A 135,795-nucleotide genomic window follows, 5' to 3' on the forward strand; every position below is an offset into this window, starting at 1 on the left:
CTCAGCCCCTTACCCGGCTGGATTTGGGGTCTCCCAGAGTCAAGCCGATCAGGCTTCAAATGCTGAGTCTTGGCTCTATGGCTCATTTTCTCCATTCAAAAAGCTATTAATAGATCATTACTCTTAAAACTGTTAATAAAATATTTAAAGTTGAATCTATTAATGTTTCAAACCATTAAACTGTTGAAACTCTTGATAAAACATTAGTGTCAGTGTAGCCTCTGGGACTTCAGAGGGGATGCAGTCAGTTAAGCATTAAGTGGGAGAGGGCACAGGCTAGGAAGCCCTCCAGCCTAGGCTTGAATGACCCTGGCCATGCCACTCAGGGCTGTGTGACCTTGAGCAAGCGAACACCACCTCCCTGTGCCTCAATTTCCCCCTCCACGAAGTAAGCGTGATAGTCCCCACTTCGTAGTGTTGCTCTGAAAATCGAATGACTTTTGCATGTGCCGCCCTTGGCTCAGCTCCAGGCGAGTAGGAAGCGGTTTTTATTGATGCATTTTGTCTTCACTTTCCATTTCATGTCTGTGACATCTGGGGAGGGACTGAATCGTGCCTCAGTTTCTCCTTGGGGACATGGGACCCTTACAAGTCCCTCCCATGGGGCTGAGGTGGTATCTTGGCTCCTCTGACCCTGTCCCCAGTGCCTTCACCAGGCTGACCCTGGCAGCCTCTATCCCCTGGGGACTGGCTATAATTAGGTCCAGCCACAGCAACTACAGATGGTATTTTTGACTTTGGGACAGCGAGTCTGGTTCCCACCAGGTGTCCGGTTGCAGTGCCATGGGGGCAGGAGGGGGTTCCCAGCCAGGTCCTTGAGACTCTCTGCACTCCTGGGCCCCAGCCTGCCCCTTCTCTGAGCCTCTGTTTTCTCACCTGTACAATGGGGATGATGGGATGGTTAGGAGTCAGGAGAGAGTCAGAGTCTCCTCCCTGGGGTACCTCAGGTACCCCCACTGAAGCTCGAATCATCCCATTGTGTATCACATTCCCCTCGGAGTGTCAGAAATGTGGTTGCCATTTGCCTAGGGACCCCAAAATGTGTGAAGTCCCCTGGGACAAAGCCCAGGCAGAGGAAGGTGTCATCCCACAGCAGGGATGCAGTTGGATTTAGAGCTTCTGTGTAGCCTCAGCTGAGAGGCCCAGCCTCCCTGGGCCTCAGCTGCCTCCACCTAAGACATCGGCATTCAAGGTCCTACCTCCAAGTGTGACACCTTGAGACTTGGTTCCCTTTTCTGAGGAATGGGGCAGGCTACCCCAACGCCAGCATTCAGAGGATAGAGCACCTGGTATAGACCCCTGAAAACCCCCCAGAATCTCCCTTTCCAGGCCCTCTGGGGTCCTTCCTGGGGTAGGGGAGAGGCAGCTGATGCTTCCCAGACGGAAGACCTGGCGGGAGCGGAGGGCGGATGTTTGTCCGGTAGAGACAGCAAGAGAGGGGAAAGGATCCAGAGAGAGGGCCTGGGGAATGTCAGAGCGGGTGGGGGTCATGTGGGGACTTGTGGAGGGGGACTGGGAGAGGGGGAGCTGGGTTCGAACCCTGCTGTCCTGCAGCAAAGCCACGTGCCTGTTACTACCTCTCTCCAAGCCTCAGTTTCCCCACCTGGTAAAGGGTTAAGAGTTTGTAATTTGGGGGCAGCCCCTGGTGGCTTCAAGCCTCATTTTCTCCATATGGAAAATGGGCAGAGGGGTAGTGGAAACACTGTGTGGGATCTGGGCAGCCCCTTGGCAAACTCCGTGCCTCGGTGACCCTCTCACAATGGAGGACACTTCCCTTTCTGACTTCCGCATTTCACTCTTCAGCCAAGTTGTGAACCCAACAAACTGCCCTAATTGGGGTCATGTTGACAGAGGGAAGTGGCTAAGATCCGGGTTCTGGGACCCACGGGGCCACCCCCAAAGGGAAGGAGCAGAGAGTCGCGTCCAGCTCAGTGCCTCAGTTTCCCCATTTGTCCCGGTAGGGGCATCATGGAGAGGTCCAGTGGCGAGGCGGAGCCCGGTGCGCCCTCTGCCCCCTCCCCGCTGGGCCCCGCCCCCGCGGCTGTCCAGAAAAGGTCCCGCGCAGCCCGCGCTGGGTTCAGCCTCCACGCGGTCTTGGCGATGCAGGGACCCCCCGCGCCCGCCCCGGTCCCCGGGCCCAGCTCCCCTCGGGGCTCCCCGCGCGGCTCCCCCGGGCTCTTCAGGAAACTCCTGGTGAACCAGAGCATCCGTCTGCAGCGGCGCTTCACTGTGGCCCATCCGCTGTGGTGAGGCGAGACGGAGGGCCAGGCGGGGGTCACCAGAACAGCTAGGCTGGAGGTGGGAAGGGCAAAGTCAGGGACAGCTGGAGCCGGGTCGGGAATCAGGGTAGGGACGCTCTGCCCCTCCCTCTCTTTCTCCGTATCTCTTTCCCCCTGCCCTCTCTCTCTGTCTCTCGGACTTGGAGACTCTGTCTTTCTCTATCTCTGTCTCCCTCCACCCGCTGCCTGTACAAACGCCCAGGGGACCAGCTTCTGTCCCTTTCCAGCTGTGTGGCCCAGAGCAGGACGGGCTGAGGCTCACGTCTCCTCCTGACCCTCGCCTGCCCGGGGCAGGCGGGCTGAACGCCCTGGGAGTGAGGGGAGGAGGAAGTGACTCCTCCCCTTGTCCTCGCTCCCCAATCAGTCCCGAAGCCAGCAACGAGATGGCCCGGGGGCCAAACACTAAGCCTCCGCGGCGTCCACAGGGGAAGACTGATTTGACTGGGGGCCTTCGAAGCAGGGTGTTCGCGGTGTAAGAGGGCGAGATGCGTGCCCCCCGCAGAAAGCCGACCCGCGCTGACTGAGCGCCGGCTCCTCGCAGCCCCCCTCGGTTGCGTCCTAGAAAGACTGTATCCGTCCATCGTTCTGGGTTCTAATCCCGACCCCTTCAGGAAGCTGTGACCTCGTGGGGCGCGGGGGCGAGGCTGGGGTCGGAAGTGGGGCTTGTGGGCGCCGACTGTGTCTGGCACCTTGCTCTGGATTCGTGCCACATTAGCATTCACTTGATAATTTGGCACCTGCCGGCTCAGGGACTGAAGGTCCCTTCACCAAGGTCACACGGCCAGTGACAGCTGGCAGGGTGGAGGCAGTCGTGATCGTGGTCCTTGATGGCGCCCTTTCGGTCCGGGAGGGGCAGGGTGTCCCAGGTCCCGGAGAGCGCCGCTAGGGCACCAGACGCCTGCGAAGAGGGGTCCCTGCGGAGGGTTCCGGAGGGAGCTCAGGGCCGCCGAGGGAGAGCCCTCGCTGCCAGAGGGTGAGGCTGGAGGAGGATGGGTCCCTCCGACGCCCCCTTGCCTCAGTTCATCTATCTAACCGATGGACAGACGCACTGTTCCCACAGTCCAGGCGACCTCGCCCCGAGCCGCCCGCGTCATGGAACCACGGTCTGACCCCACCGCTCCCGGCTAAGTTTAGAGCAGAAAGAAAAACAGCTTTTCTCGCGGCGCGAAAATCCCCGCCCAGCTCTTAACCCTCCGCACCCATTACTTGGATTCTAATCCAGCACCCTGTTGCCTCTCCTCGCCTCAGTTTCCCTATTGATCCACAGGTTTGCTCTTCCAGAAATTTTGGGGGAGAAGCAAGGGAGGGGTAGGGGGTCGCCCCCCCCCCCCCAGGGCTCCCCCTCCGAGGGCAGGTTTGGGTATCTGCTGCCGCTAGCCCTCCTGAGTGTGTCTTTGCTAGCCTCCGAGGCCTGGCCTGGGCAGGGTAGGGTTAAGAGGCACTCGCTCTTCAGGGTGACGTCGCGAAGCGGGAGCTCGGAAGCCCCAGCTGTCTGGGGATTCTCTGGGAAGCGCCGAATTCGAAAAGGCCGAGAGTGGCCGAACATAGCCGACTATGTCCGGACATACCCGAGTGAGGCCGAACTAAGCCGAATATGCCCGACTCGGGCCGCCACCCGGGCTTGCTCGGAAACCTAGCGCCGCCGGATTTAGGCGAACAGGCCCCTATGCATCCGGACCTGCCTGAGCGCGGTCGGACGTAGCCGAATCTTACTGAATTCACGCGACCGAACCTATCTGGACCAGGCCCAACCATGTGTAATCAGACCCAACTCAGGTCAAACGTGGCTGTACGTGACTGAGCCGGACCGAACCCGGTCGAATCCTCCACCCCCACTGCAGCCTTAGCCGAATCCCCTTCCCTAGCAGGTGCTGATCCCGGCCTGCAGACTGGGAAGTGGTCACTCGGCAGGGGACCAGGTGGACACTGGCCCTTGGCCAGGAGCCCTGTGTCTTGGGCGGTCCCCGGTGTCTTCCTGGCTTCGCTCCTGCCTATTCCCTTCTCCTTTCTCGAAAGCCCACGTCCCCCACATAGGCAGCCCCCCCTCCTCCGGTGCTAATTCCTCTCTCTCCTGCTAAGCCCTCTCCTGAACTTGCATTGCCCTCCGCGCCTCCCACTTTTTCTCTCTGATCTGTAATCCCAAGAGATAGAGGTGTAGTCCCTCTTACCCAGTCCAGGTGTGATCTGAGAGAGACACAGGGCTGCCAGCTGGGAGGGGGTGTTGGGGATTTCAGCAACAAGGGGCACTGGGGGGAGGATGGTGCTGCGGGCAGAAGGCACAGCCTGTGCAAAGGCCCGGAGGTGAAAGGTAACAGGCAGAGCGTTTGGGCCTAAAATGAAGCAGAGGAGTGGGGAAACTGAGGACAAGGCCAAGTGAGCTGGGGGTGTGGTTGACAAGATTGGGGCAGGGCCATATAGAATGAGTGTGGGGACTGGGAGCTGCGGGAGAGGACAGGTGATCCGGAAGGTGGCCAAAGCTGGCTAGGGGAGCCTTGGAGCATGTCAGATCCAAGCTGGACCCAGGCCCCCTCCAGAAAGGAAAGCCCAGGAAGTTGCTTCCAGTCCTGGTGAATTTATCGTGCGACCGAGGTCTTAAAACTAAGGGGTACAGGCATACAACGGCAGTCCACACGTATTCTGTTGTAACTCCCTAAAAACTCCGCAGGGGAAGGAGTATACCAAACCCGTATTAGAGACCAGGTGGTTGATGTCCAGAGAAAGGCTGAAACCTACCCATGGTCACACAGCCACTTGGGGACAGATCTGAAACTCATGTCCTGGGGTCCAGATTGGTCCCAGTGGGAAGGGCTCTGGGGTGCAGATGTGGAGACAGAGGAATGAGGGGCACAGGGTCCTTGGGTAGGGGTGCGACTGTGGGGCAGGTGGACAAACTGGAGGCTACTTCTGCCCAACCCACCGAGGCCCCGGGGAGGATGTGACACAATGGGTGTGGGCCACAGCCAGGCATCGGCATGCCAGGACCCTCGGCTCTGACCAAGCCCAATCTGCCTTCAGCTTTGACCTGGAAAATGGATTCTCATGCGGGAGAAGCACCCTGGACCCTCAGGCTGGGCCTGGCCTTGGCCGGGTCATCCAGGCCCCTGCTCAGCACAGCCAGAGGCGAGAGTCCTTCCTGTACCGCTCCGACAGCGACTACGAACTCTCGCCCAAGGCCATGTCCCGGAACTCCTCTGTGGCTAGCGATCTGTGAGTCCAAGGCCGGTGGAATGACACCTCCCCGTTCTTCCCTCCTTCCTTAATTCCTCCATTCAGCACCCCTCCTTCAAGTGGTCCTTTGAGCTGGGCTTTGAGGTTTAAGTAGGTGTTTTCCAGACAGCTCACTTACGCAGTTGAGCATGAGGAGAATGATACCTGGTAATTCTCTGTGCTTGACTTTAGGCTGGGATTGGGTGGCAATCCAGAGACATTAAGTCCAATTAGCAGCAACCTAACACACACCTCGATTTGAGATTCCTGGTAGCCATATGAAAAGAGAAATACAAGAATTTCCCTCCTGCCTCTATTAAGACCTCTGCCGCCCGTGGTTCCCTGTTTGTGAGATGGGGATTGGTCAGAGGAGCTGCTTTCAGAGAAGAGTCAGGTGAGGGGAGCTCAGGGACCAAAAGGACACCCAAAAGAGGAGTCATGAGGGGAGGACTCGCTCAGCTGAGGGCACAGTATGGGTAAAAGCTGGAAGATGGGAACCAGCGTGAGGGCTTTTCCTGGCCACCCTTCCTGATGTCCCGCCTCCCCGCAGACACGGAGAAGACATGATTGTGACGCCCTTTGCGCAGGTGGGTGCCTACCGTTTGCCCCTCCTCCCGTGAGCCAAGCAGGCAGAGCCGACCCCTGCTTTCCAACACTGATCACGCCCCTTCTGACAGGTCCTAGCCAGCCTGAGGACAGTTCGTAGCAACGTTGCAGCCCTTGCCCACCTGCAAGGCCGCGGGGCAGCCAAGTACGCAGGGGGCGGGGCGGGAGCGGGGCCTAGCGGAGAGAGGTGGGGCCGACAAGCGCAGACACGGGGCGGGGCCCGCGGAGAGACGGGCGGGGCTGGCGGAGGGGTCGGGACCAGGCCTAGAGGGGGCGGGGCCTGAAAACAAGGTGGGCCAGGCTGAGGCCGGCCGGACCCGAAAAGAATGGGGCCAGCAACCCTCGGGGGAAAGGGTGGGGTGTGCTGGGTGGGGGCGGGGCCTGGGAGACTTGGGGGCGGGGCTGTGAGTGACGGAGGCTATCCCTACCGCAGGCAGGCATCCGTCGAGAACCCCCTAATTGGCACTCAGCCCCCTCCACTTACAGGTAATGTGCCTGCTCCTACTCCCTCCTCCCACTGCAGGACAGCTGTGACCTTCCTCTCCATGGTGACCCACTCCACCCATGAGTCCTTAGGCTTTGCTAATTGTAATCCCCAAAACACCCTTGGGGATGGAGTCTTCCACGCCCATATTACAGATGGGGAGGCCGAGGCCCAGGGAGGGCAGAGACCTACCTACTCATGGTCCCACACCTGCTTGGGGACAGATCTGTCACTCAGACCTGGAGTCCTTACGGCCTTATTGGGAAGGGCTCCAAGGTCCAGATGCAGAGATAGAGGCGTGAGGGGCTCAGGGTCCCCCAGGGGGGTTGAGGCAGCCCCTGACCAGCTTGGCCCCCAGAGGACACTGGGCAGAAGTTGGCTTTGGAGACACTGGACGAGCTGGACTGGTGTCTGGATCAGCTGGAGACACTGCAGACACGGCACTCAGTGGGGGAAATGGCCTCCAACAAGGTGAGGAGGACCAGATAGCCGAGATCATTTGCCTCTGCCCGCAGTGCCCCCATCATCACTGCCCTCACCTTCTCCTGCAGTTCAAGCGGATGCTGAACCGGGAGTTAACTCACCTGTCCGAAACCAGCCGCTCTGGGAACCAGGTGTCCGAGTACATCTCCCAAACCTTCCTGGGTGAGCTGTGTGGGTCACTGCTTGGGCAACATCACAGAGACAGGAAGAAGGAAGAAAAAGAAAGACTTGTATTACAGACCTCAGTCTGGGGAAGACAGAGCCAGACACGGATACCTCCAACCCCAGGGGTCAGAGATGGACCACAGGGAAGAGCAGAGGGAACTTTCAGGAGGAGGAGGACATTAAAGGGTTTTGAAGCATGTGTAGAAGTTTTCCAAGGGGGACATGGAGTAAACATGGAGACAGCTAGGTCTCCAGCTTGGGAGATGGAAAAGGCATGTGGCTGTTTGGGGACAAATACTGAACCCCAGGTACCCAAGGGCAGTGTCAAACAGAAGGGGTCACTGAGATCAGCCATGAACAGAAGAGAAGGGTAGGTACAGGCCAGGTAGGGACTTTACTCCAAGCTTACTTTGATCCAGGTAAAAAGGAAATGGGTTGATCCTGAGGCTTGGTGAGGTCCAGGACCTGGCTAGGCAGGAAGACTCCAGCAGGTCTGAATCAGTTTCCCTGAGCCCCACCTTGCTCCGTCTACAGACCAGCAGACTGAGATGGAGTTGCCCAGGGTGACCCCCATGGAGGCTCCAAGGCCCATGTCCCAGATCAGCAGCCTGCGTGGGCTCCCCCACAGTGCCAGCCTCTCTGCAGCCACCGTCCCACGCTTTGGGGTCCAGACTGACCAGGAGGGGCAGCTGGCCAAGGTGGGTCCCCAACTGGAATCCTGAGACTTGAGTTTGAGTCGTGGCTCTGCTTGGATGCCCTATCTTGGGCCTCAGTTTGTCTGCTTGTATACTGTGCAGGTGGGGCTCAGTGTAGGACCTGGAGCCCGCTGGGGGCGGTGTCAAAGGTCCAGGGTCTGAGGAAGGTGAGCTGGAGTTAAGCTCCAGTTCTGCACATTCTAGGAACTGGAAGACACCAACAAGTGGGGACTCGATGTGTTCAAGGTGGCAGAGCTAAGTGGGAACCGGCCCCTCACAACCATCCTATTCAGCATCTTTCAGGTACCTACCTGCCCGCGGCTCCCAGGGCAGCTGGAGTTTCTTTCCTTCGCACCTTCCTGCCCCAAGACCTCCGGGGACACTCATTTTCAAATCTCCCTGATACCCCAAATGGCATAATTTGAGCTGCATATTGAAGGATGGATAAGAGTTCCCTGGGTTGAAAAATTCATTGTCAACAAGCCTCAGCCCTGAGCCCGGCCTTGAAGAGACCCCGTCTTGGAGGGAACAGCTGGACAGGGGTACCCCCAGCCCTGTGAGATCAGGGATAGACCAGAGGGGAAGGACAGGGACCAAGGGAGTTCAGAGGGAGAGAAGGGAGGATATCCTGGAAGAGGGGGCATTTGAGGGATGGATTGGAGTCCCGAAGGAGAGAAGGCATAGTGTGTGCTGCTGCCCAGAGGCCAAGGCCTTGACTGGAGGCCTGTGATGGACCAGGAACGGGACCTGCTCAAGACATTTCAGATCCCAGCGGACACACTGGTTACCTACCTTCTGACGCTGGAGAGTCACTACCATGCCGATGTGGCCTACCACAACAGCCTACACGCCGCCGATGTGGCCCAGTCCACGCATGTGCTGCTCGCCACACCTGCCCTCGAGGTACGGCCCTAAGGCTGGAGGCAGCCAGGGTGGGTGCAGGGGGCAGAGAGCCCACCCCTTACCTCTCACGCCTCGCACCTGCTCAGGCCGTTTTCACAGACCTGGAAATCCTGGCTGCCATCTTTGCCAGCGCCATCCATGATGTGGACCATCCTGGGGTCTCCAACCAGTTTCTCATTAACACCAGTGAGTCGGGGGCGGGGCCCTGCCTCCCACCTGTCAGTCTTGTGCACTCGGGCCCCCCCATTCCTGCTCTGAGCCTAGTTTCCCTGTCTGTGAAAGGGCTAAGACCATCCCTCCCTTAGGTGCTCAGAGCAGTTCCAGGTACACAGTAGGTGCTCGGTAAATGAGAAGATAACAAACGTGGCAGAACTGACCTGGGACCACAAAGATTATATTTTTTTTAATTTTTAAAAAAATTTTTTAAAGATTTTATTTATTTATTTGACAGAGATAGAGACAGCCAGCGAGAGAGGGAACACAGGCAGGGGGAGTGGGAGAGGAAGAAGCAGGCTCATAGCGGAGGAGCCTGACGTGGGGCTCGATCCCAGAACGCCAGGATCACGCCCTGAGTCGAAGGCAGATGCTTAACGACTGCACCACCCAGGCGCCCCCACAAAGATTTTAAAGCTCAGGGTCTTCTGAGGTTTCTGAAGAACTCAGCCAACTAATTATTGGGTGCCTCTTGTATGCATCCTTGGAGAGCTGGGGACAAGAGTGGAGCTTTCTTACTCGATCCCAGAGCCTAATAAGATGCCAGCTCAGTTGTTCAATCAACCAGCACTCAGTACGCACTGTCTCCTGCCATGCCAAGGCCTCGGGAGGCGTCCCCCAGTCTCGAGGAGGCGGAGCCGAACACAGAGGCCCCCAGGGGCAGGGCTAAGGGGAAAGACAGAATTCTAGGAGGCTTCCTGGAGTAGAAGGCATTAGAGGCGGGGCCTCCACAGATGAGTAGGAGTTCGCCGAGGGCTTGCGAAACCTGCCTGTGGGTGGAGCGGGCCGGTGGACGGGTCTTGAGGCTCTGTGCCGCCCCTGCAGACTCAGAGCTGGCGCTCATGTACAACGATGCCTCCGTGCTGGAGAACCACCACCTGGCCGTGGGCTTCAAGCTGCTGCAGGCGGAGAACTGTGACATCTTCCAGAACCTCAGCGCCAAGCAGCGGCTGAGTCTACGCAGGATGGTCATTGACATGGTGAGGCCACAGCTGGGAGTGGGACGGGGTGATCTTGGCCCGGCTGCGGGTTCAGCTGGACCTGGCCACGTCTCCACTCCGAACCTGAGCTTTCTCCTCTGTAAAACGGGGGTAACGACCATCCCAGCCCTGGGCGGGGCTCACCAGACCCTGGGTCGGGCGAATTAGGTCCTGGCTGCACTTCACACACTGAGTTTCTGGGGTTTCGGGTACAGTTTTTTCTGAAACATAAGTCTGCTCATTTGGTATTTTTCAGATCGGAAGACAACAGTAAGTTTTGGGGTCTTGTGCCTCAATTCATGAATTTTATTATTATTATTATTATTATTATTATTATTATTATTATTATTACTTAAGCAGGCTCCATGCCCAGCGTGGGGCTTGAACTCATGACCCTGAGATCAAGAGTCACATGCCCTACCAACTGAGCCAGCCAGGTGCCCCTCATTCATTAATTTAACAAGCATTTATTGGACACCTATTGTGTGCTTGCCCTGTACCAATGACCAGTAGAGTTCTGGCCTTTAAGAGACTCATGGTCTGTGAGGGAGATGGGCCCATGGGAGACCTGGAGACGGAGCTGGCGGTGGGGGTAGTCAGAGCTGGGGAGGGCTTCCCCAGGAGGGAACACTGAGTCAGTGGGGCCTGCAGGGTGTGGAGGGCCATGAGGTGGGGGCGGGGGGGGTTGTTCCCAGAAGAGGGAACAGAATGTGGTGGTAGCTCAGAGGAAACCAAGGCTCTGAGTGAAGAGGAATTAGAAGTTTGATGAGGTGGAGCTGGGGCCTTGGGCAATAGGTAACCCCAGTGGGCACATCATTGAGGCGGATGGGAGGTTTGGGGAGAATTTTTGAGATTTTTATCTGATTCTCAGCAAAGCCCATGGGCTGCATGTGGGTCACTCCTGGGCTGGCTCTGCATGAGTCCAGTTAAGTTGATTTTTTTTTTTAATTGACTTGTAAACAGCTGTGCTCAGAGCTGAACTTCTTTCCAAATGGCTAAAAACAGCCCTTTTGGCCACATGGTGGCCACAGGGCAGTGGTTGGGGAGCACCAAGACGGGTCCTTCCTGGCTTTAGATCCCCCTGCAGGATAAATCCCCCACTCCTCCCTGAGACCCACTGCACTCCTCACCCGCCATTGCTACTGCACTCACTCGCTCCAGCTGCAACTGCCTCCTCTATATTCCTCAGCGCATCCAGCCCCAGGGCCTTTGCACAGGCTGTACCCTCTGCTGGGTCTCACCACTGCCGTCACACACAGCTCACCTCAGTCCTCCATTTAATCTCCCTTCCCCTTGCCCTGTCCCATACGTGGGCTGCTCCCCGTGAACCCAACAACCTTGGAGAAGGGACCATTGACTCAGTTCCTCTTGTGAACTGGGTTTGCGGTGAATCTTGTTATGTTCCCCCATTTCACAGATAAGGAAACTGAGGCTCAAGGGGCTAAGGGTCAGAGTGGGTGTGGTGTCTGGAAGGTGGGTAGTGAGGGGTGGAGCAGGCACAGTCCTCATACTTGTCATCCTCCCTTGTCTGCCCCCCAGGTCCTGGCCACAGACATGTCCAAACACATGAACCTCCTGGCCGACCTCAAGACCATGGTGGAGACAAAGAAGGTGACAAGCCTTGGAGTCCTGCTGTTGGACAACTACTCTGACCGCATCCAGGTATGCGGCCGAGTGGGCCCTGGGGTCCCCGGGGTCCACAACTCTCATTTCGCTTTATTTGTGAAGCTCCGACTGTGTACCAAACTTGAAGAAACGGAGGCACCTAGAGTCCCACACCTGTGCCTCAGCCATTCTTTCCCCAGCCTCAGTTTCCCCACCTGTAAGATGGGTGTGTTCAGGGTACCAGCCTCGGAGGGGGGGGGGTGGCGGCTATCAGGCCTGAGGGTGGCCTGGCCAGAGCCCTCCTGAACTTTGGGCTCCCCAGGTCTTGCAGAACCTGGTGCACTGTGCGGACCTCAGCAACCCCACCAAGCCCCTGGAACTGTACCGCCGGTGGACAGACCGCATCATGGCCGAGTTCTTCCAGCAGGGCGACCGGGAGCGTGAATCAGGCCTGGAGATCAGCCCCATGTGCGATAAGCACACCGCCTCGGTAGAGAAGTCTCAGGTCTGAGGGCCCCTGGGCTGAGCCACTGGCAGACACGGGGGATAGGGGAGGGAACCGGCGGGTGAGCCGACCCCAGGAGTCCTGGCTTGACCACAGCTGGCCAGGCGGAAGGGGCGTGGCCTCAGGGTGAGGTCTGCACTGGGCTGGGTGGAGTCAGGCCTGGTACACATTCTCGGCTGCGGGGAGAGGGATCTGCCCCCGTGGAATTTGGAAATGTCTGTTTTAGGTGATGTGGGGGACCCTGGAGGGGCTCCCAGTCTGGGGAGCATATCCATCCAGCCCTGAGGGGTCAGGGCTGGGATAGGAAGAAAGCTTTAGTGGTTGGGGGAGTATAGAAGGGGCCGGGGAGGTTCCTTAGAGGAGGGGTTGTTTGAAGAGGGTTTTGAAGGATGAGTAGGAGTTGGGAAATGACATTCCAGACAGAGGGAACCAGCTGGGCAAGGCCTGGAGGCTGGACTAGGTCTAGATCCCATGGTGACTCACACCGCACAGCAACCCCCCCCCACCCCCCGTATCAACCCACAGGTGGGTTTCATTGACTACATCGCACACCCCCTGTGGGAGACGTGGGCTGATCTGGTGCACCCAGACGCACAGGACCTGCTGGACACGCTGGAAGACAACCGGGAGTGGTACCAGAGCAAGATTCCCCGCAGCCCTGTGGGTCCCACCAGCCCTGAGCCCAGCAGTCCTGACAGATTCCACTTTGAGCTGACCCTGGAGGAGGCCGAAGAAGAGGAAGAGGAGGACGGAGCTTTGGACACGGAAGTCTCGGAGTCACCTGACACTGAGCCTCTGGCCCCTGAAGCCAGCTCAGACCCTGGGGCCCTACTCCTGGACAACCAGAGGACTGGGGACAAGCCCTGCATGGACCATGAGGCCAATGTGGTGGCTGAGCCATTTGGCACCTAATGGCTCCTGGTGGGTGGGTGGGCCTCCCACAAAGAGGTCCCAGTGGCTCTTGCCTTGCCTCCCCCCCCCCCCCCACCGAGAGCAACAACCAGGCTTTTAGTTATAGGCAGACCTTGGGGTCAAATTGGTGGCACTTGGCTGGGGTCCAGCCTGACCCTGGGCTTTGCCGAGAGAGCTCTCTGAGGGGCTGGGCTGGGAGCAGCCTCTTCCAGTGCCCTTGGGATCTCCCTGCTGGGCTTCCACCCCCCCCAGTGTGGAAAGAGGGTGTCTGCCAGGCCCCTTGTCCACCTTCTCCAGTGGTCATTCTGGAGGCACATCCATCACTTTTCACTCTTGAGCGCGTATTTATTGGGCACTACTGTGTGCCGGGCTTGTGCCTGCTGTGTTTTCCTAGGGTAGCCCCACACAAGGAGGTGCCGAGTCAGCCCCCAGGAGACCCACCCCGCTCAGGCGCCTCCCCTTCGTCTGCCAGGCAGCTCATGCAAGAGAATGGGGACTTGAATGGGAGACTTTTCAGCACCTACGCTTTGTCCAGACCCAAATCTGTCTCAGGAGCTCTGGTCGGCAGCAGTAAGGGGCAGGAAAGACGGCTCTGTGTCTGGAAACTTCTCTGAAGACTGACTTGGCTTGTGGCTGCCTGTGGACCGGTTCCTGCTTTAAGTCTCTGTAGTTTCTGTCTTGGGGTGTCTGGGTTCTATTCTCCTCAGCCCCAGGACCCTCTGCTGCCCCCTCCTTTCTCCCTCTTATAGAACAGCAACAAAACACAGCCTTCTCCCCCTCCCCCCACGGCAGGTCTCTGTTTCTCAGGCTGCCCCTAGACTCCTGATAAGGGGAAGGAGGCCTCTGAGGCTTTCTTCCGAGTCATAGCCCCTTCTGGGCCTCAGTTTCTCCTCTATGGCCTGATCGTAGTCCTTGGGTAAATTGTGGTTGGAAGGTGGTCTGTGACCTTTCCGAAATATCTGAGAAATATAGGGGCATTGAACGTGTCTCTGGGGTTAAAGAAACCCTATTACCCAAAATTAATACCATGCCCACCTCAGGGATGGGGAAACTGAGTTGCGAATAGGTCCTGTTGCCTGCTCTAGACGATGCAGCTGGGAGCAGGACGTTAGCCAGCAGCGCCCCCTGGCGGAGGGAGGCACGCGGGGAACCTCGGGATTCTTGTCTTAAGGGCTGTCTCAGGCTCCTGGCCTGGTCAAGCTGGCGCCGAAGGGGCCTGCCTCACCGGCAGCAAAAGAAGCGTCTCTGCTTAAGTATCACGTTCTATTCCCGTTTCCAGAAGCCTCAGTATCTCCCCCATCCGCCCCTCCTCCCGTGCCTGAAGAATTACAACATGACACAAGTCATCAAGCAGCCCCTGGCTTCAACAGCTGGCTTCATTCCTGAATAATTCCATTGATAATTCCATTCCACTGATACTTTATCATTACCACAAGTAATGATCAAATTCCAGAGAAGAATTGAAATTCATCTGTGTCACGAACGAAGTGCATTTCCTTCCAGACTTTCAAAAGGCAGAGATCTAGGGCTGCCTGGGTGGCTCAGCCGGTTAAGTGTGGGACTCTTGCTTTTGGTTCAGGTCATGATCTCAGGGTCCTAGGATCGAGCCCCTTGTCAGGCTCACAGTCAGTATGAAGTCGGCTTGACATTCTCTCTCTCCCTCTGCCTTTGCCCTGCCTCCCCGCGCTCTCTCTCTCTCTCTCAAAATAAATAATAAAAGCTTAAAAAAATAAAGGCAGAGATTTAGGGGATTTTTATTTATAATTTTTTCTCCCTCCCCCTTTAGTTACAAGTAATATGTGTTTACTATAGAGAATTTGGAAATAATGCAAACAGATACAAAAGATAATACAATTCTGCTATAACCTCCCTGAAGATAATCTGCCTTCAGCATTTCACCTTATTTCCCTCTGTTTTTTCTCCACTGGCTTATAAGAACATGTGTGCCCCTTCAATCTGGGCCACAGGCATCTCTCCGTGTCCCTCTCATTGACTGCACTCCACCCATGCCGGTTTTCCGTACCCCAAGCTGTGGCCCCACCTCAGGACCTTTGCACATACTGTGCCCACCACCTGGGTTGCTCCTCTTCCACCCTCATTCCTCACCCGTTGGGTCTCAGCTCAGCATCTCCTCCCCTGCAAAGTCCTCCCCGACCCTCCCCCCACCCCAGGCTGGCACTGGTGGAAGTTCTCGGAGATTCTTTGATTCACGTCCACCACCCTCTCCACTCCCTGACCCCCATGGGTCTGGGCCAGGTCCACCACACCATCCTCGGTATCCCCTAGAGATGGATATTGACAACTTCAAGTCTCTTAACCCCTCTGAGCTTTTATTGTTTCATGGGTAAAATGGGCTCTTTGTGAGGATCACATAATTGCAACAGGTCACATTTGAGAAGAGCGTGTCCTGAGTCAGACACTGAGCTGCCTTGCTGTTCCCCCTTTCTGGGGCATTCTTGCCCCACCTCTCCCTCTGGCTAGCTCCTTCTCCTTCAGGTTTCTGCTCAATGTCACTTCTCCAGGAAGGTCTGCCCTAACCCCCCTGGCCAAAGTCACCCTCTCCAATCATTCATTCATACATGTCACACCATTACAGGGCCTTACTGTGTCCACATGTGTAGGTGCTGGGGACACCAATCCCTGTCTCTCAGAGCTTTCAGATGGCTAATGGATGAATAAGTCAAATAATTATTTCTTTTTCTTTCTTTCTTTCTTTTTAAGTAGGCTTCACATCCAACATGGAGCCCAATGCGAGGCTTGAACTCATGCCCCTGAGATCAAGACCTGAGCTGAGATCTAGTGGGACACTTAACTGATTGAGCCACCCAGGCGCCCCTCAAATAATTATTTCTGATAGGGGATGTGTCAGGAAGGAGAAATATGGTGATGTGATAGGGAGGTGACATGAAATTGGAACCTCTGAAAGGAGGTGGGTGTCCATCAGAGATCTGAACGGGATGAGAGAGCCAGGTTTAGAAGGAGGTTGGGGAACAGTGCTCCAGGCAGAGGGAACAGCAGGTGCAAAGGCCCTGAGGCAGGACTGCACCTGGAACCAAAAGGAGCATCTAACTGGAGGAGAAAGATGAGATGGGGAGGTAGCTGGTGGGAGGTGGGTGGCTAGGGGGCCTGGGCTGTGAGGCGGAGTCTGGACTTTACTCTGAGTGGGGTGGGACTTGGAAGGGTTTAAGACCTTTCTCTCACCATCTCTGGTGTCATGTCCCCCCCCTCCCCCACGCAGCAGTTTCCCATTCAACCGTTCCTAATTCTGGAGTGGATTCTTAACAATAAAGGCCTTGCATGATTTTTACTTTAAACTACAAATCCTTCTGTGCAGCAGCTGATGAGCATTGGGGGGGGGGTGGCAACACAGGTATTTCTGAGCGCCACCCACGTACAAAGCCCAAAGCACGCGTTTGGAAGGTGAAGAAGCTGAGCACATCTTACCTTACACATCCTCACCTCCACCGGGGTGCGGCCGGTTCCTGAGCCAGCCACGTTTGGGGCACCACCGACTGCCCGTCTCCTTGTAGGGAGTGATTGGGGGTGAATTTATTGGTATTTATTTGTTATATTTTTCTCAATTTTCCAATTCTCCGCAGTAGGTTCGTAATACTTTTATAGTCCCGAGGGGAGGAGAGGGACAAAAATGTTACCCTTAATAAAAATAGATTTCCCAAACGCTTGCGGAAAGCGAGGGACGTCCCGCACTTCCGGGGGGGGGGGCGCGGGCTGGAGGCGCTACGTTATTCTGGTCTCTAGGCGCCTCCGCAGCTGGCGAGCTTTTTATAAACAGGACGAACACTCCCCCTCCCCGCCCCGCGCCTGGAGAGGAAGCAAGGAGAGCAGGATTCTCTGGGGGCCACGGTCCTCCTGCCGGGTCTGGGGACCGCAGTTGAGGGGCAGGGATCCAAAATGGGGGATAGGGTCTCATTCTCCCGCCCCCCCCCAATTCTGACATTTCCCCCTCAAGATTTGGGGAAATAAACGACTGAGCACCTCAATCCCCCAAGTCTCCACTCTCTTGAGTCTTGTTTCCCCAGGATGGAGGGAATCGGTCCCCTGTCTTTTAAGTCAGGAACCAGAGTCTGATAAAGCATCTCCCAGACTCATCTTTATTGTTGAGTCTTTGAACCTCGCAGAGACTCTCCCTGTTTCCCGTTGTTGTTTCCTGCAGGCTTTGGGGGTTTAGGAGATAAGCCATTTCTCTGCCCCACTTCAGCATTATCTTCGAATTTTTCTCTGGAAAGTGGAGCGCAGGGAGAGGAGGGGTTCTCCTGTGGGTTAGCCCCTTCCTTCTTTTCTAGAAATTAGTTCTCTTGATCCCCTTCTTCTTCTTCTTCTTCTTCTTCTTCTTCTCCTTCTCCTTCTTCTTCTTCTTCTTTTTCATCTCAGAAACAGGATTGGGCATCTACCAACCCGGTCCTCTTTGGGGGTCTTACACGTCAGAAATTGGAAGGGGTCTCTCTTGACCACTATTTTCGCTTTTTCTTAATTTGTACTTATTTTGAACCCATAATTAGGGGGCATGGAGCGTCTCTCACATGTCCGTTACTCTTCTGAGATTGGACTGAGATTGGGAATTGGGAGCGTTTTTAGCAAGAGATCGCGGCACGCAAGACAGGGCGGGGACCGCGGAAGTCTCAGACCAAAGGTGGGAGGGGGCGGGGAAGGGGAACGCCCCCTGAAGACTCAGGCTCTGCGAAGGCCTCAACCTCTCATCCCTGCAACCACTTGGGAACCACCATTGGACAAGAGCAGAAAGACAGTGATCTCTGATTGGTCATCCAGTCCGTCGCTCGGACGCTTAAGCCAGTGAGAGGGAGCCACTCAGTCCCGCCTCCCTGACACTGGCCGAAGGCGCAATAGGTAGGCACCTCCCCCGCGCGCTACTGGATGAGCACACTGATTCCCGCCCCATTCGCGCGTCAATCTGGGTGGGAGCCCCGCCCCTCCTGGCTCTGCGTGCGTCAGGGGGCTGCTTCTCCAGGCGCGGCTCCGCCCCAGGATGGCGTCACGGCCGTATCTGCATGTGAGGCCCCGCCTCACTCTTTGCAGGACGTCACCGCGGACTGCAGGGGCCTGAGCCGTTTCTGCCGCCGCCGCTGCCCCTGTCGCGCAGCCCCACATCAACGCAGGGGGCCCCGTCACCACCGCCACCAAAAAGTCGCCGCCGCTAGGGTCACCACCGCATCGGTGCAGGGCAAGGTGAGTTCCCGAGCGGCCTGGTTCGCCGCCTCTCCCAACACCTACATAACCTTCATTTGACTGATGGGCTTGCCAGAGTAGGGGACGAGGTTGACTAGGGTTAAGTGGGGGGAAGGATGCGGCGGTCACAGCCCTTGTAGGGGTAGGGCCCCGGCTCCCCCTACCTGCCCGCTCCTCACCCCCACCCCCCACCTCTGGCCTCTGCGGCGGAGGGGGAGGGGAGGCGAGTGCCTTGCGGGAAGCTGTGCGCGCGGGAGGCTCTGTGCGTGCGCATGCGTGCGGTGTGAACACGCGTGTGCGCGCCCGTCTGTGCCAGCGGGTCTGTGTGCATACCCTTTTGCTTATGTACCGGGGTATGCTCGTGTGACCCTGTGGGTGTCCCGAGCCCGGTGAGTGCGTGCCGCAGGCAGGTGGAAGGAGACGCATGGACTATGCGTGTGCGTGCACGCCGTGTGCATACGTGCACGGGAATGCGTGTCCGCGTGGGTGACGTGTACACGCCTACATGGGTGGAGGGCGCTTTGTGCACGGGTGGGTTTGTACACTTGTATATGCGTGTTGGCGTGCGGACAAGTGTCTGCGTCTCTTTCCTGTGCACCGAATGTATTCGACTCTCATGTGCACACGCGTGTACGCGTGTGTTCCCTACTGCGTGCACGTGAGCGTGTGCACGCCCCGCCCCTATCACATGACCAGCTGTCTCAGTCCGATCTCTCCCAGCTTAGGAGTCTGGGGGAAGGGGGTGCTACGACGCACATCCCCGCGGGAAGGTACACGCGTGTGCAGTTGCGCCCGCGCGGCTCCGTTCTGAGGAACATGAATGACTGATGGAGGGCGGGGCCGGCCGCAGTCACCCCTACCCGCTCAGCCTTAGGGTTTAGGAATACAGCCCGGCCTGGGGTGAAGGCGTGTTGGAGGGGGCTACAGGGGTGTCCCCATCCCCATCTCTCTGAGCTCCTCCCTTGACACTTCCGGCCTTTCAAGGTCACGGCCCGCCGTTTGCCATGGGCCCCACCGTTAGTACTGGGGCTCCTGATGAGATAAGGGTAATCTCTAAACACTAGCCCCTCTCAGGAGCTCTGGAGTTCTCTGCACCCTGTGCCTGGGGCTTGGGCAGTTGGGGGCGGAAGGGGACCGCTCAGGCTCACCTCCACCCTGCACACCCAGATGGCATCCGCCACGGACTCGCGCTATGGGCAGAAGGAGTCCTCGGACCAGAACTTCGATTACATGTTCAAGATCCTCATCATTGGCAACAGCAGCGTGGGCAAGACATCTTTCCTATTCCGCTATGCAGACGACTCCTTCACGCCTGCTTTCGTCAGCACTGTGGGCATCGACTTCAAGGTCAAGACCATCTACCGCAACGACAAGAGGATCAAGCTGCAGATCTGGGTGGGTCCAGCTGGGGAGCTCCTGTCTCTGTCGGTTTACCTTCCCAGAAAAGCAGCCCCAGCTTTGCCTCTTTCCTGTCTGGATTCGTTCACTCACACCCTGGGCATTTATCAGGTGCCTACTGTGTATCAGGGGCTAAAGGCCCAGAGGAGAGTGCCCTGTTCTCCCATGGGTGCCCCATCACTGCTCTCCAGGAGTGGGGGAGGAGCAGATGCCCGGTCGTCCCCTCTGCCTGCTGTTATCAAGAGCATCACTTGGCTCTGTACCTCAGTTCCCCCCTTTTAAGTTCTTTCACGTCTGTATGAGATTTCAGCTTGATCTTAGCCCCTCAGCCTCATTCTCTGGGACAGGAGCAGGCACCTTCCCCAGGGTCTACTGGCCACCTCCCTTAACCACATGGAGGCCCGAAGGAACCTGTAAATCCCAAGCCAGAGCTGTCCCTTCTCTGCTCATTACGTTCCCATGGCTCCTATCTGACCCATCCCCTGGCCTGGGAGACCATGCCTGGTCTGTCTCCTTCCGTCCCCGCCTCCTCACCATTCCTCAAGCGTACGGGACACAGACCCACTTGAGAGCCTTTGCCCCAGCTGTGCCCTCGGCCTGGGTTGTCTTTCCCCTAATCCCCACATGGTTCCCTCCTCACTTCCTTTAGCTTCTAAAACCATACCCTTGCCCACCTGCCCAGCCTTCTTTGTCCAGCTTTATTTCCCCCCCTGTCTTCATCACCCTCCAACATAGGATACATTTTTTTCCTTTTTATGCTTATTGTATGTTTCCTACATTGGGTAGTCAGTTCCACAAGGCAGTGATTCTTGTCCATTTTGTTAACAGCTGTGTTCCCAGTGCCCAGCACGGGGTGCAGCACACACAGGTCAATGCCCAGGTACGACGAATGAATGATACTGTAGGTACCTGCCTCCGGAGGACGGTTGAGCACCATGTTCTCCGTGTAGATGGCCAGCCTACTTTCCCTGACCCGCCGTGCCTTTGGGCCAGCCCCTACTCCTCTCCGGTCCTCAAGGGGGCTGGACTGGACAATCTCGGAGCTCGTTTCCACTCTGAGGAGCTCATGTGTGACGCCTGTCTGACCCCCATCTTATCTTCCTCCAGGACACAGCAGGGCAAGAGCGGTACCGGACCATCACCACAGCCTACTACCGGGGTGCCATGGGCTTTATCCTCATGTATGACATTACCAATGAGGAGTCGTTCAACGCCGTGCAGGACTGGTGAGCACACCCTCACCCCCTCCCAGCGTCTGGTCTTTGGAGCTGGATTCTCAGACCTGCTGTCAGTCTGTAATAACTAAAATGTGGCGGCAGTGGCTCAAACTAAGGGAGAAAAAAGGATTTCCTTTCAGGTGGAAAAGTGAAATTGTAAATTTAGAGGTAAAAAAAAAATCAGGGAGGGGGTAGAAAATGTAAGGACAGTTTGCATAGGATGAAAGGATATAAACATTTACATTTCTGCCTAAAGTAACGATACGTTTTAGGGAAATTTCTGAATTGGCAGAGGAGGGAGGAGTTCTTGTATCTGGGGGACGGGGATCTGGGAAGGGTGGGCAAGCCTGCGTGAAAGGGATTTCAAAGATCAGGGAGCCGTGGGACCGTGTTCTTGGCAGGACAGAGGCTGGGAGGACAGACCAAGCCTGCCAAGTTCAAGCAATACTCAGGAGGTGGGGGGCTGGAGGCCGGTGAGGGAGGGGGAGAAGAGAGGACGCTGGAGCTAGTAGCTCTTCCAGCCCTACCCACCAGTCACTGCCTCCCGCAGGTCGACCCAGATCAAGACCTACTCATGGGACAACGCCCAGGTGCTGCTGGTGGGGAACAAGTGTGACATGGAGGATGAACGGGTGGTGTCATCAGAGCGTGGCCGGCAGTTGGCTGACCACCTTGGTGAGTGCCTAGTGGGGCTGCATACCTCCAGGCTACCAAATAGACACTGAGGCCCTGAAAGGGGAGGGGACACACCCAAGACCTCCCAGCAAAGCCAGGACAGGGCCTGGATTTGAAAGCAGACAATTCACACTTTCTGCAAAGGGCCTGGGGCCAGGAGCTGGATCTGGATGGATGCATAGGAGTTTGCTGTTCAGTAAGTTACTGATTCGCTGACACCCTCCGTGCCAGCCTTGTGTTCAGTTGCTGGGCCCCCGAGGCCTCATTTTGTGGGGTAGAGGGAGAGACCTGGGCTGGGGAAATGCATGCGGGGGGGGGGGGGTGACCAGGCTCTGCCTGGTGTAAGACCTGGAAGAAAGCTCTGGATCTGGTGCTTGAGCAAAGGGTGTGTTCTCGGGCAGAGGGAACAACTTTAGGCAAAGGCCAGAGGCGGGGAAGATCCTGGGTGTTCTGGCAAATTTTATAGGGCTGGAACACGAGGGTCACTTGGGGAAAACGTGGCTGATCAAGCAGGGTGTGAACCGTATGCTGAGGCCCTGGGACTCCTGCAGGGGCCACAGGGAGCCAGGGGGTGTGTTAGCAAGGGAGGGCACAGGGGGATGGGAGTGGCAGATGCTGTCAGGGCCCATGCAACGGCTTAGGGTGGATGGCGGGAGCAGGGAACTGGGTCTTGCCAGGGGCCTGGAGGTGAGAAGGGGACAGTTTTAGAGAGCAGGAAGGAGTACAAGAAACATAGGGCTGACCTGCTTCCCTTGGTGCCTTTAACAAGTGGTTGGCACCAGGAATCTGCAGATGTTCCCTGCCCTCAGAGAAGCATCTCTGGGAGCTGGGGGGGAGGGTAGGAACCAGGGTCCTCACCCCTCCCTTCCCCACCCACAGGCTTTGAGTTCTTTGAGGCAAGCGCGAAGGACAACATTAATGTCAAGCAGACCTTTGAGCGCCTGGTGGACGTCATCTGTGAGAAGATGTCCGAGTCCCTGGACACGGCCGACCCTGCGGTCACAGGCGCCAAGCAGGGCCCACAGCTCACGGACCAGCAGGCGCCTCCACACCAGGACTGCGCCTGCTGAGAGCTGCCCTTGCCCCATCCTGGCCCCACTCCTGCCCACCCCCTGGGCCCGATCCAGCCCCCACTGGCCCAGGGCGTGACACCCCCACCCCAACTTAGCCCCTCACCCTTATTTATTATCGTAGTTATTTATTTATTTATTGGAGATGTCCCACAGGGGCTCAGGCTCCCCACCCACCCCATGTCCCACCCTGTACATACAGCCCTGTCCCCACTCTGCCGTGGCGTGTCGTGGCCCTGTGAACTCACCGCTCACCCTCCTCTCAAGACCCCACCTTTTTTAAAATTCACCCCCATCAACAGTTACCGGTTTTGCAGAGGGGGCCCGATGACCCCCCCAGGGCAGGCTGATTGGGTGATGGGAGGTAGTCAGGTCTGCCAGCCTCTCGGCTGTGACACGGTGGGCCAAGGCCATTGCGGGGGTCTCAGCATGGACCATTGGGTGGATCAGAGCCAGGTAACGGCCCGCCTGGCTCCTCACCCCCAAAGTTTTACCCTTATTTGGAGGTGAGGGCTGCTGTGGGTACTCGCCACCCTGGGACCCCCCCAACACCAGACCTGTTCTGACGTCATGAGTGTCAAACGTGCCCCCCAGATCCCTAGGAGATGTCATGACAACACTACACACACCCAATAAAGCGAATGGATGACACTGTGTCCCTATGAGTGCCAGCCTGCCAGGGTGGCCTTGGTCATCCACAGGATTTTCAATGACAAGAGAATTTAATAGAATTTCTACAGTCTGCGACCTGAGGATGAGACTGGAGACCACCTGGCCCTGCCTAAGGCTCCAGATTCTGGGAGCCAACTCCAGGCTGGGCCCTGCTCCAAGGGGATGGGCTGTGTCACCACCTTGCGCCCAGGGCCCAGCCCATAATAGTGGTGAGGGGTTGAGGCTTGGGACTCGCTGGCTGGGGCCGGGTGCTGTGGCTGGATCTCTCACTGGTTCACGGAGGGCCTGCGGTGAGGGGCTCCTGGATGACCATCTTCATGGTTGTGTACCAGATGGGGAAACTGAGGTCTTATATCAGGCTTGGAAGGAGCAGCCCAGCCAGATGCCTAGGGGTTAGGGAGGGGCCGGGGCCAGGGCCAGGCCTGGCCTGCAGAGGGTCAGTCTTGCCCTGTCTGGCATCCAGTCGAGAGGGCTGGGGCAGCTCAGTCTGCACGGTGCCCAGGGCCATGCAGCCTAGGGGTGGACGGGACCAGGATCTGTCCATGCAAGAGGGGTCTGGTCACATACCCTGGTCACCCCTCTGGACTCCTCTTCACCAAGCGAGTCCTCACCCACCTGTCTTCTGGCTGGGCTCAGTCTTGCGGGACAGATGCAGCAGGGACCTGGCCCAGGTCACATCGAACAGCAGAGAGGGGCTGGGTCTTCACTCTGCTGGTGATCAGCTCCCCACCCGCCTGCTGTGGTGTGCAGATGATCACAGGCCTAGGAGGGCCGCACCCTAGAGCGCAGCTGCACCGCCATCTGGGGTTTACACATGCGGCCCCTGAGGAGCCCCCTGGGTGTCTGGTCCGCCCACCGAGCTCACCCGGTACTTCAGGTAGGAGAGGTACGTGTCCCAGCCCAGCGTCAGGCCGTTGATGTAGGTGACTCGGAACTGGGGGGGCACGAAGAGGAAGTTCACCAGCTGGGCAGCTGGCCAAACACACCAGTCAGCCTGCGGGGAGGAGCAGAGTGCGGTGAGGGGCGGGGCCTTGCAGGGCGGCGGCTGTGAAGGGGAGGGGCAGGGAGTGAAGGGGTGGGCGTGGCCCACCTTGTAGAATTCCCAGAACTTGTCCCGTAGCTCCTGGCAGCTCTCATCCAGGGTTTGGCCCTCCAGGCAGCCAAGGCCTGGGAAGGAGACCAAGAAATTAGAGTGTCAAAGGCTGGGGAGTACCGTTGATGGAGCAGATGGGGCAGGAACCCTGAGGGACAGTGGTGTCCCAGGCAGACAGACCAAGATGCTTACAAACCTTGGGGTGGGGAAGGGCCACATACAGCAGAGTGGCTGGTGTGGAGAAACAAGGCACAACAAGTTGGTTCCAGTGAGGGAGATGTTATAAATAAACACCCCCCCCCTCTTAGGGGCACCTGAGTGGTTTAGTAGGTTAAGCCTCCAACCCTTAGTTTCGGCTCAGGTCATGATCTCAGGGTCCTAGGACTGAACCTGAGTTGGGCTCCGTTACCAGTATGGAGCCTGCTTAGGATTCTCTCTCTCCCTCTCCCTCTGCCCCTGCCTCCCTCTCTCTAAAAACAAACAAACACACAGGCACCCCAAAGGATGAAGATTCACCCTTCCTGAGGCTGAGGCTGTTTTATTTCCCTTCTTTCACAAAGGAGGTAACTGAGCCTGGGGGGAGGGGGCGGGGGCGACACTCTCCCCAGAGCCAAGGGCTGGATGATTGTACCCATCAACCCCAGCCTCAGCAACTCTTCCTTCAGCCTCAGGGCCTTTGCATGGGCAGTTCTTCATGCCTGCTGGCTCCTTCTTCACATCTCAGCTGCGTCTCAGCTGTGTGTCCTCTCCTCTGGGCGGCCCTCCCAACCACTGCCCAGGGCAGCCCCACCTGATAACTGCTTCATCCCTCCTACACTAAGCACCATTTTCGGATTCTGCTGTTCATACCTTCCCCCAGTGGGTCTGTCCTTGCACCACTGTGACCCAGCACCCAGTCCAGAGCCACACACACAAGAGGAACATCAGAAATGCACCTCAGCATCCCTCTTAACACAAAGCTGGCTCTGCCTCTCCTAACATATGGAGGGGCAAAGCCCAAGCTCACAAGAGTCCTTACCCAAGAAGTACCAGACGCCTAGCATGGGAGAAGCCACGAGCTGGTCGATGAGGACCTTCCTGAGGACGTTTGGGAGGCCAGAGAGGCCAGACGCTGGGAGCAGGTGATCCAGCCAGAGGTACCAGTAGTGCAGGAAGGGACCCATACTGCAGCCCACTGCAAACATGCTCGCTAAGAGCAATTCAAGAGTCAGGGGGGGCCAGCAAGCCCTCCGATCCATTCCGTCCCTGGTTACCCTCCCTCCCTGGGAAACCTGAAGCCCTCCCAGAGCCCACCTGTATGTTCTTCCATTACAAGCCCCACTGACAGGCACCGTTCCAGTGGCTCCTCTCCCGTTTTCTCTCCTTATCCCCTTCACCACCCTGTGAGGGGGTTCTACCACTGCTCTGCTTTCCGGAGGAGGAAACAGGCACAACAGGTTGGGAAGTGTGGGGCCAGGGCACAATCCCAGGCTGTCTGGGTCCAGACGCTGAGCCCTTGACTATCCTTGGTGCAGTTTCCAGTGCTCAGTGCTTGATCTCAGTGACAGAATAAAGGAAGCGGATGAGGAGGTGGGAGGGGGACGGAAACTGGGTTCGGGAGGAGACAGGGACAAGGAAGTAGGAGGAAATGGAGACCTGGGGTGGGGAGTAGGCTAAGACCCCGGGGTGGGGAGAGGGGACGGAGACCCGAGTTTGGGATAAGAGGGTCTTGGATGCACGCCAAGGTCAAGGTTCCCGCCGGGAACTGAGGCACAGGTCAGGGGTCTCCGAATCTGAGTTTGGGGTCAAAGGTCCCCTGGGGTCAAGGACCAGCAGCGCCGGCCACCTCACCTGAGCGCCGGGGATCGAACTTCTGGCCAGGCCGGGCGCGGACCTCCCAGGACTGGCGCACACCGTCCCCGGCCGCCATGAGAACACCACTGCCCAGCGTGTTGGTGACGAGCAGCGCGCGGCCTTGGAACAGGGGCTGCCCCACGGCCCTCAGGCCGCGAAGCCAGCGCCAGCCGCCGGAAGCCATAGCCCACCGCGACTCAGGCCCCGGCGCCGGGGATGCCCTCCCGGTGCTGGCCAATCTCACGCGATCTCCCCGGTCTGCACGCCCGCCCCAGCCCTTGCCAGCAGATCGCGGACCGCTCGGCGCTCCCCTTTGCCGGGCTCGAGATGTGGTAACCAATAAAAGGCCGGCATCCCATCCCCGGGCCAATCGCTGAACGAAGCCAAACACCGCCTTCTGCACGTTACGGACCAATCGCAAATAAGCGTCTCTCCGCCACGCGCAGTTCAATTGCCGCCTTGCCACCCTCGTTTCCCCGCCCCTTTCTACGCCGGCCTATGGACAACCGTCGCCGCTCGCTAACCAACCGGCCCTATGCTGCTCTGACCAATCGCAGACTAGCCTTACGCCCGCGACTCGCCGCCGGTTGTCCCGCCTCCCGTGTGGAGATGGCCAATCTTGCTCCGTCGCCTAGTTGCCTTCCAGATTCTCCGATTCTCGCGGAATTCCTGAGAAGGGTTCCGAGTCGCGACGTCGCGGCTCCCGCGGCGGAAGTCTGATCCCGCAAAGACTCACGGAAGTCGGGCGGGGTACAGTTCGGCTCCCCGCGGGGCCCGCTAGGATCTGGCCCAGCCATTGACCTAGGTCCTGACTTGAGCTCGGTATCAGACCTCAGTTCCAGAATAGTAATAGTTAAGACGTTAGGCGCGGTTCTGGGCACTTTACGTGCATTAACTCATTTCACAGGCAGCTCTGCAAACAACTGTGTGTTCCTCCTGTGTTCCTGTAGGGGGAAAATAGGAGTTTCCATGGAAACCTAGCCGTTACTTACAAGGAAACAGGGTGTCGCAAACTGCGACCCGTGGTCCAAATCCCCTTGCTGTTCTTGTGAAGCTTAAAAGGTAAAAATGTATGTCTTATATTTTTTAAATGTGTGAAATAGTATAAAATTTCTGGACATGAGAGAGAATCCTTTTTGAAGCCCTGTTTTCCTTTCCAACAGATGAACTCTTGAACTGGGCCAGAAGCAGCAATAGTTTTACAAGCAGTTGCTCGCAAGATTTCAACAGAGCAGTTGGCATTCGGATCATAGGGAGAAAGTAAAGTTAATAATTACCAGGGACAGTTTCATTTGATAGCACCAATAAAATTATAATAATCAGAAGTGACTCAACTGATCAGTGATGTGGGAAAAAAGACAAAAGAAAAATTTAATATCCTTACTACCCTCAGCCCACTGACAAGTCCTTGAAACAGGAAGAGTGACATTCCTCTAGGGACTCAGCCGCCTGGATGATAATAGTTTGCTAAGGGCAAAAGGCGATCTTAGCCTGACCCCCAGGATCCTGTAAGTCTACTTTAACATAAAAATTCCTTCGGAAACTTCCTTTATCTCTATCCCCCAAGATACACGATGGCAGTCATCCCCCAAGCAGATGACCCACCGATATACATCTGAAGGGTCTCATGACTCAGGTTTTACTAGATTGTAATAAATGACCTTTACCCACCAAGAGTTAGACCCCTCAAGGTCCTGGAAACCTTTTTCCCAGAATTCCTTAGAGATTTACGCTCTCCCAAAACCCTTCCCAACTTGGAAGTATATAACCAGCCACTTCTCATGACCTGAGTGCAGCTCTTTCTGCCCACAGGTCCTGTCCCCGTGCTGTAATAAAACGACCTTTTTGCACCAAAGATGTCTCAAGAATTCTTTCTTGGCCATTGGCTTCGAACCCTACATCAGTCATCACCAGATTAGCAGGGTTTCTTTCTTCTTTATCTAAATCAGGTAATTACCCCTTCCTTCTTTCTCATAAAAACCCTTTTCCTACATGAAGGAGACACTTTCCTGGTTACTCTGGAATCTGTGCTCCTGAATTGTAATTCCGAGACCCCAAATGAATCATTTGTTCCTTTTCAGTTTTGCCTCCTTTTCCCAGTTGACAAAAGGTTGGGGGGAAAATAAGAATAATATGCTATGACATGAAAATTACAGGAAAATCAAATTTCTTTAGATTTTTTAATATTTTTTTTATTTTTTTTTATTTTTATTTATTCGACAGAGATAGAGACAGCCAGCGAGAGAGGGAACACAAGCAGGGGGAGTGGGAGAGGAAGAAGCAGGATCATAGCGGAGGAGCCTGATGTGGGGCTCGATCCCAGAACGCCGGGATCATGCCCTGAGCCGAAGGCAGACGCTTAACCGCTGTGCCACCCAGGCGCCCCGAAAATCAAATTTCTGAATCCATAAATAAAGCTATATTGGAACAGAGCCATGCCCATTTGCTTCTGTATCGTCTCCTTTCTCACTACAATGAGTAGCTGTAACAAAGACTGTATGGTTTGCAACAACTCAACTATTTACTATATGTTCCTTTATGATAAAAGAGTTACTGGGGCTCTTGATCTTGGGGTTGTGAGTTCAAGCCCCATGTTAGGTGTGGAGATTACTTAAGAATAAAACCTTAAGGGCACTTGCGTGGCTCAGTCAGTTAAGCATCTGCCTTCGGCTCAGGTCATGATCCCGGGGTCCTGGGATCGAGTCCCGTGCCGGGCTCCCTGCTTCACGGAGAGCCTGCTTCTCCCTCTGCCTCTCTCTCTCTCTGTCTCTCATGAATAAATAAATAAAATCTTAAATTTAAAAAAAAAGGAGTCCATCAGGAAGAAGAGCCTTTGCTATCTGGACCTGTGATATTTAGTGTTTCTGTTGAAGGAGGTCAGGACATGCCACCGCAAAATATGCCACTGTGGCAGATTGATTCTTTTGAAAGACAGCAAGATTCATAAAGGGCATACTGAGCTGCTTTTCTCTTCCTGAGAGCAGGAGATAAAATTCCCAAGTGGAAGGTGCCCTCCCTGTACCAGGAGGAAGAAACACCATTATCACCAGAGAGGGGGAGCTGAGGCTGAGAGGATCCGTACAAACAGACCCTATAACAATAATTTATCTTCCTGTAGTGTCTGCATATACTTCAGTTGCTTTTCTATCATTGTCTCCCTCTGTTGAACCTAGTAAGTAAACACTGAGGCCTAATTACTTCTTGGGTCTTCCTTTTTCTTGTAAGGGCTCCCACAGTTTGGTAATGAGGATGGGATCGCGTTGGCTGGGGCTGTCTGTTGGCTCTGGGGTCTGCAGCTGACAAGTCCTGGGGCCTGATGAAGCCAGCAGGTAAGGTAAGAATTTTTACCTCATTTGCTTTCTGGATCTCTTGTCTGTTGAGAGAGGATGGTAAAATTTTCTGTTTGTCCATTCCCTCTGGGTTCAGATTGGCAAGAGAAAACCATTTGTAAAGATTAGTTCTTTGGATCCTTTGTGACTCTCGTAAATTTGGTTTTGGGTACACACTTGTTGATCCCCCCTCCCATGGACAGCTGTTGCTTTCTTGTATGTCTCCTTTTGTGTGCTGAAAGCTTGACCTGGCTTCCTGCGTGCTGCAGGAGACCAGACCTCACGTTAGGAGCCCTGAGAATAGTCGATGACCAGACAGAAAAGTGAGCTGTACTCCATTTGTGGCTAGGGTCATTGCCCGCTCTCAGGAGAATTGTCTGTCTTTCTTTTGGCTGGCTCTGGGAGTGGCTCCGGATCTTGGGAAGAGTGCATCTTTTGTACCGTCTTGGGGGCGTCTCTTGTGCCCCTGGTTAGATCATAAAAGGCTCTGGTTTGGATTTGGGTTCTGAATCACTTGGAATAGGTATACTTTTGGTTAAAAAAAGAAAAAAGAGTTCAGTAGTGCCAGAAAATTTTACTGTTTGTCTGAGCTGAAACCTGATAAGATATTTGAAAGGACTTTTTAAATTCTTTTTTTTTTTTTTCAAGATTTTATTTATTTATTTGAGAGAGAGAGAGAACACGTGAGCAGGGGGAAGGAGCAGAGGGAGAGGAAGAAGCAGATTCCCTGCTGAGCAGGGAGCCTGACTCAATCCCAGGACCCTGCTTGATCTTAGGATCCTGAGATCATGACCCAAGCTGAAGGCAGATGCTTAACCAGAGCCACCCAGGTACCCCAGGACTTTTTTTTATTCTTAAAGGAACTCTATGGATAGAAATTGGCCTAATTGGAGACTAATATTCCCAGGCTGATAGGAACTATTTCCAAAGCCTTCTCTCCAAAGCTAAATAGAACTACCTACTCAGAGTGCTATTTGGGAACAAACTAGCATGTGAAATCTCTTAAAAGTCCATTTACAATATTAGTAACTCATTCCATCTGCCAGAAATATAGTTTGGATTCAACTTTTTTTTTTTTTAATTTTTAAAATTAAAAAAAATTTTTTTTAAGATTTTTAATTTTTTTTTAAGTAGTCTTTTCACCCAATGTGGAAGTCCAGCTTACAACCTGGAGAGCGAGAGTCGCATGCCTTACCAACTGAGTCAGCCAGGTGCCCCAATTTAATTTTTTTAAATGTAAGCTCAATGCCCAACATGGGCCCTGAACTCATGACCTGGAGATCGAGTCCCATGTGCCTCCGGCTGAGCCACCAGGCGCCCCCTCTACTTTTTTTAAAGATATAAATTTTTTTTTTTTTTAATTTTTAAGTAATCTCTACACCCAACATGGGGCCTGAACTCACAGCCCTGGCATCCAGAGTCACCTGGTCTTCTGACTGAGCCAGCCAGGCACCCCTCAACTATGTTTTTAAATTTATTTTTATTTATTCATTTTTTTCAACTATATTTTTTTAAACATGTGAGTTCTGTATTCTTGTACCTGTCTCATGGCCTAAAATTTAAAAATAAGAGCTAGAAGATCTCTGATTGTATGTATCTCTAAGTTTATGCCATATTTTCCTACCTCAAGAAGCTATTGCTAAAAAGTAATTGTCAAGAGCTCTTTTAGGGGCGCCTGGGTGGCTCAGTCGTTAAGCGTCAGCCTTCGGCTCAGGGCGTGATCCTGGCGTTCTGGGATCGAGCCCCACATCAGACTCCTCCACTGGAAGCCTGCTTCTTCCTCTCCCACTCCCCCTGCTTGTGTTCCCTCTCTCTCTCTGTCAAATAAATAAATAAAATCTAAAAAAAAAAAAGAGCTCTTTTTAATTGACTTATTAAAAAAGTGCCTACATAAATTAAGATTAGTCAAACACACTCATGATCTCTGTGTTTAAGATGATAAAACCATAAATTCAACCCTAAGAACAAAACCTATACTAAAAGTGAATTGTTCGATGCATATCAAGCATGACACTAAATAAAAAAAGGAGAGAGTCGTATGTTTAGGTTTTTAGGTTCTTTGTGTCTGTGATTTTTGATACTTGCCTGATTTGTCAACAAGAAAAATAACTGAATCAGATAATGGCTAGCTGTCTCGTGACTCATGAAGTGTTCATGAGTCATCTAAGCATAGTTGTTAAAAAGGAATAAGTTAAATACATGTAAATGAGATAAAAATTTACAAGTGAACTTTTTTTTTAAAAGATTTTATTTATTTATTTGACAGAGAGAGAGACAGCCAGCGAGAGAGGGAACACAGGCGGGGGTTGGGGGTGGGAGAGGAAGAAGCAGGCTCCCAGCAGAGGAGCCTGATGTGGGGCTCGATCCCAGGACTCTGGGATCACGCCCTGAGCCAAAGGCAGATGTTTAACGGCTGAGCCACCCAGGCGCCCCTACAAGTGAACTTTTTTTTTTTTAAAGATTTTTTATTTATTTATTTGACAGAGATAGAGACAGCCAGCAAGAGAGGGAACACAAGCAGGGGGAGTGGGAGAGGAAGAAGCAGGCTCCTAGCAGAGGAGCCTGATGTGGGGCTCGATCCCATAACGCCGGGATCACGCCCTGAGCCGAAGGCAGACGCTTAACCACTGTGCCACCCAGGCGCCCCCCCCAAGTGAACTTTTTGAATGTTATTATGTTTTACAAAAAGTTGGCTCAAAAATAGTTTCCCAAATCTTTTGGGAAACTTGGAACCTTGAAGTTTTGCTAAGTTAAATGATGGATAATCGCTGAATATCTAGAACTTTTCCAAATAAGATAAAATACTGAACTAGTGCTTACTCAACATGAGTTGAAGCTTGTCTCCTTTGGCTCCTTAATTTTTATAGAGGCACTAAAGATATTTGGGTTAGTTTGTGAACATGTCCTTTGCCACACTGAAATATTGTTTTTTCTATTTTTTGAAATATTGGGTTTTTTAAAGATTTTATTTATTTATTTGAGAGAGAGAGAGAGAGCACAGCTAGTGGGGGTGGGGAGGAGCAGAGGGAGAGGGAGAAGCAGACTCCCCACTGACCAGGGAGACATGAGGCTCGAACCCAGGACCCCTGGATCATGACCTGAGCTGAAGGCAGACACTTAACCAACTGAGCCACCAATGCACCCTAAATAAAATCCTAAAAAAAGAAAAAAAAAATCAGGGTACAGGAAAAAACTCTTATATAAAATATGCAAGGGAAATAGGATGTGTTGGTAGGAGATGCATGAGGTATGAGGGGTGAAGGAGGGTAATTTTGTCCTAGCTTAAGGGTATTTAAAGGTTGGTTCAAAATAAGAATGAGGGGGGCGCCTGGGTGGCTCAGTCATTAAGCGTCTGGCTCAGTCATTAAGCGTCTGCCTTCGGCTCAGGTCATGATCCCAGCATCCTGGGATCGAGCCCCTCATCGGGCTCCCTGCTCAGTGGGGAGTCTGCTTCTCCCTCTGCTTGTGTTCCCTCTCTCTCTGCGTCTCTCTCTGTCAAATAAATAAAATCTTAAAAAACAAAAAACAAAACAAAACAAAACAAAAAAAACCCAAAATAAAAATGAGGAAAACAAAGGACCAAAATCAAAGTAGATAGAGAAAGTTGGAGAGGAAGAAAGAGAGAGAAACTTTGATCTTGTGTGGGCAAGCTGGTGAAAATCACATGGATTCATTACAAGGGTTTTAACAATGAGCCTCAATATCAGTAGTGTAACTATGCAAACTAGAGTTTGATCTGCTTTCTCTGTTAAAAGAACGATGTTATCTTGGATTCTGGTAAGAGGCTTCTCTTTACCTGTTGACTGATTCACGTGGAAAACAAAGATTCTGTGTTTTACCAAAATGTGGTTGCTCGGAGCTCTTTGACTACTTAGGAAAACTGAGTCTCCTCGATATTGAAAAAGCTAAGGCTTCTCCCCCCCCCTCATGTAGAACTTACTGTTTTTGTCTTTAAAATCTTTTACTGGCACTTTGGTTAAATAAGTAACCAAGTAGGGGCACCTGGGTGGCTCGGTCGATTAAGAGTCTGACTTCTGCTCAGGTCATGATCCCAGGGGTTCTGGGACGGAGCTCCGCGCTCAGCCGGGAGTCTGCTTCTCCCTCTCCCTCTGCCCCTCCCCCTGCTCGAGCTCTCTCTCTTTCTCTCTCTTAAATAAATAAAATAAAAAACAATAAGTAACCAAATATTGTTTTGTAGTAATCTGTGGTCCTGTTGATTGATTTATTTTTTTAAGATTTTATTTTTAAGTAGTCGCTACACCCAGCCTGGGGTTCGAACTTACAACCCTCCGCTTAAGAGTCACGTGCTCTACTGACTGAGCCAGCCAGGCACTCCAATGGCTAAAAATTTTAGAATTGAAGCCATAAACTCTCTCTGCTCATATATTGGTCTGTAATTCAGAAAGGTCTTCTCACTGTGTGAGTAGGTCATATTTTTCTACATCAGGAGGTGCGAGAGGCAGGATTCTGATGACCCCAAGATTACCCCCTCAGGTATGCACCTGTATGCCCTCCTCCAGCGCGGGTAGATCTTGTCGCTATGATAGAATGTGAGTATGATATTATGTTATATTCCAGGAAGGATTTTGCAGGCATAATTATCCTAATCAGTTCATCTAAAGGGAGATTGGTTAATGCCCTCCCTGTCTGCGATACATTTCTGTTTGTCAGATTCCTGGAGGTGCCTTGGCTGATTTGAGGCAAGAATAGTACCGTGTTAGTCATAATTCCAGTTATTCCTTAAAATGTTCATTTGGGGGCGCTTGGGTGGCTCAGTCGGTTAAGCGTCCGCCTTCGGCTCAGGTCGTGATCCCAGGGTCCTGGGATTGAGCCCCACATCAGGCTCCCTGCTCCGCAGGAACCATGCTTTTCCTTCTCCCTCTGAGAAGGAGGTGCTGCTGCTCCCCCTTGTGTGCGCTTCTGTGCGCTCTCTCTCAAATAAATAAATAAAATCTTAAAATAAAAAAAATTAAAAAAAAAAAGTTCATTGGCCAGGATCCCACTAAGTTATTTTCCTCTGGTCAGTGACACTTTCTCCATTTTCCCTCGTTGTTCATGACCTTGGCACTTTTGAGGAGTACCTGTAAGATATCTTGTAGAATGTCTCTCAGTCTGGGTTGGGGTGATGTTTTCTCATGGTTAGACTGGAGTTCTGGGTCTTTGGGAAGAGTCCCACAGAGATGGGGTGTCTTTTTTTTTTTTAATTAATATATTTATTTGAGAGAGGGCGCACACAAGCAGGGGGAGCTGCAGGCAGGGGAGAGGGAGAAGCAGGCTTCCCGCTGAGCAGGGAGCCCGATGTGGGACTCGATCCCAGGACCCTGAGATCATGACCTGAGCCAAAGGTAGATGCTTAACCGACCGAGCCACCCAGGTGCTCCCGAGATGGAGTGTCTTGATTGCGTCATGTCAGGGCATGTGATATGTACCTGATTTAACATGGGTCATACTAACCCGGATCACGTGGTTAAGGTGATACCAGCCAGGTGTCTCTACTGTCAAGTTACACTTTTTCCCTTTCTCTACTCTTTGGAATCAAGTTACAAAATCCAGTTTGATCTCAAGGTGCTGGGGGTGGGGGAGGGGTTAGAATTAGGCTCCTCCAGAACCCGAAAGAGGTTTTTCTTTTTCTTTTCTTTTCTTTTTTTTTTTTTTTAAGATTTTATTTATTTATTTGACAGAGAGAGAGAGACAGCGAGAGAGGGAACACAAACAGGAGGAGTGGGAGAGGAAGAAGCAGGCTCCCAGCGGGGCAGGGAGCCCGATGCGGGGCTCGATCCCAGGACCCTGGGATCACACCCTGAGCCGAAGGCAGACACTTAACGACTGAACCACCCATGCACCCCCGAAAGAGGTTTTTCTATATACGTGATTTGACCAGCCAATTTCGAGAGACTAAGTTTGGCTTTCGGGAGCCGATGCTTACAAAATCCTCACAGGAAAACTGGCTTGTACCTGGCCGGCAGGGTCAGCCATACAGGTTGTCCTGGTCAACCAAGATTCTTGTGCTATTTTAGGGATGTCCAGAGTAAAGGAAATTTCCAGAAGGAATAGATACTGCAGATGAAACCTGGTGGGGTGGTGGAGTTCCTTGCCTAGAGTTAATGGATGATAGAGGTTTTCAGAAGTCCAAACTTGAGATTCCTTAGGGGAACTTCTGGCAAAGCAAACTGAATGCCTTGTGCCCTTCTGTCAATAATCAGGGCAAATCCTGGGGCGCCTGGGTGGCACAGTGGTTAAGTGTCTGCCTTCGGCTCAGGGCGTGATCCCGGCGTTATGGGATCGAGCCCCACATCAGGCTCCTCTGCTATGAGCTTGCTTCTTCCTCTCCCGCTCCCCCTGCTGTGTTCCCTCTCTCGCTGGCTGTCTCTATCTCTGTTAAAATAGATAAATAAAATCTTAAAAAAAAAAAAATCAGGGCAAATCCAGTGAGACCTGCCAAGGAAGGTCTTCCTTTGAGATGACTTTGAACAAAAGGGTCAACTCAAATATTATTCAGCCATTACGGAAAGGAAGGAAATCCAGCTAAGGATGACAACACAGGAACCTGGAGGGCGTTATGCTAAGCGGAGTAAGCCAGACAAAGAAAGACAAATATTGTGTGATCTCACTTATGTGTGGAATCTAAAAGTCAAACTCATAGAAACAGAACACTGGCTGCCAGGGGCTGGGGGCGTGGGGGAAATGAGTTGGTCGAAGGGTACGAACTTTTATTATGAGACGAGTACTTTCTGGGGCTCTCGCGTACCGCAGGTGACTCTAGGCAACGGTACCATATTGTGTGCTTGACCGTCGCTAAGCCGGTAGGTCCGAAGAGTTCTCAGCACACACACAGCAAGGTAACTGTGTGAGGTGATAGCAGTGGTAACTGGATGGTGGCAGTTGTTTCAGGGTATATACACATACCCAATCATCACACTGTCTACCTGAATACATACAGATTTCTCAATTATACCTCAATAAAGCTGGGAGCACCCCCTCTTTCTGTCTTTAGCTGAGGATGATATTTAAAGTGATGGCTTAGGGGCGCCTGGGTGGTACAGCGGTTGAGCATCTGCCTTCGTCTCAGGGCGTGATCCCGGCGTTATGGGATCGAGCCCCACATCAGGCTCCTCCGCTATGAGCCTGCTTCTTCCTCTCCCACTCCCCCTGCTTGTGTTCCCTCTCTCGCTGGCTGTCTCTATCGCTGTCAAATAAATAAATAAAATCTTTTAAAAAAAATAAATAAAGTGATGGCTTAGGGGGATCCTGGCTGGTTTAGTCGGTGGAGCAGGTGACTCTCGATCTCCAGGGTGTGAGTTCGATTTCCCACGTTGAGTGCGGACATTACTTAAAAATAAAAATAAAGGGGCGCCTGGGTGGCTCAATTGGTTAAGCGTCTGCCTTTGGCTCAGTTCATGATCTCAGGGTCCTGGGATTGAGTCCTATATTGGGCTCAGCGGGGAGTCTGCTTTTCCCTCTGCCCCTCCCCTGGCTCGGGTGCGCGCACCCGCTCTCTCTCTCAAATAAAATCTAAAATAAAAACAAAAATAAAAAATCTCAAAAAAATAAAAGTGGCGGCTTGGGCCACTTTGGGGAGTTTTACTCAGTTTTAGTGGCTATTTCCCATGTATTCATGAGGTATGCTTGTTATTAAATTTTATTGTTAATATTTATCGTTAATAATCCTCTTCAAAGAATGAAGAGGATCTCATATTGCCTACATGTTGAAAGGATAATGTATCAGATATATATCAGGTTAAATAAAATCTGTTCCTTTTGGGGGGGGGGTAGAGATTTATTTATTTATTTATTTATTTGAGAGAGGGAGAGTGGTGGGGAGGGGCAAAGGGAGAGGGAGTGAGAATCTCAAGCCGACTTTCCGCGATCGCAGAGCCTGACCCAGGGCTCGAGCTCACAACTCTGAGGTCACGACCTGAGCCAAAACTAAGTTGGACTTTTAACCCACTGCACCACCCCAATAAAATCTATTAAGATTTGGAAAAAAAAATAAAGCCAGGGGTGAAAAAAGTGCCACCCCACCCCCACCCCCACTGCTTTGTGAAAAAGTAAGTCAGTTTTGCTTCTATTTTCACCATCATTTCAAGATTCTCATTTATGAATCTGCCTGTTCTTCAAATCCTTCTTTGAACATTTGACCAGTTTCCCTCATTTACCATGAACTAAATAAAATCTCTGGTGTGTAATCATTCTGTATCAGTCTAAGAATCATGATGTGTTGCTTTTTTGAAAAGTATCCTGTAACACACGCTGGTGTTCTCAGATGTCTCAGCCTGACATTCCAGCTCCAGATTTTGCTGCTGGCCTGTCTTTTGCACACTCTGTTCCCCTTTCCTGGAACACCATGATGCATCCCCCGCCACCAGTGAACACATTCTTTGCAACTCCCTAGACAAGACCCCCTGCTCCATCTTCTGGCTCAACTCCTATTGCCAGTGTGGGGTCCACAAAAGGGAGTAGATAAGGTTGTCTGTTGAATTACTGAATATGGCTTCTGCCTCATGAACTCCTAGTCACCCTTCAAAACCCCAGCCCCAATGCTCCTATTCCCTAAGCAGAGCCTTCACTCCCTCTCTGGGCTCCTCCATTTCTCCTCCCCATTTCTCCTCCCCACCAGACAAGGAGTGTCTGTCTGGCTCTGCCTCTCCTAGAAAGGGGACTTCTCAGGGGTCCCAGCATCATGTCAGTCCAGGGGGATTTGCTAACTTATCAAATGAAATCACAAAATCCAGAAGTGTTTATTAAACGTGTTTCAATGTAGCACCATTCTCAGTGGGGTGAGATGCTTGATCTGGAGCAGGATTCTGAGTCTGGGCTTTCGTGGAAGGTGTGAAAGTTGTCTGGATGACGAGCAGCAGCTGCCGAGAATCAGGGATCAGAAGAAGAACAGGGACGGGTGCGCTCTTGCTCTTCCTCGAGCAGCTCCCTCCCGGGGCACCAGCGGTCACTTGAAGCAGACTTCCCTGTGGGAGCTGGCCATGGGTTGGCAGACATCTGGCTTCTCACCCTGGCGGAGAGGGCCGTGAGCTGGGGGTCCTGAAAGGAGCCGCTGCCCACCCCCGCCCCCCAGCGGATCCCTCCGTTCCCCTTCCGGCTTACCTGGTACAAGTGGCAGACGAGGCTTAGGAGCTGGCTCAGATCTTTCAGGGGTTTCTGCACGAAGCAAGAGAGGAAGTCATACAGTCCCCCTTGCCACCGCCAACCCGTGCCCGGCCCAGAAGGGGCTGCACACGGCCTCGAGTCTGGCCCCTGCCTCCCAGACCAGAGGGCACATCCCACCATCCTGGTGCTGGCCTGGTGGCCATACCGAGGGCTGTAAGAGCTCTTACCCCATTGACGACAACCCAGGGCACATACTCGTGGGGTGGCTGCAGGGCATCTGTAAGCTGGGCATTGATGTGCAAGAGCTGGAGGCCGCGGTCCCCCATGGCGCACTCCATGATGGTGTCCGGGGACATCTCTGGGGCATAGATCTCCAGGCACTGGGGGTGCACAAGGGTTGCTGGTGAGCAGGAGCATTGCCTCAGCTTCCTCCGTGTTATCTCCCCAACGGTCCCTCCTCCAGCCCCTGCGGGGCCAAGCTTGTTCCTCCCTGGCAACAGGAGTCCGCAGTTTGGGTCCACAGCATAAATAGCACATGCTTAACACTTACATGAGTGGAGGCCTCCAAGGCAGGGGCTCAGGCTGCTCCTGCCTCTCAGAAGACCAGATCCGCAGCCCTGGACCCCTTACATTGTCTCATTTTCCTCAGAGCTTCCGTATGTGCTGTTCCCTCCACCAGGAACACCCTTCCAGTTCCTTCCCCAGAATCTTTCGAGTGGTCTCTCCTCCTCTGCCCTCCTCTGGCCCCACTATGACTCTGCAGGGCTGGGGGTGTCCTGGGGTGAGCCTTTTGGGTGGTCCAGATGTTTGATGAATGAATAAACTATTGGTGTCAGTGAGTCACTCCATTGGGAGTTGTTTTTCAAAATCCTCCAGAGAAGTAGGCGGGCCTGTCCTGTCATCCCCATACCCCAGATGAGGATCATGTTCATCTGAGCCCAGCTCAGAGGCACCTCCTCCAGGAAGCCCTCCTTGATCTACCCATGCCCCCCAAAGATCTTTGTTCCCTTCCTTTGGAGATTTGAGGCTTCCAGAGGGAAGGCCATTTTCCTGGGGCTACACAAGAGAGTGGTGGTCAGATCAGGACCTAAACCTGGGTCTGTCTGGGGACAGGGAAGACCAGTGTCTCCCTACCCAGGGCCAAGCGAGGGATGTTGCTCACCGGTTTCAGATTTTTCTCCATGTCATCCATTTCCTCCATGCAGACAATGGTCAGGAAGGCCAAGCTCTTGTCTAGCTGGTCCCACAGGCAGGCCTGTGGGAGAGGGTGTGGACAGGCAAGGGCATGAAGCGAGCCCAGAGCAGCCCTAGACCACTCCGGGAGTGACCACTGGTGTTCACTAATGAAGCGGGGAGTGAAGATGTGATCAACGAGGGGGGCAGGTGGAGGATGGAGCTGCTTCCAATCCCCTCTGAGCCTGGCTTTCACCTTCCTTACGACGGCAGTCGCCCCAGCTTCTGTGTCCCCACTGCTCAGAGACCCTGGGGGCTGCTCACCTCCACCTTGTTCAGCTTGCATTCCTGCTCACCGTGCTGGCATGTGAACTCCCACTTGCCGCTGACATTTTGTTCCTGCAAGGCAGCTAGGTGAGTGTTGGCCGGCCCACCAGGTGCTCCCTTCCCTGGCCTAGTGCCTTGGTTTCCCCAGTGCCAACATACCTGGGCATTTCCATAGGGCACCAGTGTGACATTGAGGATCTCCAGGACCATCAGCCAGGTCGGGAAGAGTTCTCGGACCAGGAAGGACCGGCAGCCGGGGCACAGCGCCTCGTAGTAGAGGCTTACGTTGACAGGCGGTGCTTGTGACTTCCTGGGGGGCACCTGCAGGCACAGGCCCCCAGCCTGTGCGGGAGGAAGGGGAGTGAAGGGATCAGAGTCCTGCTTGGTTCTCTTACAGCTACAAACAGTAGGTGCTCCATCTTGCACTCCTTTCAGATGGTGTCAGGTGGAATCCTGACTCTAAGGCTTTATTGCATCTCTAAATCTTCCTAAATCTGTTTTTTTTTTTTTAAGATTTTATTTATTTATTTGACAGAGAGAGACAGCCAGGGAGAGAGGCAACACAAGCAGGGGGAGTGGGAGAGGAAGAAGCAGGCTCTTAGTGGAGGAGCCTGATGTGGGGCTCGAACCCAGAATGCTGGGATCACGACCTGAGCCGAAGGCAGACGCCCAACCACTGCGCTACCCAGGCGCCCCCTTAAATCTGTTTTTCTGCAAAACGGATGTGACAAAGACTTGCAAACAGCAGGCACTTAATTTATGAACAGCTCTTGCTTTCCTTCAGTGGAGGTGAAACCCCTTGCCCAGGGGAAATGGATGCAGTAAGGACTCAACGCATGCACATTTCTGGTCACCGCTCTCCATCCTGTCTTCTCAGAGGTGCATACCACAGGAGACTAATGCATGCTCATGTGTTGCCACTTCATCCCCAGAGCCGTGGCCCTGAATGAGCAAGGCCCTACACCTGGGCTGACCCCTTATTTATTCTTCCTCTCAAGGGGCACAGGCGAACCCCTCCCAAGCCCTACTGCTGAGGCGGCGCCTAATATGTGCTGACTTCCGGTTTCAGCTGCCGGGCGGCAGGCAGCCAGCGTCTGTGCAGCCATGAGCAAGTGGCTCAGACTCCGGGGCATCTGCTTGCCCCACTCCAGAAACACGCGAGCTCTTCCCTGGCCGAGAGGCGCCCAGTAAGCAGCACCTAGAGGGTCGGTGCCACGGGCCGAGTTATCTGGGCTTCCCCTTGACTCCGAAAGGAAACTCCATTCCCGTACAGAGTAGGGAATGTACACAGTAGGAGCTCAGTGCACCCTCGGGCGGGGCAAGCGGGGATGGGCTGGGGGACAGCTGAGAGTGTCAGACGCGAGATGGGGAAGTGAAACGACTCGGAGCGGGGCCACAGTGCCGGGGGTTTTCGGTCCCGACCGGGGCAGCGTCCACCCCCGCCACCCCGAACCCCGGTCTTTCCCGGCAAAATCTGGGGAGAGGGGAGGAGCCGCTGGTCCCGCACCACCCGCTGCCTGGACGCCCGTCCCCGCTGGCCCTCCGGCCGCGTCGCCGTCCCTACCTTGCAGGCGGCCGCCCCCTCGGGGAGTGTTTCCAGCGGGGACGCCCGCGCCGCCGCGGGGACCTTCAGCAGCAGCAGCAGCAGCAGCAGCAGCGGCAGCAAGAACGGCAGGAGGGGCGACGAGGCCATCGCGGCGGGGCAAGGGTGCGGAGGCGGGAGCAGCGGCCCGGGAAGGAGCCGCCTTTAACCCGGCGGTGGCCCAGCCCCCAGGCCGGACCCGCCTCCCGGTGCCCACGCCCCCGGGGGCTGGGGCGGGCGTCTCTCGGTGTCTACTGGCCTGTGTGGGTCCCCTTCCAACCTGGCCCCGGTCCTGACTCCCGCCAGGTGCTGGGCCTGCAATCACGAGGCCGTGGGGCCGCCCTCCCCCTCCCCCGCCCCGACCCCTCCGGGCCAGCAGAGCCGCCCGGTCATGTGAACCTGGGGCCAGGGCGCCGCGAGCAGAGATGAAGTGGCGGCTTCCAAGACAGGGAGACACAGGGAGGCAGAGAGAGACGGGAGGGTCTCCACGGGCCCGCCCCGCGGACCGCTCTGGGGGCGGCCGGGGTGAGCCAGGCCCCCCAGTTCCTAGCCTGGGCACCTCGCCTCGCTACCCTGCCCTCTCTTACGGCGGCTGATCCCCTGCCGGAAAGCGGGCAGGGATTGCGCAGCCCGGGCCCCCTCCCGCTGCCTCATCCTCAACCCATCGGACCTGCCCCCGGCGCCCCCTCCTTCTCTCGGGGTCCCCAGCCCCGACGCTCCAGTCCCACCAAGCGTGGTCGCGCGGGGCTGACTCAGGCGTCGCCACAGCTGGGGCAGAAAGCAGAAGCCGGCGCGGGGAAGGCCCCTCACTTCTCTTGGTCCTTGCATTTCTGTCTGAGGTGGGGGGTGAAAAGAAAGCTGGCCTTCCTTCTTTCCGCCCTCCAAAGCTCGAGGCTGTGTGGGGGGGGGGGGGCATCCAGGCCCGCAGGGAACTCCCACGGGAGGAGCGAACCCCGGGTTGGGGCAGTCATTACCCGAAGCCTATACTGTGTACACGGGGTAGGCTGGCGGAGGGGGGGGGATGGGGGTGGTGTTGGTGGAGTGGGACCCAAACCTGCTGGAGTCACCTAGACCCGGGTTTGCCCCCGGACCGTTCTGGGCACCTCAAGCCATAGACCCTCAGCTATCCCTTCTGTCAAATGGGGCAAGAGCGAAGTTTGGGGAATAAAGCCACAGGGAGGGCTCAGAGGCAGTGGGAGAGTTGCCCCAGGCCGGGGTGGGGGTGGGGGCACCACTGGAAAGGTGTCGACACAGGACACTAATGCAGGCAGAGAATAGCCCGCCTGAAGGCGTGGAGGGTGGTGAGGGAATAACCCAGATGTTCAGACTTTGCAGGGCCTCAAATACCTCGCGTGACACAGGACCTGATCCCACAGGAGGAAACACCCACACCTGGCCCAGATTACAGCGAAGTCCCCAGTTCCCCAGCTCCTGTGTCTTCTTCCGTCTGGGGGAAGCCCCAGCCTGCTCTCTATAGCAGCAGGCCCCAGATTGGGTCCACATGGCTCAATGATCCCGCCACCACCCTGTCCCTTTGAACCCTTTGCAAACCCCATTTCCTTTGTGCAGCCCCTGTAAGGCTAAGCAGCCCAACTCTGCAGAGTTCCGTGTGCTTGCCCTATGCTGGGCAGGACAGAAGCAATAATAAATTGCTACAATTTTTCCAGTGGTTACTAAGCACCAGCTCTAATGGATGAATTCATAAAGGTAACCTCACTCATTTGATTGTCCGACCCTCAAAAGACTTCCCCTTGGGGGTGGGGGAAGCAACTATTGACCCTACTTGGTGAGAGGAATCTGAGGGTCAGGGGTGGGGGGTGACTTTCCAAGGATACATGGCTGGCGGTTGAAGGCAGACACCTGGGGAGGCCATGTGAGGCCACGTGGACTGTTATCTTCTGTCTTCAGGCTCAGGGGCCTGGGGTCATGGGATCTAGAAAGTGACCTTTATCCTGTGTTCCCCCATGCGGTGGGTGAAGCCTGCAGGGGAGGTAGCATCTGGGCTGGGGTTACTCATGCGGCACCTCTTGATGGGGCACACAGCGGGGACAGCACTTGGGAAGGCCCGTGAGCTCTGAGGCCTAGGGAGGCAGCTCCTGTCCCTCTGAGCCCAGAGGAGGAGAAATGGATTAGAGAGCAGCTTTCTTCATTCACCCCCGGCTGCTGCAGGCAAGCTGGGCCCTGACAGGTGCTGTATGGGGAGGGGAGGGGGCAGAAGGCGTAGTCTTCCTTCTAAGGAGAGAAGGGCTGAGAAACAGGGACCCTGAGGAGGGGAGGGTGATGAGTGGTCCAGGTCAAAGACACCATGAGGCCCCAAGTCAGTGTTCCCCCGGGACCTGGGGGCCTGCATGTCAGGGCCAGGTGTGGAGAGAAGGGGTCAGAGGATAGTCAGCAGGGAGGGGCTGGCACCGAGGGCATTAAGGACATGGGGGTGGGGGCTCTCTGGGCAGCATGGGTGGGGTCATGCTATTGACCCCACCGGGCAATGATGAAGCCGCACATCAGAGGGGAGGGTGACTTTCCCAAGGGCCTGGCTGGTGGCTGGGTGCTGGGACTCAAGCCTGAGGGGCCAGGTGGGGGCCAGCCTAGGCACTGGTGAGAAGCTGGGCAGGAGTATGGGGGGTCTTGAGCAGGCCATGCTGTAGGGAAGAGCTCAGGGTTTGAGCCTGTCTGTCCTGTGACCTTGGACAAGTATCTCAGCTTCTCTGGTCACAAGCAGCTAACCTTGGGGGGGGTGGGGGGGGCGGGTTGTTGGCCTTCCTTGGCTACCTGGAATTAGAAACCCATGGGCCAGATCTGTGTGACCCTGTGAATGCTGGGGTCCCCAGCACACAGTGGCCGTGGAGAAGCCCCATCACCAACGACAGAAGCATCCACATGGGGTGCCTGGGGGGCTCAGTCATTAGGCGTCTGCCTTTGGCTTGTGTTGTGGTCCCAGAGTCCTGGGATCGAGCCCTGCACTGGGCTCCCTGCTCAGTGGGAAGCCTGCTTCTCCCTCTCCCACTCCCCCTGCTTGTGTTCCCTCTCTCGCTGGCGTGCTCTGTCACATAAATAAAATCTCAAAAAAAAAAAAAAAAGCATCCACATGTTCCATGTTTTATATCCGTATCAGTATCAACGTACCATACAAAACCTGACGCCAGCCTAGCTGGGCAGGCAGGAGGGGGGGTCCGCGGGGAGTGTAGAAAACCAGGGCTCTCATCCCAAAAGAGGAGAGAAAAAAGGGCTTTACAGTCAAGAAAAAATAAAATCAGAACCCAACATGATGGAGGAGAAGCCTTGACTCTACGTGGAGTAGAAGTGCCGTGGGCAGTGGTGCGTCTCGCCGCCCCAGCAGCGCGGGCAGCCTCTATTTCTGGGAGGCCTGCTGCCGGGTGGGGCCGGCTCGGCTGTTTATTTTTAATTCTTTTCTTTTTTGGGGGGTACTTCTTGGCAGTGGCCCCTATGTGGGGACAACCAAGTGGTGGTTTCACTTCAGGGTTTAGAGGGGAAGTTGGGGTCTGTGGGGCGGGTCCCGCCCAGCCCAGAATGTCCTGGCCAAAGTGGTTCTTGGAAGTGGCCAAGTAAAGTTCCTTCCTGCCGTGACCCCAGGTCTATGGCTTAAAAATTGGGGCACCCAGGCTCGGGCCGCACAGCCCAGGGGCCTCTGTAAACATGGCAGGTGCAGCCAGGTGGGTCTTCGGGGACCCTGGGGGGGCCTCTGGGGGGCAGGGCACAGGGTTCGGGGTGGCCAGAGGGCAGTGACCACGGGAGAGGGGCGTATGGGGCCGGGGAGGCAGGATCCCCAACCCAGAGACACGGAGGGCCAGAGAGAAGGACAGACCGACAGGGAGGGAAAGAGATTCACAGGGAAAGACGGAGAGAGAGGGTCGGAAAGAGAAATGGAGAGAAAGAGAGAGAGACAGGAAGAGACTCATCAAGGAGAGAGACAGAAAACCCAAAAGACCGAGCCCTCGGGTGGGGCTGCCGCCCCAGCCTCCAGGCCCAGCAGTGCCTCGGCTCCGTGCGGTCCCGGCGCTCGGAGGTCAACGCGCAGCGGGCGGGGGGCCGGGGCCGGGGGCGCGCACCGGGTGGGCGAGCGTGACCGTGAGCGCGTCGTTGTGCTGCACGAGCGAGGCGTGCTGGTAATGCAGCACGAGCTCCTTCAGCGACCCGTACAGGTTGTAGGGCTCCGCGAAGCCGAAGCCCGTGGCCGTGCGGTAGATGACGCAGTGCTTCGTGTCGCCGTCCACCCTGCAGGCGCGCGCAGAGGGGCCGGCAGTCAGGGGGGCTTCCGCGCGGTTCTCCCGGCTCCTGCTCTTCCCCCTCAGGTGACCTCCGCCCAGGACTCGCATTGCCCCATTTCCGGGACCCCAACCTGGTCCAGATGCCACCACCTCCTGCCGGAACGCCGGCCTAGCTTCCTCCCTGGCCCCCAACAATCCCTTCTGCCTGTGACGGGCACTGGGGGGGGGCCTCCTTCCTGGCCGTTCTTCCCAAAGTCTAGGACATGGTAGGTGCTCCAGGAGAGCAGTCAGAAGGAAAGTGCAGGTCCCCCAGCCCTCCGCTCACTCTTGGCGCCCCCACCAGGCACTCACACCACAGAGCAGGCGTAGCAGCCCCGCTGGCTGCTCTCCCGGATGAGGAAGGTACCATCCCGCTTGCCACTCAGCATTTCCTCAGCCTGTGTTCGGTTGATCTTGCCCACATACCACGTGCGTTCCTCATGGTGGGGGAGGTCATCCTCATCCTCCATCAGCGCGTACTGGCTGTGGGCGAAGCAGGGAGGGGTCCTAGTCATTCACCCCCAAGCCTCTGAGGCTCTCCTGCCGCCTGGGTAAGTTTCCCCTCCCTGGGGAACTCCTACTCATTCTGCAAAACCCACTGAAAATGGCCCCTCCTCTGGGCAGCCTTCCCTGGCCCCCATCAGGTAGGTGTTCCCTTACTCCTCAGTCTCATTTTTGATCCCCAGCCACTCGTTGATCTTCTTCTGCCGGGCGCCTTTCTGGGTAAGCCACCTGCAGGAAGAGGAAAGGTGGGCTCGGTCCACTCTGCTGGTAGGGGAGCCGAAGCTGTAGCACAGGCCGGCCTGCATCGGGTGGGCTAGCGCAGCGTGGCTAGAGACAAGGGCGGGGGGGGGGGGGGGGGGTGGTACCTCCTAGGGCCTGTTCCCGGCGCAATGACACCAGCTGCCACAAGGGGTCAGCCTGGGCTTGCTCAAGGAAAGCTTGAACCTGGGGATCTTCCAGGGCGCCCCCTACTTATTCTTACGTGTCTGTGAACTCTTACTGAACCCCCAGAATGCGCCATTCCAGCAAGGTCTTATCACTACCGGAGGCTGAGGCCTGAGGGCTGCACGGCAGTGTGCCTTCACACAGCGCAGCGGTTTCGTACCTCAGTTTCCCTCAGCTGTTAAGGGGCAACTTTACGAAGAACGCTGAGAAGACAGACTGAGCTCATGTGTAAAGGGGACCCAGCACAGTGGCTGGCACACAGCAGGAGCATGTAAGCACGTAAGGCAGGGGTGGGAGCGAGCTTCTCGATGAAGCCCGTGCGGAGTCCTCCAGTTGGCACTCACGGAGTGGATCCTGTGGGAGGCTCCGAATGACCCAGCCCCATGGGACCAGTGCTCCCATTTCATAGACAACTAGGAGGCTGAGGCCAACTCCCAGGGAGCCCTGCCGAGGGGGCCAGGAGGGGCCTGGCTGAGAGGGAGGGGGCTCGTGGACAGGTGAGGGGTCTCAGGGGCAAGGTGGGGCCACCTGGTGGTGAAAACACAAGCGAGACACCAGCAGAGATCGCCTCACCAGCTGTCCCCGAACCGAGGGGCCTGCAGGTGAGCACGGGGCCAGGCACTCACACGAGGTACTGGTCTCGGATCTTGCGCAGCTGCATGAGATCTGGCTTGAGGCTGTTCATGCGCTTGTCGATCTCCCGGTTGTCTGAGGCCTGTGCCCGCAGCTCCTGCTCCAGCTTTGTGCGGCTCTCATGGATTTCAGCGATGCGAGACTTGAGCCGCTCTGAGTTCAGCAGGATCCTGTGGGAGGAGCGGCTCTGAGGCCTCGGATGGCTCCCAGCCTCTAAGCCTTTGTGCATGCGGATTTCCCGAATTGCTTTTTAGTGAACTCCCACTCATCCTTCAATGCTCATTTCAAATGACCCCCCCTTTTCCTGGAACTCAGGATGCCCCATGTTTCCTTTCTTTCCCCACTTGTGCTGTGCCAGAGCAGGGTGGGGTAGGGCAGGGCAGAGGAGCCGACTCACCTCTGCATCTCTTTCTCATTACCCTCACGTCGGAAGCGCTCCAGGTATTCCTTGCTACACTTCTCTTGCGTCTGGCCCTGCTCTTCAAAGATCTTGATGGTCTCATTGAAGGCCTCAATTGCCGTGCGCTTCATCTGCAGTTCCTGCGGAAGGGGGTGAATCTTAGTTTCTGCCGAGACTCCTTGCAGGTCCCTCATGAGGGGTGAAGGCAGGTCCCAACTCTGATATGAAGACTTTGCTCAAGCTGTTCCCTCTATCAGGTGCATCATTCTTCTGGCTCCAACTATACCGAACGAACTCCTATTCAGCCTTCAGAACCCCACTTCCCAAACCCACTCTTCCTTTAGATCCTCTTTTGGGTATCTTACCAACACCCAGATCTGTTAGCACTGCTGAGAATTAAAGACAAATCTAGTTGCGACATACAGTTCATGGGCGCCCTCTCAGGGTAGACGCTTCGTGGAGTACTTTCTACACATCATCTCGTAGAACCTGCCAACAGGCTCCTACAAAGTCAGAACTATTAACGGGGAAACCGAGACTCGGGCCCGACGCCACTTCCAAGATCCTGATGTTCATAACCAATCCCAGACAGCTGTCTTGTCCACTCAGAGCCTCAGTGGATCCATCAGGTAAAAAAGTGGACAAGAAAGAAATTTCTAGGGGATAACAGGGGAGACGGAGATAGTCTCTGCCTGGGATGGGATGTTTGGTCTAAAAGAGCTACATCCCGACTTAAGAAAGCAATTTATTAACAGAGCCCTTGTGTGATGAAACCATCCTCCCCGTCCCTGTTTGAAAAGACGCTGCCCTTTCCCATGACTTCCTGACTCTCTATCTCTGTCAACTCTCATCAGGTTATCAGCTAGCACTTTGAATAACAACCAGGTTGAAGGGCAGACACAGACCCACAGCCCCAGATTACAGTTCCAGATGGGGAAAGTGAAGCCCAGGGAGACACCTACGTAACGTAGGTCCTGACTCGGCTGCTCCAAGGGGAGGGGGAGCTGGCTGGTGCTTTCTCATCAGTTCTTTTTTGTTTTTTTGAAAACATCGGTTTCTGTTTTTAGGGCAGCCCTGGGCACTACATGGCTGCTCTGTGACCTGGAAGCAGACGTCTGCCCCCAGGGCCTCACCACTGCCCCTCCGTGCCTGTGGTACCTGGGAGGTGCGGGTGTACTCCTCATAGAGCTGGTCATACTCGCGGCTCTTGTCCTGGTACTGCTGGTGGTAGACTTTGAGCTGGGCACCCACCGCCTCCACGCTGTCCTCCTTGACGATCTGGTCCTGGGGACAGCCGGTATGATCAGAGAAGCTGCCCGGGACACTTACGCCCGAGGCTGGCGCCGCCCTCCCTGGCTGCCACGCCGGCCACAGACCTGCTGGTACTTGGACACGGGGTAGAGGAGCCGGGTGTCCAGCTTGGCATTGTACTGGGCCAGCGACTCATGGCGGTAGTGGGTGATGAGGTCCACAACGGAGCAGAAGGTGAGTGGCTCTGAGAAGCCATAGTGCCCGTCGCGGTGGAAGACTTTAATCAGCTTGTTGTTCCCGCCTTTCCTGGGGGCGGGTGAGAGGGGGGTCAGCAGCCAGGGGGACCCCCAGCCATCCTGGCTGACACTGCACATGTCCCACTCCCCACGCAACCCCCGGTCCTTCTAACCTGGTGGCCTCCCTCCCAGCTCTCACACCCAGTCACCCCTGAAGGGACAGGCCCCCACCTGAGGGTCAGTGTGTACTCCCCCTGGATCTTGCTAGATGCATCTCGGACCAGAAAGGTGCCATCAGGCGTGTCCCGGAGCTTCTCGTTCACCTCCTCCCTGCGGGGACACCCAGGATTGGGCACCCGCCCAGAGACCCTGCCCTTCAGGCCCTGCCCACCACATGGCCCCCTTCCACAACCCTACCTGGAAATGTCACCCCAGTACCACTCAGCGTCCTGCAGGGAGGGTGGATTCCCCCCATTGGCCAGGCCTGCAGGGGCAGGCTTTGCCTTGGGGGGTTTAGGCGGCAGAGCTGGGGGACAGGAAAACAAATGCATATTGAGTACCAAGTGTATACTGTGGTTGGCTCCTACTGCAACAGAGCTTGTGGATACCGGCAGGGCCCCGAGTCAGCACTCATGGCTCCCAACAATAAGAGATCATGTGGGGAGGGGGGGTCACCTGGGGGTGCGACCTCCTGCTCCTCCAGATGTTCCTGAAGCAACTTCTCCACCAGCAGCACCGGGAAGTCAGGGCTGGACTCAGTCCTGGGGGGGAGGGGAGTGCAGTGGGTAGGGCCTGACGTGCCCCGGGTCCTGCACTGGGTTTGCACGCCTGGGGCAGATGTACGGGAAAGCATGTGTAGGGAAGAAGGGCAAATGGCAGGCAGGTGTGGGGGGCCAACTCCTGTTTATGTACATGCAGCAAGCACTCAATAAATGTTCGTACAACGAATGCATAGGAATCCGGCACCTGGGGTCCGGGGCGGGGGGGGGGGCGGCGGCGGGGGGAGCAGAAGTGAAGGTACAAGTACCACCGACGTGCCTTCTGTCTGGTCTAGGTCCCATCACTCCGCCTCAGGCCTGTTGGGGTCTCCCTGGAGCCCAGATCCCACCATTGCTATCCCTTCTTACAACAGCTCTGGTCTCTTAGCCCCAGGGCCCTGTTCACACTCCTTTAACTCGGTCTGGACTCCTGCCTGAGCCAAGACTCCGGGCCCTTCCTCCATTTAAAGCCCCACCCCTTTCAGCTCCGGCTCAGCCCCGCCCCCTTGCTCCTCAGGCCGGGGCCCCGCCCCCTCCGGCCGCTCACCCGTCGGGCGCGCCCCCTGGCGGCGGCGAGGGAGGCGGCGCGCGCAGCAGCAGCGGCCCGAAGGTGGCGCCCAGGGCTCGCACGGCGGGACCCGGAGCGGGGGCGCGCCGGGCCAGCCGGCCCAGGTGCTGGAGCAAGAAGCGCAGCGTGAGCGCGCGGTGCAGTGGCAGCGTCGGGGGCTCCAGCGCCGGCCCCACCGGCCCCGCGGCCTCTGCGGACAGACGGCCAGGGCAGGGTGAGCCGGGGCCGGCGCCCGCCCGGCCCCGTCCCCACCCGCGCTTCCCGCCAGGCTCACCCCGCAGGGCCCGGCGCGCCTCGGCCGCGGCCTCGGGCGTCACGAGGGGTGCGGGCAGCGCCAGCAGGAAGCCCTTGACGCCGTCTGTCAGGGCTGCGGCATCCCACTGCTCCACGTCGCTCAGGGACCAGTCTGCAGGCGCAGGGGGACATGTTGGCCGTGATGTCCGGGCCAGCTGTCCCCCCACCCCTGTCCATCGAAGCTTCCCCTCACCTGTGCGCGGGGCTGGCAGCTCAGGCCTGTAGAGGGATTCGCTGTCTAGCCCTGGGGAGAAAGGGGAAGGGGTGGATCAGCTCTACCCCAGGTGGCAAGCCCAGCTCTCAAATGCTTCCTGGATCCCTTGTGGGGCCTGGGATGGCTACTCATCCTCCCAGAGATAATTGGGGGTGGGGGGGAGAGGGAAGGGAGAGACAGTGCCAGAGGGCACAGTACATGCAATGGCAGGTCTGGTGACCACATTCCCATCCACACCCTAGGAGTCACTACTGCCACAACTCAACACGGAGGCCCAGAGCATCCAAGCTCAGCTTCTTTCCATGCCCAGTTGAGTCTGGCAGCCCCATGAGGGGATGAGTTGCCCATCAGCAGAGGTAAGCAAGCAGCATACAGGGGTTTTAGGTGGGCTGAGGCTCACCTGTCCGCTCAATGGCCTCCACCAGCTTCACCAGGATGGGGGGAGCCACATCAGGTGGGGAGAACTGCTCTGGCAGGTCGGGGAGTGTGAGGCCTGGCAGAACGGGACAGCATGTTGGTGGGGTCCCTGGAAGGACCCCAGCCCCTTTCTTTGCCTACTGGCCCTCAGCTTGGGGAGCTCCAGGTAGGGTCTGGTCTAGGCAAGTGCCTGGCATCTGTACCACCATCCTAGGGAAGCCAAAACCTGGCTGGAGGGGCTGGGAGAGCTGAGTTGCTGGTAAACGATTTTCTGGGTTAAAATATCAGTTTACACAACTTCAGAGACCAGGTATAGTGGGTTGATTAGTGTCCCTCAAAATGATATGTCCACATCTTAATCTCTGATACCTGTGACTGTGACCTTACTATGTAGATATAATTAAAGAATTCTGAGACAAGATCTTAGATTTAGGACTCTCAAGCCAATGACTGGTGTCTTTATAGACGAGAAGGCCATGTGAGGACAGAGGCAGAGATTGGGGTGATGCGGCCACAAACCGAGGAACACCTGGAGGTACTAGAAGCTGGAAGAAGCCAAGAACCATCCACTCCTAGAACCTCCAGAGGGAGCGCGGCCCCCGATTTTGGACTTCGGGCCTCCAGAACAGCGGGGAAGTAAACTTGCTTGAGGCCCCCGAGCTTGTGGGAGTTCATGAGAGCAGGTTCAGGGCGCTGCCATGGCTTGCGGTGCCACCTGGGGCACGGGACCCACCCCCTCTGCGCCTCGGTGTCCTCAAGTAAGAAACTGGCTTACGTGTCCTCCCTCCCTCCTTAGCGGGAACAACAAAGTGGCTGAAAAGAATAAAAGGACAAAAATCCCTCTGCGGGTCAGAACACCTCATTCCAAGGACCTTCCTCCATTCTCTAAGTTGTTTTGTTTAAAAAAAAAAAAAAAAAAAGGTATCCCCCCCCCCCCCCCCCGCAGCGGGCACCAGGGGCCTTCCTGGCCCTGCGTTCCTCGCTCCACTGGGCCCTTTGTGTGCAGGCGCGCTCTGCCTGCACGGCCACCATTTGGTGCGGCTCCGGGCCTCGGCAGGGACGCCCTGGCATACAGCAGGGGCAAGCCCAGGCCTGCGGGGCCTCCCTGAGTGATGGGCCAGGTGGTGCCTCAAGCTGGAGAAAGGCCCAGCTAAGTCAAAAACACTAAAGAAAAAAAAAAAAAAAAAAAAAAAAAAAAAACGGAGAGAGAGAGAACAAGGGGAAAGGAGGTGGGTGATGGGGCGGAGGAAGGCACAGTTCTGAAATCTGCCTGTGACGAGCTTGCAAAATGGGGAGGGAAGTCTCCTCAGAATACGTGTTACCCCCACTTTATGGATCGGGAACCAAGGCTGAGAGAGGGAGCAACGGGCGCCCAGATGACACCGACGTTTGGCACCCGGTGTGGGGTTGAAAGGAAGAAACCCAGGCAGCCACAGCATGTTGCTGGGTGGTCCTAGGACCCCAGAGGGGCAGGGCCTGAACGTGCAAAGGACCAATCCTTCTAGTTGCCAGATGAGGAAACTGAGGCCCGGGGAGGGCTGGCCCCAGTCGCTGTCACACAGCCCTGGAAGATTTAGAGGGCGGGGCCGGGCAGCCTCCAGGAGTGGGCATGTGTGTAGAGGCTGGACCGAGGCCAGGCAGAGGAGGGAGGCGGCTGTTACCAGGGGGGAGAGGCAGATTTTGGCTGGGAGCCCGGATGGGGCCGCCTCCTGCTCCTCCAGGCTGAGGCGGGACGTAGGCCCCGGCCCTGGAGGCACCAGATGCTGCAAACCCTAGCCTGGGTGCCTCCCATCCGGCCCCATGCTGTGGCGCCCTGGAGTGACCCTCTTGGGGCACCAGTGTCCCTCTTGTGCAAAACCAGGCAGGCCAAAGGTCGGGACCATGGCACTTCCCAGGGCCTTGGCCTTCACTGGGGGATGGACCTTGAGTGAGAGGTTTGACCCCTTTGCCCCTCGGTCTCCCCATCTGTGCGCGGGGCCTCCCTGGGTTGCTGTGTAGGTTGGTACAGACTACCAGGCACTTGGCACTTAGCCTCCTCCCCAAAAGCTGAGCCTCAGTTTCCCTGGCTGGAACCCATGCACTCTGCCCAGCATACAGCAATTTCCACACACCCTCAGTGTCCTCAATTCATCACTCCTAGCACATTCCTCGGAAGTGTAGATGGCCAAGGCTCTTTGGGGAGGGATGTGAGGTCCTCATACCCCAGTGTGCTGCATGGCCTCAAGGGATCATCCCATCCTCTTTTGGCTTCGTGGCTCCCTTCATTTTGGAAACCAGATAACAAAGGGGGTTTCTCAAGGGACCCTATCTGCAAACTGAGGGATGAAGCTAAACTGAACCTCTGAATCCTACTGAACACTCTCCATTGTCATCAAAATCAATCCCACAGAGTCCCTGAGGCATAGCTGTTGCCCTTCCCTTCCCAGTCGACTACACTGGCTGTTCCCCGAACCTGCCATTACATTCCTACCTCACGGCCTCTGCCTTTGCCGTGCTTGCTGCCTGCAGCCCTTCACCCCCAGCTCTCCCCGTGTGAGGCTCCTTCCTCACAGCATGTTTCATTACCTAATCACATTCTTGTCACTTCTTGAACCAGGAGCCCCACAAGGGCAGGGCCAGGCCTATGTCCACCACTGTGTTCCCAGTGCCATGAATTGAGCCCAGCCCTTGACAGCAGTGCAGTCAACGCTTGTCGACTGACCAAATGGGCTTGTTCCTCCTCCCCTGGAAGACGTGCCATTGCCTCACTAGAAAGAAGAGGAAACTGACGATCTGAGGGGACCCCGTCCCTGCCAGGGCCCCTGCCTGCTGCTCACCTGGCTCAGGGGGCCCATCCCGGGGCCTGGCGGGCAGTGGGCGGGGGCCACGTGGACGAGGGCCAGGCCGGGCCAGGGCTACAGGACCCAGGAACTCGACGTAGGTGCCGGGGAAGTCGCCTCGTTGCCGCGTGCGCTCATTGAGGCCAGGCATCCAGCCCACGCTCTGTGGGCAGCGCTCATTGCCCTCAGCCACGCCCAGCACCTGCAGGGCTGCCCGGCTCACCACCAGCACGTCGCCCGGCAGCAGCTCCAGGTCCTCTGGCCGCTCCCGGCGGAATGGGTACAGTGCACGGTACTGGAAGCCCTCAGCACCGGCCATGGCTGGGCAGGGTGGGGTCTGGACGGTCAAGCTGCTGCTCGGGGCCCCAGTGGCCCCATTAGCTGGGGGCAAGGGCCGGGAGGGTCCGCTGAGTCGGCCTGGGGCACTGAGACCACTATTTCTACTGAGAAGTTACAGGTGACCACGGGGGTCACTCACACCTTGCTTTCCACCATTATTCCATGACCCTGACATGGGTCACTCATTGCTCGGTCCACCATTCGTCAACTGGTGGGAGGGGGTCGGCAGCGTGGTCTCAGGTCACTCAGCCGCTGCGTCCCCCCTCAATCCGTAGGGCAGGGCCAGGCTGCTCACTCCCTCACATGGGTGGCCATCGGCGCCCGAGACTGGCGGCTCTTCCGGCTGCGCCAGACGAGGGGGCCGAGGGCACAGGCTGTCACCATGCTTGGCCAGGACGCCGACCTAAGGGGAGATGGGCAGGGTGGCATCAGCCAGGCTGGGCTCCTCCCACCCCCACCAGAGATGGGCCCATACATGGGGTCGGAATCCCCTGACTCACTAGGTAACCTTGGGCCAGTCCCAGCCCCTCTCCAGGCTTGTTTCCCCAGCTGTAAAATGGGTGTAACAACAGCCCTCCCTTGGGGTCACTGGGAGCAGAGCTTCCAAGAACCTGCCCCAGGCATAATGCATGCTCAGTAAACAAGCTCTTCATTGCCCTTTCATTAGAGATGGAGAAACTGAGGCTCAGAGCAGGGAGGTCTTTGTTGGACCACTCAGTGGGCCAGGAAGCCAGGACTCATAAACCGAGATCCACCCAACCTCAAGGCCCAGAACAGACTGCAGGAGGCAGCAGCCACATGGCTAGATGGTTGTACCCACAGTGGGTGGAGTGTGATGGGGAATGCTCAGGGTACTGTGGGAGCCCCAAGGAGGGGCCCGCCAGCTAAGCACAGAAAGAGGCAGTAAGGAAGCAAAGAGGTAGGAAAGCAGGTCTAGGCAGAGGCCCCAGCACAGGCAAAGGAATAAGAAGTGAGTTCAAGGTCTCTGCAGGGGAGAAATGAAGTGGGGGGACGGTATCCGGGCTTGGCTAAATGAGGGGCCTGGAGTAGGATCTCAAAACACGGGGGCGCCTGGGTGGCACAGCGGTTAGGCGTCTGCCTTCGGCTCAGGGCGTGATCCCGGCGTTGTGGGATCGAGACCCACATCAGGCTCCTCCACTATGAGCCTGCTTCTTCCTCTCCCACTCCCCCTGCTTGTGTTCCCTCTCTCGCTGGCTGTCTCTCTGTCAAATAAATAAATAAAATCTTTAAAAAACAAAAAAAACAAAAAAAAAAAAAAAACACGAGGGGGGTCATGGGAGACGAAGGGGACCTTGGCCCCAAGGCAGACATGGAGCCAGGAGAGTGTGAATGGGCATCACAGCTGCCAAGGGAGGAGGCTGCTGGATGCAGGGCGATGCTCAAGCCCCAGGAGCCCCAAGTCTTGGGGAAACAGCCCACCACAGATAGCATTCCCCATCTCAACCCTGCAGGCTCAGTTCTCCTGAGACTGGGCAGTGGGGGAAGGCGTTCTTTTCTAGAGGGCGGGTCTTCACAGGGGACAGGAGACAGCACTGGGTAGAGGGTAGTACGTGCTAGGGCTTGACAGCGGGAAGTTGCTTGCCAAGAGTTCGGGGTGGCTCTATGAAAGCCACCGAGCAGCGACCACGCTTGTCCTCGAGTACCAGAGTGTCCGACCACGCTTGTCCTCGAGTACCAGACAGAGGGTCGGGGCTTTATCCCCCCGACCACGAGAGCCCCAGAGGGTGTCGGAGCAGGGAGCAGAGGCTCCACACTCCGGGGCGCCCAAACTTACCCGCATCTGGCCCCCTTACTTCCATTCTACAGGTGGGGAAACTGAGGCCCAGCAAGGGGCCATCCAGGAAACCGCCTGGATCCGCTTGCCTGCCCGCCTCCGCGCTCCAGCATGCACAGGTTTGCACACGCCCCGGTGTGTGCGCCCGGGAGCCAGCGCTCCCCGAATCCAAGAGGCGGGGTGGAGGGGTCAGGCCTGGCCAGGGGCTCGGCGGCTGGACGCAGGGCCCGCGCGCGCTCATGCGTATTCAGACGCGCATTCGGGCCTGCGTGGACCCAGCAGCTTAGCCCGGGGAACGGAAGTGGAGTCGACCCCCTACCCTCCTGCATCCCACTATGTCCCACACAATGCCTGGGTGCCCCTCATTACTGCTCGACGCCCCACTCCAGGCAGGGCCTCTTTCCATTCGGGACCGCAGCCCCAGCCTCTTATCTCGGCCTGGGGGCACCCCATTCCTCTCCCACAGTCCCGGGCAGGCAGCATCGCTGCCAGGTCGAGCCCGAGGCCTCCCTCCCGTTCCCTGAGGCCCCCAGTTCCCGCGGGGCGCGATGCAGCTCGGCGCTCGCGTTCTGACTTCCACCGCGGCCCCACACTCTGCTTAAGAGCCCCGCATTTGAGCGCACGCCAGCCCAGCCCGCCACACCGGCCGGCCTGGACTTACCTGGTCGCGGCCGCCACCGCCGCCGAGGCCGCCGTCACACCGAGCTGAGCCCGTCCCGTGGCTCCACCGCGGCCGCCGTCGCCGCAGCCGCGGGATCCCCGCCTCCGCCACCACCGCCGCGGTTCCGAACACCCGGGCCCGCCCCCGGCGGAAATGGCCGAGCGCATTCGGGCCGGGCGGGTGCAGCGAGGCGGAGGCGGAGCCTCGGGACAGCCGAGTATTTGCGGAAAGAGCCGAACATACTCCCGCGGGACTGGCGGGTAGAGGATGCCACGAGATCGTCGATCATTTCCGGAAACAGCCGAGCGCAATCGGGTCAGCTAAGCCTTTACCTGGGCTCAGCGGGGCTTTGAGATGCCCGAGCGATTCCGGAAGTCGCCGAGCGCCTTCCAGCTGGACTGATGGAACAGGGGCTGAGCCTCCGGACTGCGGACAGTTTTGGAAAGAACCGAGTGTGCTTGGACTCAGATAGAGGCCCTGGAAATTTAGACCCAGAGGCTGACCATCAGCTTCCAGAAATTGCCAAGAATGGATGACTCCAGAGGGCAAGTGAGGCCCCGAGCTCAGGGAAGAGGAGACGTTGGGGTGGGAAAGGAACTCGCTACAGAAAGCTGAGCTTTTCAGGAAAGCGGAATAGGCCGGGGTTGAAAGCGTTTCCATGGCAGCCTAGAGCGTCCGGAAACAGCTGAACGAACTGCAGGAGAACACGCCCAACAAGGACCCAGATGCGGACGATTGTTTCCGGAAATACCCGAGGACACTCGGAAGCGGGGGAGTGGCCAAAGGTTTCTGGTACTATCCCTAGAGCTCAGAAGTAACCCAAAGCACTGGAGCTGCGCTGGGCTGGGCTGGGCTGGGGGATTGGGGCGGGGCCGGTTATGGGGCACAGTCCAAGCAAAAACCTATATAGAAAGGACACAAAGATGGTTTATTTATTTTATTAACACAGCGCAGGGCCCCAGATCGATGTCTGGATGATTTTAAGGGCAGAGCCTGTGATGGGTACTCAGGAAGAGGGCAGTAGGAGGCCAGGGACCCGAGAAGGCCTCAGGGAGAAACCTCATTGAACTCCTATGCAGCCTACAAAACCCCTTTAAATGAAGCCAGTTTTCACCCTGTCCCCACCGCACTCTTCCCTCACCCCTTTCTTTGCCCCGCACAAATCCAGACATTGGACTTCCTCTTTGTAAATGTGGGCTTTTATTCACTGTCAGCTCCAGGATGGAAACAGGGAGCAAGTCATGCACAGCCTTGGTCTAGCTCCAACACTAGCCAGTGCTGGGCAGGGGTCTCTGGGAGGGATGCAGAGTGGGCTGCAGTGCCTGGAAAGTGCCCTCACCATGTGGGACACAGTGATCTTGCCAGGCACCTCCAGACTGGAAGTGGAGGTTCGGTCTGACATGCCCAGGGGGTCATAGCATCCTAGGGAAGAGAGCTGGAGATGACTCAGGCCTGGCTGCATGATTTTTACCAGGTGACTGTGAGACAAGTCTCCACCCCTCACCAGGCCTCAGTTACTTGTCTGTAAAATGGGGATGATGACACCACCTGTAGCCTTCTCAAGGCTGGCTGAGGGAGAAGCCACGAGTAAAAGCGTTTGGCATAGAGTAGATGCTTAATAAATAGTCATTGGGATTAGTTTTGTAAACACAAGGAAACTGAGGCACAGAGCGGGAAAGCCATTTTCCCAGAGCCACACAGGGAAGCCAAGATTCAAACTTGGGCCCCATTGCCCCCCAGTTGGGTTTTCTCACTTGAATTTCATTCTAGGAAGGCTGTGACACATTGAGGGACACCCCCTGCCATGGGGTGTTTCAGACACATCATGGTCAAGGGCTCACCCTGGTGGGCATCAAGCACATGAAATCTTGTGCAGGGCAGATATTCTCCTGCCCTGGCAGTACCCTTGGAGTCCTGAGTCTCCCTCCCAGGGCATCAGTGTCACCCTCTGGGATCGGTGACCCCTCTGCCTAGATCTGGTGAACTCCTACTCATCCATCAAAGTCCCAGTTCCTACATCCCTTCCTCCAGGCGGAAGCCTTCAGGACTAGAAGCAAACTCTAGCAAGACTGGCCTAGGGATGGAGGCTATGATAGTGAGAAGTAGCTTTCAGAATCCAGTCCATCATCAAGATTGCTTGTTTTGTGGTAGAGGGGAATCATTTGTAGACCCTCCAGGTCATATCCAAACTGGGCCCGGACAGGTAAGCCTGCCCGTATCCCCTCAAATCAGTGGGTCTTGGGCCAAGATGGGATCAAGTAACACAAAAAAACTAAAAAATACAGAAAACCTAGAAAACACGAACATACATGACTTGTCCAAAGTGCTTCCTTCTCAGCCCAGTGGGGCAGCGTCTGCAAATGGGGTCCCAGGTGCAGGGGGCAGGACCCAGGCAGCCGCCTTCATATGGCGACTCAGTCTACCTATCGCTTATAAAAAGTAATAAATTAGTCGCAGGGATTTGCTGCTATTTACAATGCCACCCTTGTTCCCCGTTCCTGCCCCTACGGCCCCTGATCTGCACCAGAACACAAGGGAGGTGCTGTCTCCGCCTTCCAGTAAGGACCGAGATGGCTTCTCGCCTTCCAGGTGTCATAGTCTGGTGGCTCAGTCTCCATCCAGAAGTCACCTTATGGAAAAAACATTGCACAAAAAAAGCCCAACTTCTAGGCCAGGGAGAGGCCAGGTGGGAGGGATCAGTCCTTCCCGGCAGGTCCAAGGGCTCCCAGCACAGCCTCTGCGCCCTCCACGGCAATCTGTGGTACGGAGGTGAACGGCCCCATGGCCTCTTCGGGCGGCTCATCAAAGCTCACCTCCTGCACCGCCTCCTGCTTCTTGAAGGAGTCTCGGCGCTCGGACAGGTGTAGCCGCCGCATGACCACCAGCTCCGAGTCTGGCCCGCGGCCGCGGCGCCCCAGCTCCCCATCCAGCCGTTCACCCGAACCTAACTTGTCAGCTGACTGGCCCCGGCGCAACCGCGGAGACCGGGCGGGTGCGGGTGGGTGCCCGGGGAGGGGAGAGGGTGAGCGGGGTGGGGGCACAGGCACAGGTGGGCAGGCCAGTGGGGAGGGCGGGATACTGCTGGTAGACTTGCGGCGGCCGGTCTTGGGGCGGGGTGGCCCGAGCTTGGCGGCCAGGCCATGCAGGGAGCTAGGGCGGGTGTGGCCAGCGGCAGCAGGAGAGGCAGGGCTGCTGGAGCTCGGGGAGGCACTGGGAGGGGATGTGGTGTCTGTGGGTGACAGATGAGGGTCAGGGCCACCAGCCTCAATATCTCCAGCCTTGAGGTGGGGCTCTGGGGCTGAGAGCACCTGCCAAAGCCCACGCCCTTCTCTGTGGCCACCCAGTATGCCTGCTTTTCTTGCCTCCTCTTCTGTGTGCAAGTTGTTTCCTTGGCTTAGATCTGGTGAACTCCTACTCATCCATCAAAGCCCTAGTTCCTATCCACCCACTTCACATCTAATGGCCTACCACTCAATGGGCCAAAGACATGCTCCACCCCGTGAAGTCAGGGTGAGCCAGAGGGGTAGCAACCAGGGTGCCCAGGCCTCCTGGAGGCCTTCCCTTCTTCCCCTTTGGGTTGCCCCAGCCTGTTCCTCCCTTCAGCTGGATGCTAACCCAGTGGGGCTGGGGGTGTCTGTGTCTGGCTATCTCACGGTCTGGGGGTGCTCAGCATTGGGTCAAGTCATCATCCTTTCCTGCCTCAGAATGATCTTTCTAAAACTCAGACCCCTCTAAAACACCCCCTTCTCCAGCTCACACACCCTCCATGGCTCCCATTTGCCCAACAACATAAGCCCAGCTCCTTGGCCTGACCCATCTCCCAACTTCCTCCCTCCCCAGCCTTTCCCTGCTTTCACAACCGCCCCCCCCCAAGTCCAGCCCCCGCTGTTCTTGATGCTCCCTCTGTTGGGTACGCTCTTCTCTGCTCCCACACCTTTCTCCTACCACCTCCAGGCTGCCCGGAAAGGCCCTTCTGGTCACCCCATTTCCTACATCATGTCATTCCCTCCTTTAAACCCTGCTGGCTCGCTCCATGGGGCCAGGCACCACAGACCTGAGCTGCCCCGGGGTGGCCCCGGGGAGCACACGTACCTGCTGGGGCATCAGGAGCTGGGCTGCGGCAAGGCGTGGTGGGGCTGGGGGAGAGGCTGTGGGTGGGCGACCCCGGGAGGCTCTCGCTGGACGACAGGGAGTGGTGGAGGCCAGAAGAGAAGCTGCGGCTGGTGTGCAGCACGGAGGACTGTTTTGAGATCTTCTTGAAGAGCGACTTCCGCCTGAGGGTGAGAGCCCCGATGCTTCAGAACCCGCGACCCCAGCAGTCCAGGGAGCCGGCCCTGGGTGGTCCACCAACACTCCGTGGAGGGCCCGCCCACTGCTCACCGGTCCTGTGTCTCCCGCCGGCGGCTCCGCTTGCTCCTGCGAGCCATGCGGCCCTTGGCCACATTCTTCCGGGCGGGGCCCACCTTGATGGAGGTGTTCTCCAAGGCTGTGGTCCGTAGGGCAACCTTGTTGCCGCTCTGCAGGAGGGATGGCGAGGGGTCACCTGGGTGCCTCCCATCTAGGGAGCCACCCACCGACCCACCCACCTCCCTCTTCATCCATCGAAGCCCCTGATCCTATCCACCCACTTGTCACCTAATGACCCACCGCCTAGTGGGCCAAAGGTACATGTCCACCATCTGTCCGTCCATGCAATGAGCTTGCCCACCCCCAACCTGCCGGTCCTAGGAGCTATCCAAACAAGGCCCTGCCTCTTGGCCTGTGCCCACCTCCCTACCCTCAGGCCTCAGCCCCTGAGGACCCCTGATCTGAGGAAGACAAAGACAGTACGCATATCCCCAGGCACACATGGTCGGGGTGAGCCAGAGGGAGGGCCAAAAGTAGGGGCACCCGGGGCGGGGGGCAAAGGAGGAGGTACATCCTGGGCAGAGGGGAGGGGACATGCAAGGCCTGGAGGTGGGACCACGTGTGGAAAGGTGTGGCTCCAGGGAGAGAACCTCAGCATCAGGAACTGTCAGGGGGTCACAGGAGCAAACCAGAGGGTAGGCGCTGGGGGCAGATCTGGGGACCCTGAGGATGGACAGGGGGTAGGGGTTCTAGGAGCCCCAAGGGTGGGCACTGGTGGGGGCTGTACCTTCAGCAGCAGCTCAACGACGTCCATGTGCACCAGCCCCAGAACTGACTCCCCGTTGATGTGGGTGATGAGGTCCCCAGCTCGCAGGCCCGCCTCCTGGGCAGGGCTTCCCTCCTCCACGTTCTGGGGGTGAGGGTGGGGGTGGGTGGTATCAGCGGTCTGGGGCCCCACAGCTGGAGACCCCATGCCAGCCAAGTCAGCCGTGGGACCCCAGCAAGCGGCTGCCGCCCATGCTGTTTCCTGGACCTTGGGGGCTGTTCAGAGAGTGACCGGTGAGGAGGGAAAAAGGCCCTGGACTGGGAGGAGGCAGGACGACACCCCCACTGTGCACCTGCAGGCCTGGGGTGGGAACTTCATGCCCACCTGAGGTCTCTATCCCTCTATCCATCCCTGTCAGTCTTGCCCAACCCTGACCCCCCATAATTATGGAAGAGGGACTAAAAGGCCCAGCTGGCACCAGCTCCCTGCCCTGGGCTCTAAAACCTTGCCGGCAATGAGCCCGCTTTCCCAAGACTAGAAAGGAAGGCTCCAAAAGTGAAGTGCCTTGCCAGGGGGAAGTTAGGCTCAAACCAGGTCCCGCTGTTCCCGCTCACCCTAAGGCCAACTTACCCAGACAACATGGTGCACGGTGTAGACATCGCTGTCGCCCATGTAGACGCGGATGGCCCGCAGGCTGAAGCCGTACTTCTTGCCTGAGCTGTGGATGACGATGGGGGGCCGCAGGCTGCCACACACGGGGGACGGGTCTCGGCTCGGAGAAGAATCTCGGGATGATGGGTTCGAGGACAGCGAGCGTGGGGACAGAGGGCTCATAAGCGGGCCGCCGCTGCCATCATCTGCAGGACCAGGGTTGGGAGGGGGTCACTCCCTTGCAGGGACCAGGGCTGGGAGGGCAGCCCCCCCAACCAAGCTGATCACTCTGGCTGCTTTGCTGTTGCTCCAATGCCCCAAGCATGGTCCCCCCACCTGGCCTTTGCACATGCAGTGCCCTCCGCCAGGAATGCCAGCCCCCCAGCTCTCCCTGGCTCTAGCCGCTTCCCCTGTCCCATGGCACGGCCCCCACCCGATGGTCAAAATAGACGTGGACAGACAAACAAAGACGAGGCTGGGCCACATGCGGTACCGGCTGTGATGATGAGGGATAGGGCGGACACTGAGGCAGACTTGGGCACGCGGCCCCCACTGGGGGAGACCCGAGACTTCTCGGGAGCTGGGTCTCTTGAGCCCCCAAGGCGGCGGCCCCGACCAGCATCCAGGGCCCGCGGTGTCGAGTGCCGGGCGCCAGTGCTGTTGCTTCGCAGGCGCGCATGGCTGAGGGCGGCTGTGTCGGCTGGGGGTCAGCAGGGCTGGGGGTCAGCCTGGCCAGTCTCGCCACTCCGCCCCTCTGCCCTCGGAAGGCAAAGCCCCTTCTTCCCCAGTCGGCATGTACACCGTTCAGCCTCCTCCTGGCCTTTCTTCAGGCAGTTCCCTCTTCCTACACTTCCTTCCTGCCCTGCTCTCCCTGGAAAGCTCCACTCTTTAAGTCCCCTCCTCTAAGAAACCTTCCTCCACCCATCAGACCCCTACACCCCTCTCAGAGTTCCTCAGCCTCATCCCCTTCTCCAGTCCCGTCCTGACGCCATGAAGCTAGGGGTATGACCCCCTAGACTGGGAGTAACTTTGAGGCTTGAGGCCTCTCTGGAGCCCTGGCCTCTCCTGTCTTAAAGCTTTTGTTAGATAAGTGAATGGGCTCTCTGGAGAGCTCCTCCTCATCCTTCAAAACCCACCTCAAATAGTCCCTCCTCTGGGAAACTTTCTACAGTACTATCCCTCCCATCCAGGACCTCACCTACCAGAAAGGCTTGAGGGCTTGGGCATCACTGGGGTGGCTGCTGGGGGTGGATCAGGCTCCCCCAGAATGAAGATGGGCCTCTTGGGGCCCACAGAGGCTGGGCTGGCTCCCTCATCCTCCGACGAGAAGGCAAACTTGGGCATTGTGTCCAGGCTAATAGTATTCAAGAGCGATGGGCTGGGGCCCCGCTCCGGCTGGGAAGATGACTGGCAGGAGGGACCAGAGGATGTCCAGGACCTCAGTCTGCAGCAGGGAAGAGCCAAGGTCGTGCTTGCCAGGTCCCCTCACCCCAGGACACCCAGTCACCCCTAGTGGCCGTATTTTAACTCTCAGCTTTGAAACAGAGGTAATGTGTAAAGGCGGGGTGAGCTCTCTCTGTGTGCTGGGTCCTCTGTCTGCCTGAGAAATTTCTGTCTGTCTTTTACAACCCAGCTTCCAATACACATCCTTTAGCAGACACTGATTATTTTTCTGTTGAGTCTGATCTTTGAAGAATGAACAGGAGTTCGTTAGCAAAGGGCATTCTGGCAGAGGGGACAGGGCAAGCGAAAGCCTAGCAGTCTGACCGCCCCCCTGTGCTATGCCCAGTGTGGTTAGGGATGCAGAGCCAGGGGCCACTCTGGCAGGGCTCGGACATGCCAGCCCGCATGTTTGACCCTTTTCGACTGGGCCCCTGGGAAGCTTTCTCCAGTGTTAGACCTTGTGCTTCCACCTCCCGGCAGGCCTGGAGGCTGGATCTGCTCACGCTCCCCAGCCCACCTACCGGATCTCCATGCTGAAGCGGCGGCCAAACTCGCCCTCGCCGCTGCGCTCCCACCCTTCCTCCCGGTCCTCACTGAAGCTCCGTTCAGCGAAGGTTGGAGTGGGCTGGGCAGCCAGGAACTCGGAGCTGCTGTAGACCTGGCAGCAACAGAACGTAACAGTAAGGACAAGGAGGCAGGCAGCCACGCCCCTGGGGAAGAGCTGGCTTAGCTGAGTGCTTTCTATAAGCCCAATGCTTCCCTGTGAGTCACTTCCTTCAATGCATCCTCGCCACACCCCTGAGAACAGCAGTCTGTCGTCCACTGTACAGATGGAGAAACTGAGGTTCAGAGGGGCCTGGAAACCAACGGCGCCACAGCCGGGGTTCCTGTGGCGGTTCAGGATGCTGTGCGTGGGGCTCAGGCCCACAAGCAGCAGGGAAGGTTTTTTCCCTCTAATTCAAAACAAAGGAAGACACTTAAGCTGGGGAGGCTCTAAAGCGAGCCCCAGTCAAGCAATGCTGTTCACAGGCACCCCAATGTGGACACATCCCAAACGTTCATCGACGGAGGGGTAAATGCAGTGTGGCCCATCCACACGACGGAATATTACTCGGTCGTAAAGAGGAGCGAAGCTCTGACCCGGGCTACGTCGTGGGTGAGCCTTGAAGATGTCGTCCTGAACACAAGAGGCCAGACGCGAAAGGCCACATGTTCTGTGATTCCACTTCGGGGAAAGGTCCAGAACAGGCAAACCCAGACACAGAAAGCAGATTGGTGGTTGCCAGGGGCTGGGGGAGTGGGGCAGGGGAGTGACTGCTTGTGGGGACAGAGTCTCCCTCTGGGGTGATGGGAATGTTCTGGAGCTAGACAGAGGTGATGGGTGTCCAGCATTCTGAATATGCTAGATGGCGCTGAACTGTACACTTTAAAATGGCTAATATGGTATATTTTATATGTATCCTTGCCACAATAATAATTAAAAAAAAAAAGGTAGAAGAACGCCCCCTCCCCTCCCCGCCCAGAATGAACCTCTTGCCATGTTTCCTGAGTGCCAGCTATGTCTCGGGCCCCGGGCCCACCTTGCTGAACCGGTGGGAACACGACGAGAACTGAGGGATCTCTGTGGATGACTCCTCGTCATTGGTTTCCTCGTCCTCCGAGCCCAGGTGGCGGTAACGTTCCGAGCGTGCTGCAGGAGGGAAAGGCACGTGCAGCCCCCCTGATGCCCAGAGGTGGCCGCAAGGGCCGTGGGGTGATGGGGGGGGGTGTCCCAGGCAGGGACATTGAGATGGGACCACGTCTGGTGTATTTAGGGACCACAGGAGGCTTAAGTGGCAGAGTTAAACGACGCAGACGCACCCCTATGATCCGCGGGATCGTGGGTGGGAATTCTTGCGTCTGACCCTCAGTATCCTCACCCTTGAGACGGGTCACCCGGAATTAGGTAATACTGGGCATCTTAGAAGGATGCTCCCCATTTTACAGAAGAGGAAACAGATACTCAGAGAGGATCTCTGACATGCCCAAGAGCACACGGCAAATTCTGGAGGAGGTGCTGGAAACCGAGGGCATTTCATTTGTCTGGCGGGAGCCCCACGTGGGCAGAGGAAGACTTGTCTGAGCCCACCCAGTGTCACAGGGGCTCCCTCCACAAAGCACAGCAAAGCTGTGTGACAGACAGGGCTCCCTGCCTGGTCAGGGCTGGACACTCAGGAGGCTGAACCTGCTAGACATGTCCGGCAAGGGTCTGCCATACTCGGCGCCTTGGTTTCCCCTCTAACAACCCGGGAGGATGCCGTGGCCTCCTGAACCCAGATGCACAGGAAACCAGCTGGGGGGGGGAGGGGCAGCTGCCAGCAGACCTGCTCTAATTTCTCAAAAGACTCAGGAAGTCAGAAGCTCCTGGCTCGGGGCGAGGCGCTGGGGTGGAGACCCTGGCAGACACCCCCTCCCCGTCTCAGACGAATGTGGGACAGAAGAGCCCGCCCCCTTGACTCCCACTTACTGTCAAAGTAGCTGGTGTCGTCCTCGGCTTCAAGCTGTGGCACAAACTCAGCTTTGTGTCGCAGAAGCCCGGCCCAGTCCAGTGTCCAGAAGAAGGGGTGCTGCTTTACCTCGTGGGTGCCACCTGTAGACATGCCCAGCTCAGCCCTGCGGGTCCCTGTCCCCACTGCCCCCTGGGCCAACTATGAGCCCAAACTTGGCCAACACAGAACCGTAAAGATGGCGAGGGGAGCAGCCACTGTTTCAGAGCCTGAAGAGGGACGGAGCTGGCACGAGAAGCCAGGCCCTGATCTTTCCTCTGCTGGATTCTGAGATCCCACCACCCGGAGAAAGCCCAGAGCCCTAGGAGGGCTTCCTTGCCAGGCCTTTTCCATGCATTTCTTTTTTTTTTTTTTTAAGATTTTATTTATTTATTTGACAGAGGGAGACAGCCAGCGAGAGAGGGAACACAAGCAGGGGGAGTGGGAGAGGAAGAAGCAGGCTCCCAGTGGAGGAGCCTGATGTGGGGCTCGATCCCAGACCGCTGGGATCACGCCCTGAGCCGAAGGCAGACGCCCAACAACTGAGCCACCCAGGCGCCCCTTTCCATGCATTTCTACTCCATGCAGTAGAGCTGACTGCGTGAAGGTATCCTGTTCCCCAGCCTTAGCCCCTACGTCCTCTCCCAGCGGCTGAGCTTCATCATGAACATGACCTGTAGTGGCTGCGTCATGGGCGGCTGCAGTCTCAAACAGTCCCTTAACCATTAATTAGGTGTCTAGGGAAATCTGGACAGTGGGATCTACTGGGCTGGGCCTCTGAGGACCTTAGGACACAGCCCGTGGTGACCTTGCAGGCTCCCATACTCAGCCTCGGTGCCCCGTCTGCATCAGACCCAGCTACCTGCGAGTTCCTGGTGAACTCCTATGCATCCTTCAAACCCCAGCCTCAAGTCCCCCTCCTCTATGCAGCCTCTCAAGTAGAGTTATTGCTTTCCCCAGCCCCCATCCCACCCACCTGGCCGCACCCCCCCATAGTCACATACCCGTGCCCAGACGGTCCAGTGGGCTCTGTCGGAGCAGCCTGGTGATGAGGTCCTGGGCATCAGCTGGGAGGGCCTCATCTCCTTCTGGCCACATGATCTCATCTAAAATGAGGAGAGGGGAAAAAATTAAATTAAATTAAATTAAAAAAATAAAATAAAATAGGAGAGGGAGAGAAAGGGTGAGGATAGCCCTTCATTGCACCTCTGACCACTTCCCCTCACTCACTGCACACCAAGCCATCGGCCTCCTCTGTTCCTTCCAACACACCAGGCTCAGTCCCACCCACAGCCTTTGCTCCGGCTGCACCCCTCTACCAGGGCTGTACCCCTCTTCTACTTCTGTGGCTCCCTCTCACTCCTTCAGGCTTTGCTCACACTGTCACCTCAGTGAGGCTTCCATGACCCCCTATTTAAGGCAGCCCTCCCCCACATCTGGGACCCCATCCCCTCCCCTCTTCCTGCTTCTTTTCCTTGGCATTTTTTGTATCTGATGTTTCGTAATTTGCTTATTGATCTCCCTCCCTATCTTGCTCGTGGCCATGTCCCCAGTGTCCGGTTGGGGCTAGGCACCCTGTAGGGGGGCTGTCGCCCAGAGCGCCAGTGGGGCCAAGACTCGAACCGCGGCCATGGTGGGGGAAACGCACCACTGACCACCTGGCCAAAGAGTTCCTCGGGGGTATCTCCGAAGAAAGGCACACAGCCCACCAGGAATTCATAGAGGACAACACCCATGGCCCACCAGTCCACTGGCTTCCCGTAGCCCTGGCGGAAGATCACCTCGGGCGCGATGTACTCAGGCGTCCCGCACACCTGGGTCAGGCAGAATGGGGAAAAGGAGGATGGCCTCCAACTCCAGAGAGGCCACGAGAGATGGAGAGGCCAAGGCCAGGCTGGGCACAAGGGCGGAGAGAATTACGGGGCTGGGCTGGGGGGGGGGCAGTTTATCTTGTCCTTTGTGCTGCGAAGTCTCCCCATGTCCTAAGGGTCAGGATCCAGACAGAGGGAGGCGGTCCCGCACCCAGGGCCACCTGCCCACCCGCGTACCTGCTTGTCCACGAACTCCCGGGTGTCCTTCTCGATGTGGCCCTCGTAGAGGTTGGTGGCCATGCTCATGAGCCCAATCTTGGACAGGCCGAAGTCGGTCAGCTTGATGTGGCCCAATGAGGTGATAAGCAGGCTGTGGGTGGGTGGGCGGTGCACTCAGGGCTGGGGGGCCCAAGGTCCCTGGTCGCTCATGCCACCCCAGAACTTGGGGCCACCCCAGCTGGGCTGAGGTCCAGCCAGGGCAGCTTCACTCCCCGGAGGGGATCTGAAAGCGCTTCCTGAACATGGGCTCATTATCACAAGAAGCAGTAGGTCTTGGGCAGTATTTCAAATTTGGCAAACATCTTGGTGCACCTACTGGATGCATCTGCTGTTGCTGCTGAGCACCTACTGTATACGCCGCTGTTCAAATATAAATTTCCTGAGAATCACTCCGTCTCCCCACTATGTGTTAAAACATCTGAACACCTACTGGGTGGATCTGTAATATAGTTTTGTACACGTGTCCATTCTTTTCAACAAACTGAACACTTTGCGAGCACTTATCGTTTACATTCCCTGTTGAACAATGAACGTACCCTGAGCATCTGCTGTATACAGAAATCTTCCTGTGAACCTCATGAGACCCGCTTTTAAAAACTTGTACACCTACTATGTACCCTGCTGTTCAAGTTTTCCCAACAGCTGAAGTACATGCACGTTTTGCTAGATGATGGAATCCACACGCTATCTTTATAAAGTTACGTTTTCATGTATCTCCTGGTACACCTGCTGCTTCATTTCTAGAACTCACCGTGTATATCGAAGCTGTCTGATAAACCTTTTATCTGGCACATATGTGTACCTCGACTCTATAAAGAAACAACACTGGCACCTACTATGCAGCCGCTATTTTTAAAAATAAGGGATGTTTCTCGAGCAACTAGGGTGTACGCCAGTTGAGGAAAACCATGTCGGTGTAGCCGCCAGATACAGTTAAAACCAGGGGCTTGGGGCGCTTGGGTGGCTCAGTCGGTTAAGCATCTGCCATTGGCTCAGGTCATGATGTCGGGGTACTGGGACTGAGACCCGCATCGAGCTCCCTGCTCAGCGGGGAGCCTGCTTCTGCCTCTCCCTCTGCCTGCTGCTCCCCTTGCTTGTGTTCTCTCTCTGTCAAATAAATAAAATCTTTAAAAAACCAAACCAAACCAAGGGCTTACGGCCGGCCTGGGGCCATCCACTGTTAAGACAACCAATACTTCTGGAGTTCCTACGGGCACATGCCTGTCTAAAAAACATTCACCTCTTGAACACCGACTATATGAGCTATTTAAGAAAAATGTTTTCCTTCTTAGAAATGAAATGCTATGATGTCCAGGATATGCTTCAAAATTACCCAGCCTGGGGGAAGGGGGGGAGCCGGAAGTGGGGAGGAAGCGGGACTGGCTGAGTGTTGGAAGCTGTGGGATCAGGATGGATGTGGGGAGTGGACGGTGGGGGGCACCGGACCCTTCTGTTCCGGGCTGAATGGTGTACCCCCAAATTCCCATGTGGAAGTCCTAACCCCCAGGAACTACAAATACGACCTAATTTGGAGAGAGGATGGTCGTGTGACTAGTTAAATGAGGACGTCCTAGAGGACAGTGGCCCCTCATCCGCTAGGACTGGTGTCCTTATGAAAAGGGGACATGTGGGCACAGACACGCAGAGAAAGGACACCACATGAAGACCGGAGTGATGCTGCCACCAGCCACGAAACCTCCAGAAGCTGGGGGTGAGGCCTGGAAGAGATCCTTCCCTGGCACCTTCAGAGGGAGCCCCGCTGAGCCCTTGATCTTGGACTTCCGGCCTCCAGGACTGTGAGAATACACTTCTGTGGCTTCAGCTTCCTAGCCTCTGCTACTTTGGTCTGATGGCCCCAGCCAATGAATGCACCTTCTCTTGACTTTGGGATGTATTTGAAATTTTCCAAAGTGAGAAAATATATATATTTTTCTCAAGCACCTATTAAGTGTGCCTACCTCCCTGAGGCCTCTGGGGCTGGCCACTTGCCTGCGCCTTTTTTGGCACATGAGGGTCCCGAGCCTGGGAGGGGCAGGTCCTGCTTTGGGGTTTGACCTGAGACACTCAGGAGACCCCATCCCACTCAACTGGGCAGAGTTCTACTGGGCACAGGGCATCCTTAGAGTGTCGAGCACAGAGGCCCAGGTATACAGCAGGTGCCAAATACACACTTTATCTTCTGAGCTGCTGGCAAACTACGAGATGCCCTGGAAACAGGCAGGGCTCTTGACGCTTCTGTTCACATCTCCACGTAGCAAGTGTCTTCCTCTGAGAAAGGGACAGTAAGGTGCTCCATGCTGCTCTCAAAACAAAATCTTTGTAAAAAGGGAACCGAAGGGTTCTGGGCCTGGCACACAGCCATTGCCTAATAACTGTTCCTCTAATCACCTTACACAAAGCCGGTGCCCCATGAATACGCACCAGATGAAAAAATGTGCTTTATAAATCCAAAAGGGTCATCAGTGTGCGAGGAGTTAGTCATACTGCCATCTGGGTTCCTGAAAATACACATCTGCTCTGTTTTCTAAGCCACTCACAGGCTGCAAGATGCCCGAAAACACGCAGGCTCTTGACGTTTCTATTCACACCTCCACGCGGCCAGAACACGAGGAACTCGAGGTGCTTGCCTGGACTCCCCAGGGCCTTGATAAAAGAGCAGCCCCTGGCTCTTGAAACAGCAGGTACTCAATTAATGCAGGGCAGAGGGCCTTGCAAATTACGTAGGGGTTACAAAGCATGAAGGATTATTCACACACGTGTCTTAGGCAGCCATAGAGGACCTGGCAAGCAGTAGGTGCTTCTTAGGTGCGAGAGTAAAATAAACCTCCCGAGGCTCTCAGTAAACACGTTCTCTTCCTTTCTTCCCTGCACGAACACTCAACAGGTGCTCGAGAGGCATAGTCCCTTTCTTCACGTGTAAGGTCTTGCAAAGGGCATATCCCTGTTCCCGGTATACAGATGCTGCCTCCTAAGTGCACGTCTTCTCCCCCTGGAGCAGCAGCTCTGAGGATATTTTGTGCACCCTAAAGTGCACACCCTCTCTCTGACTGGCAGCCCCTCCAGAAATGTACTGTCCTCCCCTTGCATACAGCAGGTGCCTGTTAAGTACCTGCTCTCCTCTCTACACACCAGGTGCCCAACATTGCCACTGTTCCGCGTCTTCCTGTCATCAGGGGCCCCAGGGGCCAGCAGAATCCGGACAGGTGGGGCTCTGAGCAGCCCCAGAGCCCAATCAGAGGCCCTGCCCCCGCCCCCGAGGCCCCAGGCGGCTCACTTGTCAGGCTTGAGGTCGCGGTGCACGATCCCATAGTTGTGCAAGTATTCGAGCGCCAGCACCGTCTCGGCGAAGTACATGCGGGCCATGTCCACGGGCAGGGGGCCCATGTTCTTCAGGAGCGTGGCACAGTCGCCGCCTGTGGGGGGTGCAAACAGAGCCCCTGGGCTCTATAGCCTCACCCAGGGCCTACAGGACCACTCCCACCTCCTGCAAAACGTCCCCGGTCTGTACCAAACCAAGGTGGGGAACTGGAAGGGGCAGGAGGGAGAGCCGACCTTGACTCCTGATTCTCCCCTGGCACGACAGCAGCTCTGTAAGGGCCTTACCCTGTACCCAGCTGGTGCCTCCTAAGTGCTCGTTCCCTCTCCCTGCCTAGAAGCACCTTGATCAATGCACGCCCCTGCGCTCAGCTGAAGGGCCTGCTCATTCTTAAACTGCAAACTTGATCCCACAACTCCTTTCCCTGGCCCCCAACCATTCTGGTCCTTCCGCCCCACACCTCCCTCCCTCCCTCCCCTGCTCTTACTTCTGGCCTACAGGCCTCTGCTCAGTCTCCTCTGCTGAAGATGTCCATCCGTACCCTATCCTCCCAGGGTCCTCCCCTCGCACTCCTCTTTGAGCTCCCTCAGCCCCAACCCCCCAAGATGGGCCCCCAGCCAGAGACTGAGGGTCCCCTGAGGCAGGCTGGGACCCCTTGGAGGACAGAGTAGACCCCAGCTTGGTCAAAGGCGGGACTTTCTTTTGGGTAGAGGGTGAGCTCCCCGTCACCAGAGGCATACAAGCCCTTGTGGCCGCACCTTCCACATACTCCATGACCATACACAAGTGGCGCCGGGTCTCGAAGGAGCAGAACATGCTGACCACAAACGGGTTCTCAGCGAAGGTGAGGATGTCACGCTCCACGAAGACCTGTTGGATCTGGTTGCGCAGAATCAGGTTCTGCTTGTTGATCTTCTTGATGGCAAAGCGCTGCCGGGTGTCTCGGTGGCGGACCAGGTAGACAGCCCTGGGGAAGCCGCGGTCGCTGAGGCCGGACACTGAGGCACCCCCCGCAGGCAGTAGGGCCTGGCCTGGGCCCAGAACCCAACCGGCCAGGCCTCTGCCCGTGCCATGCCCCACACCCGGGACACCCTTTCTCCTTACCTGGGCCCTCTCCGAAAGCAGCCCCCTAGGGGTCTAAGCTGCCCCTCCCTGGTGTCACATGGAGAAGCCAAAGGTGGCCCCTAGGTGACTTCTTCACGGCAGACTGAGACCCTTTCGCTCAAAAGCCCCCTGAGCTAGACTCAAATAGCTTTACGGAGTGCCAAAATGAGCAGATTTTTAACCATTCAGAGCTTGCCAGGTTCGCGTATCTAGTAAAACCACCTCGAACTGACTAACCCTCCGTAAGATGAAGCCCGGGGGCTGTAAAGACCCCAAGGACCACTGCCTTTCGGAGCCGTCTGACCCAGACTCCTGGCCACGCTGCTGAGGGACGTCACTTAGACACATAAGCCCCTCTCCAGTCCCTCCGCTGGACAGTCTCATGCTGCCCAGGACGCCCCCTCCCCCCACACCTCCACGCAAATCTGTCAGCGTGGCACTAAAATAATGGTCACTGCACACTCCAGCCACCGTGCGGCCATCTTGTTCCTTGCATGGTCCTGAAATACCTACAACTCCTACACCTGGGGCAGGTAACGGCCTAGACTGTGGATGAGGCTGTCTGAGGCTCTAGCCTGACTCTACCGCATCTCTACTTCCCTCTTCAGGCCTTGGTTTCCCTGTCCCCACACTCAGGGGCCACCTGGGCCCCAGTCAACCCCATGAGCATCTGAGAAATGGGTCTATGGGGACCCAAAGACTTACCCGTAGGCTCCGTTGCTAATGAGTTTGATGGTCTCGAAGTCACTCTCACATGGCTTCCTCCGTGATGGGCCGACAAGGGAACGGCTCTATGGGGCAAGGAGGGGTCAGGGTCCTGCCCCACCTCTGGGCAGGCCAGGCTCTCCGTGCCCATAAGTCTCAACCATTGGGTCAGGCATCTGATGCTACTTCCTCTTTCCAAACTTCTACAGCCCAACTTCTGAGTTTCTGAGCTTTGGCTCAAGCTATGTCGTCCTTCCAGAAAACTCCTATACATCCTCCAAAACTCCCCTTTCCTGTGCCCCCTCCAGTCTGGCCCTGCCCAACCGCCATGGCAGGGTAGTCTCATTTGCCTCTATCTTCTCCCTAGAGTCATGAGCAATTATGAAGCACCTACTACATGCAAAACCTCAAAAACCCAGCCCCTCCCATGGCCGCCTAGTCTACCTTGAAAAGAACAAGACAGGTGGGAGCACCAAAGCTCTGTGACTTACCTCTGGGGACTCGGGTGCTGGAGGCTGTCCTTCCTCTTCCAGGTGACTCAGAGGCACCATCTCTGTAAGACAAGGGAGGAGCCTCAAATGGGGCCTCCATGCCCTGCCTGTTGATCCCCCAGAGATTTCCTACGGCTTCCAAGGGTCATCCTGGGCTGGGGACGTGGTGCCTCCCTGACTAGTTCCCATGATATCATCATTGAGCCCCTATTACATCCAGGCCTTGGCCAAACCCAGGAGGCCAGACTAAATAATGACTGAGGAACCTTCCAGAAGGACCAGTGGGAAGCCCAGCCTCTGAATGGCACAGCCGTCATCCTGGCTCCAAGCCTTGGGCCTGTTAACACAGGCTGTGACACGGGCCCTCTGGGTTTTGGCTCCTAATATCCTCCTCAGCTTAGGGTGTGGTCCAGAAGGAGCCCCCCCCCCCCGCCAATTTTCTAGCCCTAGGGCTTGGCAGAGAGGTGGCCCCGACTGAGTGGTTGGTGAACATGAGCCGTGATGATGGCAATGAAGACAGTGTCTCACAGTCACGGGGCAGGGCTGGGATGGGACAGTGGAGTCTCAGGGGCGAGGGAGGCCTGGGTTTGAATGCAGCCCCCTTTACTCAGTGGGTTCCCCCCAGGGGGCACTGCATCGATGGCCCCACAGTCACAGCCACCAACCACTGGCCACCTTCTGCCTCCTCTGATACTGGGGACACCCACAGCGCCACCTGCATTATCTCCACTGCACAGCCGGGTACAGCCATGGCCACACAGCAAGTCTATAAATGGCCTGGCCTTGGGCCCACTGAGGTCTGAACCTCGGCTCAACCTCATCTGCCCAGAGCCTCAGACTTTCCAGCTTTGAATGGGGACAATGGCAGCCCGGTCCCAGGGTTAACACAGCAATGATGCTGGGTGGACACTGGCCACGGCGCAGAGCCCTGACAACCCCATCGCCTTCTCCCCAGCTCCCCTCCTTCCTCAGTTCTAGCCACACCCCTCCTCCCCGCTGTTCTGCTCACGCGCCAGGCATGTTCACCCTTCCCCCTGCCTGGTTCACCCCCTTTCTTCCCCAGATCTGTACCTGGTCACCTCTCCATCCGCCAGCACTCAGCTTATCCATTGACCTTTCCCCAGAGCCGCCCGTGACCACACCTGGACCAGGCCAGGTCCAAGTTCAGTGCTCCCTTAGTACCATGTCTCAGTTCTCCCGTGTCAACTGTCTGGGGGGAGTTCTTGACCGGCTTGGTCAAGCCCACGGGTCGCCCTGTCTGACCCCGAGTCCACCTCCTGGGCCACAGTCAGATGACATCGAGAAAGTACATTGTGAGTTTCCAGGCTGACGGGAATGCCACTGCTAATGGTGGCTCCCTGGCCCATCTTAACTTGGCATTGGAAGACACTGAGGCTCCTAGGCCCTGGCAGGTCAGAGGGTCCGACGTGTGGCCATGTGATGCAGGGACCCCAGGCACTTTCCCACAGTGGGCCCCGCAGGTGGCTGAGGGCAGGGCCACAGAGAGACGAAGGACAGTATTGCAGCTGTGAAGTCGATGGGCCTGGGTTCGAATCACAGCTCTGCCCTGGCTTCTCCTCGGGTTTTCCCTTTCCACCCCACTCCCCTGTCAGCTCACCCTCGAGGGGGTCCTTAGCCAGGCCCAGCTGCCCAATGATGTACTGTGGCAGGTCCGTCTTGATGCCCTGGCCCTCTCGGGCCTGGCCCTCGGCAGCCTCCAGCAGGTGATAAAACTCCTCAGGGTCAAACTCCTGGGGGTGCAGAGAGGCTGGTCAGCTGGGGCTTGGCCTCACCTCCAGGCACCTCTGTTCCCTCTGTCCGGAGCAGCCCGAGGGGCGGCTCCGGCTCTCCCCTCCCGGTCTCAGCTCCTGACCCTTTCCTGGGGAAAGAAGCCCGCCCTGGCCTGGGGGTGGCCTGCGCGCCTCTCAGTGGGCACTGTCCCTTGTGCCTCGGCAGGACTGTCACGCAGCCGTGTGCGGACACTCACCAGGCACTCAAGGAGCCTCGCTGGCCTCGAGATGATGATGAGCAGCTTCCGGACAAGCTGGACGATGAAGCCCACCTCCTCACTGTCCGAGCGCTCGTGGGCCTGGGGGCAGGTGGGTGATGGCGTCACCGGCAGGCCCTGGGCCCTGGCCTGCCTGGGGACCCCTAAACCCCCGCCCCCCACGCACATCTTGCAGCAGCCTCTCCAGCTTCTCCTGCATCTCCAGGAAGTAGCGGGAGGTGACGAGCGCCTCTCCAGACTTGGCCAGGCAGTCGCGGGCCAGCTCAATGATCTGGTGGTGGATGAAGCCCAGGACGCCGTCGGCCAGTGCCAGCCGGGCGCCGGGCGCAAAAGCAGCCAGGAACTCCTGCAGACGGCCTTCCATCTGTGCCGTGGCCTGGGCAGGGTGGACGGGGCAACCTGGTCATTGGATGGGGCTGGGGAGCAACACATAGACGGGGGCAAGAGAGACAGTTGGAGAGAGAGACTTGGCGATGGGGTCAGTGAATTGGGGGGGGAGCGATATGCCTAGGTTGGGGGGATGTTTTGAGACAGAGAGACAGGAACAGGCAGAAATGGGATAGATGGGGGGATAGAGCCAAGAAGACAGAGTGCCAAAGAGGAACAACAACATGGAGGGGAGCTAGGGCCGGTCCAGCCATCGGCCCTGCCCACCTTGGGGAACCTCTCCCGGTACACATGATTCATCATGACGATTTCATTGTCGAAGGTCCCTGTTGTGCGTCCCGGGCTGTGTGGGGGGGGGGTGGATGACACACAGTCAGCTTGCAACATGGGCCCAGAGACCCAGTCCAGGGGAGGGTCAAGGATCAGAGGCCAAGCTTGGACAGGGTCAGGGGCGGAGATGGAGGAGGAGCCATAATGTGGCCCCCAAAGCCAGTCCAAGGAAGGGCTAGGGTCAGAGGTCAAGACCCACCTGAGACTGCGGGAACGGGGACGAAGGTGGGGTGAGCGGTGGCCGCCTTCCTCGTCAACCACGCTCTCTGAGCTGCGGAAATGCTTGGACAGGAAGCATAGTTCATCCGGCGTCGGTTGGAAAGGAAGCTGGTGGAGGCGCTCCCGGGAGGATGAGCTTGACTGGCAGGAGGGGGTATCAGGGCCACGAGTTCACAGTCAGCGCCAAAGCCAGAACCCCAGCATTAACCGTCAAGGCCTAGGCTGCCTGCTGGTCACTGGATGGTAATACGTTCCTGCCTGGCTCCTATGCATCCCTCAAAACCCCAGCTCTGATGCCCCCTCCTCCAGCAAGCCTCCCTGCCTGCTCCCCAGGCAACCCCAAGACTCCCTCTGGCCAGGCACTAACCCCATGGGATGAGGATGTCTGTGTCCTCCAGACTGGGGGACTCCTTGGGACTGAGGCTGGGTCTTTTCAGGGACCCATACATTGCCCAGAATGGGGCACAAAGGGGGCAGCCAGGATGTCGGCTGACTGGACAACTATCCAACACCTTGATAAAAACCAAAGACGTGTCCCGCCCCACCTCGCACCCGCCTGTCTGCTGGCCAAGGTGGGACTGTGGGTACCGAGACGGTGGAGCTGGGCGTGTTGGTTCCATAGCCAGAAGATGGGAGGGACGCAAGGGACCATCTTCTGCCGTCAGCCCTAGAGAAGAGAACCAGAATAGTTGGAAGGAAGGCATGGCCCTCACGGTTTGGGGGGACTAAGATACCACGGCTGGCAGATTCTGGCCCTGTTGGAGGAAGAATCTCCTAAAAAGGCTGAGAACAGAGATTCAAGGTGAACAGTCTGCTGTGTGTTTTCTCCTCATCCTTCAGACGCCTCCTCCAGGAAGTCCTCCCTGACCCAGCTGCCAGCGTATACTCCATCAAAGCTCCGACTTCTCTGAGTTGCAGTTGCTGGGATACATGCTGGTCGCCCCCACCAGACTGAGGACTCCCCAAGGGCTAGAGTCCAGCCTCGCCTTCCTCAGCCCCCAGCATAGGGTATGGCACGTGGCAAGTACTGAATGTTACAGAGTGAATGAGTGACATTTAAGTGCCTGGTACACAAGAAGTCCTTCATTAGCTCTTACTAAGTGAATTCGTGACTTTTAGTGAGTTAATAGTTTTTAGACTGGAAGGTGTGCCCTCCTCCTCCCCAAGGGCTCCCTGAAATTACCTGTCCACACGTGGGATGTGGCTGCAGAAGGCCGTGCGTGTTTGCCAGGGGCAGAAGCCAGAGGGAGAGACCACCACAGGGCAGGGGATGGGGGAGGGGAAAAAGTGAATGAGGAGGCAGGCCCAGCCACCAAGCACATGCCCCTGCCCATCCCCTCACCAGCTGTGCCGACACCATCCCTCAAAGCCAGTGACCACTCACCTTCGGGCAAAGGGGAAGTTCACAGCAGATGCAGCTGAGAAGTTCCGAGGACTCTCCAGAGGGCTGTTGCCTGCTGAGGGCGAGGGGGACACTGAGTCAGAGCGGGCGAGGGCAGGACGCCGCCCCTGCATGCTTATTCCCACACTCACCTGTGGGGACGGAGAGCGGAGACAGGGGCCGGGAAAGGGTTGGCGAGGGCGTTCCTACCACCAGACTTTTGCGGTTCCCGCTGCGACAGCTGTCGGGAGAGGTGGGGACAGGATCAGGAGCTGGCCCAGACCTCTGGGCTCAGAGGACAGCATGCCCAGGCCAGAGCACACACATGGCCAGCTCTGGGGTGGGACGGGAAGCTAGGTGTGACCACTGCCACTCTGGTCCCAGCTGGGCGGCCGCATGGCCCCTAGCTCAGTCTTGGAGGCCTGGGGTAGCCATTTTTGACAAATATTACCTAGTATTAAGACTGCTGTGGTTATTATCGGTAGACCCCGCCCATGGCCAGGAGCCCCTGGCTGGCCTTCGCTCGCTTCTGTGTTCACTATCCCACCCCCACACTTTTGCCTGTGCCATGCCCACTGCCAGAAGCAGTGGCAAATAAGGCAGAGGGTGGAGAGGACCCTGGGGCCCACTGGGGAATTGAGGCAGGTCCCCACTCCATCCCAGGCACCCCTTCCCAGGTCCACGGCCCCAAATGTCTTGGCAGCCCTCCTCCCCCGGGTCCCCCCCAAAATGCCAATCTGACCCTTAAAAACCCTCAAGTCAGCATCTTGCAGTTAGATCCCGTCCTTAACTTTTGCCCACACATTTCCCTCCCTCCATCCCAGTTCCCTTCCTCCAGACCCCCTGGCCCAGGCCACTCCCACCCTTGCCCAGCCTCTCCCACCTGAACCCTGCCCCCAGCCCCCGCCCTGGCAGAGGGAAATTGAGAGCAACACGGTCTCCCCTCCCTCCCCAGTGCAGTCGCCCAGCAACGGCTCTGCTTGCTCTCGACAAGTGCATCAGCCCACATACCCTGAGCCGCCAACGCAGCTCAGTGGTTCAGGGAGGGAGAGAGAAAACCTCAGGGCCTCACGGGGCCAGGAATGGTGTCCCAGGCAGAAGGCACAGCGCAGGCTAAGGCATGGGACAGCATGGTCAGCAAGCCACCGAGGCAACAAGACAGGCAAGGAGGAGGGATCCAGCCTGTCCACGGCTCCATGTGCAGTTGCCCTTCTGAGTCTGTTTCCCCATCTGTATACCTTTGCAAGGCGCCAGGAAGATTTGACGAACGACATACAGTGTTCAGCTTTGGGCCCAGCACTGGGTAGACTACGGTGGGCAGGTATAGTGTCGTCTTTCTCCCCACAACTCCTGCAGGGCCCAGTACGCACAGTGGTAGGGCAGGCAATGCCTCCCCGGTGAATTCAGTCACCGTTTGCCTATCCCAACAACTCTGGTGGGAGAGACCACCTGCACCCATTTCCCAGCCTAGGAAACTGAGGCCACAGATGTCAACAGCCGCAGGGAACTGTCCTCTAGTCTGATGTGCAGAAGCAAAAGTGAAACCCACAGGTTCCTGCAAAACTTCCTGCCAACACCCACCCCCCACCCATATAGCCGCCAGTCCCACATCCTCTCCCAGCCCTCATCTGGGTCCTCAGCCCCACGCTGCAGCATTTGTCACCAGCAGCAGCCTTTGGGAAAAACACTTGGCCCACCTTCCTCTCGCGCTCAGGCAGGGCCTTCTTGAAAACACAGCCATATTTGAGGTCTCAAAGGGAAACCTGGGCATCATTTGTTCACTTGCCAAGCATCTGTCAAGTGTCCACAGTTTGCTCAGCCCTCCCTGGAGAAGGCCCAGGACCCTGTGAAGCTGCCTGGCCATTCAATAAACACCCATGTGGGACAACACAGAATGAGAATATGGCAGAAAACACTGGCTGGAGCCCAGCTGCCCGCACCTGATCCCTAAGATACTCCTAAGCTCTCTGTCGCTCCACAGGATCCGGGAGAAGAGCCTAAGCCCTGAACCTAGTATTCGGGGTCCTTTAGCAGCTGCTGTCCCTGCCCAGCCTTTGCCTGTGCTCCCCTCTAGGAATGCCCCAACCCAGCACCAGTGAAAAGCTCAAGAACAGAGAGGTTAAGGAACTGCCTGAGGTCACACAGCCAGGCAGTGGCTGGGCTTGTTATTTGAACCCAGTCCTGTAAAGTCCACGGCCCTTACTTGGCCTTTGCTTTTCAAAAAGGGAAACGGAGACTCCAAGCCAGGCCAGGCTTTGCTGTGGTTAAGCCCAGTATGTTACCCGACTTACCCGATCCTGCCAGGCCACCTGCACGCCAGCCTCGTGCAGTAAATATCTGCTTCTGAAACAATATTTCCGCTGACGGGGCCCCAGGGACAGACTAGCTTCAGTTTTTCCAAGAACATCTTCCCCCCCGGTCTGCCCAGGCCTAGAGACCCGGGTTCGAATTCTGCCTCGGTCCCAACTCCCTGCTGCCTGCGACCTGGGCAGGCAGACACCCAACTCCGGGTAACGAGGGGCGAAAGGAGAGTATCTGGACCCCTAGCGAATACCCTGATCCCAAAGCGTCCTCCCCCTTCCCCCTACCGCCACACACAGCGGCCCTCGCCACGCCGCCGGGATATACTTCTGGCAACTCGTGTTTGCTTGGCCGGCCGCCGCGCCTCTGCCCGCACGGTGCCCCCTACCTCTTGGAGCGCTGCAGCAGCGCGCCCTTGGCAAGGCGGCTCCGGTGGCCTGGCGCAGCCACCGCCGTCCAGTAGCTGGGGTCGGACATGCTGCTTCTCTTTGTGCCGCCGCCGCCGCCCGAGACCCGGGAGGCGCGGGGGCGCAGCCGGCGGCGGCGGGGCGCGAACCTCCGCGGCCGGATTGGCCCCGGGAGCCCCGCGGAGCGGGGCAGAGGGTGCGCGCCGCGGGGCTGGGGGTAGGGGGCGAGGAGGAAGCGCGCGCCCCAGAGCGCGGCCGGGAACCCCGCCCAGGCGAGCGCGGGGGCGGGGCCTTGCGGGGGCGGGGCCTTGCGGGGCGGGGCGAGCGACGCGGAAACGAGGCTGGCGGACCCGCGTGCTGGCTAGTGGGCTGGGCGTTGCCAGGGCCGCGGGCGGAGGGGCGGGGCGTTGCCAGGGCTGCGAGCAGCGGAGGCGGGGCGTTGGCGCCTGGTAGGTTAGGCCCTGGAACTTGGCCCCTTTCCCTCGAAATGTAAATCTGTTCACGTCCCCTTTTCTCTCCCCGCCCCGCGCTAACCCCTTCTGAGTGTGGCACTTGAGAACTACCCAACGGCCTGGCCTGGCTCATGCTACAGCGCCCACGCTGGCTCCACTTCTCGGAATGTTCTTCCTGCCTGGCAAAATTCAGCATCCCCTCTCCCAGGAAGCCTTTTCTTGTGTCTGGCTCTGTCTTCCCCAGGCTTGGGCTCCTTGGGGTCCCAGCATCTCCCAGCACTGGACTGCCGGAAAGGGCATGTTGAGCAAACCGAGTCAGGGCATCTGACATGATCTGCCTATGTGATGGAAAGGCCATTAGCCTGGCTACAGTCAGGACTCAGGGGACACCTAATTTAACTTCTCAGGCCTGTCTTCTCAACTGTAAAATGGGAGGGGAACCGGGCTGACAGGATGATTACATGAATTAGATGCAAGGTGGCGCCCACAGTGCCTGATACATGTTTGATAAATGTTAGCATCAGGCTAACTTCCAGGCCTCTGCTTCTCCATCTACAAATGTCCCATCATGAAAATGGAATCGAATCGGAGGCATGGAAAGTGCTGGGAGTACAGTACATGCTCACCATGGGAATAGGACTGCCTCACACAACAGGCAGTGAATTAATGCTTCTTCCTCTCATGACAGTCCCAGAAGGCAGGGACAGTGTCACCCTAACAGTGGCCCCTTCACAGGCCACACAACACTTTGGGAACCAACCCAGGCCTGATGCTGAAGCCCAGACCCCACATCTGAGAAGAGAAGGCATAGAGAGATACCCCTGCCTGGTATGTAATCCTAATTCTCCCCAATCCTCTTGCCGCCAATTTTGCTTCTCGGGTCTCTCAAGAGACTCCCCATCCTGTCTTCACGGCCAGTGTCACTCTCAGGTATCTCCTGGGTGTGTCTCCCAGAATGCTCTCCATCTCCAGGTCCCCCAGGCCTGGGTCTCAAACACCCATATCTGGTCATTCAATCACTCAACATTTATTGAGTACCTACTGTATGCCTGACCCTGTGCTGAACCCTGAGGACCGTGCCCTCAAGAGGCCCCAAGTCCGGTGGGGGAGGCAGCGAGTAAATGGGAAACAATGAAATGATCAAGGTAATTTCAAACACTGAAGTCAAGGAAGGAAAGGAACAGAAGTGACAATGGCAAAGGATGACTTTAGCCTGGAGGCCTCTCTGAGGAGGTGACACTATAGCCAGCTGAGACATTGAGAAGGAAGAGGAGGCAGCCATGGAAACAGTGTTCCAGGGGCACCTGGGTGGCTCAGTCAGTTGGGCGTCTGCCTTCGGCTCAGGTCATGATCCCAGGATCCTGGGTTCGAGCCCTGCATTGGGCTCTCTACTGAGTGGAGAGCCTGCTTCTCCCTCTCCCTCTGCCTGCCGCTCCCCCTGCTTGGGCTCTCTCTCTCTTTCTCTCTCTCTCCCTCCTTCTCTCTGTCAAATAAATAAATAAATAAAATCTTAAAAAAAGAAAAAAAGAAACAAGTGTTCCAGGTAGAGGGCACAGCTTGGGCAAAGGCCCTGAGACAGGACTGAAGGGAAGATGCCAGCAGAGATTACCATGTAAGACTTGTGCATTGCAAGAGGAGTGCAGTTGTACAGTAGAAGCAATGGGGAGCCACGCAGGATGTGTGAGCAGAGGAGGAGCGTGATCTGAATTATTTGTCACCGCCACCCCCATGTCTGCCATGGGGAACAGGAGCTCTCAAGGACAGGAATGCAGATGGCAGGAGGCTTGTGAGAGGCTGTGACAGGGTCTGGGAGGGGGGAGACGCTGAAGCCTGGACCAGGTTGAGGCTGTGGAGAAAAGCGGGTAGATTCTGGTCTTGTTTTGAAGCCAATGGATTGGCCCTGCCAAGGGGCCAGATGTGGAAGGGAGGATGGAAGCAGTCACTTCTGACCCTTAGGTATCCCATCTGAGCCAAGGGCCAAGGACAGCACCTCCTGCATGCGGGCAATGCAAGATCCCACAGGTCTGGGGATCAAGTAGGGACAGAGTCGTGGTCTTGTGTCACCCTACGCTAACATGCTTTGCCCACGAACCCTCCCCGCCACGTGTGCCAGGGACACTGCTGCGCAGTTAGGAAAGGAACTACCCTGCTCAATCCCAGCTGTGGCCCCACCCCGCACTGCCTCCATGCCCCCCATTACACCCACTGCTCTGGCACCCCCAGCAGCCACTTCTCCCACACCCATCTGGCTTCGGTTTCCTCCTCTGCAGAACAGGGCTGCAGCTGACAATCCAGAGTGCCTGTGGCCACGGCAAAGGCCTCCCATGAAAGGCTGACTGAGCCACTGATCTCCGGCGCCAGCCCACTGCCCACCAGATCCCGTGCCTCCCCGACTCACACACCCTCCATGGCCCCTCACTGCTTTTACAGCAAAACCACACTTCTGGGTGAATCCCTCCCCGAGGGCTCAGATCCCCACCCTGTCTATGACTCAGGATTCACCCCCCTCTGCTTGTGCGAGCGACCGTGTAAATGGCGAAGCCCCAGTGAGCATACAGACCCCTACCCCCAACCTTTCCTTGGTCTGATCACCCCAGCCCTTCCCACCTGCCCATGCACTGTCCACACTCCTCCCAGCCCCATATGCTGTGTGGTTCTCAGTACCCTGGAGAGAAAAATGCAAATTCTTCCTGTCTTTGGCATTCAAGGCCCCAGAGAGAAGACTCTTCTGACAATGCCTTTTGTTGCGATCCCCTCAGAGAGGGCCAAACCCTTGGTCTTCTTCAATTACCTCCCACCCACCACCACCACCACCACCACCACCACCACCAGCACCACCAGCAGAGCTCTCCTACCTACCTCCCCTTTCTCCATGCCACAAGCAATAACTGAGCATCTGCTATATACCAAGTCCTGCCATAGGATAGAGGACAGATCCCTCAAGAGGCTCCCAAGCCCCTGGGTGAGAAAACCAACCCAATAATCACACAAGAAAACATGGAAATTACACCCATGATACAGTCTCCATGAGGGAAATGGACAGGCGTAATGGATGTAATCGGGGATTGGGAGACCCTGAATGGGGGGGCCGTGGTTTGGAAAAGCTTCCTATCTGAGGGCTTGATAGAGACTTGTCAAATGAAGAAAGGAGGAAAGCACATGCAAAGGCCCTGAGGTTGGAGGCTTGTGTTTTGGCAGCCCAGGATGTCTCATGGCTAAAGTAGGGTGAGCCAGATGGGGAGATAGACAGGGAGGAGGTGGGGGGTTGCAGGGGCCAGACTCACCGGGCCTCAGAGGCTGAAGGAACAAATTAGGCTTATTCCTAGGGTGCTTGGGGCAGGGGAGGCAGGGGCCCATTTCCTTGCCTAGCCCAAGGTGATGTGGTTCTGCTGCCCTCTGGTGGAGGGTGAGGACGCTTTTCTGCTCAGAGCCCCAAACACTCAGCCTCCATTTGCTCCTGGTAAAACTCAGTTATCCGCAACAGGTGCCTCCCCTCATCTCTTCCTCACAGGCAGTGGAGGCCAAGGAGTCAGTGTCAGATTTGGCCTGACACTCTCTCCCAGGGTACCCCTGGACAACACACTCTTAAGTTCTGAGTTTCCTCCTCCCCTAAATGGGGGGTACAGCAGTCCCTGCCTCCCACTGGACACCCCGACCTGGTCCACGCCCCACCATCTCCTACCCAGATGTTGTCCTAGTCACCTCCCTGACTCTGCCACCTCCATTACTGTCACCTGCCCCCAGCAGACCTTTCTTCCCCCAAAGCAGCCACAGAGGCTTTAAAAATCTTGGTCCTGCCTCAGGACCTTTGTATGTGCAGTTCCCATTGTCCGGTGCCTCTCTTCCCCTAGCTCTGCCTAGGCTTTGACTAAAACACCACCTCCCTGGGGCACCTGGGTGGCTCAGTTGGTGAAGCATCTGCCATTGGCACAGGTCATGATCCCAGGGTCCTGGGATGGAGCCTCACATCAGGCTCCCTGCTCAGCGGGGAGCCTGCTTCCCCCTCTCCCACTCCCTCTGCTTGTGCTCTCTCTCTCTGTCAAAATAAATAAAATCTTAATAAAATAAAATAAAATAAAATAAAATAAAATAAAATAAAATAAAATAAAATAAAATACCACCTCACCCAAGAGGTCACCATCTGAGTGTATCCTGTTTGTCCATTCACTTGTTTATTGCCCACCTCCTGAGAGCTGACTGAGAGCCCCTTGAAGGAGGGGCTGTGTCAGTCTTGTTCACAGCTATGCCCTTAGCACCTGGCTTGCAGTATGTGCCCACTTAATGAAGGTAACTGTCTGTTACCCAGCACCCAGTGTGGGCTCCAAATTCTTCTCTGTTCTCCCCATTAAAGGTCTATGGAAAGAATCTAAGCAGCTCATTCATATTAAGGTATAAATGATTGATGGGCTCTCGAATTCTAGACATCACTGACTCACACATCTGTCACTTCGCTGAACTTTTCCCAAGCTCTGCGAAGAGCCCATGATAACCTTGATGTTCCCTCCTGTACAGCGGGCAAGACCCTGCGATGTGCCGGTCACAGAGGGTGGCTCAAACCCTCAAAAGACTCTGGCAGCCAAGCTGGCCCTGATGCTTAATCTCCAGACATACCGAACCAGGAGAACAGGTGTCTCCTCTCAGAGCCTCGGTTTCCCCAGCTAAGAAACGGGGTCAGGAAGGGCACCTCCCTCCGGGGGTTGTGGAGGAAACAGAAGGTATGTGGTACAGAGCTGGCACTCAGTCAGACTGGTTCTTTCCTCCCTACACCACTTTGCCGGGTTCAGTGCATGGGGCTGTCTTGGTGAACTCTCCGCCTTGGGGGTGTGTGTGTGTGTGTGTGTGTGTGTGTGTGTGTGTGTTATACATTCAGAGGGAGGAGCTTTCTGACCAGCTGAGCTGGGTGTGGGGAGGGCCCCTGAGGTCCTAGCCTGGAAGGCCAGGCTGGTTCAGTAGGGAGGGCCCAGAGCAGGCTGGGAACCCAGCACCTGTCTCAAGGATGTCCTTGGGCAACAGCTCAAGTTCTCGCCTCATCTTAGCCACCTGTCGGATGGAGGACTTGTTGGCTAGGGCTGAAAATGGAATTTCCCTATCAAGGCCCTAGTGTGGATAGCAGTTTCATTTTATGGAGGGTAAACTGAGTCCCAGAGAGGTGATGTCACCAGCTCACAGTACCTTGGTGAGGAGGCTGGGTCTAGGTGGCTTCCAAGGCTCTAGGGTGCCAGGGCAACGTCCGAGCCCCGCCCCCATGTGCTGTCACTTACCTCCAGGGGTGCAGGCCCAGCGAGGGGCTGCAGGGGCTGCAGGGGCTGCTGGGGCTCAGCAAAGATGGGCTCTGGCTGCTCAGAGACAGACTGCAAAGAAAGAGGCCGGGGACGTTGAACCTGGTGGTGGCCCCTGCGTGTGGCCAAATCCGGAGACGGACCATGGCTTAGGTTCCCTTAGGGAGAAGGGGCCCCAAGGCCCGGAATTCTGGGTCTCTCGCAGGCTGCGAGGGCGGGGCCTGAATGATGACCCCGGAGGGCTCCCCGGAGGCGGCGGCGCGACTCTGGGCGATTTAAACAGAGACGCGGGGTAAGGGTGGTTGTCTGTCTGCTTCTCTCCCACCCCCACCCTATTTCCCCCCTTCTCCGACAAGCACTCACTCGAGGGTCAGCGCCGGGATGTGCAGCTTGTCCCTGCGAGACTTCATGCCGAGGCCGGGGCTGCGTCTACGCGGCCGGGTACCAAAACCCCCTTTGTGGCCCCAAACCCCGATCGTGGCGCGATCGGACAGACCCACAGACGCGGACGTGGGGACAGCACGCCTGGCGGGCGCGACCGACGCGGCGCGGAGGCTGGGCCGCTGGGGGCGCGGGGGGCGGGCTCTCTCCTCCTCGGGGCGGGGCTCAGAGCCCCGCACCTGCGCGCAGGCCCAGCCCAGCAGGAAAAGTCGGGTTGCGGGAGGCTGGAGTCGCAGGTGCCACCCCCTCCCGGAGAGCGACGCCAAGGCTGCCGGGTCTCGGGCCCCCGGGCTGCGCTGCCGGAAAGGAAGGGCGGTCACTGTCTCCTGGATCGGCAATATTGCTCCATCGCCTGGCCCCGCCCCTTCCCGGCTGCGGCCGGGTCTTTGCCCTCGCCCCGCCCCTCGGGGGGTGGGTCTCTCGCACCCCGGTTCTGAGCGCGTCCGGCCCCTGTTCCCCCACCCCAGCAGCTCAGCACAGCGTTCGGTGCCCCTCGCGGCGGTCTCCGCATTCCCGCGCACACCAGAGGCCGGGTCCACGCCTCCAGGCCTTTGCTTCATCGGGTTGGCAGTCAGGAGCGTCGTCCCCCTCACCCACATCTGAGTTCATTCCCACGGGTCCCTCTTTCGCGGAGCCGTCCCTACACAACGACCCATGGCACCCCGAGTCCCACCCTCCCCTTTGTCCATCGCAGATCCCAAGAGTCCGGGGTTGTTTGTGTCTGGCTATGGCCCCCTTGACACCCCGCTTGGACCCAGTCAGGAACACGGCAGGTACCAGAGAGTAGACAGCTCTCAGGGAGTCTTTGTCCTCGTCCTGCCCCAGTAGCCCAGGACTTTGTCCTCCATGGTTTGACTTTTTCCTGTCCACCACCCCGCCCCCAGCCTGGGCAAAGGCCAGAGACAGTGCCCGCCTTCTGGTCAATGTCGGAGCCCTGCCCCTACTGGGCCCCTCAGGCTCCTCCCCACCAGCTGCACTATCCCCAGTACAACTAGAACAGATGGTCTGGGCTTGAGGGCCAGTCTGACCCCACCCCCACCATCAGACTTCAAACTCTCATCCAACCCCCAGGACCTCCCCCTTCCCTCTCCCTCCTCCTCCCCTGTGCTCTCTTCACTCCAGCTATCCCTGTCTCCATGGTGTTCTTTCAATGCCAAGCTGGTTTGCACCCCAGGACCTTTGCCCATGCTGTTCCCTCTAGCTGGAATGCCGTTCCCCTCGGATTTTCCCCTTTGCTTCTTCCTCCTTTTCCAGATCTAGGCTCAAATGTCACCTCCTCCAAGAGGCCCCACATCTTCAGGGCTAAAGCTGCCCCCTAGTCCCTCTGTCTCAGTTTATTTCTCCCCTGCATAGTATCACTTCACCATCACTCTCCCCAAGACAGTGTGAGCTCATGGGCAGGGTCCAGCATTGGATCCTGTCTCTGGGGCCCCTGTGCCTGGAACAGGGACCAACACACAGTAGGCACTTATAAAAAAAAGTTTGTTAAGTGCGTGATTTCACTGCAGGGCAAGAGAATTCCTACCCCTCAGGCCAACACAGCCCCCAAAGAGGGGTTGTCTGCACTCACACACCTCTGGACCACCAACACAAGGTAAAGCCCCCCTCCTGGTCCTGGGCTTTGGTTTCCCATCCATAAACTGGCAAAGGCACTGACCAAAATGTTCTGTGAGCTTTTGGGATCCGAAAATGCCAAACTACCGACGAACGCTAATGTGACCCTGAAGAATACACTTTTCTACCTGTTTCCTGGAAGTGAGCACCCCGTCATGGGAAGCATGCAAGCTGGTTCCAGGATACAGGGCTGGAATTCTATAGTTTGGACTCTAGATGCAAGATAATTTTCCCTTTTCCAGGCTGGATGCCCTTGTGTCAGTGGTACAACCCTACTGCCCTTCTGTTTCCTCAATTGCAAACTGGCCTGGGCCTCCCAGCTCGTGAGAGCCAAGCGAAGCACTTCTGAAGCATGTCGCAAACACCAGGGGAAAGGATCAAGGTGAAAAGCTTTGTTATAATAATTAAATAAATTCACAGTTTGGAGGCTGCTGATGAAAAATTTGTGCTCAGGACCCCAGGGTCCAGCCCAGCCCACTGGCCTTAGATGAACTCACCCACGTCCCCGGCGTGGCAGGCTCAGCTCCTTCTGAAATGAGAGGAAACAGGGGTCATTCCCATGGAGACAAGCCCCTCACATCCCTGGCCCTCCACCCACCTCACACACACCCCCCTGCCCCGCTGGCCCCTGGATCACCCAGCTCCAGCCAATGCCTCCTTTCTGCTGCCCCACACGCTGGGCTCTGCCCTGCCTCCGAGCCTTTGCGCCAGCTGTGTCTTCTGCCAGGACTGCCTTCCCTCCCCTCTGGTGCTAGTTAATTGCACATCATCCTTCAGCTCAGGCATCCCTTCCTCCGGGAAGCCCTCCCAGACTCCCAGTCACCGCTCTGCCCAGCTCATACCCTGCCTGCACTAAAAACAGCTTCATTATTTTAAGTAACAAATTAGTTATATTTATAAAGAAGTATGTCAATAGTGGCTAAATACTAACAATCTGTTGAGGAAAGGGAGATTTTTGACTCATCCTCACCCTGCCCCCTCCCAGATCTGAAAGCCATTCCCCAGATCTGTGTCCTGGGAACTGGTGCAGGGTGGGGGCCCTGATCTGTGACTCCCCACTGAAGACGCTTTTAGAGCTCAGCAAGCTGACTTGCACCAACCCTGGGTGTCCTCATCAGGGCAAAAAGCCCTGCACTTGGGGTCCACGGTGACCCCAGAGTCCACCCTCAAATGTGGCTCACCCAAGGTTTTTAAATTCTCAAAAGGCCATGTAGCACCAGTTTAGAATCTGGGGATACTCAGACCTGGGTCCAGATCTACTTATTCTTTGTTCCTTCCTGGCTGTGGGACCCTGAGCAAGTAACTTGTATTATCTCTGCTTTGATTTTCCCATCTCTAATGCGGAAGTAACATCAGAAGGGTTCGGTAATGATGATCGGTCAGTATTCCTGTTGCTGTTGTGTGTTGCTGTGTTATTGTTGGGCTCAGCAAGGGCCTAGGCCGACTATCATAAGACTGGATACATTTTACATTTACTGAGCCGCCTACTACAGACCAGGAGCAGGGGCCATTTTACTGGCTGGGAAACTGAGGCGCAGAGGGAAGCCAGCTGCCCATGTCTTTTGGCAGAGACAAGGCGGAGAATCCAGGTCTCCGGACATCCCTCCCCACCCCGCCACCCCCAACACACACACGCCAGGGCGGGATCGCGCCGAGGACACACGACTATTTTTACCTAGGTGGGCTCTGGGCTGCCCACATCCAGAGCGGGGCGTTCACCATGGCAACCACTGACGTCATCGGCCTCCGCAGCCAATTCAAGGGGGCCGGAAGCTGCCCCGCGCAGGACAGGGCTGGGAGAGGTTGGCTGGGTCCCCCAGCTGGGGAAGGGGAGGGTCCACAGGATTGGGGTGTCACCCCGAGGCCTGACCCCAGCTACCTTGAGTCCACAAAGCAAAACCGAGCTGTTCAAGATGGGAAGAGGCTGACCTGCCATCCCGAGATGTTTCTGTCTGCCTGAATACCTCTGGGGACCAGGAGCTCACTATCATTCAGGGCAATTGATCATAGTCCCAGGAACCACCACCACCATTAAGGCCTCCTTCAGCCCCCTCCAATTGTTTTGGGATCTTATGCCAGCTTAATACCCCTCTCCTCTAACCTGACTGAGGAGCCGGCATCTGAGCCCAGGGCTACTGGCTGCACCCCTCCCCCCATCCCAAGCATTTCCTTCCAAAGCCCTGCAGTCCTGGGTTCCCCGTCAAGCTCCCCCTCATCCAAGCTGTGTGGCCCCTGCCAAGCAATTTCACACGTCTGTGCCTCAGTTTCTTCATTTGGAAAGCCTCCCGGTGACACAAGGTCCTGGAAGGAATCAAGTAGCAAGCCAAGCGCCTGACACTGGGGGGAGGCTTCGATAAATCCGAGCCAAGACAGTGATTTTGTGAAGTTAATAATAACCACTAATTGAACCACAAATTTTAATTTGCTTCCAAAATACAACAAGATGTGAAGTGGCAGAGAGCAGCGAGGGAAGGTCGGCAGCCCCCTGCAAAGGCTCTGTAGAAAGCTAGGACCACATGGAACTCTCCCGGCACCGCCCCCGGACCCTCTGCTCCCAGAGCCATCTGCTTCCGTCTTCAGCCCCCTCTTTGCAGGCTGTTCCCCAAGGAGTGACTCCCGCGTAGACTGGGATAGGTGGGGGCCCGATCCCTTGGAACTGCCCTTTAAAGATAATATTTACGGCATCCTCTGTGTTCTTGGCTGGGCTGGGCCATGCTGCCTCCCAGTCAGAAGCCTCAGTGCCATCCTGAGGAACCCCCAAGCTGGAGAAGACAGAGCAGGGCATGGACAACCCTATTCTGGAAGCATTAGTGAGGACCCAGAGGGAGAGAAGGGGCTGGAGGGTGGGGGGAGGCAAGAGGCTTCCTGGAGGGGGGTGTCAGGCTAATGGGAATCTGTAGGGTGAAGGTGGGACTCAGCCCGGTTGGCACCAAGCCCCATGGGAAGTTGGCAGCTGCAGTGCAGGGAGAGAAGTCAGCAGGGACCACACAGCACCAGCCTGAGGGCTTTTGGGAGGAGCAGAATGAGTGGATGTGGGCCACGAGGAGGCAGGATGGACCTTCCCGGGTACCCCTCCAGCAGCAGCAGAGACAAAGTTCAGACACAAGCTCTGGCCACCTTCACTGCCCCTGGATCTGGGGACCTGGGGTTTTAAAATTCTGTCCTTTGTGAAGCAAAGGTCCAAGTGGGGGATGATAAAAATGATGATAAAATAATAAGATAATAGTTGTAGCAATAACAGCTTGCATGAACTGGCACCCAGAAACGCTGCACAGAAGACGGAGCTTAAGTCAAAGCATGAGGGCCCAGGGGCCGGCTCTTGCCGTGACCGAACACAAACTCGTGGGCAGAGGGCCAGACAGGTCCTGTTTACCACCTCCCAGCACACAGCCAACTGCGCGTGGGACATTGGAACAACCAGACTGGCCAGCATGCCCAGAGCTACAGCCTGGACTGCCCAGTCAGCAGCTGACCCGAGTCCCCTCCGCTTCCTCAAGCTTTTATGAATTGACTCTTTGACCTCTGGCAAGGGTCAGCCTCCAGAGTACCTGAATGACTCTGACCAGCACGCTGGCCCGGGGTGCTCCTGGGCCCACTAACAGAGCTCCAGTTGGGGGACTGTATAGCTAAGGGCCCAAACTGAGGCCCTCAACATTTTTGTACCCACAGGAGCCAGACTGGCTAGAATTCCAAATCTCTTACTCTCCCTCTCTGATCCTCAGTTTCCCCCTCTGAAAAAGGAGGCTACTAATAGCACTGATCACTTGCGCTGTGACGAGAATTAAATGCACGCTCAGTGTTTAGCACTTGCAGGTGCCCGTTAATGCGATAACCATACTAATATTATTTTTAAAAATTATTTTCATTATCTGGGGCACCTGGGTGGCTTGGTGGATTGAGCGTCTGACTCTTGATTTCGGCTCAGGTCGCGATCTCTGGGTGGTGGGATTGAGCCCTGCGTCCTGCTCCGGGGAGGAGTCTGCTTGTCCCTCTGCCTGGGCCCCTCCCCCCACTCATGTGCGCGCGTGCTCTCTCTCTCTCTCTCAAATAAATAAAATATTGGTTGTTTTTTTTTTAAGATTTTATTTATTTATTTATTTATTTGACAGAGAGAGAGCGAGCACAAGCAGGCAGAGCAGCAGGCAGAGGGAGAAGAAGCAGACTCCCCGCTGAGCAGAGAGCCCAACACGTGGCTCCATCGCAGGACCCTGGATCATGACCTGAGCCGATGGCAGACACTGAACTGACTGAGCCACCCAGGTGCCCCGAAAATATATATATTTTTAATACTTATTTATCTAAATAAATAAAATCTTAAAAAAAACAAAAAAAAAGAGGGGCACCTGGGTGGCTCAGTCAGTGAAGCGTCTGCCTTTGGCTCGGGTCATGATCCCAGGGTCCTGGGATCGAGCCCGGAATCGGACTCCCTGCTCAGCGCGGAGCCTGCTTCTCCCTCTCCCTCTGCCTGCCGCTCTGCCTGCTTGTGCTCGCGCTCTCTGTCAAATGAATAAATAAAATCTTGAAAAAAAATCTATTTTTCATAGTGTCCTACTTGGTCGTTCACTCCAGGACCCTCTCAGGCTTCTAGCCCCCTCTTTACCCTCCACCGGCTCCAGAGGATTCTTCCAAAGCCCTCAGATCTGGTGTGTCCTTCCCTGCTCCAGCACTTCCCATAGCTCCCCGTCACTCTGGGGCAAAGTCTAACCTCTTGGAAATCAGCGCTGGAAGCCCCTGAGACAGACGGTCCCCTCTCCCACACCCAGCTCGAGCACTAAGAAATGGCTTCTAGTTTTCCCATACAACACATAGCGTTACATGCTTCTGGGCCTTTGCACAGGCTGTGCCCTCCGCCCAGAATTCCTTCACCCATCTGGGCGGTCCCTACTTGTCCCTCTGCCTCCATGGAGGAAGGCCTGCTAGTGCAGGGCTGGTCTGGAGGGGGAGCCAGACCTGCTTGGGTTCAAATCCTGCCTCTTGTCACCTGCATGCTGTGACACCTGAACAGTGGCTACACTTCTCTGAGCCTCAGTTTCCCCTTTTGTAGCATGGCACTCGTCATCAGGGTACGGATGCCTTCTCCCCATGGAACAGGCCCCCACTTCCTGACGTCAGCAGCGCCCCCATTCGCCTACCCGATGGCAGTTTCTCTATTTTAAGAGGCCGCGGGCGGGGCTCGAGTCTAACTGGGGCTCGGGGCGGGGCCTGTCCCCCCACAACACCCCACTGCTCACCGCCCCCTCCTCTACGCCCAGGCCCCCCTCACTCCTACCTCTGGCCTCGGGACTTTCCCCTTTCGGCCCCCTCCCCCGCCACGCCTGGCGGGGGTGGGGGTAGGGGTGGGGGTGTTTCTGCCCTGCAGCTCTGGCCCTGCCCTCCCTGACCCACCCCCCACCCCGTCCTTTCAAGGGTTTAGCGTCCCTCAGACTCTTCTATTTCCCCATACACCCACCCCACCTGCCCCGCCACCCGCGCCTGCTTCCTCTGCTCCAAGGCCACCCAGCAACGCTTGGTTCAGGCGCCTTCTCCAAGTGTGCCCGAGCGTCCCACACTGCAGCTGACCACTCCCTGGGTTTGTTTCCCCCAACAGGCTGGGAGATCCAGGAGACCCCGCTGCCTCTCCACTGCCGGGCACACAGCAGGCACTCAATAAATGTTTGTTGGGTAAATGATGCATTTCAGGTTCCCGACCGGCAACCTGGGAGCTTCTTAAGGGTGTGGTCTAAGCCCCAGAGGGAACTGGCTAGATCACCTTAATTCCCTTTGCACAAGAGACCCAGAAAGGTCAAAGAAGTTGCCCACCGGGCGTCACAGGGCCCCCTGCGTGGGCTCAAATTCTGACACCCCTGTTCTTACGTCCTGGTAACGCAGCCTCCCAAACACAAAGCCAGGGCCAGAAGTCAGAAAAGGAGGGTCCTTACAGCAAACGGGGAAACTGAGGTCCCGAGAAGCAAAAGTGGCTCCCGCCCCCCCCCCCAACCGCCGCAGCCAGTTGGCAGTGCTCTGTGCGATAGAGAGCTAGTTAAGGCCGCCGGACTGAATCCCCGTTGGGCCACCTCGAGTTTGTGACTTTTCCAGACTCCAGCCTCAGTTTCCTTGTCTGACAAATGGGCGCCTGGACAGCCCCAGCCTCCCCGGCTCAGCTTAGGGGTGATCTGAGGCTGGGGCGCGGTGGCGCAGCAACTGCATGAGGCAGGTAATTATACACATTAATTAATATTAATATACCACTAGTAAAATGATTAATACAAGGATGAACATATGGTGAGCACGCAAAGGCTGCTGTTGCTCATATTATTATTAGAGCAGCTGGTGGGAAGGGGCGCAGCCCTCAGTCCCTTTCTCCCACGCTAGCGCTTGGAGCCTCAGTTTCCCCATATGTCAAACGGGGTATATCCCCTTCCGACTAAGCAAAAAGCACTTTGAGAAGCGGGTGGGCAGAGGGAGCGACCGGAGCGCGCGCCCCGCCTTCCGCCTCAGTTTCTCCGGACGCCGAAGCCCCGCCCCTGGCACCCAGGCCAGGTCTGCTCTGCTGTGCCCTCCGCCCGCCCACGCAGGGGCCTCACCTGGAGCCCTCGGCGCCGCAGGAGGCTCGGCTCGTCCATGGCCCGCTAGTCCGCACCGCCCGGCCCGCCCCCGGCCCCGCCCCAACCTGCCAAGCCCCGCCACCCCGCGCCATTGGTCAAGCCGGTCAGCTGATGTGGCCTGGTCCCGCCCCTCCTTCGGAACCCTCCTGGAAAGGCCCCGCCTCCATTGGATCGCCGGACCGCCCTTCCAGGCCCCACCCTACCCCCCCAGCCAAGATGAAAACATTTTTTTCCCCAATGAATTCTCCTAGAAGTAAGGGAACATTATCATCCCCATTGTACAGATGAAGAAACTGAGGCTCCTAGAAGTATGTTAATGTACCCCGGGCACACAACAGGGCTGGTTCCAGGGTGAGGTGACTGAAGCATTCAGTTCCATTCAAAATTTAAGAGGGCCCACAAATATAAGTAATTAAGATACACGAGATTTTAATATGATATTTAAAGAATCTAAACTAATGCAAACGATGCTTGATGAACTAAACATCACAATTTCAAACAAAAACAGTATCAGACTCTGCCTTTACATGACCCTACCTCTCTTGTTTCACCCTAATCCTGGCCCTAGCCCCAATAAAACTTTATTTACAAGAACAGGAAGCCACTGTTGTCAGTTTCTGTTTTGAGGATGGCTGCTTTTGCCGAGCCAACTGGGCACCTGGCTAAGTGCCTCATGAGGACCACCTTTCACAGGTATCTGATGATAATTGGTCAGCTCCACTTTGCAGAAGGGAAACTGAGGCAGGGAAAAGCCCAAGGTCCTAAGATGGCATCCTTGTTCTCTCTTTCACTGGAACTCCACTGTCTCTGCAGCTGCAGGTTCCTTGGCTACCCCACTGTTGGACCTAGGCAGTGCAGTATCTTCTCAGGCTGGAGGAGACCCTAGGGAGAGCCCAACTGTCTTTGAGGTCCTCTAGGCTCCTACCAAATTACCAAATTACAATGGCCAGACTGAGCACATAAAAATATGGGACTCCCTGACAACGCTTGTTTTTCTCATACACATGTTTACATTGACATATAATTCATACACCATAAAACATACCTTTTAATTTTTAAATTTATTTTTAACTTTTAAAAAGTTTACCTTTTTAAAGAGTACCATTCAGTGGTTTTTAGCATATTCTCAGAGTTCTGCAGTCATCATCACTGTCTAATCCCAGAACATTTCATCAACCCTAAAAGAAAACCTTTACCCATACGCAGTCCTCCCTCCCCAGCCCCTGGCAACGACATGTCTGTGCGGATTTGCCTGTTGTAAACATTTCGTATACATGGAATCACACAACACGGGGCCTTTTGTGTCTGGCTTCTTTCACTCAGTGCATTTTCAAGGTTCATCCACGTCATAGCTTGAATCAGTACTTCATTCCTTTTTCTGGCTGAATAATATTCAGTGTGGATGGACCGCATTCTGTTTCTTCATTCATCTGTTAATGGACATTTGAGTTTTCCTGCTTTGTGGCTGTTATGAACAGTGCTGCTATGAACATTCGTGCACAAGTTATGGTGTGGGCATATGCTGTCCACGCTCTTGGGTTTACACCTAGGAGGAGAATCCCTGGCTCGTACGGTAACTCTCTATTTCAGCTTTTTCAAAAACTGCCGGACTGTTATGGACAGCCCAAAGCAGCCACTGTTCTGGGCTGAGTAGTGTTCTTCCAGAATTTGTATGTTGAAATCCTCACCATCCGTACTTCAGAATGTGGCTGTATTTGGAGATAGGGCCTTTATATATTTTTTAAAGATTTTATTTATTTATTTATTTATTTATTTATTTATTTATTTATTTGAGAGAGAGAGCACCAGGGGGTGGGGCAGAGGGAGAGGGAGAAGCATTTATTGATTTGGGAGAGAGAGCACAAGCAGCAGTGGGGGTGGGGGTGCGCAGGCAGAAGGAGAAGCAGGCTTCCCGCTGAGCAGGGAGCCCCATGCAGGGCTCGATCCCAGGACCCTGATATCACGACCAGAGCTGAAGGCAGATGCTTAACTGACTGAGCCACCCAGGCGCCCCAGAGATAGAGCCTTTAAAGAGGTAATTAAGGTAAAATGAGGTTATTTTGGTGAATCCTAATCCATGATGTGGTGTCTTGATAAGAGATTAGGACACAGACGTATGCAGAGGGAAGAGCGTGGGAACATAAAGGAAGAGGCCATCTGCAAGCCGGGGAGAAAGACCCCGGGAGAAATCAAACCTGCCAATATCTTGATCTCGGACTTCTAGCCTCCAGAACTGTAAGGAAATACATTTCCTACTGAAGCCACTCCATCTCTTTGTTATGACCGACCTAGCAAACCAGGGCAGTCACCCAGTTAAGTTCAATTTCGGATAAATAATGAATAATTTTTCAGGGGATGTCCCATGCAACCCTTGGTAAACGGATACGCTAAACACTTTTGTGTTGTTTATCCAAAACCCTAATTGGGCGTTTTCTATCTGGCCACCCTTTGCTACATGGACCTCGGGCTGTAGCTTGCCTACCCCAAGTGATGGGAAGCTCACCCCTTAGAGTGACCAATGGGTCTATCTGGGGTTTGTTCTGCTTCAAAGTTCTCCTTGAGTCCAAGCCGGGGTGGACATGTGACCTAGAGACGTTCATCTGACTCAGCCACTGTGATTGGCTCATGGAGGACAGATAACTTAAGCTCAGTCAATCAGTATGCCTTGGGGACTTGGACTGGAATCCCAGGGAAGACAGGTTCCCTGGACCTGCGGTGGTTGGACCAGGCAAATGGGGAGCTGTTGGGAGGGGGGGACCAGAGAGGTATTAAATGCACCTGCTGCATCTGGAGAACTATATAGAACTTCCAAGACAACACCTTCAATGGGCAACAGGGGACATTTCCCTACTGACTGACTGACTGACTGACTGAATGAATGAATCAATGAGTGAAATTTTCCCATGGTGAACACCTATGCATCCTTCAAAACCCACTTCAAATTTTCTTTGAGAAGCATCAGAGAACACTGATTGAATGAATACATTTTTTCCTGTGAACTTCTACACATCCATCAAAACCCTCTTCAAATGTCTCTAAGGGGCATCAGGGAGTGGGATCGTTGAATGAATACAAGAGTTTCGTTTCTTGATAACCTTCTGCACATATATATTTTTTAATGCAGGGCTTGAACTCATCACCCTGAGATCAAGACCTGAGTTGGGTGCTTAACAACGGAGCCATCCAGGTGTCCCAACCTACTGTGTATTCTTTTTTTGTTTTTCTAAGATTTTATTTATTTATTTATTTATTTATTTATTTATTTATTTATTTATTTATCTGAGAGAGAGAGAAAGAGCAGTGGGAGGAGGAGAGGGAGAGGGACAAAAAGACTCCGTGCCCAGCACAGAGCCCAAAGCAGGGCTCAATCCCACGACCCCGAGATCACCACCGAGCCGGAATCAAGAGTCAGATGTTCAACCAACTCAGCCGTCCAGACGTCCAGACGCCCTTTCTGTGTATTCTTTACAACATCCTCAAATGATCCCCTGGAGGCATCAGAAAGTTCTGGTTGAATGAATGAGGAATGTTCTTATTGGTGAATGATGTGTTTGATAAACTAACAGATTTTTCTCCTTGCCAACTCCTACTTATCCTTCAACATTCTCCTTTGATGCTCTCTGGGGGCATGAGGGTCTCGTGGCCACTTGGAAAGAAGCTCAGCCCCCCTCCTCCGACAGCAGGTCACTTGCCCTGGAAGAAAACGGAAACAGAGGGGGTGGGGAAATTCTGTGGTCCCTCCTGTCACGATTTCCATTTCCGGAGGCCCCTTTTAACCCAGTCCTTCCTGCCTCCCCCTCCCCGCAGCTAGTGAGGCATCTGAAAGTGGGGCAGCCCTAGAGGCATATTCCGGCTGTGTTTCTGGGACAGTAGGGAGGGGCCCATAAGGGGACCCTAAGGGCTTCCTGGAGTAGGGGGCAGGCAGGCCAAGGGAGGTGGGAGTGCAGCTTTGGCATGGGGAAGGAGAAGTGTGGTGAACCTCGGGGCAAGCTTCAGATCCTGACTCTGATATGGGTTGAAGCACCACCTCATCTGTGACTAGAGTCCTGCTCACACATCTGCTATGGCTCCCCAGTGCCCTTGGGAGAAAGCCCAGCCCCTCAGCGTGGCACCTGAGGTCCCCATCTACCTTACCACCTTCATCTCTCCTGTGGAGCCCCAGACCTGCCGTGTTCATCCTGATGTTCCCCAAAGCATGTTCCTGAACTTTTGCTTCTGCTGTGCCCTCTGCCAGGAATGCTCTTTCTATAAACGAGTTCAAGAGCCCCCTTCTCTGGGCATCCCTCCTGACTCCCCCTTGGGATCCCTCCCAGCCTCTGTCCCTCCCTGCACCCAGCCCTGACGCCAAGGAGCTGGGGGCATCTGTGTCCAGCTCTGCCCCCTCCTCCACTCCTCTCCCTCCCTCAATGTCTTTCCAGTGGCTGCTCTGACTTTGGGGGGCTGGGAAAGAGCTGCAACTAGAGCAGAGGCCACTGGGGGCCCCCCAAACAATGATTAATTATACTGGCTGTCTGGTGAGCATTACCTGCCAGGAGCTCAGCCCTCCTTTATCCTCACGACTGCCTATTTTGCAGATGGGGTAGCTGAGGCCTGGAGGGGCCAGCCTTGGTGGTGGGGCAGCCCTGGGGCATGAGGCTTATTCCCAAAGATGCAAAGCTCAGCCTCCCCGGGGCGGGGGGGGGGGGGAGGGGGGGTGGTGCTCTGTCTGAGTACATCTCTCCATGTGCAGCTGGGTACTCGAGGGGTCTGGGCACCTCAGGGCTCAGTTTCTCCATCTGTGAAATGGGACACATAGATGGTATCTCCTGGGGTAGGGGTCTCAGGACCCTTGAGAGGAGGCCAAGCATTTGGCCCTATCTCTAACCATCTCTTCCATCTTTCTTTATGTTTCTCTCAATCTGTCTCTGTCTCTCTCTGTCTCTGCCCCTCCCCCAGGCCTCATGCATCAGTCCCGCAGCCCACTCCACCCCCTGGCCTGGCCTGGGCCCTACCACCAGTGAAGGCTGCTCTGTGCGGGGTCACGGGGTCCCCGTCCCCACTGTGCCAGGCCTGGGACACTGCCTCTTTGTTCCCATGGCTCTGACCTCATGGCCTCCTGGGCGCCTGACCCTGACTGGCCCAGCTGCCCCCGGGGACAGGACTCCTCTGAGACTGGGCTTTCTCCCAGCCCACCTGGGCCACAGTTCCCAGATGCTCTTCCGGGAGAGACCTTCACCATGCTCTTTAGTCTCCCTGTGTTCCATGAATATTTTTCTTTAAGGTGAAAATCACATAACATAAAATTAACCATCTTAAAATCTATAATTCAGCGGCATTTAGAACTTTGACTATGTTCTGCAACCATCACCTCTGTCCAGTTCCAGAACATTCTCATCACCCCAAAGGGTGCACTCGTCCCGTTAGCAGTCACTCCCCAACCCCCACCTCCCAGCCCCTGGCAACCACTCATCTTCCTGCGTCTTTGAATTTGCCTGTTCTGGACGTTCCATGTACATGGGATCATACAACATGTGGGCTGTTTTGTCTGGCTCTTCTCCCTCAGAACGACGTTTTTGAGGTCCATCCACTTTGTAGCATGGCTCAGTCCTTGTCCATGGACGTTTTGGAACTTTCTAGACAGTGGGGAGAAAGATATAGAAACTGAGACCCCCCAGATGCCAAGAAACACATGCAGAGAAGACACAAACCTTAGTCTGAAGGAAGCAAAGGGGTTCTTCAGGAGCCGGAACCCAGGGTGCCCTGGGGCTGGAGTTTGGGAAATGGGGAGGTGAGCATTTGGGGAGGAGCAACATAGAGCAAACATTTGATACCGATTTGTTGGGAGAGTGAACCCAGACATCCAAGAACACAGGTCTCCCGTTTGGCACCTGAGTCTCGGAAGTCAGCGGGAGAAGGCTGGAGACCAGGACAAGGGCTCAGAGAAGCAGGCTACTCATGGGGCTGGCACCTTGTGGCCAGCGAGGGCTTGGGCCAGCGGATTAGACCCCCAGATCCGTGGCCCCGAGTCGGACTTGCCCCATGGGTGAGTTTGTGGCCGGGATGAGGCCGCCACGACTGAGCTGACTTCCTGGGTTTCTCTTTCAGTTTGACTTCTGCCAGGAGGGGCCATGACACCTTTTTTTTTTTTTTTTTTTTTTTAATCTTTTAAGTCTTCTTTCTTACTCAGCTTCAACAGGTTCAGGGGCGAGGACAGGGTGGCTGGCAGAAGTTCATCCGGGGCTGTAGGCCTCTGCGTGGGCTCCATGGGGCAGGTGTGGGCCAGGCTGGTCCCCCTCCTTCTGCTCCTGCTCCCAGGGCGAGGTGGTGAGTGCCCCACCCTGACACCACGGCTCTTCTTGCTGGGGGGCATGTGTGTGCGGGGCTGTGGACCTGGGTTCTGGGGTAGGTTCTGTGTCTCTGTGCCTCAGGCTGTCCCTCTGTCAAATGGGAGACTGGCTTCTGGGGTCAAACTTGGGCATCTCTGCTCTGGTCTTGGCTTTGTCTTCTTTAGAATGGGCCAAATCTCTGAATCTTTCCCACTCCCGGAGTTCTGCGAGAAATGCTAAGAAAAGGATGAGGAGGGGCACCTGGGTGGCTCAGTTGGTTGAGCGTCTGCCTTCGGCTCAAGTTATGATTCCAGGGTCCTGGGATCGAGCCCCACATCAAGTCTCTCTGCTCGTTGGGGAGCCTGCTTCTCCCTCTCCCTCTGCCTGCCGCTCTGCCTGCTTGTGCTCTCTCTTTCTCTGTCAAATAAATAAATAAATCTTTAAAAAAAAGAAAAAGAAAAGGATAAGGACAAGTATGTGTATAATTGATATACATGATAATTGATTGTTTATAGTCTATCTTACACTATTATATTAAATAATTGCACATACTCTCTCTCCATCTTGTGGAATCAGATGGGAAGGAGCCCAGACCCCAGCAGATGACTGGGTTTGAACTCTCATTCCAGCTCTGCTGTTGCTGCTGTGTGACCTCAAGTCACTACTTTGTCTCTCTGTGCCTCAGTTTCCCTCGCTGTAAACTGAGGATCAGCAAGGTTTCAGGGCCTTCAGGGGTCAGGCAGGGCTGGAGACCAGAGACAGGGAGGAGGACGGGGAGCCTAGCCTGCTTGGAAGAGCAGCCCAAGAGGTTGATGAGTGAATGAATGAGCGGGTGGAGGGTTGGGTTGATGGGTGGATGGATGGAAGGGTGGATGGATGGATGGATAGCAGGACAGATGAATGCATGCACGCAGGATGGGTGGATGGGTGGAAGACTGCAGGTGTGAATGGATGGGAGGACGGGTGGGTGGGTCCATAGATGGGAGAGCGGATGGGTGGATGGATGGTCCCTTGGCCAGCCCCCAGCCTGAACCCCTCCCCCATGCAGTGAAAGACTGGGAATGTCATTATCTCCTCATTGTCTTTGCAGCTGAAGCCTGCAGTACCGGTCAGTGCTGTTTTCAGGACCTGCCATATCCGGATGCAGACTCAGGTCTGGGACAGCTCTCCATTGTGGGGAGAGGTCATGCTGGGTTCTGACTGATCCTTCCCCAGCAGCTCCTCCCTTAGCTCCCTCCCACCCACCCGAGATACTACCCCACCATCCGCCTACTGTCAGACAGCCTACTATCCTGTCCTCACCAAGCTCGGATGTCCTGGGGTACCCCACCAAGGGTCTGCCACTGAGCAGGCATTTCATCCATTCTTTTGTGCAAAAACTATTTACCGAGCGCCTACTGTGTGCAGACACAGTTCTAGGCATGAAAGAATCGGCTGCAAGCCCATCTGACTTCCTGGGGTCACAGCCTAGTGTGGGAGGGGCACAGAGAGCATTCCACTATGTGCTATGAGAAGCCAGAGGAAGGTGGGGGTTGGAGGAGGGGGCTGCTTCAGGTGGGCTGGTGGTCAAGGAGGTGACACTGAAGGAGAAACTAGAATGTCAAGATCTGGGGGAAAAGCACTCCAGGCAAATGGCACAGCATGTGCAAAGGCCCTGAGGTGGGAGTGAGCCTGGTGTGTCTGAGGACTGGTGAAAAGGCTGGTGTGGCTGGAGCAGGGTGAGCAGGGGAGAAGACAGGAGACAGGAGCAGAGGGCACAGGGAGGGTGCTGGGAGTGGGCTGAGGCTGAGGTTGACACGGGATTACTTAAATGTCACTAAGAGTCATCCTGAGCACGCATCAGCAAGGAGGGCCCCCTCCCCACTTTGGGTCCATTCTCAAACCCCTGGGATCTCCTCCAGGCTCGGCTTCAGGCCCCAGGGACCTGAACTGCTACCGGATAGTCAGCGCTGGTTATGAATGCTCCTGGCAGTATGAGGGCCCCACGGCTGGGGTCAGCCACTTCCTGAGGTGCTGGTGAGGACCCTGCCCCCGTCCCCAAACCCTCACACATCATCCCACACTTGCTCCTACCCCCATGCCCCTGCTCTCAGAGGTGTGATCTCAGCAGGGTCCTTGCTCTTCCTGGTGGCTCAGTGTCTCATGTGAGAAGCGGAGGAGGGGACTCTTTGGCGGGGAGGGCGGTGGTCAGTGTAAGTGGGCATCGAGATTGGGTGGCGATTAGGGCCCCTTTAGTCCTTCCTTCCTCTTCACCCGCTCACTCCTTTGTCCATCCTTCTACCCATTCATTCGTTTCTTCCTTCTGCCTGTGGCAGCCCATCTTGCAAGATTCTGGGGTCCCCCAAACCCCTCAGCTGCAGGCTGATCCCCATAGAGTCCCCAGGCTGGCGGGGGGGGGTGGGCAAGGGCAGAAGAAAATGCTGGGATGTGACACGCACCATCTGCTGGGGCCGCTGAGCCACCCTGCGGGTCCCTAGGACCCCAAACTCAGCACCAACACTCCCTTCGTGCAGCCTCCGGAATGGGCCCTGCTGCTACTTTGCCGCGGGCTCGGCCACCAGCCTGCAGTTCTCTGACCAGGACGGCGTAGCCGTGCTCCAGACTGTCAGGCTCTGGGTGGAATCTCGAGCCGAGAACCGGACGCACAGGTCGCCTGAGATCGAACTGAGCCTTCATAGCACAGGTCAGCGCCCTGTTCTCCTCCTCCTCCCTGCTGCCCCTTCCTCACCCAGAGAAGCCTCTGGTCCCTGAGCCTGGACCTGCGGGGATTTGGGCCGGGGGCTTGATAATGCCAACGATGTCCACATAGAACACTGTTGTGGGACATGGCAGAGTTTTTCACGATCCCGCCACCAATCCCCAGCTGCTGGATACTTAGCTTGCTTCTGGTATCTCCCCGAAACCGTAAACCTGCTAGGACCTTGTTGGGTCTTTAATATCTGTTTTCACGACACAACCACATGCATTTAACATCTAATATTTGAGCGGCTACTGTGTGCTAGGCTGAGTCACAGGGGACATGGGCGAGGCCAGCAAAGTGTGCAGCTCTGGACTGGGATTAGGGTGAGGAGAGGGAGGAACCTGCCTCGGGCACAAAATTATAACGTGGAGCCAAAAAACTCAGTAGTCAGTATAAATAATTCTATAAAGCGATATTTTAAAAAATCAAAATTAATGCCAAAAAAATCCATAATGAACAAAATATCAAATTTTAAGATGAAGACAGGCTCTGATGGTGTTTTTGTATAACCTTGTCTTTCTTGCCTCCCTGGAGTCCTGGGCCTGTCTCTGCTCTCATGGAGCCCAGATTCAAGAGAGAGTGATGAACAGGAATGATTATTACATATGATGAGATCCTACAAGGAGGTCAAGGAGGCTTCCAGCTCAAGCTGAGCCCGGAAAGATAAAAAGGATCCAACAAGAATAAAGTGAAGGGAAGTGTGTTCCAGGCAGAGGGCATAAGGGCACAACAAGTGCAAAGGCCCTGAGGTAGAATCAGGCATGGTATGACCAAGATGCAGAAAGAATGATAGATGTTTCTCTTCAGGCCAGTGTCTAAAAAATTAGTAAGATTACCCTAATAGTCCTCTAAAAAAATAGACCCAATTAATTATCCTCTTGTCAGCAACTCACAAAAGTGCCCATCTCACCATAGTGTTGCTATAAGGAGCGTCAATGTTTTAAAGAGTTAAAACGTCTAAGGATCCTAGGTATGAGTCTTGAATCTTTGATCCATAGAATCCCAGGCTTAGATGGAACCTGTAAGGATTTCCCTGACGCACATCCTGGGGACTCAGTCAGTTACCCTGGGCTGGGGAGGGGGGCAGATTTTCTGAAATTTTCAGGACCAATAACTCACACCTATGCTGGCTCCCCTCCCCAACCCCCACCTCTGCTTCCAGTTAAATACGACCCTCCGCAAGCTGGAGACATCACCGTGTCGGGGTCCGCAGGGAAGGTGCTCTTGAAGTGGGAGACCCCAGCCCGCCAGGATGGCGCCGAGGTACAGTTCCGCTACCGGACACCTGGCAGCCTGTGGAAGTTGGTGAGTTTATTCCCCAGGTCAAGAGACAACACAGGCCTCTCTTTGGGGAACTTCACCCCCAAATCAGTTTCACCATCTCTACATCCATCACCCCTCCTGCCTGGCCTCCACTCTTGCCCTGTATGTAGCCTCTGGAGTCTCTTTGACACTCAGATCTCATCGTGACCTCCTTTGCTCACGCACCCTCCATAGCTCCCTATTACCTTCAGGGGGGCATCCTTTCCTCAGCTGGCCCCAGGTACCCTCACCCTCCTCGTGGTTCCTCTGGTCCCCTCCGAATGGCTATCATTCTCTGCCCATGCCCTGCATTTCCAGACCCTGCCTTTGCCCATGTAGTCTCCCCCATCTTCACGCCTTCTTCTCCATCTGAGCAGATGAGAATCCAGTTGATCTTCAGGGTCCAGCTCAAGGGCCGCCTCTCTAGGAAGCTGCTCTTCCACTCCCTTCTTTCCTTCCTTCCTCCCTTCCTCCCTTCCTCCCTCCCTCCCTCCTTCCCTTCTTTTTTTTTTTTTTTTTTGAGATGTAATTGACATACAACATTATATTGGTTTCAGGTGTACAACATAATTATTTGGCATTTGTATATATTGTGAAATGATCACGATTAGTCTAGTTGCCATCCATCACCACGTGAAGTAGAAACCCTTTGTCTTGTAAGAAGTTTTAAGATCTACTCCCCAGGAACTTGCATGTGCTTCATACAGTATTATGAACTACAGTCACCATGCGGTACATGACATCCCCAGGATTTATTTATCTTGTACCTGAAGTTTGTGCCTTTTGACCCCACCCCCTGCCTCTGGGGACCACCAGTCCGTTCTCCGTGTCTATGATTTCCATTTTGTTTTGCTTTAGATCCTGTGTGTGAACGATCCTATGGTATTTGTCTTTCTCTGATTTATTTCACTTAGCGTAATGCCCTCGGGGACCGTCCACATTGTCACCCATAGCAGGGTTTCCTTCTTTAACAGCTGAATAATATTCCATTGTATATATATACACACCACACGTTCTTTTTCCATTCATCCGCCCACGAGCGGACACTTAGGTTGCTTCCGTATCTTGGCTGCCGTACGTGACGCGGCAGTAAACACGGGAGCAGATATATCTTGAGTTAGTGTCATTTCCTTCAGATAAAAACCCAGAAGTGGAATGGCTAGATCATATTGTAATCCTTTTTTTTTTTTTAAGATTTTATTTATTATCTATGTGACAGAGAGAGAGAGCACAAGCAGGGGCAGCGGCTGGCAGAGGGAGAGGGAGAAGCGGGCTCCTGATGCGGGGCTCGATCCCAGGACCCTGGGATCATGAAGGCAGATCCTTAACCGACTGAGCCACCCAGGCGCCCCCGTCTTGTATCTTTTTGATGATAGTCGTTCTAACTGAGGCGCTATCTCGTTGTGGTTTTGATTTGCACTCCCGTGGTGATTCGTGATGTTGAACACGGTTCACCCACCTGTTGGCCATCTGTGTGTCTTCTGCCAATCTTCATTCATTCTGCAGCTACTTTCTGCTGCCCCCTCTGTTGCCCCCACACAGAGCAGGTGGGGCCTGCAAGAAACCTCAGCCCTCGCTTAGGCCCCGAGAAGCCCCTAGATGGGGAGAGACAGGGACCTCCAGCCTCTGAATTGTGGCATCTCCTCCTCCCTCAGACTGGGAGCATCTTGAAAGCCAGGGAGCCATCCCAGCGTCAGCCCCATCTTCCTTCCAGTGTTGGGCCCCCCTGAGCCTCAGTGACCCCATCAGCTGAATGGGATCAGTCAGAGGCAGGTGATATGGGACCCCTGCTGGGGAGGGGCATCTCTCTCTGTTTTATTTCCAGCCCCCTAAGCACACTCTACAGCAGACCCTCACCACCCCCCCTTTGCAGAGGACAGAACTGAAGTTCAGGGTGTTGGGGAACCTCTCCCCATCACCCAGGGCGTGTGGGGCCGGCTGGGTCCTAAACCTGACTCTCCTCACCCCCACGCCGCTGACATACAGGTTTTCCCTCCAAAAGAATGTTCGTAGGAAAGGACAGAATAATAATTTTGCCTCCTAAAATCTTTGAAGCAAACTTTTACTTTGGGAATAATCTTAGATTTTCAGAAAAGTTACAAGAAGTAGCCGGCTCCCCTAGAAACGCCCCCCAGCTTCCCCACATGCGGACGTCTTACATTCTTGAGTGCGTCTGTTCTCAACTGAGATGAGCGTTGGCACGTTGCTAGGCACGAAACTGCGGAGGTTATTCAGATATCACCCATTTTTCCATGGCTGTCTTTTTTTTTTTTTTGAAACAAATGTCCCCTTTCTGTTTCTGGATCGAATCCAAGCTTCCACATTGCCCTTAGAATAATTGTTTAAAATGGTAAAAGGAGTGCCTGGGTGGCGCAGTCGTTAAATGTCTGCCTTTGGCTCAGGGCGTGATCCCGGCGTTCTGGGATCGAGCCCCATGTCAGACTCCTCCGCTAGGAGCCTGCTTCTTCCTCTCCCACCCCCCCTGCTTGTGTTCCCTCTCTTGCTGGCTGTCTCTCTCCCTGTCAAATAAATAAATAAAATCTTTTTAAAAAATAAAATAAAATGGTAAAAGAGCGAATTTTTTTTTTCAACGCCAGAAGGTAAAACTATGTATACATATATATGATCTGGTCCTAGGGCGACTGCAGACATCGAGAGGACCCTGGCTTCGGTGAGAATAATAGTACCAACAACAGCTGCAGCATGCTAGCATTCATTGAGCGCCCACTGTGTGCCAGGCCCAGAGCTAAATTCTTTGTATGCTTGCTCGCCCACTCTGTAGTGCAGTATTGGATTATTCCCATTTCGCAGGTGAGGAAACAGCCTTGGGGGTGAGAAGCCATTGATCAGGGTCACATCCCAATGGGTGGCCTTACCTCGACTCCGACCTAGGGCAGGGGTAAGCGTGGGAAATCTTGAGGCCCCCAAGAGAACAGGGCCTGGCCTATTCCCACTGTGGCCCCAGGGCCCACCACACAGTTGGCACTCAATAAGTGTATGATGCCTAAATGATGAGTGCCACGCCCCGGGCACCCCCAGGTGTGGGACAGCCCTTCAGCTTGATGTTTGGCCTATTTCCCCGCCAGAGGCCTGCCTCTGCCCCCGGCAGATGGACGCAGCCCAGGAATTCCAGCTACGCCGGAGGCGACTCCGGCAGGAAGCCCCAGGAAACCCCTGGAGCAACTGGAGCAGCCCCGTGTGTATCCCCCCTGGTGAGAGCACTCAGAGCCAGAAGAACCAGGGCAGGCATTAGAAATACAGCAGTGGGTATTAGAAATAAGGTGGCCGGGGTTAAAAAGAAGGCGGTGGGAGAAATGAGTGGAAATTAGTAAAAGGTGGCAGTGACAGGGCACCTGCATGGCTTAGTCGGTGAGGTGTCTGCCTTCGGCTCAGGTCATGATCTCAGGGATCGAGTCCCTCCTGGGGCTCCCTGCTCAGTGCAGAGCCTGCGTCTCCCTCTGCCTGCCGCTCCCCCTGCTTGTGTGCTCGCTCTCGCTCTCTGACAAATAAATAAATAAAATCTTAAAAAAACAACAACAATAAAGCCACACAGGGAGCTGATAGGGGGAAATGGCTGTGTCATGAAGACGTAGTTTCCCAAAAGACACAGGAAGCTGGAGTTTGGGCCGCTCCGGAGTGGAGATGTGGCCCAAGAGGGAAGGAAGGACGAGGTGACTCAACATTTGCCCCTGGCCTCGTGACCCGGGGTCTCCTCCTGCCCCCGGTGCGTTATCTGCTGGGAAACAATTCCAGGAGTGATTATCAGACTTTAAAACAAACGTTGTAGTGGAAAGGGCATGATATAAAATGTACCATCTTAACTATTTTAAAGCGCAGGGTTGTCTTGTTTTTGTTTTTGAACACCTTATTTATTTATTTATTTATTTATTTATTTAAGAGAGAGAGAGCGTGTGTGCACACAGGGGGAGGGGCAGAAGGAGAGGGAGAAAGAGAATCTCAAGCAGACTCCCCATCAAGCCCGGAGCCCGATCCCATGACCCCAAGACCGTGACCTGAGCTGAAACCAAGAGTCCAATGCCTAACCGACTGAGCCCCCCAGGGGCCTCTAAAGTACACAGTTTTATGGCGTTTATTGTCATAGACTAGATCTCCATGTTTCCGATTTTGAAAACTATTTAACAACCCATAGGAATCCCGTGTTTCAAGGGAGGGACCGGAAAAGGTGCCGGGTCCTTGGGCAGGGTCTGCGGGAGGTGGTGAGCAAGGGACCACCCCCAGCGTCACTGTCTTGCCGTCCCATTGCAGAACATTCTCCACAGTCCACCTTGACGTTCTCAGTGGAGGCGCTCCGGCCAGATGGGAAGAGGCAGGTGACCCTGCACGGGCAGGTAATGGGTCGTAGCAGGGCTGTGGGGTGGCCTGGGTTGTGGAGAAGGAGACAAGAGGCTGGAGTCGGGGTGTGCAAATGGGATACAGTGAGGGAAGAGGCACGGAGGTGGCAAGGACTCCAAGGACTGTGGGTTTAACTCTCCAGGTCATGGGGAGCAATGGAGGGTGTGTGAGCAGAGGAGGGACATGATTGGGTTCAGGTGTTCACAGACTTCCCCTGCTTGCCATGGGGGGAACAGATTGTGAGAGACTAGGATGGAAGCAGGCAGGCCAGGGTCGACCATGTTGGTCTGGGTGGGAGATAATTTCTTTGAAGTCCCCCAAGCAACCCATTAAGAGCGGTCTAATTAACCCCCATTTTACAGGGAAGGAAACTGAAGCACAGAGGGAAAATCTCTTGCCCAAGTCAGGGGCAAAACCACCAAATGCTTCACCCACTGGCTTTACTGTAACGAACTTGGCCGGGGCCCTAATGGGCTGGCACAGTAAAGCGGCAGTAAAGCTTCGCTTCCTGCCTTTCCTCTCATTTGAATTCCCTTTCTTAGGAAAAGTTTCCAGGCTTGAGGTAACTGGGTCCAGAGACGGAAAAAACATTTTTTTTTCCTGACTCTCAGTGGGTTTTGCCAAATTATTCCCCCCCCCCAAACCAACACACACTGGCCATGAATGCCTATTTCCCAGCAACCTCGCCAGCACCGAGGGTTTTTTTGTTTTGTTTTGTTTTGTTTGTTTATTTTTAAAAAAACTTTTGGCTCATGTCACAGACTGTGGTCAATGGATGAGTCCATTCAGGGGCTGCAGCCTGATGTTGGCCCATGGGGATGATGATCGTGTTCAGGTCTCCACAAACCATCTCTCACATTCACGACAGCTGCCCCGGCTCGAGCTTCCAGAAGGCTGCCTCAGGTCCAACTCTGGCGGGGAGGTGACCTACCGCGCCCGCCTGCACATGCTATCCTGCACATGTAAGACCAAGTCCACCGTGACCTTTCAGCTGAGGAAACCGCTCGACCTCTCTGGCGCAGCCTATGACCTGGCCATCATCTCCCGGAACCGCTTCGGCCACGGCCCCAGCCAGACGTGGCACATTCCTGCCCAAACCCACACCCACACAGGTGCCTCTGGCCGGGGAGGGCTGCGGGAGGGCCGCTCAGAGCTGAGCACCTGCTCTGAGCCTCCGCCAGACTAGGGTGAGGCAGGTGAAGCACCAAAATCGAGCAGGTGTCTAATTTAGAAATGTGTCAAAATCACTAATTAAGGTACATGTTGTTAGAATGCCATATTTTAAAAAACTCTAGCTGGCAAACTACAGCCCAGGCCAACCACCTGTCTTTGTAAATAAACTTTTCTGGGACCAGGGCAGGGATCAGGGTGTGGTGAGTGAGGCAGGATGGTGCAAGTACACGATTGAGCCTATCTTCATTTAAAATCTTGATCTTTGTTCGTTATGTGTATGTAGAGACATGATTAAAGATGTACATATATTTATCCAAATGAGGAAAAAAATCAAGATTTATATTTATGTATACATGCACGTGAATACATCTACGTATGTTATTGATGTGAAATTCACATGGCAGCATTAACCACTTTCGTAGGTGGCGTTTCGGACACTCACAACGATGGGCAACCATCACCTCCATCTAGTTCCAGAACATTTCTGTCATCCCTAAAAGGAGACCCCATGCCCATCAGCAGTCACCACCACCCCCCCATCCCTTATCCCCAGGTCCTGGCACCCACTACTCTGCTTTCTGTCTCTATGGATTTGGCCGTCCTGGACATTCCATATACATGGGATCACACACCATGTGGCCTCTTGTGACCGGCTTCTCTCACCCAGAGTCACGTGTTTGAGGTTCCCCCACGCCATAGCGTATGTCAGGGCTTCACTTCCTTTTCGTGGCTGAGTCATATTCCACTGTGTGGATGGACCACATGGTATTTATCTGTTTATCCGTTAATGAACATTTGGGCTGTTTCCACATTTGGTGATTACCAAGAGTGCTCATGGCATATTTTTGCATTCATTTTTGGATTCTTAAAAAATATTGCTTCGAAACGGTGTGTATCTTGATGACTGAGTTCTCTGGAGCCTCCAGTTTAGTGCCTGTTGTGTGCCTCACTCAGCTCACCCTGGTACTGGGCCCACCGTCCTGTGAGGACAGGGCTGGTACAGTGATGTCCATTTCAGAGATGAGACAGCTGAGGTTCAGTGAGGTGAAGCCACCTGCCACGGTAGCACAGCTGCGAGTCTGTCAGCTCACGATCTGGTTTGGGTCACTGTGTGCCCGTGGGCCAGTGGCTCTCCCTCTCTGAGCCTCAGTTTCTGTATTATTGGGGTGATCACGGTGCCACTTTGTCACAGAGTGGCACCCGTGAGGCGCTCAGCACCGGTCTGTCGCACAGAGTTGACGCTCGATAAATGGTAGCTGTTGTCCCCGGAATTGGAAGCAGTGCCCGCCTCCCCGAGGTTGTTGCCCAATGCCCGTGCTGGGGGAGCAGGAGAGAGGAGCCCTGGGGACCAAGTGAGTGTGTCCTCAGGCCTCTGAGCTCCTTCTCGGGCAGGGAGGCCCATCCTGCACCACACCCACCTGCATGGGGGGGAGGCAGGTGGTGGGTGGCCGGGCATCTGCTAGAGCAGGAGATGCTCCCCAGGCTGGTGGGGGTGCTGGGGGTGCAGGGTGGGAGGAAGCAGTACAGGCAGCATCGATGGTGGGAGTCTTGGCAGGGACTTCACAGTAAGACCAGGAGGAGACCTAATCATTCAAACCGCCCTTGCTAGCCTACCCCTGCCTCTGTGCCTGGCGCCCAGCCCGGCAGCCCCCAGGACTGAGGAGACAGAGCTGGGTACAGATACTCGCAGCCCTGGGGGGTCAGAATTTGGTGAGAGGTTGGGCTGGGGCTGCAGGAGCCTTGGACTTGGGCGGGGGTCGGGGGTCGGGGGGTTGGGGAGAGTGGAGCTGCTGTTCTGATGTTCCTGTCTCATTTCCTTCCAGAACCAGGGGCTCTGAATATCAGTGTCGGAGCCAACGGGACCACCATGCACTGGCCAGCCCAGGCCAGAGCCAAGGCATATTGCATCGAGTGGCAGTCCCAGAGCCAGCATGGGAACCTTACCAACTGCACCCTGACTATGCCCCAGGATCAGGACCCTACTGGAATGGGTACCGTAACGTCAGTCATGCCTGCCTCTGCCCCTGCCTCCTCCCTTAAAGCCCCTGGTCGGCTCAAAACTCTAGGGGACGTGGGTGTGAGGTGTCTGGGGCCCAGAGAGGTTTTGCTACTTGCCCGAGGTCACACAGAGGTGGGAACGGGCTGAGACTTGGACCCTCCCACCCACGGGGGTCTGAAGCCTCCTGCCAGGATCCTGAGATGTTAGGGCTTATAGCCCCGGGGAGATTACACCCCAATAAGTAATGAGTCTCACATCCCAGGGTGTTTGTTAAACAGTCACCTGTGCCAGAGAAGGTGGCAGCTTGCAAGATGCTGGTGGTGAATTAATGAGGCCTCTGGAGAGAAAGGGGGAGCCTTCCAGCCCCGGCAGCCTCTTACCCTCCCACTTCCTACCCTGGGCCTGGCCAGGGCCCCCAGCAACCTCAGGCTCAGCCTGGCCCTTGAGGGGTTCCTAGGCTGGGGAGACAGAGCTGTATCCAGACGCACCTGGCCCCGTAGAGTCCGGACCGGGCTGCAGGTGGGGGATGGGCTGGGGGGGAAGAAGGAAGGGCTCCCGGAAGTGGGGGCAGTGGGGCAAGGGTTCTGAAGCATGAGCAGGAGTGCTCTAGGGGTTCCCGGCACGCGGTACAGCCAGTGCAAAGAGGCGGAGGCGACGATACAACCTATTTACCAGCCTGGGCTTTGCCAACTCTTCTAGCAACCCACAGCTGGAGCAGAGAATCTGGGGCAATGGAGCAGAAGGTGTGTTACCACATCACGATCTTTGCCTCTCCACGCCCAGAGAAGCCCACTTTGTGGTCCACGATCTTGTCCACCTACCACTTTGGGGGCAATGGTGAGTAGCCTACACCTGCAGGGTGGTCTCTCCGGGGGGCTTGGTGGTGGCGGTGTCAGGAGGAGGGAACGAACACTTAGAGGCACTCACTCCGGGTCAGGCCTTGGCCAGAAGGCAGACCTGCAGAAGTCTCAGGGGATCCCAAAGATTCCTCCCTCCCCCGTGCTGAGTGGTATTGCCCCATTTTATAGATAAGAAAAGGGAGTCTCAGAGAGGGGCAGCGATGCGGCCCGAGTAGTGGAGCTGGGATTCGAACCCAGGGCCGCCTGACTCTGTTGCCAAGGTTCCATGGGTCTCTGGACAGCGCCAGGCTGGGCAGGCAGGGAATGTTCAGCCGGGGCTCTTGGCATTGACCATGGCGACGGTGCTACTTGCAGCCTCGGGGGCCGGAAGCCCACAGCACGTGTTGGTGAAGAAGCTTGGCCAGGACTCCGTGTCTGTGGACTGGACGCCATCCGCGCTGAGCGCCTGCCCCGGGGTCCTGAAGGAGTACGTCGTGCGCTGCCGGGATGAGGAGGGCAACGTCGTGTCCGGTACGTGAGGCAGCGCGGGCCCGGCCGGGGGAAGAAGGGGCCTGGGTTGGACGTCTGCCTTGCTAGGGGACCCTGAGCACCTCACTGGCTCTCTCCTGGCCTTGGTTTTCCCATCCCTAAAACAAGAGTGGTTCGACTCAAAGAGGCCGGACTGCCCTTTCCAGACCCCCAAGACGGCCCGGCGGGCAGCAGCTCGCAATGGGCTCCGTGTATGGATGGCAACTCGACTCCCATGGAGCAGGATGACGGTGGCCATTTCACAGATGGGGAAACCGAGGCCTGGAGAGGGACTCCTGCCCAAGGGTTAAGCAAGCCTGGATTGGGGCTCAGTTAGGTGCCCCTTCCCGCCCCTTGGGAGGGAAAGAAAGCAGAATACACAGGGCAAGTCTCACCAGCGCTGGAGTTTCCTGCCATTTCACACACCGGGGGGCCCCCCTTCCATGCCGGGAACACAGTCTTTCAGATCTGGCCTCACCCACCCACCTCCTGCAGCAGCAGGCCAGGCTAGCAAGACCTGCCTCTTCGTGTCTCCGCCTTCTCACCAAGCACCCAGCACCCATCAAGGCAGGAATGCCGGGGAAGGATGCTGGGGGGACGCTCTGGCATCAGAGACACAGAAATCCTGCCATCCGCTTGACCGCCCATCGTTTAGAGGGGATAAAGGAGGCCAAGTGGGGTTCAGTGACTTATTCAGCTTGCGACAGCTGGAAGCAGCCTCTTTACCGATTTGCCAAAAGTCTGAATGCTGATGATGAATGCGCCAATGACCATGTGCCAAACTGCCCAATTCCCCCTCCCCGCCTCCAGTTTCTTTTGAAGAATATTCCTCTTGAATATATGTATATACAAAGAATATAGACTTAGGGTTCTAGGAATTGTTTTCTTCTTGATAACAGCCAACAGCTGTATTCTCATTTTAAGGATTTTTATGGAGAGCTTTATTTGTTAAAGCCATCCAGTTCCATAGCACGTGCTGAGGTCCTACTGTGTGCTGAGGTTCTAGGGACGCCGAGGGAGCATCATGGACAAAGTTAATGCTGATCTTGAGCCTAAAGACGGGAGGGAGGAGAGAGAGGAAACCATGGGGGATATCTGGGGAAAGGGTGAGCAAGGTAGGGGAGGCGGGGCTGCCAGTGCAAAGGCCCTGAGGTGCGAGTGAACCTGCTGTTTTTAGGGAGCTTGGAGGATGGGGCTGGGTGGGGGAGTGAGCAAAGAGCCAGCAGAGGTCAGAATTTTTTTTTTTTTTAAGATTTTACTTATTTATTTGACAGAGAGAGAGAGACAGCCAGCTAGAGAGGGAACACAAGCAGGGGGAGTGGGAGAGGAAGAAGCAGGCTCCTAGCAGAGGAGCCTGATGTGGGGCTCAATCCCAGAACCCCGGGATCACGCCCTGAGCCTAAGGCAGACGCTTAGCGACTGTGCCACCCAGGTGCCCCAAAGGTCAGAATTTGAGAAAAATAGCATCATTCACTAAATATTTTGGGGAAGAATATTCCTCCAAATAAACGGAGGTGACTGGATGCATTCAGTGTTCGGCAGGGGCGCCTGGCTGGCGTAGTTGGTTAAGCATCCGACCCTTGGTTTTGGCTCAGGTCGTGATCCCAGGGTCATGAAATCAAGCCCGGCATCAGGGCCCACGCTCAGCTCAGAATCTGCTTGAAATTCTCTCTCCTTCTGCCCATCCCACTCATGCTTGCTCTCTCTCTCTAAAACAAATAAATCTTAAAAAAAAAAAAAGTTTTCAGCAAAATGTTCTCGAGTCCCCACTACCACTCCCAGGGTGTGGCCGCCCAGCCAGGACCTGGGCATCCCACCCCTGAGTCTGGCCTCCCGAGCCCGGGGACCCATGGCTGCCTCCCTCCTACAGAGCTGCCCGTGAAGCCCACGGAGACTCAGGTCACGCTTGGTGGCCTTCGGGCTGGCACAGCCTACATCGTGCAGGTTCGAGCAGACACGGCGACGCTGCGGGGCGCCTGGAGCCAGCCCCAGCAGTTCAGCACCGGTGAGTAGGGGGGCGGGGCCTAGTCCGTACCCAGCATGCACTGCCCCATCCCACGCAAGCAAGCAGCCCCACCCTGGCCCTGCTCCCCATGTATCACCCTCAGGAGAACGTCCCAGCCCACTCTACTCCCTCCTCCTCCTCGCGCAGTTTCCCCTCACGGACCTTCTTTCACACTCCCATTGCCGTGCCCATGCAGGCCCCTCTGCCCGGAATGTTTGTTCTCCCCGCTAACTTCCATTCACCCTTAAAACTCAGCTCAAAAGCTTCCTTTTCCAGGAAGCCTTCCATGCTTTCCCCTTGGTGCCCCCCTCCCCCCCAGCTGTGATAATCTTTCTTTCCTGGCCTGACACCTTGGGAGTGGGTGAGGGTGTCTGGTGTCCAGGCTCTGCCTCCCCCAGCCTGGGGCCTCCAGGGGAGGGGCAGGGGAGCTGGGGGCCATTTATTGAATGACTGAATATGAATGAATGAGTGCCTCTCTTATCACAAAGATAAGGAGGTGGGGTGTGTGGCCGGAGGAGATTTGGAAACCAAATGATCCCTGTTCCTGCCAAGGTCCCTGCCTGTTGCCCTTACAGTGCAGTCTGGTCTCAAGAGAACCAGTGAGTCAGGCTTGGCGTGGGGTGGCAGGTGTGGAGCAACCACGTGGGCACGACCTGTGGGCATGTCCTGAGCCCTGTGTGCCAGGCCTTTATCCCGCAGACACGGGGCACGTGGGCTCCATGGTCTCCTGCTTCAGACACGAGGAACCAGGCACAGAGGGACCCACGACATGCCACGGTCAGCAGCGAGTTGATGGAGGGTCCAGCCCTCCCAACTCCCTTCGCGGTACGAGGCAGGAGGTGCCTCTCCCCCAAACCATCCTCTCCCACTCCCAGAAGTCCAGGTTTCCCGGTTGTTCGATTTGTCCATACTCCTTGCGTCTCTGGGGAGCTTCGCCAGCATCCTTCTCCTGGGTGTCCTTGGGTACCTCGGCCTGAACAGGTAACTTGCCCCATCTCCCCCAAGATAATCCGTAATAGCAATAGCGATCATGGTAACTGCTCACACCAAGTCGGTCTTTGTACCCAGTTTGCAGATGAGGAAACTGAGGCCCAGAGAGTCAGGCCCAAGGTATCCAGCAGTGGGGGCAGAGCTGGGATTTGAACCCAGGTCTGTCAGACTCCCGCACGCCCCCAACTCCAATCCACATCCATTCTCCCTTTATAACCTAGTGGAGCTGAAAGAGTAGGTCAGAACGATTAAACAGTAAGAAGAGGTAGAAAACACTGCTCCTCTGACCAGCTTCCTTCTCTCCCCAGGGCTGCACGGCACCTGTGTCCGCCCCTGCCCACACCCTGTGCCAGCACTGTGGTCGAGTTCCCTAGCAGCCAGGGGAAGCAGGTAAGGGCTCCTTTTCTAATTTAAAGTCCTATTTATTGGGTCTATACTCTGGGCCAGGGCTCTACAGAGTAATACCCATGCATTAACTCATTTTATTCTCCCCTAACCACTGACATAGGCGCTCCAAAAACCTGTCCTATTGCACAGATAGACAAGCAGAGGCCCAGAGAGGAACCTCCTGTGGGTCATTTCCTAGCAGCAGAAACAACTCAAAGTAGCTTCAACAAAAAGGGAACCTGATGGGGTTGGGGGGGAGGGGGAGTTCCCCAGATGGTGGCCTTCAGGCATGGCTAGGTCTAGGAATCCAGACTGGGCATCCATTTGTCTGGACTGCTGTTCTGCCTTCAGCCTTCCCTCCTGCTCAGACTCAGCTTTTCCCCAGCGGAAGAAGGGTGTCCATTTCCCCCATTCACTTTAGCAAGTCTCAAGGCCATCACCTGTAGGCCTAGCACAGGTCACATGCTCATACCTGAGCCTCTTGCTGGAATCAGGGGCTAGAGTGCTCTGATTGGCTGGGCCAGGTCCCAGGTCCATCACTCAAATTGGGGTGGGGCCAGTGCCCAACCACATCAACGGTGAGAAGAGGAGGAATAATTTCCCAAAGAGAAATGGTGTGTGGGTGGGGGGAGGGGGGCTTCCTAAAAGGGGCTGAATGGGGGTCATTGAGGCAGAGCTAATTCTCATATTAGTCTCAGGATTTTAGGGAATTAAGCCAGCAGGAATCTGATCTGCCCTCTACGTGGGTAGGGGATGGAAAATAGGGCCCTGCCCATAACCTTGGCCCCACCCTTTCTATCTAGGCTTGGCAATGGACAAGCCCGGCAGACTTCCCGGAGGAGGTGTCCCCGAAAGAGGCCTTGGTGGTGAACATGTCCTGGGAAAAAGGTGAGGGAACTGACCTGGACACACCTGTGCATCTCAGGAAGACACAGCTACTTCGGGGTGCTCCTGAGCTGGCCTTGGATGCAGAGCTACCCTTGGAGGACAGGAGACAGGTGCAAGGCCACCCTGAGGCTCGGGCTCTGGGGCCGGGCAGGCAGGATGGTCTGGAGGGCAACCCTGCCCAGGTGACTGGACTCTTGCTGCCCTCGGGGGACCTAATACAGACCCCCATATGCAGTGGCCCTTTGCAAATGGGCCTGGAGGCCTAAGGAAGAGAGAGGGGAGAGTCGGCCTCGTCCTTCAGGCAGGAAGAAGGAAGGCGGCTGGTTATTAAGCAAACATTGCATACCCAGCCAGTTCGTCTAGACACTCACATGATGTCCTGATTCCCCATAACCACCTCGAGAGGTACATGGCTATTCGATTTTACAGATATGACCACTGAGGCTCAGAGAGAGCAAGTGGCTAGCCTGAAGCCACCCAGCACCGGCAGGAGTCAAACCTGGGCGGAGTGCCGCAGACCCCATTTCGCCCACAGAGGCTCCAAGGCCACGGCCCCTCCCCTCCCCCCAGCACAGGTTGTGCCAAGTCCTGTGGTGGGCACCCTGGGAACCACCAAGAAAAGGAACCTGCCAAACCCCAGGACACCCATGGGGAAGGGACAGAACTTTTCAGGGTAGAATAGATTGGAGGGGACCCAAAAGGGGCTCGTGCTGATCCTAGGACCCTAGGCTGGATGTTGTGTCCCAGGAGCACTTGATGGGGAGTCTGGGCACAGAGTTTCTGCTGCACTGCAGGGTCCAGGCTCGAAGAAGGATCTAGTCGTGGGAAAACAAGGGGACCCCTAAGCATTCTGAGGGAGGTGATGGCCCCTCTTCAGCCTCAGTCTTCTCCCCTGTAGAATGGGGGTGAGCATAATATTGAACTCGCAGGTCTGTCGAGGGGGGTCTACGGCTTAATAAATGAGCCTTCTATTGGGTACCTTGCCCCGGCCGAAGCCTGCATGTCCGGTTCAAAATCCCCCAGAAGCGGAATTCATTCATTCATGCCACACGCATTTATTCATCTCTCCGCCAGGAGCACCCGGTCTGGGGGAGACAGAACTGGCTGATCACTCCGAACTCTGCAAAGTCAGGACTGGGCAAGGGGAGACACGGCCCGAGGGGGAGCGGGATTTGGTCCCCCCCCCCCACAGGAGCCTTGCATCTTCCCCCCAACTCCGCCCCTCTTGGGGTCGATCTGCCCTCCGCCCAGGGCTTAGGTCGGGAATTGGGGTTCCCCCTTTCTCCTGACACCAAACGCCCCACAGCAGGAACGCGTGCCCCCCACTTCACACCCTGAATCTGCGCTCTTCCTGTCCCCTCCCACCCCGAGCTCCTCCCATTGTTAAACGAATTGTCTCGGATTCCCTCCGTGGCCACCAGGTGGCAACAGCAGCACGTGTCTCCCAGGCCTAGAGACGGTGAGGGGGCACCCCCCCCCCGCCCCCGCCAGCCCGCTACGGAGTTTGCAAAACAGACTTTTCCGGTTTTAAGTGGGGGCGGGAGAGGGAGGGGTGAAGATTAGAACCCAGAACTACTGAATTTTGTGGCGCAAGGACCTGAAGCTTCTGGGTGAGAACCGTCTGCCCCATAAGCTGGGAGAATAGAGGCCCAGGCCCCACCCCTTTGGGGGGGGCCCCAGTTTCCCCTATATGCATCTAGACGGGGAAACAGAAGCACTTGGCCCCAGTGCTCTAACCACGAGTGACTGCTCACTGTTCCGCGCATGCTCCCTCCCTTGAATTTGCCACCTCCCGGCTGGGCAGGCCTTTCCTTGTGAATCAGTTCTCATTCTTTGGTGGCAGGACCAAGTGGGCAGTCAGGAAGGGATGCTGGGTCAGCAGCCTCATAAAAAAGACGGCAGTGACCTGAGCCCCCGGCTTAGAACTACCCCCTCAAGTCCAGGACCCCACACCCACCCCTACCGCTCCTGTGAAACCTCCAGGAAGCTAAAAGCCGAACCCTGTTCGGTGGCCCCTGGAGTTAACAAACCCACACCTAGGTACAGCCCCCTGGGTCCAAGGAGTAGGAGACAGACATTCATTGAGCGCCATCCGGAACTCTTGGTGTTGTGAATGGGGAAGACGGAGTCCTTGGTTCCACTGGGGGGAAAGCTGAAACTGCCTTGGGAGAGAAGCTTTCAGGGAGGACAGCAGCCCAGACAGATGGCTCCCTAGTCCCTGTATCCAGCCATGCCTGAAGCCCACCATCTTGGGAGATATATATACATAGATATAGATATATACATACACACACATACATATATGTATATATAATATACATGTGTGTATATACATGTGTGTGTATATATGTGTGTACATATATACATATATATACATATATATGTGTGTATATATATATATATATATATTTTTTTTTTTTTTTTCCTTCCTCCCATCAGGTTCCCTTTTTGTTGAAGCCACTTTGAGTTGTTTCTGCTGCTAGGAAATGACCCGTAGGAGTTACCTCTCTGGGTCTCTGTTTGCCTGTCTATATAATAGGAAGGGGTTCAGAGCACTGGTTTGGGGTCCCTACCTCAATGGGTTGGTCAACCCTGCTTAGCAGAGCCCTGGCCCTGTGATTATTGAGCACCTGCTGTGTACTCATGACTCCAGGGCCCTCTGAATGTCCTGCCCTCTGCTCCTCTCAGAAGCTCCAGCAGTCAGGACTCTAGGAGTAGACCCATCTCACATCTTTATTCATTCCTTGACTCGTGAAGTCAGCATTGAGCGCCTACTATATGCTGTCCTGAGGGACTTGGGGTGGGGTAGGGGAAGGCGGACGCTAATCTAATCACCACACAGGGGGTTACAATAACCCGGAGAGAGTGAGGAGCGAAAGTGTGAAGAACAGTGGGTAAGAGAGGGCTTCCCAGAAGGGGTGATACCAGAGCCAAGATGGTGAGGGGAGGCCCGCAAAACGAGGGAGCAAAGGCCCTGAGGCAGGTGTCGCTGATGGGGGAGTGGGTGAGCCGGGGGGGGGGGGGATAGAGGTCACTGCCTACTGGGGCCTAGGGGTTTTATTCCTAGGCTGGCGGGGGGATGTCCTGGAGCAGGATTGTTGAGACCCAGTTTGTGAGTTGTTCAAGGATTCTTCCTGCTGCTGTTCAGAGGAGCCGTTGACTCAGCCCTGCTGGCCTCAGTGTTCTGGTCTGTGAAATGGATAAGGTGACCTCTCCAGAGGTGAGAGGTGGCCCCTTCTCACTCCCTCACCTCTGTCTCTGTCTCTCTTAGTCTGACTCCCTTTCACCATGGCTTCCGCCATGAGTCGGGAAGCATGTCTCTATCAGAGAGATAGGCTGCCTCAGTTTACCTCCCCAGATACCTCCCTCCTCTATTTCTCCAGTGGCCTCTGGGCTTGGTCAGAAACAGACATTGGCTCTGTCTCTGCCCTCAAGCCAGGATGAGGCTGAGGTATCACTGGCCTCCGGGAACCCTGGGCAGCGGGAGATGACACGGGACAGCCGTGGCCTGGCCCTCACACATACCTGCCTGCACCCTGCCCCCCACTATGCGCCTTTGTTCATTCCTCCTTTTTTGTTTTTCCCTGTTTTTTTTTTTTTATTTTGTTTTTTAGAAGTGTCCACATACCATACAAAGCTCCCTTGCAAAGTAAACTATTCTGTAGCGTTGGGCCACCTTTGTCTGATTCCAGAACATTTTTACCACCTCCAAAGGAAACCCTTTGGCCATGAGCAGTCCCTCCTCATTCCACCTCACCCAACCCCTGGCAACCACCAGCGTGCTTTCTGTCTCTCTGGATGGGCCTGCTGGGACATTTCCTATCCGTGGAATCGTGCAGCCCGTGGCCTTTTGGGTCTTGTTTTGGGGAAGAAACAGCATCATGTTTTTGAAGTTCATGCATGTTGTAGCATGAATCAGAACCTCGTTCCTTTTTATGGGTGAATAATATTCCGCGGCGTGGATGGGTCGCTCTTTTATTTCTTCATTCATTCCTGGACGGCATCCCGGTGGGTTCCCCCTTCTGGCGACTGTGACCAGGGCTGCTGTGAACGTGGTCTGTAGGCGCTGCTGGGTTCCCATCGGCAATGTGTGGGGTTTCCCATTTCCCCACCTCCTCATCAATACCTGTTATTTCCCATGGGGGGAGGGGAGCCGTCCTAGGGAGAGGCGGGGTCTCACCGTGGTTTCACCTGCATTGCCCTGAGGACTGTTGGCCTTGAGCGCTGTTGCACGTGCTTACTGGCCATTCGTACATCTTGGGAGAGATCTCTATTTGGATCCTTTCCTTATGTTTCATTGGGTTATTTATCTTTTTATTATTGGGTCCCAAGCGTTCTTTCTATAGTCTGGATATTGATCCCTTGTCGGATAGAAGATTTGTAAATCTTTTCCCCCGCTCTGTGAGTTTCCTTTTCACTGACTTTAAGAGTGTCTTTTGTAGAAAAAAAATTTTTTTTAATTTGATGGAGACTAATTTACATGTTCCTTTGGTTGCTTGGGATTCGGTGTCCTATCTAAGAATGCTCCCGGTCTTTGCGCACCTCTCCCATCCCCCTGCCCCCAGCGCCTCCCTCTAGTCCAGCCCGCAACCCCCCTCCCCCGCACTGGCGTTGGGACATCTGCGCCCTAGTCTCCTAACCGGGAGGCCTCTTGGGCAGGCGCCCGGCCGCCTCCATCAATGTTTAATAACGAACGGAGCGCACGGAACCTTGGCACCGATGCGGGAAACCCCGCCCGGAGCCACCCGCCCCTTGGCGCCCCCTGTGGCCACGCGTGGGGGCCGCGACCCCGCTGGGCCCCACTGTCTAGGTGGACCAAGCAAGCACCGGGTGGGGAGGGGTACGGCACTTGCTGCACACACACACACACACACCCTGTGCTGGGGCGAGGGCGTGGGTCGCGCCCCGAGTCCTCCCCACCCTGGGCCCGAGCTGCTCCTGGCTCCCCGCCCGCCCCGGGCTGACCCTGCCGGCGGGAACCGCCTGCTACCGCGCGCCGGCCGCTCCTGCTGAAACCAAAACACCCAGGAAGGAAGAAAAACACTCCAGGAGGGCTGGTGGGGGAAGGGGGCAGTCGCGGATGTGCCTTCGGGTTGGGGGCTGGGGGGGTCTCACGGATGATCCGGGGCTGCCCTGGCTCTGCCCCCCCCCCCCGGCTGTGCAGCCCCGGGGCTCTCTGAGCCTCAGTTTCTCCATGGGTGAAATGGGGGTAGTGAGTCCTCCTTGGGGGTGGGGAGCGGGGGAGAGGGAGCAAGGTGAAGCTGTCGCTAACATCCTCCACGATAATATTCAAGTCATGGTTTGTGTGCGTCTGGGTGGCTCAGTCGGGCGAAGCTGCTGCCTTCCGCTCAGGTGGTGATCCCAGGGTTTGGGGATCGAGCCCCGCATGGGGCTCCTTGCTGGGGGGGTTGGGGAGTCTGCTTCTCTCTCTCACTCTCCCTCTGTGCTCCCTTTCTATCTCAAATAAATAAATAAAATAAAATAAATTAAAAACAAAACCAAAGCCATAGTTTGCTCAAGAGCACATGGAGATTTAATGCTCTACTGTGGTCCAGGGGACAGGGGGCTGATCCTGAGCCCCCAGCTTCCTGTGGATTTGCAGGGGGTGGCGGGTTGTGTCTCCCTGACTGCACTCCCCTCTATTCTTCCCATTTCTCTCCCTTTCTCTCGCCTCATCTCTCTCACTCCCTGTCTCTCTGTACTTCTGTCTCTCCCTCAAGCCTGCCTGAGGATCTCCCAGACTATCCATGCGCGAGCCGGTGTGGTGTCAGTCTAGGCATCTCCAGAAAGCCCAGTCCTAAGGTTCCCGCATCTGTCCCCAGGGTGACCTCGGGGGCGGCTCCAGGAAGCCCAGAGGGCCTCACCTGCTGTCCAGAAGACAGACTGCATAAAAATCCCTCTCAAACCTCGGAAACCCAGCAACTCAGCATCCAGTCTCACCGCACAGCCACACACACACACACCTCCCCGTGGCCACATTTTTAAGTGGGGAAACTGAGGCCTGTATCACGAAGAGTCTCATCCAGAGGCTCCAGCCCCAGGGGCATCACTGGTCACTCTGGTCCAGCCACCAGGCTCGGTGGCTTCAGACTGCCCTCCAGTCTGCTGTCCCCTGGGCCTGCCCCATAAATAGTCATTGCAAATGCTTCCACCCGGGGAAGGCTGGGCAGTGACACTCTCACCTCCCCGAGCTGGTTTCCCAGTGGCTGTGGTCTGGCGGGTGGCCCAAGTCACGTCCCTGGTGCCAACCAGGAGTGGGGGCTGGAGGCAGGGTCTGAGGTGGAGCCTCTGGCCTGGGGAGCACCTCATTGGCCCTGCTCCCTGCCTTTCACCCTAACTGTGGGGGTGGGGGTGCAGGAAGGGGGTCTCAGGCTGAGGGTCCCTTCTTTAGGAAGCCCCCAGTTCTGGGTACCTCCTTCTGGCCTAGACGCTACAGAACTGGGAGTATCTAGGCCTGAACCTTGCCAGCCTGGGATCTTGGACTTCTCCCTGCACAAGGCAGGGACCTGAAGGTGGCTAAGATTGAACGGAAGAGTGAACAATCCTACAAGCACAGACATGGAAGGCCATGCAGATCGAAACCTGAATTCCTAGCACACGGGGAGCTCCCACTCCAGCCCCCATCTGAAGCCAGGTACTAAATAATACATTCTAGAGTGGGACATTTGATGCTTCTCCCCGCCCCCCACCCCAGGCATCCCAACAATAGGGATTGTTGTCCTGAGTTCGAATCCCTCCTCTGCCACTCATCAACTTGCATGGCCACTCTGTCTCTTTGGGCCTCAGTTTCCCCTTTTGTAAAACAGTGATTGTGCCCTGGTCTCCGAGTCGCTGAGGGGAGTAAATAAACCAGTATGAAGCTGGGTCAGGCCTATTGTCAAACGTAAGTGGTGAGCGTCTTCCCTCCGACAAGACTGAAATTATAGAGAAAATCAGAGGTGGAAGGACAGTGTTTGTATCGGGAAGAGGCTGACTGCCCTGGTGAGTCAGCGGGAGGTCCTGAATCTCCCTTCCAGACCCTGGCCACCTCTTTACTGCCTGCTGTCCCTTTCAGCCTCTCTTTTACCTAGATCCTTCTGCTCCCAGATCCTCAGTTTACTTTCCTGTGATATGGGATCAAACAGACATCCTTGACTCTCTTCTCCATTCTCCAGCAAAACTGCTCCCAAATCTGACCCTTTTCTCCCCACTTGGTCCAGCCCCGGTATCTATCCTTTGAACCAACACAGGCACTGCCTCCCTGCTCTCCTTGCTTCTGCTCTCAGCCCCCATAGAATCTTCCCTCCGTGGCAGCTGGAGTCAGACTTGTCCTTCCTTTCTCCAGAACCCTCTATGGCTCCCATCTCCCTTAAGGTAAAAGCCAAAATCCTCCTCGTAGCCACAGGACCCTGCTGGTCTTCCTGCTCTCACTTCCCAGCCCCCCCCCCCACACACACACTCCCCAGGATGTTGCCAGAGGTTCTTAGGTGTCTTTGCAAGAAAGAATTCAAGGAGAGACCAGGCATAACGGTGGAGTGGGGCAAGAAGGAACATATAATTAAGAGCGAAAATACACTCTCTGAGATGTGAGAGCAGGCGAGCTCAAGGGAGAGCTGTTGGGCCTGGGGTTTGGGTCTGTATCTTTTATTGACAGTTGTTAACTAAGGGGTGGAATATTTACTTCTTGGGGAGGAGAGTTTTGGGGGAGCAGGATTTTGCATTTTTTTTTCTTTTTCTTTTGTCTTGGGCCTGTCTAGTTCGATCTGGCTTTTTGTGGCTTTGTTTTGGAGAGCCGCCAGGACAGACCTCTGACTTTCCAGATAGCTGACCGTGACTCACCCTTTACTGGCCTCCAGGCATCCTGTTAAAGCCTAACTAGCTGCCTCCTCTCACACAACCCGCTAGGTCCACATTGACCTCCTAGAAACTCCTCCACGTTAGGCACACTCCTGCCCCAGGGCCTTTGCACAGGCTGTGCCTCTGCCTTGGACAGGCTTCCCCAAGACACCTGCATGTCTCCAGCACCTCCTTCGTTCAGGTCTCAGCTCCGATGTCCGCCCACATTGCCTTTCTTTTTCTCTTGCCATCAGGACTCTGTGTTTTGTTCACAGGCATGTGAAACCAATGCGCTTAATCATTGTGTTCACAAACAACCACATTTGTAGTAAGAGTCATTTACCAGGCGCTTACTCTGTGCCAGGCCCTGGGCTGGGCGCTGGCGACACAGCTGAGGACAATTGAGACCTAGCCCTGCCCTGGTGGGACATATAGCCTGGGGGCAGGGAGGGAGATGGACAGAATGAATAAAATAGGACACGTGGCCAGATGCGGCAGAGAGAGGGTCTTTCCCAATCAGACCTCCTGGAAGAGGTGGCATTGAGGCCTGAGCCCCAAGATGAGAATGAGCATAGGGAGATGATGGGGGGAGAGACAACAAGCCTGGACTCATGGACCCCTGGGGGCCACGGGGAGGGGGTTGCTCTTCATCTTCAGGATGATGGTGCCCACCTAAGGGCACCCTGGGAGGTCTTGAGGTAGGTGATAGGATTTGATTCATGTTTCCCAAAGGAAAGAGCAGCTGTGTGGGTCTCACCAGTTCACAGGTAGGGAAACTGAGGCTCAGGGAGGTGAAGCCATTTACCCAGCATCCCCAATCCAGTATCTCCAACCAGGAGCCTGCAAATCCCTCCCTTCCACCCACCCAGGGCTGCCCAGTTGCAGGTGGGTAAACTGAGGCACAAAGGTGCCCTCACTTCCTAAGGTCCCCGAGGAACACAGTCAGCCCTCCTTCAATCCCCTTGCCCCTCCCCATGCAGCCTTACTGGGGAACTTTCTCATAGGGAGGAAACAGCAGCGGCAGCTTTCACAAGTGGGTGGCCAAAGCCTCAGTCCCAGTTTCGGTTTGCAAATAGCGTCTGGTTCCAACCGCCTGCCCGCCCGCCCAGCTGCCGCAGCCACAGCCCGGGGAGGCTTGCAGCGCCATGGTCTGCGTGCAAAATCTGAACAACCTGTCCCCTCTGGGGAGGCAGGGCAACCTGGGACCCAGGGGGGAGGGGCGGTCAGGGGGGGGTCTGCGGCCCACGTGGGCGGTGGAGCCAGGGGCCTGGGAGTGCACCGAGCACTCCTCCCCACCGAGCTTTGATCACTCATTCAATCAACAGCCCACAATTACTTCCTGCTTTGCTGAATTAGCACAGTTTATTCCCCCAGCGAGCATGTATTAAGTGCTTACTATTGGGCAGGCTGTGTCTCAGGTCCTGACTCATTGGATCCCCCCCAACAGCCCTCTATAAGGCAATGTGTGAGATTCCTGGGGCTGCTGGAACAAATGCCCACGAACCCTGCCTGGGTTTAAACGAACTGATTCTCACACAGTCTGGCGGGGGGCTGGGGCGGGGCGTGGTGGGGAGCGGTCTGGAACCCAAGTGGTGGTGAGGTGTGTTCCTCCTGGTGGCTCAGAGGGAAAGTCCATCCCAGGCCTGTCTCCCAGCTTCTGGTGGCTTCCAGCAGCCCTTCGAGTTCCTTGGTTTGTGGCTGCATCACCCCGATATCTGCCTCCATCTCCACGTGGACTTTGTCTCTCTGTCTTCTCTAACTTTTATAAGGATACCTGTCATTGGATTTAGGGTCACCGGAGTCCAGGATGATCTTGTCTCCGGATCTATAACTCATGACGTCGGCAGGGACCCTTGAGAAAATTGGGCCAAGGAAATTGGAAGATCTAATTGGCCTTATCAAGCCATGTATGGGTGGGGCAGCCATGCACCTTGCAAGGGGAGGGGAGCTCTGAGGAGTTGTAAGAAACGGGAGGATTTTACCAGAAGGAGCATGGGGTAAGACAGTTATCAGCAAAAGAAAAGAAAGGGTTATTCCAGGCAAGGCCACCTTTCCTTAGGGAGAAGGGCAGGTGGTCTGGTTAGATGGATGACCTCTTCTTCCCTTTGTGGGGTGGGTGGAATGGAGAGGGCCCACATGTCAGACAGCTCACTGGTGCTGATCAGAAAATTCTCAGCTGACTGGTTAAGACTAACATTCTGGGGGAGGTTGAATCTGCAGTTAGGTTAGGTATTAAGCCCCTCTGTGGTGACTTGACCGAAGTGACACCATTTTAGGCCGGTGGTTTTCTTTTTAACACCCTTTATGGTCACATTCCAAGGTTCTGGGTAGATATATCTTTTGGGGGCCACAATCTAACATTCTCCAGGCAGGTATTATTGGCACTTCTTTAGGGGGAAACTGAGGCACAGAGCAATCAGGTTACTGATCTGAAGGGTTAGGACTTAAACTCCAGCTGTCGGGAGCCTGAATCTCTTCGCTTCATCGCTCTGTAATCACCTCCTATGTGCTGTGGGCCAAGTCTTTGCCAGAAGCTGGGGACCCAGAGGTGAACGAGAATTGACAGCACCAGGGACATGACCTATGAACTTCAGGCTGATGTGTTCAGTGTGTTAGGGTGTGATCTTAAGATCAAGGGTCCCCCGAAGTGGGCTGCATGGTGTCCTCCGAAAGACATGTCCTCCAAAAACTTGTGAATGTGACCGTATTTGGAAATAGGGTCTCTGCAGATGTCATTACGGTAAGGATCTGAGAGGTGATCATCCTGGATTAGGGTGGGCCCTAAATCCACTGATAAGTGTCCTTATAAGATAAGAGAAAGGTGGGGAAGATCTGAGACCGGAGAAGGCCGGCTAAGATGAAAGCTGAGACGAGCCAAAGACTGAATTTTTTGTATCAAGTGATGTAAGGGCCCAACTGAATTGTTTTCAACGTGGACTCTCACTTCACAGATTCTTTTATAGAATAGTCTCCCCTCCCCACTGCTGGGATAGAGCTTCTCCATCTTGGAACAGATTCCTGACGTGCACAGGGTGTCTGTGGGCATTTAATTCCAATCCGTTGGTCAACATGTCTCTCTCCCTGTGCCAATATCCCTCTGACTTAATTACAAGCTTTGTCATGGGTTCCCATATCTGGTAGGACAGGTAACACCACCTGTTCTATGTAAGTATTCTGACTATTTGCAACCGTCTGCTCTTCCAGGTAAATGTTTGAATCATCTTATCAACTTCACAAGGGAAAACCCCTGCTGTGACTTTGATTGGGATGGTGGTAAAACTTCAGATGGGGGGGGAGGGGAGGCAGCAAACCTTCAGATGGGGAGAATCAGCATCCTTTGAGCCTCAGCTTCCCCGTCCATGAACATGGTACATCCATCATCCCTGTTGCTTCCTTGGGATCTCTCTCTTTTTTAAAGATTTTATTTATTTATTTATTTGAGAGAGAGAGAGAGAGAGCGCGCATGAGCAGGGGGGAGGGGCAGAGGGAGAAGCAGACTGCCCAGTGAGCGGGGATCCAGAAGCGGGGCTCTATCCCGGGACACTAGCATCATGACCTGACCAACTGAGCCACCTAGGCACCCTTCCTGGGATCTCTTAAGGCAGCCATTTCTGTTTCCCTGCAGGATTGAGAATACCATTTATTTCATTTATTTATCTTTCCCATGTAGGGAGTCCTCCAACTGACCTTCTGTTTCACCAGATTATCATTTCCCCCACTACATTCCTGATATCACTGAGTTGTTCTGTTGTTGTTGCTGTTGTTTTTTTTAAGATTTTTTATTTATTCGACAGAGATAGAGACAGCCAGCGAGAGAGGGAACACAAGCAGGGGGACTGGGAGAGGAAGAAGCAGGCTCATAGCGGAGGAGCCCGATGAGGGGCTTGATCCTGGAATGCTGGGATCATGCCCTGAGCTGAAGGCAGATGCCTAACAACTGTGCTACTCAGGCGCCCCATGTTTGTTTGGTTTTGATTGGACCCGTTTTAACATGGCCAGCATTTTCCCTTGTCAGTTTTGGGGGTATCAGGTTCATTTTAAGCTCCTGGCCTGTCTGTCCTCCTGTTCCCACTCTTGGGGGAGGCCATGGTTCAGAGACTTATCCTGGTGAAATGATGGGTTTCTCCAGATCTGGTGATTTGGATTCCTACCCATTTCCTCAGGGACATCACAAGGCCAGCCCCTGTCCCCCAGTCTCGGGGAATGGGATGAGAACTCAAGTCCCCTACAACCCAGGCCATCACTTCTCACTCTTCCTCATTCCCCCTATCCGGCCTCCCCCCCACTGCCAGCCTCTCCCAGGAAGGCAGCCCATAGGGGGATGGTCGCTCCGTATATTGCAAGTGCCACCGTCACTGCCTGGGTCATTCCAGCCTCGGTCCCAGCAGGTGTGGGGGTGTGCACCACCTCTTCCCAAAATGGCAGGGTGATGCCAGGAGCAGAATTCCGAGCCTCCTCCTTGAGGCTGCCTGACGCCTCTGTCTCAGGCCTGGGGCATTCTCAGAGTTTTCTCAGCATCCCCCACTCTAGCACCTCTAGGCTGCTCTCCAGGAAGAGCTGAGATTCCCTCCATCCTGGACATCAGGCCTGGGATCAGACCCAGGAGCCCAGAGGTCATTTTAAAATGCTTTGTGTTATGGAAAATTTTGAACATGCCCTGGAGTCAAGAACGCACAGTGACCCCATGGGCTGTCCCCAGACTCACAGTGATCCAGGAGGCACTGACCCCATTTTGATGACACTCCTTCCCCCTCGACTTTATTAGGGTACTGCTAATCCCAGGGTCATGCTCCTCACCCGAGATCTGAGATGCTTCTCACAGGACAAGCCCAGCTCCAAAATCAAATTCACCCTTAAAACCCTCTCTCTCTCTCTCTCCCTGTCTCTCCTTGTCTCCCTGTTTCTGTCTCTCCCTGTCTCTCTTTATCTCTCTTTCCCCCATCTCTCTCTTTTTATCTCTCTCCTAGTCTCTCCCCCATCTCTCTGTCCTCTCTCCCTGTCTGTCTCATCTGTCTCCCACTGTCTGTCTCTCTCCCAGGTGCATTGGGTGTCCTGTCTCACCTCCCCCGGCTCCTGCATCTACCCCCGGGCCTCCAGTCTGAGTGGGAAGAGCCATGCTGTTGAACCTGCAGTGAATGGTTGACGGGCTGGACTTCTGAATGAGGCCAAAGTTGTACACACTGGGCCCAACCTGGGACCCAGCTGCCTTATCCTGCCCATTAACCCCCAACCTGAGAGCCACATTGCTAAGCCCCCAGAGTTATCCCCACAAAGGTTCCCTTGAAGGGCCATGAGCTTCCCCATTGGTCACCCTGAGTGCAACGTACTGATGACCCCGGGGACTCCGGGGCCTCAGGACACCGGCCTGAGCTCCTCAGCACCCCCAAATCGTTCTAGAATAGAAGCAGTACCACGAGTGGACCTTGTCAAGGGGCAGCTGTGCACTGGGCATGACTGGGCCATGCAAGCAAGCCTGCCCTGTAGATGAACAGCTCGAGCATGTGGACATGGTGTGATGTGTGATCTCTCCGTTCTGTGGACTTCCATCAGCAGAAAGCAAATACATACAGTGGAGAGGATAAAAGACACTAAATCCAACCCAGGGTTTACTTACCCCTCCTGGATAGCACCTACTGCACCACCCCCAACCCACCCAGTCCCCATGTGGCCAGGGGGTTATGACCTCATTGTGCAACTGGGGAAACAGAGGCAGCGTCTATGTGCGTGGCTTTGACAGCTGTCATAGCTCCGTTCCTAAATTGACTGCTTTCATCTCTTTTCTGCGCTTACGTAACAGTAAGCTCGTGCGTAGTGCACAAAGCCTTTGTACGTTACACGTTAATATTTACTTGATTGAAAATACAGATGTGTTTTATTTTGAAGTGAGAAAAAGAACATGAACAGGCACGCCTGGACAGCTAGCCTCTATAGTAAGAGCATTTTCCATCCTTTTGTAGCTCTGACCAATCACACAAGTTCCCGGAACAGAAGACTTTGTATCAAAGCATTTGGATTTTGTTATGATGTTGCCTTTCCCTGCCAGTGTTAAAATAAAGTATCATATAACTATTTTAAAGGTCAGCTTTGTTAGGGCATTACCCACGTACAACAGAGTACATTTGGATGAGATCTGACAAAAGCATACAATCCTGAAACTATCAATCTGGATATATTTCCATTACCCACAAAGCTCCACTGCCCCCCCTCCCGCAGCTGATCCCCTTCTCCAGGTATACAGTAAGTAATAAACACTGGATGAACACATTTGCCTTTACCAACTGGAAACAGTGAGTTATAGATTCAACTGGTGGGGAGATGGAGACGCCTCCTGCCACGATCCCCCTGGGCTCAGCCCAGAACAGGTCCAGGAGGCTGGGGTGGAGGTCTGCCTATGGATATTGGCAATTGGCCAAAGCCCCATTTTATAGCTAGTACTACTGAGACCAGAGACAAATGCCCAAGAGGGTCCAGTGACCCTGATTCCAGCCCTGGACCCTGGGCCTCCATCTTCTCACCTCAAAAGTGAGGATAAAAGGGAAAGGTGGGTGTTGCTATAGACTGAATGTTTGTGTCCCCCTAACATTCGTAAATTGAAGTCCTGATCCCCAACGTGATGGTGTTGGGGGGAGGCTTGGAGAGGTGATTAGGTCATGGGGGGGAGCCCCCATGATGGAATTAGTGCCCTAAGAAAGAAGAGACACAGGTAAGCTGCCTTCCTTTCCCTGCTTTCTGCCGTGGCTGGACGCCGTGAGCAGGTGGGCGTCCACAAACCCAGAAGCAGCCCTCACCAGACACCAGATCTGCCAGCACCTTGACCTTGGACTTGCCAGCCTCCAGAACCTCGAGAAGTCCATGTTTACTGTTTAAGCCCCCCATTCTGTGGTAGCTTGTCATAGCAGCCTGAACGAAGATTTGCTGCATCATGGGGTCACCGGGAGCCCTCATCCGGTAGCTTTGTCCTTCTGAATCTCAGTCTTCCTGTCTGTAAAATGGGGATACTTCTGGGACCAGCCTGCTGGGAGCTTTTGTGGCTATTAGAGGTAGCTCCCAGCAAGGCTGGGCTGGGCACTTTTAGGCTTTAGCAGCTGTGATGGCTGTGGTTGCTACTGTTGCCATCCCGGCCCTGGTTCTCAGTCCTGAGAGTTGGCTGCTGGGCATCCCAAAGCTCTTCTCTCTGCCTTCTGACTCCGCCCAGCAGCTTGTGGTCTTATCTCGTTCTTCCTGCTCTGTGTCCTGGGAGGTAGCCATGGCAACATGGCAGAAGAGGGTGCACTGGGCAGGCAGGTGGCTCAGGAAATTTCCGTGCAGAGGCGGGGCTGGGTGCTGTTCACCTCACCTGCTGCCCCCCTCCCCCCCACTCTCCCCTGGTCCCCTGGCCAAGGGTATGTTCAGACTTTTGGCCTTCCGCCTGTGGCGGTCGAGGGCACCACATCCTGCCTGAATTGCCAGGCGACCCTGACCATCCTACACTTAGCCTTGACTATCTACTGGAGCCTGCAAATTGTCAAAGGGAGCTGGGGGTGGCATGAGGCCAGCCCCTGAAATCATTATGTTCCCTCTCACCCCAGGACCTTTGCACACACTGTGCCCACTGCCTAGGATTCTCTGTTTCCTGTTTGTACCTGCAAATCTCCTCCTGCAGGTCTTTGTCAAGTGTTACCTCCTCCAGAAAGCTCTCCCAGACCCTACTCAGGGGGGTCCCAGCCCTGAGTATCTCCCTTTGGCAGGTCTTGTCCAAGTTATGATTTTGCATTTATGGTGATGACTGTATTAAATCCATCTCCCTTGTTGATGGGGAGCCCTGGGCAAGCAGGGGTTGAGGTGCCTGGCGCACAGCGAGTACTCAGTAAAGAGTGATGGAGTCAGAGAGGGAATTCAACAGCTGTTTATTGAATGTCATCTTACACTCGATCAACAGCTCCCCTGAGCCCTTCAAGGCTTCCAGGTGCTGGGACATCCTATGAATGAAGAACCCCCTCTCCTTCCTGTGGCCCAGAGCCTCTTGCTGACATTCTAGCGAAACTCTTGAATGGTGTCATTCTTGTCACCCAGGCCCTGTTCCCCAGAGACACATGATACATTTAGGAGCTCATCACCAGACCTCGCTTGGGCTCATCCCCGTGATGAGGTCCTGGGGACAACAAGGATGGTGGACGTCAGGGCTCCGATGCGTCAGGCCCTTTCTCGGTGCCTGGCCTGAGATCCCCTCAGGACCTTCACAACCTCTTATCGCGAAGACGTCATCAGAGGAGAGGCAGATGTGACAAATAAACATCTCATTTCCTTGTTCGTTTGCTTTGTGGTTTTTAGTGTAAGTAA

General features: G+C 55.7%; 7 protein-coding genes and 2 long non-coding RNA genes across 29 annotated transcripts; 5 read left to right on the forward strand and 4 right to left on the reverse strand.

Annotated features, from left to right (window-relative positions):
- Window positions 1-2,057: 2,057 nt before the first annotated feature.
- On the forward strand, window positions 2,058-16,149 carry PDE4C (phosphodiesterase 4C). Of its 2 annotated transcripts, none has more exons than XM_045778720.2 (15): window positions 2,058-2,246; window positions 5,295-5,486; window positions 6,037-6,073; window positions 6,164-6,237; window positions 6,526-6,578; window positions 6,935-7,047; window positions 7,128-7,221; window positions 7,759-7,922; window positions 8,124-8,222; window positions 8,658-8,822; window positions 8,909-9,008; window positions 9,861-10,015; window positions 11,555-11,677; window positions 11,943-12,125; window positions 12,651-16,148. In XM_045778720.2, exons 1-15 carry the CDS (start codon window positions 2,101-2,103, stop codon window positions 13,035-13,037), a joined length of 2,085 nt encoding a protein of 694 aa, XP_045634676.2. In that variant the 5' UTR covers window positions 2,058-2,100; the 3' UTR covers window positions 13,038-16,148. The 2 variants fall into 2 exon arrangements, with proteins under 2 accessions (XP_045634676.2, XP_045634677.2); XM_045778721.2 differs by lacking the exon at window positions 2,058-2,246 and adding an exon at window positions 2,681-3,382 and having other exon boundaries at window positions 12,651-16,149.
- A 1,927-nt stretch (window positions 16,150-18,076) lies between these two features.
- Window positions 18,077-23,258, forward strand: RAB3A (RAB3A, member RAS oncogene family). The gene is made up of 5 exons (XM_045778643.2): window positions 18,077-18,242; window positions 19,410-19,637; window positions 20,748-20,866; window positions 21,408-21,532; window positions 22,412-23,258. The coding sequence occupies exons 2-5, from the start codon at window positions 19,410-19,412 to the stop codon at window positions 22,600-22,602; spliced, it is 663 nt and encodes a 220-aa protein (XP_045634599.1). The 5' UTR covers window positions 18,077-18,242; the 3' UTR covers window positions 22,603-23,258.
- A 411-nt stretch (window positions 23,259-23,669) lies between these two features.
- Window positions 23,670-26,825, reverse strand: MPV17L2 (MPV17 mitochondrial inner membrane protein like 2). Of its 5 annotated transcripts, XM_045778642.2 has the most exons (6): window positions 26,198-26,825; window positions 25,386-25,556; window positions 24,365-24,441; window positions 24,140-24,268; window positions 23,890-24,011; window positions 23,676-23,810 (listed from the first exon to the last, which is right to left on the reverse strand). In XM_045778642.2, exons 1-5 carry the CDS (start codon window positions 26,382-26,384, stop codon window positions 23,907-23,909), a joined length of 669 nt encoding a protein of 222 aa, XP_045634598.1. In that variant the 5' UTR covers window positions 26,385-26,825; the 3' UTR covers window positions 23,676-23,810; window positions 23,890-23,906. The 5 variants fall into 5 exon arrangements, with proteins under 5 accessions (XP_045634597.1, XP_087723286.1, XP_087723287.1 ...); XM_045778641.2 differs by having other exon boundaries at window positions 23,670-24,011; XM_087867160.1 differs by lacking the exon at window positions 26,198-26,825 and adding an exon at window positions 25,661-26,191 and having other exon boundaries at window positions 23,670-24,011.
- Window positions 26,812-30,569, forward strand: LOC148108955 (uncharacterized). Its single transcript, XR_015726697.1, has 4 exons — window positions 26,812-27,262; window positions 27,364-27,708; window positions 28,013-28,149; window positions 29,426-30,569. It is a non-coding gene; the product is annotated as an uncharacterized LOC148108955 (long non-coding RNA).
- A 7,674-nt stretch (window positions 30,570-38,243) lies between these two features.
- On the reverse strand, window positions 38,244-41,874 carry IFI30 (IFI30 lysosomal thiol reductase). Of its 2 annotated transcripts, none has more exons than XM_045778719.2 (7): window positions 41,696-41,874; window positions 40,291-40,473; window positions 40,129-40,203; window positions 39,794-39,886; window positions 38,887-39,011; window positions 38,629-38,682; window positions 38,244-38,536 (listed from the first exon to the last, which is right to left on the reverse strand). In XM_045778719.2, exons 1-6 carry the CDS (start codon window positions 41,822-41,824, stop codon window positions 38,673-38,675), a joined length of 615 nt encoding a protein of 204 aa, XP_045634675.1. In that variant the 5' UTR covers window positions 41,825-41,874; the 3' UTR covers window positions 38,244-38,536; window positions 38,629-38,672. The 2 variants fall into 2 exon arrangements, with proteins under 2 accessions (XP_045634675.1, XP_045634674.1); XM_045778718.2 differs by having other exon boundaries at window positions 38,859-39,011; window positions 41,696-41,873.
- A 2,921-nt stretch (window positions 41,875-44,795) lies between these two features.
- Window positions 44,796-57,450, reverse strand: PIK3R2 (phosphoinositide-3-kinase regulatory subunit 2). Its single transcript, XM_045778623.2, has 16 exons — window positions 57,312-57,450; window positions 54,514-55,258; window positions 51,681-51,773; window positions 51,260-51,310; window positions 51,047-51,178; window positions 50,752-50,962; window positions 50,122-50,207; window positions 49,864-49,972; window positions 49,678-49,776; window positions 49,336-49,516; window positions 49,118-49,243; window positions 47,957-48,099; window positions 47,553-47,729; window positions 46,639-46,710; window positions 46,291-46,461; window positions 44,796-45,946 (listed from the first exon to the last, which is right to left on the reverse strand). The coding sequence occupies exons 2-16, from the start codon at window positions 54,833-54,835 to the stop codon at window positions 45,739-45,741; spliced, it is 2,181 nt and encodes a 726-aa protein (XP_045634579.1). The 5' UTR covers window positions 54,836-55,258; window positions 57,312-57,450; the 3' UTR covers window positions 44,796-45,738.
- Window positions 50,852-52,523, forward strand: LOC123779927 (uncharacterized). Its single transcript, XR_006776307.2, has 3 exons — window positions 50,852-50,986; window positions 51,523-51,636; window positions 52,163-52,523. It is a non-coding gene; the product is annotated as an uncharacterized LOC123779927 (long non-coding RNA).
- Window positions 57,451-58,218: 768 nt separating the features above from the next.
- MAST3 (microtubule associated serine/threonine kinase 3) lies at window positions 58,219-96,196 on the reverse strand. 15 transcript variants are annotated; one of them, XM_045778438.2, is made up of 28 exons: window positions 96,132-96,196; window positions 90,066-90,097; window positions 79,227-79,315; window positions 79,078-79,150; window positions 78,877-78,897; window positions 78,246-78,360; window positions 77,674-77,834; window positions 77,412-77,487; window positions 76,924-77,133; window positions 76,737-76,838; window positions 76,368-76,500; window positions 74,750-74,811; window positions 74,259-74,344; window positions 73,208-73,416; window positions 72,408-72,546; window positions 69,092-69,224; window positions 68,692-68,857; window positions 68,048-68,149; window positions 67,025-67,147; window positions 66,099-66,208; window positions 65,040-65,176; window positions 64,278-64,519; window positions 63,569-63,775; window positions 63,055-63,281; window positions 62,446-62,568; window positions 61,692-61,828; window positions 61,404-61,585; window positions 58,219-60,540 (listed from the first exon to the last, which is right to left on the reverse strand). In XM_045778438.2, exons 1-28 carry the CDS (start codon window positions 96,168-96,170, stop codon window positions 60,008-60,010), a joined length of 3,969 nt encoding a protein of 1,322 aa, XP_045634394.1. In that variant the 5' UTR covers window positions 96,171-96,196; the 3' UTR covers window positions 58,219-60,007. The 15 variants fall into 15 exon arrangements, with proteins under 15 accessions (XP_045634394.1, XP_045634383.2, XP_045634382.2 ...); XM_045778427.2 differs by lacking the exons at window positions 90,066-90,097; window positions 96,132-96,196 and adding exons at window positions 87,496-87,585; window positions 87,877-88,865 and having other exon boundaries at window positions 79,078-79,147; XM_045778426.2 differs by lacking the exons at window positions 90,066-90,097; window positions 96,132-96,196 and adding exons at window positions 87,496-87,585; window positions 87,877-88,865.
- A 6,128-nt stretch (window positions 96,197-102,324) lies between these two features.
- IL12RB1 (interleukin 12 receptor subunit beta 1) lies at window positions 102,325-120,819 on the forward strand. The gene is made up of 16 exons (XM_087867163.1): window positions 102,325-102,455; window positions 103,548-103,610; window positions 104,359-104,473; window positions 104,971-105,140; window positions 106,360-106,502; window positions 109,137-109,170; window positions 109,586-109,711; window positions 110,766-110,848; window positions 111,721-111,964; window positions 113,849-114,016; window positions 114,724-114,861; window positions 115,239-115,394; window positions 117,262-117,396; window positions 118,272-118,377; window positions 118,695-118,776; window positions 119,577-120,819. Exons 1-16 carry the CDS (start codon window positions 102,395-102,397, stop codon window positions 119,925-119,927), a joined length of 2,175 nt encoding a protein of 724 aa, XP_087723289.1. The 5' UTR covers window positions 102,325-102,394; the 3' UTR covers window positions 119,928-120,819.
- The last annotated feature ends 14,976 nt before the right edge of the window (window positions 120,820-135,795 follow it).

This window comes from Ursus americanus, chromosome 14 (assembly GCF_024610735.1).
Source record: "Ursus americanus isolate L20-20 chromosome 14, mUrsAme1.1.p, whole genome shotgun sequence".
Classification (NCBI taxonomy): domain Eukaryota; kingdom Metazoa; phylum Chordata; class Mammalia; order Carnivora; family Ursidae; genus Ursus; species Ursus americanus.

Bases quoted from the DNA above. Each gene is read 5' to 3' on its own strand.
- IFI30 (XM_045778718.2), bottom strand. From the start codon at position 41,824: ATGGCCTCGTCGCCCCTCCTGCCGTTCTTGCTGCCGCTGCTGCTGCTG. The intron at 40,474-41,695 runs GTAGGGACGGCG...CCTCCCGCACAG, and splicing joins AGGGGGCGGCCGCCTGCAAG to GCTGGGGGCCTGTGCCTGCA. The intron at 38,537-38,628 runs GTAAGCCGGAAG...CCTCTCCGCCAG, and splicing joins TCGTCTGCCACTTGTACCAG to GGTGAGAAGCCAGATGTCTG.
- PIK3R2 (XM_045778623.2), bottom strand. From the start codon at position 54,835: ATGGCCGGTGCTGAGGGCTTCCAGTACCGTGCACTGTACCCATTCCGC. The intron at 50,208-50,751 runs GTGAGCGGCCGG...CCTCCCCCCCAG, and splicing joins CCAGGGGGCGCGCCCGACGG to GACTGAGTCCAGCCCTGACT. The intron at 46,711-47,552 runs GTGAGTGCCTGG...CTCTTCCTGCAG, and splicing joins ATCCGAGACCAGTACCTCGT to GTGGCTTACCCAGAAAGGCG.
- MAST3 (XM_045778426.2), bottom strand. From the start codon at position 88,553: ATGTGGGTGAGGGGGACGACGCTCCTGACTGCCAACCCGATGAAGCAA. The intron at 79,151-79,226 runs GTGAGTGTGGGA...CCTCGCCCTCAG, and splicing joins TCCGCTCTCCGTCCCCACAG to CAGGCAACAGCCCTCTGGAG. The intron at 73,417-74,258 runs GTAAGTCTTTGG...CGGCTTCCCCAG, and splicing joins ATTAGCAACGGAGCCTACGG to GGCTGTCTACCTGGTCCGCC.
- IL12RB1 (XM_087867163.1), top strand. From the start codon at position 102,395: ATGGGGCAGGTGTGGGCCAGGCTGGTCCCCCTCCTTCTGCTCCTGCTC. The intron at 114,862-115,238 runs GTGAGTAGCCTA...TGCTACTTGCAG, and splicing joins CTACCACTTTGGGGGCAATG to CCTCGGGGGCCGGAAGCCCA. The intron at 115,395-117,261 runs GTACGTGAGGCA...TCCCTCCTACAG, and splicing joins GGAGGGCAACGTCGTGTCCG to AGCTGCCCGTGAAGCCCACG.
- RAB3A (XM_045778643.2), top strand. From the start codon at position 19,410: ATGGCATCCGCCACGGACTCGCGCTATGGGCAGAAGGAGTCCTCGGAC. The intron at 19,638-20,747 runs GTGGGTCCAGCT...ATCTTCCTCCAG, and splicing joins GGATCAAGCTGCAGATCTGG to GACACAGCAGGGCAAGAGCG. The intron at 21,533-22,411 runs GTGAGTGCCTAG...CCCCACCCACAG, and splicing joins GCAGTTGGCTGACCACCTTG to GCTTTGAGTTCTTTGAGGCA.
- PDE4C (XM_045778720.2), top strand. From the start codon at position 2,101: ATGCAGGGACCCCCCGCGCCCGCCCCGGTCCCCGGGCCCAGCTCCCCT. The intron at 2,247-5,294 runs GTGAGGCGAGAC...ATCTGCCTTCAG, and splicing joins ACTGTGGCCCATCCGCTGTG to CTTTGACCTGGAAAATGGAT. The intron at 7,222-7,758 runs GTGAGCTGTGTG...CTCCGTCTACAG, and splicing joins CATCTCCCAAACCTTCCTGG to ACCAGCAGACTGAGATGGAG.
- MPV17L2 (XM_045778641.2), bottom strand. From the start codon at position 26,384: ATGGCTTCCGGCGGCTGGCGCTGGCTTCGCGGCCTGAGGGCCGTGGGG. The intron at 24,442-25,385 runs GTAAGGACTCTT...TCTCCTTCCCAG, and splicing joins AGGCGTCTGGTACTTCTTGG to GCCTTGGCTGCCTGGAGGGC. The intron at 24,269-24,364 runs GTGGGCCACGCC...TCCTCCCCGCAG, and splicing joins AGTTCTGGGAATTCTACAAG to GCTGACTGGTGTGTTTGGCC.